The sequence below is a fragment of the Pelecanus crispus genome, chromosome 2, assembly GCF_030463565.1.
Source record: "Pelecanus crispus isolate bPelCri1 chromosome 2, bPelCri1.pri, whole genome shotgun sequence".
NCBI classification, from domain to species: domain Eukaryota; kingdom Metazoa; phylum Chordata; class Aves; order Pelecaniformes; family Pelecanidae; genus Pelecanus; species Pelecanus crispus.
Window position 1 is genome coordinate 47401373 of NC_134644.1, and position 144179 is coordinate 47545551.

Below are 144179 nucleotides of genomic sequence, written 5' to 3' on the forward strand. Positions count from 1 at the left end.
AAAAATGCAGAAGTAATGAACATTTTAAAGCAGAGAATATGCCCGTTTAGTAGATATTTCTTCTTTTGTAAAGAAAAAGCGGTATTATTCTGAATATACCTTTTCAGAGTGATTTTCTAGTATTAACATTTTGGTTTTTAAACAAGTATCAACTATATTGTTGATATATGATCTGTATATTGGTATACTGATATATTGATCTATTGCATCAATATAATAAAAATATTTAGTTGAAAAGCAGAACAAATCAATCCTGTGCTCATCAGCCACAAATTACCAGCTTCTTTGCTGTTTTTAATTCTTGTTTTCCACTGCCTCTTCTTATACAAGAGAACTGGTTTATTTACTTATTTTCGTGATGAACTTATGCAGAACTTCGGTCAGCTTTAGCACAATGGCGGGAGAGGATGTGGGCAGCTGTCTAGGATGTAAAAGTGGAGCTGAGGCCTTGGCAGGGGAAAAGGGGTTTGTGCGGGGAGCTGAGCCCTGGCAGGAGCAAGCAAAAGGGGAAATTTGGCGAGACCCCCATGCATCTGTCCAGGACCCTATATGCTGGCAGGCTGGCTTGTGCAAAGTGTGCACACGGCTACTCACTGCTCCTGGAAAAAGGTTATTTTCTGTACAACAGCCACCACCTCCCCATGTGCAATGGCTATTTTGGGCAAGGTTGGGTGGACTGGTATGGAGACAACTGGCTTTGAAATCCTCCACTGTGCTTTATAAGGAAGGATCCCAGGTATGTAGGATGCAGGAGGAGGGCTGAGGCGCAGGCAAGCAAGGGGGAAGCACTGGGAACACGGCAGCTGGAGCTTTTTTGGATAAAAGCAGGGCTGAAGGACAAAGCGAGGGGACAGCAAAGTGCTGAAGACAAGAGTGCTACAGTGCTGAATATTTCAAGTGGTTAGAATAACCGTTCACACCTCAGAAATGTTGAGGCTTATTTAATATGTAATTTTTTTGCCCTCTTGCCCTGCAGCCCTGGAAAGGAAGGAACAGCAACGCTTTGCATGCCCGGCAGAGAGCAAGGGGCTCTCCTCCCACACCGATGCTGTGTGGCATCCCCAGAAACCCAGACATCCCCCCTGCCCTTCTGCAGAGGACATGCGTTATCGGAGCTTTGCCCGCAGCAATCACACTTCACCAGCTCCTGCATCTGCAGGCACCAGCCAGGATGCGGTGCAGATTTTGTGTGCCCCTGGGATGCACTGAGCTGAAAGCACCCAAGGATTGCTTTTGCTGTGCTATTACATTCCTCTGCTGCAATAAAAATCAAGCCAGCGAGTAAAATGCTCCCAATAGGAAACACGAAGATCTGCAAATGGAAAACACAGGAAAAGTTTTTGTTACCGTGCCAGCCTGGTACACACTGATAAGTGGTAAAATATGGTGTCTTCTGCTGAAGCTTTCATAAATGCAGACTACTGGGGCAGACTCACTGCTGGTGGAGTCTGAGGATGGTCGATGTGGCCCTTTGGTTGGACCCGGAGGGTGGGCTGTGTGCTCCTCGCTGCACCAAAAGGAAAGAGAAGGCAAAGCGTGAGTCCTGACTCATACCTGCACAGAGCACCTACGCACTAAAAACGATTATCCAAAATTTTCAGATGGTATTTGAGCAGGGGAAAGGAAAGGAGGATGGAAGGATTTCTCACTAGCTGGGAAAAATGAGACTATAATTGCAAAGACACTGTATCCTCTGCCTTCCCCGCTCCGGGTCTTGAGTTCCCAGCATGAAATGTGCCACGTTATTCTACTATGATTTGAACAAAATCAGACGGAGCAGTGTGACCATGTGGGCTGCCCGTAGAGTCATAGAATCATGGAATTGTTTAGGTTGGAAAAGACCTTTAAGATCATCCAGTCCAACCATTAACCTAACGCTACCAAGTCCACCACTAAACCAGTTAGGGGTAGAGTAGCAATTTCGTGTTTCCTGGCTTGGTGGCTGGGATATTTTTTAATGAAAGTAAAACTAGAACAGAATCATTAAGGTTGGAAAGGACCTACCTCTAAGATCATCAGTCCAACCATCAACCCAACACCACCATGCCTACTAAACATGGAAGCCCAATGCTTGTGGGTTCGCGAAGGGAAAACGCTGGGTGCCTCCCTGCACCCACCTGGCATGGAGCAGGGCTCAAGCACCCCAAAATCAATGTGGCTCTGGCAGGAGCCCCAGCGGAGCAGGTTGGCCCCATGAGGCGACTGCAGCAAGGAGCCGGGGATGGAGCCCCAGGCGAGGAAGGAGCCGGTCACAGGCAACAGGAAGGTGGACGGGGAGGGATAAGAAGGAAGAACCCCCCGACCAGAGGCCACAGCTGATGGCCATGCCCAGGGCGCACGCCCCGGCTGCTTCTGGTCCGGAAACGCCGGCGGGAGGCCCAGCAAAGGTGAGCCACGCAGGGAGAAAAGCAGCCTCAGAGCATGTCTAAGGTCATGACACTCGACCTTTTCATTTCTTTTCCTCTTTGAAACCTGATTACATCTATTTTTAGGCCCGTGCTTGGGGAAGGAGGGGGGGCAGGGGTGGCCCAACCCTGCCTATAGCGTGGCTCTGCTGCTTTCCCTCCCCTGAGTGTGCCCCTGTTTGCACATCGCAGCAATAGTCCCACGTGCCCGTGCACGCTCCGAGTCCCTGAGCAAGCTGGGTTTGGTACCGGGGGTGTTTTCACCACCCCCAAAACCCCTGGAGACCGATGTCCGCCCCATCTGCTGGGCGTGTGCGGGGAGAAGGAGCACGTGCCGCAGCTCGTTCGGACAGGGAGCGCCACTCGGCTGCGAGCAGCTTCCAAGGGGATTCGCTCTGGGTGGCGGGGGGAAAGACAAGGGCTGGTGCAAAGGAGTGCAGCCACTTCCAGATGTTTGTTCCGTATGGAGAGAACCCTGTGTGCGCTGCTGGAGAGCGAGGGACTGCTGGGAAGGTACCCGAGCAGAGAAGGGACCTGGGGGTGCCAGAGGCAAAACACAGAAATCATCAATTTAGAGACTGATCATTGCAAACCGGCATAGGCTCTGGGGTTTTTCCATTTAAGATGGGCAAAATCACACTTGCAGAAATAAGGAAAAGGGGGTGAAATAATCATGGGTGGTCATAGCAAAGCTGGCTCCCAAGACAACACCCCCTTCACCAAGCATAATGTCTATTTTATTTTACTTCATTTTATTTTAGCTTAGCTGAGCAATAAGAAAATAACAAAAAACCCCTGTAACCTTCTGGCAGACTATTTTGCCAGGCAGACACTGGTTTTCTCCCACTCCAGCTACCTGACTGCCAGGAGGGCAAAAGGGGAAAGCCGGGAGCTGAGCAAGGCCTATCAGCATGGGGGGTGTCCCCAGGTGGGGCTGGGCTCTCCCTGCCCTCCCCGGGGGCAGCAGCGGGGGCTGCCAGGACCTGCTGAGGGGGTGTTGCTTCACCCAGTACGAGTTTTGCATCCTGCCTTTCCCACAGCTCTGGCCAAAAGCAAGCCGGGACCGCTGCCGGTGGGAATGAGGGGTGGGGGCTCTCCGGTGCTTTGTGCTGGTTTATACATAGGTGTTTTGAAAAAAATAATGCTGAAGGCTACTTTGGTGACAGTGGCTGGGAGAGGAGGGACTTGGATCCCTAGGAATCAGTCCCCGTGACCACCAGCATGCAGCTTTTCAGGGGGATGCAAGATCACACCCTAAAAGGACCCTTCAAAACCTAAGAAAGTGCTGCTTGGCCTTGCTGACATGGCAGAGTCTCTCTCTTTCTCCCTCTTTATTTTAAAGCACAGGTTATCCTGTCCACCCAAGGCCTGACTTGTTTCACATCACCCATGCAGCAACCTCTCTCAAACACCTTCAACAACAACAAAAAAATATTGGGGCTCTGTATGCTAATATGATATTTACATGTTATTTCATATACCCCTAACACACACAGACACACACAGAGCTTTCTGCTTCATGGGTTTTTTTTTTTTTTTTAAAGGCCCAGGGTATGGTCAACCAATTCTCTTGGCTGCTTAGCAACAGGCAATTGAGACTGCCTATCAATTCTCAGTTTATAATAACCTGAGGCAGACCTAGATTTTTGTTTTCCCTTGAGCTTTTGTCTTCCCTTCCCTCTATAATAAATACCAGAAATGTAGGGGCAGCGTGTGTCAGAAATCCCCCGGTGGAATATCTTTCTTTGTGCTGGCGGGGCTGCTCCTCTGGCAGGACAGAGCTCCAGGTCTTACACACCCTCCTCCCCTTTGTTCACACATTTGAGAGATTCATTTTGCATTAGGCCACACCTCACAGTAGATGTATCTTTAAAATAGGTAAGGTAAAAATAGACATTTTCTGTTTCGTATTAAAAAAGAAGATCCAAAGAGTTCACCTGGCCAGACAGACTGAATGCAACCCTCAAGATATAAAAATAACCTGGATATTTCTGTCTTTGAATGTGCTATAAAAAAAAGACAACGTAATTCATTTTACCAGCTAATGGAACCCTAAATAGCACGTCCTGCGCTGCAACTTAAGGGGTGGGAGCCGAGGGGCCGGGCCATGCTCCCGGGGGGACGCGGCGGTGGCAGCGCAGGAACAGTGCTGGGAGCACGTTGGGTGCTGTGCCCTGGCGCGCGCCGGGGAGCTGCTGCCTCGCGTTTGGGGAAGGCAGCACGCGGCGGTGATGGAGAGGTGGGCGTTCAGCCCGTTCTGAACGGTGCCTGATGGGCAGCGGAGAAGCGTGGCGGCATCTCTACCGCCAGCTTTGCTGCTACACCACGCGTTCTCTGAAACCCTTTTGTCCTCCTCTAGTAGCACCTTAGGGATGCTGCTTGCTGGCTGTCACTGCCCTTAGGAAGGAAAAGCAACCTGTAAGGCCTGGAGTTAAGGCAAACGTATGGAGATAAAGTGTGAGCAAATGGGGGGAGCCTGCTCACCCCCTCTGCCCCATGAGCAGCCCCGTCCCCAGAGCTTGGGGCAGCCTCAGGCTGGTGGGGACTGTGTGGTCTTTTCAGGTGTGACGCCTCCATACCGGGATGCTACAATTCTCATAGTTATCCCGTACCAAACCTAAGCATTGCCATTATAAGAAGCGTTTCCAGGAGACTGACACACGGTTTTTACAAGCGGGGAGGAGGAGCCCAGCCACCCTGCATGCCCTTGATCACCCTAGCAAGGGACTGGCATCCCTGGTGCTGGTCCACAGCCCTCGGCTTCATCAGGGCCGCAGCTCTCCTGCTCCCACAGTGTGGTGCAAAGTAGCTGCCTGCAGCCCTCCTGCCAGCAGCTGCCTGCAGTCGCGCTGCACTGCCTGCCCGTGCTGGCCCTTGCCCCATCTCCAGGCAGCCTCCACCTCTCCTGGTTGAGCTCCCCACAGAGGACGAGCGTTTTTGCCCATGTGGGGAGTCCTGGCTCTGGGTGAGAGGTGTTCTGGTTTTGGCTGGGATAGAGTTAATTTTCTTCCTAGTAGCTGGCATAGTGCTGTGTTTTGGATTTAGCATGAGAATAATGCTGATAACACATTGATGTTCTAGTTGTTGCTAAGTACTGCTTACTGTAGTCAAGGACTTTTCAGCTTCCCATGCTCTGCCAGGTGCACAAGAAGCTGGGAGGGGGCACAGCCAGGACAGTTGACCCAAACTGGCCAAAGGGCTATTCCATACCATATGATGTCATGCTCAGTATATAAAATGGGGGGAGTTGGCCCGGGGGCAGAGATTGCTGCTCAGGGACTGGCTGGGTATCGGTCAGCAGGTGGTGAACAATTGCATTGTGCATCATTTGCTTTGTATATTATTATTATTACTACTATTATATTGTTATTATTACTACTACTACTATTTTACTTTATTTCAATTATTAAACTGTTCTTCTCTCAACCCAGGAGTTTTTCCTCACTCTTCCTATTCTCTCCCCTATCCCATCGGGGTAGGGGGAGCAAGTGAGCAGCTGTGTGGTGCTTAGTTGCTGGCTGGGGCTAAACCATGACAGAGGTTTCACACCAGCCAGCCCCTTGCCCCAACAAGACATACCTGCTCACTGCAGGTCCCCGGGCTCCCGTGCTCCCCAGGCATCGCTGGCCCATGACCCTCAGCAGCAGACCTAACATCAGATGCAGCATCCGAATTGCAGATGACCAATGTGACCAGCAAGCAGCACTGTCCCTCACAGCCAGGCTGTCTGAAGGGGACCTGCAAACAAACCGCTGCAGGGATGACTGAAACGCTCTCCTTTCGCTGAGGTCTCCACAAGTCCTGCAGACAGACTCTGATCCTTACCTGGTCTCCACCGTATGTACGTCACAGGACCAAGTGCTGTTTCTCCCCAGAGCTCATGACCTGAATGATGGTCAGAAACCGCCAGCAATGCCTTTGCTTTCTTGATCTTTCTGTGCAGATCAACAGGTCCTTCAGATGCTGGTTCATGCTGTTCCTGGAGGTGGCAGAGATGGTGGAGACTGGGAAATCCAATAATATGCATGAATCTCCTCCTGCAAGGATCAGCCTGAAGGATCATCAAAACCTTCCCCTTGCAGCAAGAATGGAGGTGATGCCCGGGAAGGACTGGGGGTCCCCACAGTCCCAACACAGCCTGTGTACTCACAGCCCTTCCCTCCAGCTCTGGGCTGGAGCCTGCTGAAATGTTCTGAGCTGCCGTATCACATAATACCACCACTCATCTTTTGTTTGCTGGAAATTTAGCAGAGGATCCAGCTATTTAAAAATCAGAAGGCCTGGAAACGAATCATAGGCAGGGTATAGATGGGGACTGGCCTAGGTGTTCACTCAGCCCAAGGGCCCTGTTGTCCCCACAGAGACTGCTCAGCAGCTTTCCTCACCTTGAGTGATAGGAGCATGCTGCATGCACCCGTCGCCCCAGTTGCATGGCTTTGTAAGGTACGATTAGCAAATAAGTACACACATATTCATGCATACCTGGAATATAAAGGCACATCTGGAAAATGTACGTGTGGAAAAGCAGTACTTTGGATGCTCCACTTGGTCTAAAAATGATGTTTTTATCTCAAAATGGCTAATGAATTAGTCACAAGTAAAGCAAGTACAGGAACTATCATTAGCAGGACATTTACCATCCCAGGAGGTAATGAGTGCCCCTATACAAAGGGCAAGAATTTCTAAAGCTGAAAGGGACAGAATCTTCCCAGGAAGATTAAAAACTCCTTCCCAATTTAAAAAGATGCACATGTGAGGTGGTGGTGGGGGTTGTCTTGCATCATACCAATGTCAAATATGAATCTGGCTTATCAAAGAAAATATGGGTCCAGAAAACCAGAGCTTCTCCCAGCAAAAATCTACCTAAGCAAGTTAACCAGGAACCACATCAGCATTACCTCTAGTGGGTCAAGGTCCCCCCCCGGCTGCTGGGGCAGGCTGCACCCTGCCACTGAGCCACCTCCTGCCTTTGCATCGATGAAGACAGCGGTTGACCAGCTCCTGCAAACCAATGCCACCAGTCGCTCACCCTCCAGGTCACACATGTGCCTCTGGGAAAGGAACGGGTGCTGGCACTCAACAGCAGGGCTGCAGCTAAGCTGGTTTTGGAGGTATCAGCAAGCAAATACCCAGAGCAGACACAAAGGGAAAGGGCTGGGTTCAGTGTTTGGCTACTGCGAGCTCTTCTGCCCACAGAAGCAGCGCATCACTGGGAACGCAAGCGGCCAGCACCTTTCTCTGAGAGGAATCCTGCAGGAAAGCCACATCTCCGCACGATGAAAATGCAGAGTCAAGTGACGGCCAAGGTTTCCAACACCAGTGCCTGCCTTTGCAGAAGGGGTTCGCCAGTGTGAAGTTTGTGGTACGGTATTCTCTTCTGAACCTTCTTACAGTGGGAGGGAAAAGTCACATTGCTTTTGTTCAAAGTTCAGTTAAAATTGTGTGCAAAATTGTACCAATCTATCTTCTCCCTACGTACCTCTCCCTGTGCTCTGCCATTCTGTTAGGGCAGAAAAATTACAGAAGAAAGCAAGCTCTATCCTTCAAAATAAAATGTTAAGATTCCCCCCCCCCCCCAAAATCTGTGCCTTTGACCTGTTCATAGCAGGAATTAAAAATCCACAAAAAGAAATCCAGGATGCTTGATGCACTATTGTTTGAACAGCGATTTCTGGATGCAAAACATCCAACGGAGATTACAGAAACACCGAACTCCAATGCAATCCTTTAGGAATGGGGAAATATTTTAACACACATCAGCTGTGGTGTAAATCAGAAACAGCTTCACTGAAGCCACACAAGAGCTTGTCATCACAAAAGTGATAGCATCATAAGTGTACATTTAACTTACGGTTACTCTGGTGCAATTCTCCACTGGGAACTCACTTCTGGAACAGTTAATATACTTTTTAAAGTTTACTTATGGCTAAGACTACATGTTTAAGGAAATACAACAACAAAAAAGAAAATGAAATACTGGAACAAGTATCCACACAAGAGGTTACACTATATTAACCACCCTGAATTCAACTCTGGCTCTCAAACTGGTGACATTTTCCCAGATACACCCTTCCCATAAATGGATGTACATTTGTGCAACTGTACATCTGGTGCCTGGGGTGGAATGAGACCCTTTCCCAGAGCGAGGATGCAGTGCTGGCAGCTCCATAATTAAGCAGTTTCTTTGAGGAAAACAGGTTTGCTTTATAAAAAAAAAACAAACCAAACCCAAAAAAACAATCGGCAACAACTACGAAGTCCAAACCAGAATAACATCGAAGATAGAAGAAACGTAATGGGGAGTGCAAACTGCTGAGAAAACGGCTCTAGTGTACAAGAAAATTATCCATACTGATGCTCTGTAATTTGTGTGTTAAACTATTATGCTCGCACATGGTGATATATTAAAATTCTTGTTGGCAAAATGTCCATTCAAAATTAAATGATGCTTTAGCCTCACCCCCAGGATTTCTCTCATACCAAGTCATGTTTGTAATAAACTTTATTAAATGCGATAAAATATTACACAGTTCAAACAGAGAAATCCAACAGGGAAATCATGTCCATTTCTGTTAAACGAAGTAGCAGGGCTTTGTTGCTGGCATTAGGAGAACAGCTTTGAGCTTCGCTAGAGAGATGTTCTAGAAAATCCCCATAGTTCTTAATGAATAATTGAAGACAATATATAAGCGAGACGCTTGTTTGCTACCTCCAGAGTTGGATCCTAGAGGACCATTAAATTAATTTTTAATAACGTATGCTATGGTTAAAGTTATGGGACAAAAAATTTCACTCTAAATATGCTCATCATATAAAGAATAATCCCAAGGTTATAACCTGGGTAGCAGGAGGTTTACAATGACTATTAAAGCAGAAAGAGAAACATTAGGAGAGCTTACAGCTCCTCCAATTTGTTTTTCACATATCATTTGTTTACGCCTCTTACCTAAAGACATATTCCATGACTTTAACAGTGCACCATGATGACAATGCTGAAATTCTCCAGCGCAGTTCTCCTCACTTACACGGTCACTTTTTTCCACCCCCAGAAGCTAGGAATTGTGCAGGCCTTTCAAGTGTGCAGGGTCTGTGCAAGATCCTATCCATTTTAGTTATTTATCACACGTGGTCAGTGAGGAGGCAGTTTCTGCTAGTGCCTCAGGGTGATGCTGAAAATGTGTCACAAATTCATTATCCAAGAAGAATTCAGTGTAAGTTGTCTGCAAAATAAATGTGTACAGAACAAACTAATCATTAGGAAATCCATCCCATTTTAAGTAATTGCCAACTGCACCTAGGCTTCCATTAATCGCTGCATAATAGTGTTTCACCTAATACTAACTCTGTCCTCAAGAAAGGCTGGTTTATCTTTGGAACAAATGAACATAACAGAAGAAGGTAACAGCAAAAGAATGACAAAACCAGCACAAACTTTTAACAAAAAAAGAACAGAGGGGTTACCAAATATCCCGTGCCACGGATGACTTGGTATTAGTATAAAATCTTTACAGACTACCACCGAGATGAGCAGATGCTAGAACATATTTGAATGCAGGTAGCGTAGCGTACCTTTTGTGATGCTATGATGGAGCACGAGGGTTTAAGACACAGAGTGACAGCCTGTACCCAGTGAAGCTTTTATTTCGTAAGAGCAGAAAGCAGTTTTGGAAGTCCCCATTTGTAATTTCTTGACAAACTCTTTGTCACCATTGCAGCCAATGGTCCATGTTCATTCAAGGTGGAGAAGCCTTTGCCCAACAGCACTACTGCTTGAGATGACAAATGGAGGAGAGGAAGAAGGAAGACAGAGATGTGCTCAACACCCAACCCCTTCGCACTGTCTTCTTAATGACTTTTGAACACAGACATTTACAATAAACCGGTCTATCATTTGTACCTACCAAGAATGAGACGAAGGAGAAATTCAGGACACATACCTAGCCAGAACGGCAGTCCTTTTCTCCCAAAGGAACTTCTATGCCAACCAGCTATGCAGACATACTACACTCACTCTGCAGCCTCATACAGCTTTACTTGGATAAGAGAGTACCTTTTCAAAAGTGATCTTTTAAATTAAGACATAATTAAATTTCAAGGCTTCTAAGAGAGACCTGTGAGTTGAGAAGGTCTGTTAGGACTTGTTGAAGCCATCTGAAGATACCTACAAAGGCAGTAAGGTCTCCATGGCTTTCAAAGGGCTGCCACCCAGGTAGTGATACGCTACTAAATTATACCTAGAAATCTCAGCTGGAGCCTGCTCTAAAGATCTGCCATTCAGTGCTGGCCATGACAAACTGCATTAGGAAGGAGGTGGGCAAAAACTGTAAGTGCCAAGCTGCAGCAATCCCAGACTTTGTTGTTCCTTTTCCTCATTTTTAGACCAGAGCATAAATTGTAGATGAAATGTGGTTCCTGCCAGAAGATTACAGTTATGGTTTCCATATGCAGCAGACATGGAAAGAATCATACAGTAGTGAGAAAGATATATATAAAGAGAGAATTTTTTTTTTAAGTCCTGATCTTGGCCAGGAGGCTTCACACCTGCAGGGCCTTTTGTCCCAGCTACTTTTCACCACCTCAGAATCGAAATAGGGGATCTTGGGCTTCAGCACAGATTTCTGGCTAAAAACCAGAATGCATGTACATGCACCAATTTATAGCACAGCTTGTTTTCCCTCCAATGTCTGTCATAGCGGGACACCAAAGACCCGAGCAGTGAAAACACATTTGCAACCATACAGGCTTTTAAATTCTGATTCATTAATTGGATTTTTTTGGTGGTAATACAGAGTGCAAGGGTCACAGCTATTCCAGGCATCATACAAATACTGATCAAGACAAGATTCCCTGTTGCTAAAACCTTTGTGAACAGGTTAGTCACATTTAGATTAATGCTTTGTGACCTTTGGAGAAAGGTCTCACAAGCTCAAAGATTAAACAGAGAGGAATGTGCATCTGTTCATGTAATACACCAACGGCCCGGTGTTTAAATATCACCTGGCTAGAGGGATTGTCCGCTTTGAAGACAGCAGCATCATTCTCCAGGAATCTTCCCTTATCTGAAATGTGCAAAACCGCACCAGAGAATTTGCTTGTAACACCAGGAGGTGTTACTCTCTCAACACCCCTACAAAATACAGTAGCAGTTTCTGAAAGGCCATTCCTCACTTTTGTTTGGTTTGGTTTTGGGTTTTTTTGTTTTTTCTTTTTTTAAAAAGAGCAGGGCTCCTCAGGCCACCCCACCAGAGAGGTTGCTGGGATCAGATATCCTCCCGCGGGGCTGCGTAGGCAGTCCTGATGGAGACAGCATTGACTCACCTTTGGTAGCTCTGCTTCTCTGAGCCATCACCACCTTCACAGATCCCTGCTAGCAGGGTGAGCCCCAAATCACGCGGGTTCTGTACAGTGCTGCCCTGGCTGCAGATTGGTGAGAGAAATCAAATTAAAGTTAGATGTAATGCTCCTTGTTAAGTACTTTTTAGTAATTTTAATTAAGTGTGAAATTGAGGGATTTGCATTTACTCTTAAATTTTTTTTTTTTTGAGCATTGTGTGATTGTGTACAAGTTACAGCTCTATCTTGATGGACTGTCTGAAATCAACGCAAGCTGAAAACGGGAGTTACCCATGCCCTTGGATTATAACACAAGCAGGATTCAAAAACTCAGCCTACAGCTATGACCCACTGACTCAATGAACTTGAAACATCCCATTAAAAAACACCAACCCGAACAAGAGGTTCCCAGGAGTATGACAAACTGATGGGTAAAATAATGTGTGGGTTGGACAAAGCACTATCAAGGAAACACCTTGATCTTGAACTGTGGCCACCAGATCACAGAGCAGTCTTGAGGGAGGACATCAGGTTCTCATCCGATTGCTGCTTTTAGTAAATGGTCCCAGAATATCCCATTACAGAGAGAGGGTGCACACAGCTACCACAGGCATTAGCTGACTGCTCAACTATGCCCCTGCAACATATAAAAATCAAATGACAAAGCAGATGATTAAAGAGAAACAATCAAAAAGAAATTAAAGCTCACTGGTATCTTAAGCTACATCAAATTGCCTTTTGTTCTCCTGAGCAGCTAGGTAGGGATGTTGGAATTAAATTAAGAAGAGTATTATAACCCTGCTCTTTTTATCTAACCTTGATGTTAAACACCATTTCATGTTGTCGTTGCAGCCGTTATATTTGGCACAAACTCTGGTCACTCTCACTTTTCCGAAATCTTATTCCCTATTAAAATCCAAGGGAAGTTTACAAGGAGGTTAAGCAGCTCAATTTAAGGCATGTTTGGGCGGGGGGTGGCGTGTGTGTGTCTGTAGTTAGCACCATCCACAGCATAGATGGGGCCGATTTAAACCTGCGTTCTTCTGGTAAACATGTTAGGAAAAGCAAAAGGGCTAAAGAAAATATTTAAACTTGCTAAAATATGGAGCCACACAATAACCAAAAGCTATGGAAATAGAAGATCACAGGAAATACACTTTCAGAATATAAAAGCTGGCAAGAAAATATTAAATTTCAGCTCTACTAAATAAAATACCTTCAAAAGCTTTTTTGTTTTAAAGACATCACTGAGATCGTAATCAATCAGTCTGGCTACTTAGACACACAGCACCCCATTGGAAGATTTAGCAAAAATGAAGTACTGAATTATTCAGCATTTAAGCAATCCTATAAGGAATATGTAGCTGAAAAGGACAAACTGCAAAACAAGATTATTCTCCTGTTACTTCAGTATATACTGCAGTTTTAACAGGGCCTTCCAGGGAGATATCTAAACATTTTTTCCACACACAGAGTAGAGATCCCAGCTTTTAAACTTGTATTTTTAAGTCAAATTATTCTAGTATTTACATGCAACAGAAAAGCATGATCTCCATCTCTGAACTTTTTAAATTAATATTTTTACTGTATTTACAGCTATGTTTTCTCTTTCTCAGCTAGGCTGCCTTTTTTTTTTTTTTAAACTGCTCTGCTCTGTATACTGTTAAGCTTATAAAGACATACTAGGGAAGTCTCATCTTTGGATACATATACTATACACTTACAGTACATGCACATGTCCACGGGATCACAGAGATAATCCTGTTCAGACAAATACTATATAATCTCAGAAAGACAAATTTAAATCAATAAGCTTTAAAATTTCACAGTTTCCTCAGAAAGTTTTTTTTAGTGGCAATGTACACAAACTAGATGAGATTTATGTTTTCCATGAAAAGTTCTGATGAATTTTGGATATGCTTTGATACATCGGCTCAAATCTGCTGAAAGATTTTCCCTTTTTAAGTCTTTCTCAAGATACCTTATCAACATTTTGAATGTCTTAAAAAACATGAATACAAGCCTATCAGTCCCTGAGACTGTATCACAGCAGCTAATAGCCAAAAGAACAATGACAAAATGGGCATTATTTCACACAATTCCATACAATTTTCATATACAGCTCTAAGAATAAAAATCATGTATCAAGCTGTTAAAACACAGGCAGGAGCCTGTAACACTGGAATTCATACAGTACTGATACTGTAAAACGTTACACTGACACCTGACAAAATGGAAACTGTTTGCCAATGCATGCACCTCAAGGTCACAGTATTAAACAGCACCAAAATAACTCATTAAGGTGATAAATTTTGTCTTAAGTCCCCATCTCTTTCCTTCTAGCATTGAATCCAGCATTGAATTTCCTTCTGGCAGCTGCACTAAAATACTAAACCATCCTCAGAGGCTGAATGACACAATCTGGGCATCACAGCTTATTGACTCCTGACGGATGACCAGCACACGTTTCAAGTGTTTGATCACTGGTAGGGATTCTGACTTATCTTTCAAATGTTTGTTTTAAATTTCTAAACAGGAGGAGAAAAACTAAAATCTAAGCCAAACAATAATGATTAAAACAGGAAGACATCAACTCCACCTAATTTAATATTAGGATTTGTTTTTCAAGAGAACACTTTTTGAAACTTCATACCAAGCATGTTTTTTTCATTGTTGGCCACAGAGCAAGCAGGAATTCTGTACTGAATAAAACCACAGCAGACATTAATATTCATTCAAATCAATTTCCACAAGAGCTGACAGCACAGTCTGTTGAACAGAATTTAAGGTGTTTAAGTTTAAAAACAGACAAAAGTTTCAAATCATTGTCCATTTCCACCCTGCCATTGTGACAAGAGGTTTTCAGAGTTCTAAACCCTTTTTTTCCCACCTCATTAAAATGTTGGAAAACGAAACATAATTCTGACAGATTTAGCCCATATGCACCTACCTAAATGGACAATTCTCTGTTACTTTTGGGAAAGTCTACAAAATAAGTCAAACTTGTTAAAATAAATACCTACAACATGCACCTTAAGTTTATCCTTTTGTTTTTTCCACTGCTTTTCTAAATATGTTAAAAAATGTTGGGAGGCTCATACATTTGTAAAGTCAACTCGACCATTCTCCAGTAAAACTGATTTACAGAAAGTGCACTACAAAATAACTCTGTTAAGACCCAGACCTTACTGTGCTGAATTACTGACCCTATACACAACCTTGATTTTTATATTGCTCAACTTTTGAGCAGCTTTAGAGATCAGATCAGAAGTCAGGAAAACAAAACCCAAAACCTAACAGAAAAGGGAAGGACCACCCCCACGGCACCTGAGCTGACTACCTCTCTGGTGGGATAGCAGCAGGACTGGAACTCTTTGGCTTATTGCACAGACCCAAGACCCCAGCCTGCAGATAACCATCAGAAAAGCAGGCTGCCATGCCACCCTTTGAGGGCTGGCATGTTTTGCCAGAGGATTTTGGCTACTTCAGTGAGAATCTTCATCTCTATCCCAGACTGAGAATGTTTAACAGCAAGTATTTTCACTGCTTCCACATTTAAACTCAGTCCCGTTCCCTCTTGCCTGCCCTTGCCTACTCCAATCCCTATTCCAGATCAGGGTCTCCACTCTCCCATTTTACTTGCGGAAACATCCCATGCTCTATTTCATAAAGGCTCTTTACAGCTTATGTCTCCTCCTCCAGCCAGTTCTAGTCGTCTTCTCCATGCTGCAGAGAAGGTCCCTAGGTCTAGTCACTGCTTTCTGTGACATTAGCATCAGTCCTCACAGAATAGCATCAGGCTCTTGACTGAGTCTATTCACCTTCCCTCAGACTTTTTTTATCTCCTCTACAGTCAAACTGGACAGCTACTTCTTGCCTGAAGACCTGTAACAGGTCATTCAATTCAAGCAAGAAAAGAAAAAAAAGTTACCACACTCAGCTTTTATTCCTGAAGACACCCTGCTTTCAAATAGCTGCTACAGGGAATATTGCTGGGCTACAACTGACAGGACTGGCTCACTTGCTTAGCACAACAGGGACACGGGCAGTATCATCAATGCTAGATGGAGCGAGGGGAAGTAATGTGCAATGGAAGTTAACTACTCAGAAGAAACTATCAACTGATCTCCAGAACCTATACAGGAACTGTTAGTAATTCGGCTGAATTAAAGGCCTGAGAAAGTCACAGCTTCTGTCTCAACATTTTAAACCAGACATGTTTGAGATCACAGTGCAGGTTTTTGTTTTAAGTTGGGCAACATAATAAACAACTTGGCACTGAGCCTTTTAACAGGAGAAAACAGAAAACCACAATTTCCCTGCTTAATACAAAACCAAGGCAAGTAAACATTTGACAACTCCTTTTTTTTTTTTCTTTTTGCCAGTTGTTATAGGTGAATCAAGTCCAGAAACGTTAAGCAGTTGGCTCTTCTCAAAAGATATTTTGCAAAGTAGTAACCCAAATACAAAATGCATCTTGGCATGTATTACAATAAAAAAGTGTTGACATACATTCACACTTTCTTTTTTTTTTTTTCAAGGAATAAAGTACCAGGAAAGATCCACGTTTGCCTTACTGCAAACTCCTTGCTCTCACTGAGAAATACTTACCCTTGCAGACAATCCCACCAAATCAATACTTCCTTTCCTTAGATGTCACATTAAACTACTCGGGTTTTAAGTGTTGTGAATGGGATTTGCAATCTGTTACAGTGTACGTAAAAGAGGATTGTCTGTATTTGTGGAGCAAATGCCAGAAAACAAAAAGAGAATGACATCTCCTTTAAATAACTGCAGACAGTACAACTGGCATATTTTGAAATTCTAAGGCAACAATATTGGACCAGCATATGAAACTCTACTGTAGAGACCAAGTTAATGTACTGCTTTCTTCTACAAAGTAGAAATACTCTGATGTTTTTTCCCTTGTCTTTTTTTTTAAATTCAGTAATAGGTAGCAATATGAAATGCCAATACTGCCACCAGAGAAGTTACGTACTCCACTTCTGCATTCAATGAATCCCTTAAGATAACTTGTAATGTCTGGTTTGAGTAGTACGCTCTTTAAGATGATCTATCTGGCAATATTCATGTATATGAAAAATACACATGCACATTTTTGCAGACTTGCCATTTAATGTATTTTCATAATTCACTACAAAAATGCGGTTTCACAACTGCTACCATACACTGGGACTCCTACAGTAGTATGGAGAATGTACAGGTGTTTTTCCCAGAAGTGGCAATACTGCGCATTGTGCAAATTGTCTAGGACTCCAATCCTTTTTGAGCCACAGTTAGAAGAAAATTTGTGGGCTCAATACTGATATCAAAATACAGATTTAAATAATTTACTCTTAAAAACATTCATATTTATAGCCTCTTACAGAAAATAAACAATTCATCTGATTATCAGATATGTCCTCAGTTTTTCCAGTTCCAAGGTATACACAAGTCTCCATCCTGCAGCACAGAGTAGAAATGCGAAATGCAAAGGTGCATGCCTTGTAGGTATGGCAACGATTCTTCTAGCAGTCGCTTACAACAATCTATCATCTGTGCACTGGAAACACTGGGCTCCTTATACAGCCGATCCAAAGAAAATTTTTCAGTGGAAGTATCGATTAGCTCTTTTTCTGTAATCATCATCCTAGCAAATGAAGACAACATACAGTGACAAAATTAGAACTTAATCTCTTAAAAAAACCCTTGAAATAAGTATATTTGTAGGTTATATGCATGTAAACAAAGGTGTCACTTCACATGTGGTACAGCTGAGATTTTTGTGCACGTTGATATCCATGTCTACCTCAGAGGCTAGACTGAACATGCTTCCATGATTATGGGCAACAGCATGCCTACAGAGTCACATATGAAAGCCTGCACCATGACATTTTTTTGCTCACCAGGTAACGGGAAAAAATACCAAAATAAAAATCCTATGAGTCTCCATTTTTAATGTAAGGGATGAAAGTACTTAAATAACCTTGGAAGTGTAAACTTTAAGAATAATGTCATGTTACTAACTACTCTGTTGTCTTAACTAAGAACAGTACTCTGCAGGTCATCAAAACCAATGGATGACAGGTACAGTCACCTGATGCATATTAAACGTGTTAATAATTTAACTAATTGCAGAAGTATATGGATTCGGTTGGACTCTATGATCTTAAAGGTATTTTCGAACCTAAATGCTTCTATGAATATTGAATTCATAGCTTGCAGATGGTTTTTGCCATTCACCCCAAAGAGTGGTAAGGTATCACCTGGCAAACTCAAGCTACTCAGAAATAAAGTTAATATGCAGAATTAATTAAGAGTCACTGGAATTGTGACTGATCATCTAATGCAGAGACAGTTCAGGTTCAGCAAGCCCTACTAGCTCAGGCAGTGTGCCACGTTAACACAGCTATACTTCCAGAGCCAGCTTGGTTATGGAAACAGCACCATTGCTGCCCTGCAACACAGACCCTGTGCTGAACAGGGGAGGAGCTACTAAGCAGCAGCACATTTGCAGAGCCACTGGGACATGAATCAGCCCAAGCTGAGCACAGACACAGCTACTGAGACCATTTGACCCACATGAAAACATCACCATAGGGGCTCAACACCACTCTCTCCAGAGCTCAGTATGGGATCTCTATGTACTTGCATGGCACTACGCTCTGCTGAGGCGCTTGGATCGCTGTATGAGAGCCCAGCCCAGCTCCAGCAGTCAGGGATGAACTGAGCTGGTGAGTTGACCTGGAGCAAGCCTGCCCTCTCTACTGACCATATCCACGCCACCCCCCGAGCACATTCTCTAATACCCCAGCACCAAGCTTTCCTGTTCTGTGAAACCTCAGGCTCCCTTGAAGGATATAAAGTTAGCTGCCCATAGTGAGAACTGCAGGTTTATTTTTAGTCACTTCCGCAAGGAGGCTTACACCTCTATCACAATACAAAACTGATACTTCACAGAAGCAAGGGAAGGAGAAGTGGATTGATACTAAACCCTGCATTAGAAGACGACTGACATGATCCATACAAATAAGACAATTTTCTAGAGCAGCAGTGTTTGAATGCCCCAGTGCATCAGGTCATACAGAATTCCAGCTACGCTATGCTATTTACTCCATGTAAAACATTCGTCTGCACATGCAAAGTAAATCCAGTACATCTCAAAATATTTTCCTTTATCTCCCTTTAACAACCACAGGAGGCAAAGGAAAATCCAAGTACAGAATGGGTTCTGTTCAAGGAAGCACTAAGTGGAAAAGGAGTTTTCAGCTTCAATAAAAAGACAACTAAGGGGAAATATGATATATCCACAAGAAAAAGTAGAGATGATAAATACAGAATGATTATTTTGTATTTCCTACAGCACAAGAACAAGAGAATGACAAATGAAATCATCAGGCCATGGGTCTATAAAACAAAAAACACCTCTTCCCTCCTTCATATACACATGCTAATATGTAATTCAAGTGTGCAATTTGCTGCGAGGGGATATTCTGGAGCCACAAAGTGTAAACCGGCTCAAAAAATAATTAGACAATTAAGAGGGGGGGAAAAAAAACAAGATCTATTGAACACTCTTAACATAAGATAATGTTTCCAGCTACAAGTATATTCTCAAGAGCAGTCAGTCAGAAACTGGGAAGGAGTACTGAATAAAAAACTCCCACCCCATTTTTTGCCCCATTCATACAGTCTTTCCATAAGCTAATGGATGATGGGGACAGACCTTCGATATGATCTGGTGTAGTTGTTCTTTACTATTTTATACAAACCAGTAATCATTCAACACACAACAGAAGAGCCGAGATATGTAGCTTGACTCCCACATTCTTACAACACAGCTGCTTATACTCTTGAGGGGAGCCCCACATTTTTCCTGGATTAGTGTCTTTATAATGTGGGGTAGTGTGAGGTTTTTTGGAGAGCGAGTTACCCAGATGCAAATGCATACATTTGCTACAACATCCTTCCCAAACTCTACAGACAATACTTTCCCAGCTGTCACGTATCAACAGCTACATAGAGAGCTATTCAGCAGTTATAACTTATATGGCAAAAATAATCTAACTTCAAAGCTGGACTAGGGTTACAGAAAGATTCCAACAAACCTCTGTGTTTTACCAAATTCCATCTCCAAAATATATCCTCCCAAGTAATCAGGTCTTAACAAGAGCTAAAACCACAAAGCCTTCAGTAGGACTCATGCCTAAAATAACCTTCACAAAAAAAAAATCTGGATCTATATACATCATGTATAAAATCATGACAGTGTGATGATACTTCAACAATTCATTAAAAGCTTTACAAAGCAGAAAAATAAACTTGCAGTAACAACCTCTAAAAGGACAGTAACACCCAGTTACCTACCACAGTATTTTATTAAAATCAAATCAGTATCTCTACTTCATGTTCTTAATCCTCAAAGACACATACAAGGTCAAGAACAAAATTTACAGTTCTGATGGATATTACAAGTCATGGACTTAATATTAAGCATGGTACTATGACTCACTGTTGTCATCTCTCTCATCTCACTTGCATCTCTGAAAGAGTACCAAGGAGGTATTTCTCTCATCATTCTATCCCAATTTTTTTTCTTTGCCTTGTTAGGTGCTAACTACTCCTTTCCACAACTAACTGACAAACAACTAGAAATAATAATTCTGTAGTCGGTCTCAGTTATTTTGTATTTAGAGTTTACTGCTTTCTTGTCAAAATGTAAGTAACATAGATAGAAGTTTGTCGCTTGTTCAATAAAAAGGTCTCTTCCTTAAAAAGACCCCACCTCTTCTTTGGGGAAGTAATTGTAAAAAAATTACGTAATTTTGTCTTGTAAGCAAAGATCTTTTATTTCTGAGTAAAGTACAACTGTTTCTACAACATGAAGGATGGGTATTTTCTAACAGTTGTTTGTGTTCACTGAACACTGAAATTTTTGACTTAGTAAAGCTGATGGGTGAAGTTCTGTTTTATAAACAGAAGGTTTTTTTTTCCACCAGATGAGCATGAATACATTCTTCAAAGTTCTCCTCCTACTACAAATAAAACATATGACATGCAAAGATTTTAACGAGCTAAGTGTATCGAGTCACATGAACACTTACTCCTCCTTCCTTTTCAGATTCTCTCTTGCTTCCTGCGCTTTGGCAAAAATAAACCATTGAAGGGTTGCTGGATCACACACCGTTGGGATTGTAAAGTGTCCAGATTCATGTAAGCTTGGTGCATATCTGTCACTAATGAAATATGACGGAAGCAAAAAACAAGGTACATTTTTTTTTATGCAAGTATTTACATGAATTACTTTCAGAATGAATTCTGAAGATAAAAGAATATCAATTAATCACAATCAGAATAATTGGTAAAAAATTAATCAAGTTTGGTTCATGAGAATACAGAAGCATCATAGATAAAGCTTTTTTAAAATTACATTTCAAAAGCAATTGTCAACAATACTCAAAAAATATAAACAGCAGCACCATCATACACAGCTGAGTGTTGACCTGACAGCACAAAACCTTTAATTTAACCCAGCACAACACTGTAAGATAAAGACAGAATCGTGACTCTAACATGAATGAAATTAAGCAGGTTTTCTTCAATCTGATTCCTTCTTAACCCATAAAATGCACTTAAAAACATTAGAAACAAAGACTTTGACATAATGAAAATCTGAGATTAGTTTTCTTAGTGAGAGCAATGATCAGTGTAACACACACAAAAAAACCAGAAAAGAGTAAAAGCTCCAAAAGGGAGAAACCTTTCCTGCAGATACCTACCTTTCCAGAATCATTTGCAAGCCTCGCAGACTGCGAGGATGAAAAGGTAGTCTACTGTCACGTAATTTATTATAGAAAGAGTCCAGAGTCTCATAGTACTCTTCTAGAGTCAACAGGGGTTGCAGTTCTTCAATATATATTACTTGTATGCCTCCCAGAAGTTGGCTTATCCGATCTTCCAAGAACAGCAGCCTTTTTTGAAGTTTATAATAATTTGGCAATCTCTCAAAAATCTGTGCACACACACAAACATTACCCATGTTACAAAGCATAAAACTTAATTTTAAGAAATGAAAAAAATAACAAGAAATTAAAAAAGAAGAGACATTTAACAATGCAAACATGGAACCCAAGGAGCGGGGGGAATCAAAGAACACCAAAAATCAGAAATATCAAGTATATACATTTTGGGGCAAGATATAATGGAGTAAGCTCTTAAGTATTTTCAGTATTTATACTATAAAGGCACCAAAAGGCCATAACAAGACTAATGGATGTCCTTTCTCTCTATATACAGAAATTAATAGTCCCAGATTAAAAAAAAAAAAATTATAATCTGAGGCCTACATAAAATGTTTATCACCATGGTTATAGTGGTAGAGCTGTTCCACAGTCAGAAGTGGTTTTGCCAGCCTAATTGATACCAATTCTCAAAAAAGCAAAGTCTCTGTTGCTGGAACTAGTTCTTTCCAAGGGCTTGGATGATAACCTAGCTTGTCTTGAGTCTGAAGGGAGAGGAGAAAGGAGGAAGGTACGAGATCTCTAATCTACAAAACCTGTACCAGGAAAGGTTAAGAAGCAATCAGACTTGTGAGTCGAGACATAGAAGGTCTGATAGGGAGAAAGAAGGCTGGAACAGGGCAACAAGTGAAAAGGGAAAGTCTGTAGTAGTAGTCACTACTTACCATCTACCCAGTTATTACTATAACATCGTTTTCCATACAAAAAAAAAGTACTGCTACTGGAACAAGTCAAGTGATTTCAGAATAACCTCTTTAGAAACCCAAGAGAGTAGGAGAATCAGAACAAGCTTTTGGGACAATAAAATCCATTGGTTCAGCATTTACATTTGTAAATGTAAGAAAAACTGCAAAAATCCTCTAAATATTGTACCTCTGACCAAACATTCTACACAATGACTTGGACACTATTCTACTGCTTCCTTTTTCTAATAATTAGCAACAGAAGTAACAGCACTTCAGACTGCTTTCTAAAACAGGTTAGAACTGGACAAAAATTCTGCTCTCTAAGAACCAAGCAGCTAATCAACCTCACGAAGATTTTCACTGACTTGTTCTGTGTATCATTTAACATGATCTCCAGTGCACTTATAAAATAAGAGGCCTTTGATTTCAGGTTCAAATACATACCTCTCCTTTGTCTTCCGAAGGAAATACCATCACCACAACTAACTACGCACATTGCCCCATCTGCACAATACTTTGTGCAGATATATGACCCCTTCAGAAAACCCAGTAGCTTAAAATATAAGTTCTCACCAGCTTTTCAGTAAGCCTAGCAGGTTTGGTTTTGCAGTTATCAAATGCATTTGTGAAAAGAACTAGAGCTCCCTTGTCACAGAAGACTTATGCTCATCTTTGAATCAATACTATATGAGCATATATGAAACAAGCAACAGGAAAAGGTTAGAAAGAGGAAGCAATTCTCTTTTCAAGGAAGACTTTATTTCAGTATTAATAAGAACACTTTTATTCCAATGACTATCAACACTCTCAAATATCAGAGTAGAAGGCTTTGCATTAAATTCTAGTTTCTCAGTTTAAGCTCTTTGTAAATCATTCACATTAACAAGCTATGGTTTGTTTTCTCCCTCAGTGAAACATAGATAGGCAAAAATTCAAACAACCACCAGAGAAAGTTTTGGATTGAGTGCTAAATTTTCATATTATTCATTGATAGGAATACAGAAATAGAATATTCTGATATTCTAGCTGGGTGAAATTCCCAACTATGAAATTCCACCAATCACCTCCTTTTCAAAGAAATGTTCTTGATGGAACTTTCAATAACATTTCAGCAACCAAGATTCAAGAAAAATTCCTTAAGGGACATGCTGATATCCCTACAGTTGTGGTCCTTTGCATATAACACTTTATCATTTAGGATGCCAGAAAACTTGTCAACTCTGAACTTTAGACAAGCAGCAGCAGAATTCGCATAGTCACTAAAGATAAATTTCTGCAACATCCACATTATCTGCCTAAAAGAACAAAGTGGAGTGACATGGTTGGTTAGCAGCCATTGACTGAAATGATCACAACTCCCTTAAAGTCCCATTTTTACAAAAAATCTGAATAAAATTCCTAAATTCTTCATGGAAATGAGCTCTTTATGGATTGTGAAATATTCTGCCAGTGCTCATTGCATAGACTGGAACACTGCATAACAAATTTGTTTTCTTTATATCTAATCAGGGATAGGACCGATTTGTTAGTGAAAGCAGCAGTAAAGATCTGACAAAGATTGTTGTTAGTAACAGTGTATCACAGGCTTAAATTTAGAATGCAATGTACACAGTTATGCTAAATGTAGCAGCTATGTGTTTGCTTTAAATTACTCATCAGTTATCTACACCAATTCATATTTTGGTTATAAACAATATAAAAAGGATGTCATAACAAGAGGCATTATAATTTACTTTGAAATCTTCTTACTTTGGTCCAGTGATGGTGAACATCCATGGTCCCGAGCATTACGTGGCCTGCTGCACTCATACCTGAACGGTCTGTAAATACCACTGTGCGTCCTAAAGATTGAACAAAGCTCTTTACTAGTTTGGGTTATTGCAATTATTCCCACAATTATTTAAGGCTTAACTATGCTACTAACATGTCACAAGCAACACATTTCTGCAGCACAAACACACATGAGTAGGTGCTTTCATTATTCTCAAAATTTGAAAGACTGATTCTTGAAAAACTCCAATTCAAGAACATTCACCTTCTCCCTGTTTAAACTTGACAGATTTTTAGTTAACTGGACTTTTTTCTTACAAAGACTATTTTTAAAATAAGAGAAAAACTCAGCAGACAGCATATTCAAAGAATCTGTACAAGTCATGTACGCAGTAGGAAATACGTAGAATCAGAATCGTTTAGGTTGGAAAAGACCTTTAAGATCATCAAGTCCAACCTATATGCTATAATATGCTATATGCTTAAAGTACATATAAACAAGGTAAAGGTAGGTCAATGAACTATTATCACAGCCATTCAACATTACTTCCACTGAACTCTCTGCAATGTGCAAGCTGTAAGAAATACGTTCACATTAGTTTTTTGCTCTTTTTTTAAAGAAAGAATAGAGACAACATAAAAGGATAATGCTAGTTTACTTTTGGGGGGACAAATCAGTTTTGAGTCTGAGCATTGTTCTTTAAGTGAAGTACAAAGATCCTCAATAATTCTTTAGGGTAAAAGTGCAGGCAACTATTTATCAAAATAAGCTTCCACAAAAGTCTTCAGGTGTGATGTGTTAATCTACAAGACAAGGCTTAAATGGAAGCTCTTGCTCTCAGAAATCAGTTTTCCAAAATCCTTAAGAAAGAGCAATACTGACTTTAAGGTATCTAGTCCATCCTTGTACCCCAAGGCAAGATCAACTGTACCTGTATAATTACTGACAGGCATTTGTCCAGTATATTATTAAAGATCTTCAAAGATGGAAATTACAACAGGTTCACAAGACAGACTTCTGCACTTTAAATCCTTAGCATGCTTAGGTAAAGAAACTGATTTGAAACCTGATACAATTTAAAACTACTACTTATTGTCCTACCCACTCTGTCTTTTGACTAAGGACTAGGAGAACCCTCAAATGAAAGCCACTCAAAACCGAGCATCTGCAGACTGGCATAAAATGTGGAGTTACAATTAGAGCAAACAGCTACTGCCATGGGTCAAACAGCTGTATGAGAAGAATGGTAGGTCAGGTTTACAGAATATTTGAGTTTTTCCTGAGAAAATACAGACTTTAATATAGGTATTTCAAGGAACATGCATGATAAGAGAATACAATACTATTTTAAAGGTACCCTAGTAAGTCCTCCTTGTATTGATTCTTTAGAGAACAACTCACATTTTTGTGTTGAATCTACCACGGGTAACAATCTATTGCTACCTCCACCCTTTCAGAGGTTCAGTCTGGATTTTTTACTTTCATTGTTAGTACTAAGTCTAGTGCCTTCAACTCACTCGGTTTGCATTTATTAAGAAGTAAAACAGAAGCTGAGTGTAGCAAATACACTATAAGGAAAGGTGACTTTAAAAAATACCCAGGTAAGTTCTCACCAGCTTTTCAGTAAGCCTAGCAGGTTTGGTTTTGCAGTTATCAAATGCATTTGTGAAAAGAACTAGAGCTCCCTTGTCACAGAAGACTCCTGCTCATCTTTGAATCAATACTATATTAGCATATATGAAACAAGCAACAGAAATACCTTTAACATTCTTTAATACTTCAGGTCTCTGTTGGACTAAGCGACCTAGACTGTGTAGTTGGCTACAGCGGTGAGCAATACCCCAGCTTCTTTGCCACCTAAATAAAAATATAATTGAAAGCATTTAATTCTCAACAATATTAAAAAAAAACAATCAAAAAACCACAGAAGTTGAGATGCAGCTGAAAGCCCTATAACACAAACAACTCCAACAAAATAGCACTCCAACAGTAATAAAAGCAAAGGCCTACTGAACAGCTGTCCATGTCATATGTTACTTGAACAGATAAAAAGCCTAAATAAAATCTCACTGTCTTTCTTAAAGTGAGTGCCAAAAAAAAAAAAAAAAAGGGAATACAACCAGATACAGGAAAAATAAATATAAAACCTGGTAGACAGAACTCAACTTGCAAATCTTTCCCAATAAGAAGGGGGTTAGTAAGTAAACAGCAACAGACAATCCATTATTTGGTTCAGTCAGGTGGCATGCAGCTTGTTTGTACACTGTGTAATGTTTGTCTAGAGGAGCAAATACTGTATATAAGGACATTGTCTCTTCTCCCCCCTCCTTTGAGTTCCTAACCCAAAACATTACTGTGATTCCAGTGGTAAGTTGCTATATATATATATATATATATATTTAAATATTTTATAGTGGAATAATTTTTGTTAAACTATACAGGAGCCAGGTGTTACATTGGTGACTTTAATATACATAGTTTTGACATCTCTTCCACTACAGGCAGATCAGACAAACTCCTAACTAAATTTCAAAAAGCCTTTAAATTGTAAAGTTGTCCCAGTGTATTGAAAAATTACATCCTTTTACAAACTTCTAGCTGATATAAAACTGTCTCAAAATGGGAAATTACCATTCCCTTACCGTACTGGGTCTGCCTGGCATGGAGTTAATTTTCTTCATAGCACCCCTGTGTTTTGTATTTTTTACTAAAACAGTGTTGATAACACACTGGTGTTTTGGCTACTGTGCAGTGCTGGCACAGTGTCCAGGTTTTCGCTTTTTCTTCCCTCTCTGCCCCCTTCCATCAGTGAGTAGGCTGGGGTGGGCAAGAAGCTGGGAGGGGACACAGCCAGGACAGGTGATTCCAACTGACCAAAGGGATATTCCAGACCATGTGATGTCATGCTCAGGGAAAGGAGGAGGAAGTGGGGACCCTCACAGTTGTGGCCTCTGTCCTCCCAAGCAAGCATTACACATGCTGAGGCTCTGCTTTCCAGAAGGGGCTAAACACCTGCCTGCTGAAGAAGAATTCCTCCTTTTGCTTTGCTTGAACGCACAGCTTTGCTTCACTTCACCTATTAAACTTCTACCTTGACCTATGAGTTTTCTTGCTTTTGCTCTTCCTATTCTCTTCCTCCCATCCTGCTGGGGGTATGTGAGCGAGCAGCTGTGTGGGTGCTTAGCTGCTGGCTGGGGTCAACCCACACCATCTGATTTAGGGAAACCTAACTGGCAAAAAACTGCTCTTTGGGATGCAGAGAACAGCACTACGCCACAGCACTTAACAATGCAAGTCATTCTAATAACTATTTACTGTTACCTAGCTATATCACTTTGCTTTCAGTAGCACCAGACAGAAATGCAAAAAGGTGGCTTATAGATCCTGCCTCCTCTTCAGCTGTCCTAAACTGATACATGAAATAAAGCCAATGGCCCTGTTTTTTCAAACCTATGTGAACACTAGCATTAGGCTGCAGGATCACAAGTAGTAGTTTCCTATTACAATACTGGCTTGTCAATTTTCTGACACTCACATTCTTTTCTGAATTATGACAATATAGCTCTTGGAAGGTTAACAACTCTTCATGGAACACAATAGTTTTAGTGTATTTTAAAAGCAGAGACTATAAGAAAGTTACATACAAGCCATGAATAAAACCAAACCTACGCATTTAGTACTGAAGACTGTTTCAGAAACTTAAAAACCCCCACCACATCACAGTTGCAGAGGATTAGAAATTGTATTCAAAAAAACTGGCTTCAGCTTAAAGGAAGCCAGGGTCTTTTACAGTGTGAAGGGAACAAAAGCATGATTTCAGAAGCTCCAACTCCCTCTTTCCTGGTTAAAAGAACTTAACAGACTAGTCCTTGAAATAATCCCCCAAAGTTTATTCTTCCATTGTTGAACACCCTCACTGCCATTTTCTCATCCTAAATATTGCACTTCAGAATATCCTCATTCGAAGGCACAAAGTTTAAAAAAGGATCATAAATTATTTTCTGGAAAATATTATGAAGAATCAAGATCACCAACTGTACTCAGCCCTTTCAAGCAAACAAATAGCCTCCTCCTCTGGAGTGTGCGAAACAAGACAACTAGAAAGAACAACATTTTTACTAAGCCTTCCCAGGATGTCAGCATGTACCACATGCAAAGTTTCATTTCACTGCCAAGCTAGTTACCTTTGTAGATATTCACTTGAATTCAGGAAGACCAATTTTATCCAGCAAAACACCCAAACTAAAGCATACACACAGCTCCTATTTCAAGTGCTTATGTGTTTGCCTCAACTGGAGCCTACGTTACTAAATTACAAATACCAGGTGTTTTTGACCAGATTGTAACAGGAAAACTTCTGTCCCAAAGGAATTCTTCTAGAACATTTTTCTTTCTAGAAAAGTATTATTCAGTGCAATAACACTTTTACATATATGAAACATCGCTGTTTGGCTGGAATAAGCCATTAAAGCTCATGGCATAGTATTATACACCACTTCCTTGCTTTTACTGTCTTAACACAAGTCCAACTGATCTAATTTATTACCTGATATCCGAGAGCTGGAGTTGATGAGAGAGTTCAAATTTTAAACGTTCTAGTTCTTTTCTAAGTGGCAAACTCTTTTTCAGCTTTTTTACCGCACTTGCTTCATTATCATCTAGCCAGGATCTGAAAGAAGAGGAGGAAAAAACCCAACAGTAGAGGCATGCTGCATTATCTTTCATGCAAACAGTACAACTAACTGAATTCTTACTGTTAACATTAACATTTTAAGTTACCAGGCAAAGGGATTTTTTTAAAAGTAGAGGACAGAAACTGAAATTGCTAAATGCTTCACCTTAAGATACCTACAAAGGAAAACCTGGTGCTTAATGTCTTTGGGGGGTGGGACTAGGGAATCAAATTGAACCAAAAGACACTGATGGTGTTACAACTGTAAGACTTAAGAGGTGTGAAAGGTGTAGAGCAGCACATTAGTGTGATTTAGGGGAGCAGCTTCAGAACTTAGTGCTTTAATGAAAGAAGTTACCACATCTGCCTTTTAAAAAAAAAAACCAAAACAAAACACCAAAGTGATCATAGTAGGCTATTACATAAAGGAGGTGGTACTAAAGGGCTAAGTTAGGTAACTCTTACAGAGCTGGGATGAACACACATTAAGCAGGTCAAGTTTTACAGTTCTTTTGCCAATAATCACAACCAGGCAAACCTGACTCATGGAGTACATCTAAAACTTTCAACAAATGTATCATTCTATGTCTAGGAAAAAGCTACTCTTTAAGAGATTTAGCCTTTGTTCATAGCATAAGCTTATTTTAATACTCTTTATTTTTACAAATACTTCCATTACTGCGTTCTAAGTGAAAAAAATTCAAACTCGGAAGCAAAAAGAGAGGCTCAATGCCAAATGGCTAGGTATTAAAACCAGACTGTTAATATGTAACTGTTTGTGGCCTTTCTTGTAAATGTGTAAAAATACTCTCCAGTACGTTAAATCTCCGTTAAGTGTTTTACAGTAGCATATATTATAGTATTTTTATTTGCGAGGTGCTAGGCAGGATTAGGGGCATTCTCTCCTCTGAAGATACTACCACCACAGTTCTGCATTTATTTCAAATGGCACCTAAGTTTCATCGTTACAAAAGGTTTTTCAAGGCAGTATTCTTCAACCTTCCCCAAAATGAGCACATACAGATTTTATAAACAACCAACTTCTAATACACAACATGCTGCATTTAATGCAAATTCAGTATTTGTAATTGCCTCAATTTAAATATTAAGGTATGGTATGCTGAGCAACAAATCAGAAGCACAACACTAAGATATCTGACAAATTAAAACATTCTAACCTTAGTTTTCATGTATTATCTCCCATCCCAGCCCCAACAGAATGTGATCAGGAAATACTAACAGTAAAGTTAAAACTATATGGATATTGTGTTACAGAAGTCCTGGAAGGGGTAAGGAGCTATTTGGAGCAAGTGGAACCCCTGCCACCTCCTGAACCACCCCCAATATTCCACAAAACTGAAAAACTAGATCAACCAAAACTAGATTGACCAAACATGAATGCTGGGCAAAAAGACAAGAATGCCTTAGCTTAGCTGGCACTAGAGTTATCTCCCAGGAGCTCATCTGAACTCTCTTTAACTATTAAAAGTGTGACACAATTACATGTTGGACAATAAAGTTTTGTATTATTCAGAATGTTTATTGATTGTCTTAAAAAAACCTCAGCATTAGAATAAGACCAATTTAGGTTACAAAATATCAGTTAAATAAAAGCCTTACATACATTAAAGTTGTTTCCACTCTCTGTGCTTGTTCTAGTTCCTCCTCAGGATCCTTGAATCCAGTAAATGAATAATAAGTCTTATCCCATTTGATAGGTCTGTTCACTGTGCTTTTTGCTTCCTTGTGGGGCTGAGAGTTCACGTTCAAACTTTGAATATGCTCCGTAGATAAACTGCAGGAGTTGAGAATATCTAATACTGTGCTCAGGAGATCCCTAGTATGTAATGTAAAACTGACTGCTCGAAACCCTATAAAATACAAGGCCCACAAAATCAGTATTATTTAATTAAAATGATTTAAAATGCATTCACATTTCTCTCTCATCTTACAAGAACCCAAACAAGGCATACATAGTTGGAAATTATTATGATATTGTTATTTCAATACTCACGGCAAAATTCACGTACAGTTTAACCTTTAAAACTGTTCTGTGTCCAAAAATATAAATAGGGCTCTTTTAACTATCTGAATCACTGAACAAATTGGAAACCCAGCTACAGATGCAGCATAACCCAAAAAAGGATGCTGTTGCTTTAGCAGTGGCAGTTTTGTCCAACAGCTCTACACAATTCACGTTATTACTGATTATCACTTTGGATATAATTTACTGTAGAAATGCAGTACTACAACAGCTCTTCACAGGCTATGAACAGAAGCTTCAGCACGAAACGTTACACTTGCACACTGGCTAAAACTAAGTCCCATCACTTAGCTATTGGGCCTAATAGCCCCATTAGAAAGCAAGCAAGCATTAAACTCAAGTGCAGAACACAGCTGCCAGTTCCACTGTTATTTTAAGTAGATAGGACATAACACTACTATTTTCTTGAAAAACAGTATGATTTTGTTTTCTAGCACTAGAGCGCCTCACAGTTTGCTCAAGTGTTTTGACTAGCAGGATACAGAACATAAAACTCATCTGTTAGATAAGACGTATTGGTACATCAGAGACAAGTACGTAGAATCAAATTAATCAAAACCAATAGTCCAAACTCAGGAATATTTTCTGTAGTCTCAAGGCTAAAAGACGTGGTAAATTGAAGCTTTAGATATTATACAACTTCTGCTTACAGAGTAAGTTCTTACTGATCCTACAAGCACCCAGACATTGTGTACTATACATTATCTGCAATGAAAACAAGAACTGTTGTTCCAGTTAAACATAACAACAGTATTAAAAGCAGAACTACCATTTACATCATACAGACATTTTACTTCCTCATACTGTAACTTGACCTCAACTTTGTAATTTCTCATTCTTTCCATGCTTTTTAAAGCTTAAGATGTTTAATTACTTGGGATGGTCCTAGCTGTCTGATTTAATACATATTTTCATGGTTTGACAGGATTTTATTCAGTTGAAAAGTCAGTGTGACTGCACAAAGCTAAGTAATGGTCTGAAAGAATTTAAATACAGGAAGATACATTCTGCACAATATAAAAGCACCTGAAGCACTGAAGGATTCTTGAACATTAGAAGAGTTTGGTTCTCTTTCTCTTACATAAAAAGTAAGCTGAGTTGGCTTAAAGGAGCGAAATCCTGGTTTCTGTAGGTTCTCCAAGTAGCCGTTTAACCTCTTCAGAGAGTTTTCATTTACTTCCTGTTTAAAAAAAGAAAAAAAACCCCACATTACAGATGATGAATTTGGCCATTTTTCATCTAAACCTTTTTAATCTTATATGAAGAATTAGTTTTTACAAACTGCCAGCTGCTCCTAACAAGTAGTGATAAAGTTGAAATTCTGAGCATAAATGGAAATTATCTTGCATGAATAAACTGTATGATGTACATACTCGCACATTCTTGTACATTCCAAAACACTGCTCTTAAGGCTTTCAAGCTTAAAGAAATCCATTGACTCAAACATAATGCACAGCATTTCAAAGCGATAAAGTAGTATCTATTATAAATTAGACTGGAAGGGTATTTTCTTTGTAACAATTAAACAGAAAATATGACTAATAAATAATGGATGTTTAAGGGATCTATCCTTGTTAAAAATAAAGAAAGTGCATCTTTTTGTTTTCTGGTAATAACCACATTCAACTCCAATACTACTTTTGTTGCTCTGACAGCAGGAAAACCAGAAAATTTCCATCCTTGATACAGGATACATTTACAAAGAAAGCACACTAAAAGATTTTTACCCTCTCTTTGGGATGCTGGCCAAAGAAATCTGGATGCACAGCAAAATAGAAAGGTCTGAGAGCATTGATGGCATCAGCTCCTGACAAAGTTCTTGACTGAAGAATGCATTGTAGCGATATCTTCTCCAGACATAACCTAATAAAGTAACAAAATGTTTATGTACGATGCAACCAATCAAGTGACAAACTGATATAAATTACATTAGAGTGTGACAGAATGGAGTAAACATTCACAGTTGCAAATATAACCATTTAAAACTAGTATTAAAGTCCGAATGCTGGATTTTTCCCCTTGGGATTCACAAAGGTGTATTTATATGGAGCAAATCCAACAGGTTCAAGAGATGGTGGATGCTAATGGCTGATTAAAGACTTGTAAATAAGTACAGTAACTTTTTCCTCTACTTTCTCAAAGCAGGCTCAAATAAAAATTCCCCAGTCAAGTAGTTTGAATGATAAAGACTGGCTTTAGTGGTATTTTTTGTAGCTATTGCTGAAGCTGCTCTTAAGAGCCAACCCTTACATACTTTTGAACCTCCAAGTTAAAAAGTCAAACCCAATACTTTTCAAGCAGTGCCAAAAGAATATTAAGTTTTACCCAGGAGTAATAATCACAATTTAATCAACAGAAGTTCTGCATTAGTTTCTGAGGTCCACATACTTGTGCCCATTTAAAAAAAAAAATAAAAAAAAAATCTACTTTCCCAAACATACTCTTTTATAGAAGACATCAAGTAAAAAGACAGTACTATTTTGCCCTTTGATCTTCACTGAAAAAGAAGAAAATGAGGACTAAAAGAAACTGGAGCACAAGTGTTATGAGGAGCGGCTGAGGGAACTGGGGTTGTTTAGCCTGGAGAAGAGGAGGCTGAGGGGAGACCTTATCGCTCTCTACAACTACCTGAAAGGAGGTTGTAGTGAGGTGGGTGTTGGTCTCTTCTCCCATGTAGTCAGCGATAGGACGAGAGGAAATGGGCTTAAGCTGCGCCAGGGGAGGTTTAGGTTGGAAATTAGGAAAAATTTCTTTACGGAAAGGGTGGTCAAGAATTGGAACAGGCTGCCCAGAGAGGTGGTGGAGTCACCATCCCTGGAAGTGTTCAAAAAACGGGTAGATGTGGCACTTGGGGACATGGTTTAGTCTAGTCTACCCTTAACTGGTTTAGTGTGAACTTGGTAATGTTAGGTTAATGGTTGGACTGGATGATCTTAAAGGTCTTTTCCAACCTAAACAATTCTATGATTAGTGGTAGGAAAAGAAGATTGTTTCACCTAAGATCAGAAGGAGAAGTTAAGTTGAAGAAGTTCTAGGAAGTCCAGGAAGTGCAAAAGATCGAACACCTCCAATTATGCATAAATTAAACAACAGTTCTGCAAAAAGCACAGTTGTGTAACAGAAGACTGAAGTGGAAGGAAACACAAGTTCTAAATTAAAGACCACGAAAATTTCCTGCCATAGCTCAAAGCTAAGGTTCAGGTTAGCAAACTGATTACCAAGAGACAGTCTATATAAAAACAGGAAGAAAATGTGAATTGGTAAATATTTATATCAGATTTCTCCTTTAGCTGATTTCACAGGCTAACAAATTCAACGGACCAAGCATTTTCTCTGTGATTAACGCTCATTTTAGTTTGCAACTCAGAAGGATAGGGATTCTGCTCTGTTAAGCAATACAATGCTGTTTCACTCCTCACAGTATCATTCATCCAAACTGCAAGCCCCAAATAGGAAAATATATGGCAGACTGGAGGCAAAGCTGCTTCCAATTCACATAAAACTAATAACTTAATTAATAATAGTAAGCAAGACTCTTCTACAAAGAGGTATTTGTCCAGCATCCTAGACCAAATAATTGTCCGGGACACAGAAACATGTGAGGTGAGACTATTTCCTGACTGCTTTCATGAACTGGGGGGTACTGGACACCAACCCCAAATCTGTGCTCAGACAATAAGCAGCATTTTTTCATTTTGGCAAATGGTAAATGGCAACAGTTGAGTTGTCAAGCAGATGCAATGACCCTTACTTCACCTTTCTTCTGTAAACCTTTCCAGCTCTTCAATTAGAAACATGAAAGCAGTTAAAGCTAATGTTTTCTGCCTAAGAGGCAGGCAAATATTTAATTAGTAGGTCTTAAAAGTCAGCTTGCTGAAAACAGGAGACATTTTTGTAGAAAAGTGGAATAGAAAATCTGTAACATAAGACGACTGATGGAATTTCAAACTGTTATGACTGAAGCCATTTTTCAGGGATGTGGATTAAATGGAAGATTAAAAAAGACAAAATGTATTACTGGCAAACACTTCTACCTCCTTGCTGGCTGCATCTGAGAAAGACTCTAAGACTAGTCATCACTCTAGCCCATAATCATACACAAAATAGCAGGGGATGGTGAAGTACCACAGCAATATCGTGTTTTTATGGAGAGCAAAAGCTCCCAATGACAAGTACATGCCAGAGTTGCTCAGTGATGTAGGAAAAAAACCTCTACCTGACCTGGCAAGAAAGGAAGCAAAGCACACTGGATAAAAGTCCACTTGGTCATATGCTTTACCATTTTCTATCTGGAAACATCAAAATAGTTGTCTTGCTGAGGAAAAGAATAGTAGAAATTTTCTTTTTTTTCTTCGTAGCAAGTGGAGACAAAGCAGTAAAAAGGAAAAAAAATCTTTCCAGCAAGGGGGGGGGGAAGTAAATTAACCAGCTACCTATCTGATAGCAGTTTTGATTAACAACCATGCAAGAAACCCACATCCTCCTAGACCCAGCTGCTAAGAGGAAGTAAGGAGCTCAGTTCTGTCTTCACCTTATTCACACACCATTTCCCACATCCACTCTCGAGCTACATCGCATGCTGTTTCCAGTAGTTAGGAAAAAAGTTCCAACATACCTGGAACCTATTAATCATACTTCCAAGTTTATTAATCATAAACTTCCATCTGGTATTCTACAAGAAAAATGGCCAAGTATGGTTAACTTCAGTTCCCTTGTTTTGTATCTAAACAACACTGTCATGCTAGTAGGAAGGCTCAGGATTCCAGCCAAAAGTCTATTTTGAACTTGCTTAAAAGAGAAACGCTCAAAGGCCAAAATTAGTCTGCGTGACAGAAGGAAGAATTCATTCACTGAAGGTGAAAGACAGAACTCTGAGGCATCCTTCAAGTGAAGTGACAAAATAAATGAATTAAAATGAATTTAGAGAGAGAAAATGCAAGAAAGATGCTTATGGCTTCGCTCACAAGGAGCAAGGATTGTCCCAAGAACTTCATTCAGATTTGAAGAGCAGAGAAAGGCTTCATGTTAAAATCAAGGTCACAACCACTTTAAGGACAGCCGCCTCCACTTCATGAAAGATATGAAACACAATCTCTACTAGAACACATTATGCAATCGTACTCCAGGACAGATTTAATTTATTGATTAAATAATTGCCTCCAGCCTTCTTTTTACTTTTTCCCCCACAGCTCTCTGAAGTCTAACTTTTTGGCTTATAGCTTTGGCACTGAAAAGCTTTGTTAAATTAAGCTCATTACTACAGATATACTCGCTCAATTTGAAACACTGAGCTTTAATAACTCAATAATACAGTAATATATTGGATATCATATTCAGATTTGGACTACCACTTTCTCATAATTAAGCTATTTTAAAACCCTTGTTTTGTTGAGAGCCTTTTTAATATCTCACTCAAGGACAAGCATATGGCTTTTGGGGATTTTCAACTGTGGATGCTCTGCTGAAAGCTTCAAGCTGTAAAGATGAGAAAGCCAAAGAAATAAGCACTAAACAAAAATACCAAGCCAGTTTCACGTATATGCAAGTCATAAACAAACGCTTAAACACATGCTAAAGGTCAATTAGGTCATCAACATGCCATACCTTCTCACGGCTCTCAAGCAGCAAAACATTTCAGCAACTCAATGGTCAAGCTAACTTTCAGCCATCCACTAACTCACTGAAAAAAAAAAAATTTAAAAAATCCTGTTTAGTAATGGACATAAGAATTTCCCTGTTACTTATCAGTGCATTCTCCAAATCCTGGGTGATAACTTTTAATACAAATACAAGTAATACAAAATTGAGAAATCACATGTAAACCCCGAAGTTTTACATAAGAATGTTTTTGGTTTCCTCTACAAACATCAAGTCTTACAAATGTTGAGTTGTTACCGTATTTTGATTTGAAGATGAGTATTCAGATGTTCCAGTTAGGGAAAAAAACCCTAAAAAATCATTCACTGAAAATGTTTCCCACTCTTCCCAATGTTCAGTTTTTGTCTTAAGTATAGAAACAAAAAAATAGAAGCTTTCTTTAAGCACTAACCCGTACCAGCTTGTGGAATTCCACATAAATTTTTACTCTGCTAAGTCCAAAACTTTCAAACGAATGACAATACTTGAAAATTTATATGCCAACTATTTTACGGGGGCACAACACAAAACCAAAGGGAAAGACAGTGTCATACAAAAATGCCTGGAAATCTTTATAAAAAGTTTGCTGGCATTCATAAAAACGAATCAGCAATTTTTACCAGTAATTTCTGCTCTATGCAACTGTAATTGAGCATTTTCCAACAGAAGATAAATCACTTAGCATGTCAGAGTGCGAACATATACCTAATTATTAGGGATTATGAGGGAAGCTCCCTATTGGCAATGTTTTCTCAGATGTTTTCATGCACTTTTTTTTTTTAAATATACTTTTCTTTGCACTTTTCTAAAATAACATGATCCCACTAAGCATGCCATTTTAAAGCACCTGGGATGAGCAGTTATCAGAAAAATACCATCCCTGTTCCAATAAAGCATGACAGTTCCTATAACTACTTTGCAAAACACCTGAAGTTTTAGAAGTGCATCTTACAAATATACTTAACTAAGAATATAAATTGTTTACCAAATATTTCACTAGAGGTGAACAGGGTGAGAAAAGAACACACTGAGCTAGAATATCCCCAAAATACTTTAAAATTTTTGTCTTCCGATTTTCAACTAGGTGGGCGAAACAGTAATAATTTCATTTTTAGTGTCCCTAACAACAGTCCTAATCATAAACTAACTTAAACACATTAGCAAGCTCTTTAGTAATAAATTTTTTTCTCTCTGTAATTTTAGCTTCAGGGATTTGGACAGAGGATAGAAAAAAACCTAAGAATCTCACTAATCTGTGGTGACACTTTATATAACCAGACAAAAGCATCATTGATTCTTGTTTTAAATGCTCTGTTAGCCGCTTAGAAATTGTTACATTGCTTACGTTAAAAAATAAAAACTCCCGGGTTTGAGTAAGTTTCACCTGCACCCCACCTCAAAGACATGCTTGCTAACACAAAACAAAATATCAAGTTGCAGTCATTTTGCAAAAGCCTTTGGAAACACGACACTGCGTGCTAACTACCTCACCACTCAAACCGAGATTATCCGTTTCAGCTGTTTACCTGCGCTTGACCCTTAGGGCAGTATGAAGAAAACAGTGTGAAAATAAACAAGACGACAGTGCAAAGCAGCTTTGGTGAAACTGATTGACGCGCTGCTTGGAAGAAAAGAAGCTCTAGCGATCCAACCGCTAGCAGTTTTAACTCCTCCAAGCAGAGCCCTGACAGAATTCCGTCCCGACTAAGAGGCAAATGCCGCCTGCCTGCCGGCAGCAGCTGCCGACGCGACCGCCCCGGGCCGCACGCTGCGCCCAGGCGGCTGCCTCGGGACTCAGCTACCGGCGATCGGCGGCAGCGAGGCGCGGTCCAAGGGCCGGCGCCTGCCGCCCGGCTCCCCCAAGGCGGCCTGCCGAGGCCCCGCCGCCGCAGGAGCCGAGCGAGGCGGCCCCGCCGCCCACCTGCCGGGCCCCCAACCGCCGCCAACGGCCGCCCCGCCCGCACGGACCCGCCGCGGGCCGGCTCCGCCACGGCGGCGGAGGAGCTGCCCCTCGCCCGGACCCCGCCACCCGCCCCGCCGGCGGGGGCCGGCAGCAGAGCGCGGCCCGGTTTCAGTGCAGCCCACCCCCGCCCCCTGACCGGGCTCTGCCTCGCACCGGCCGCCGACGCTAGCGACGGCCGAGCCGGCCCCCCCGCGGGTGGGGGGGGGACCGCGGCCTCCCCCGCCTCCTTCCCTCCCTCCGCGGGGGGAGGGGGGGGGGCGCGGCCTCCCCCGCCTCCTTCCCTCCCCTCTCCCCGGTGCCGCCGCGAGGCCCCCGGCCCGGCCCCCCTTACCGCCAGGGCCGGACAGCGCCCGCCGGGGCTCGGCCCCCATCGCCTGGCACGGCCAGCCCCACCGACGGCCCGGGAGGCGGCGGGAGGGGGCGGGGTTGGGGCAGCGCCGCGCCGGGCGAGGGAAAATCCCGGCGGGGCTGGGGGGACGGCGCGCGCCTGCGCCCCCTGCCCCGGCGGCTGCCTCGCGAGCGGCCGCTCCGCCGCCCCCTCCCCCCCCCCAGCTCCGCCACCGCGTCCCGCCCCCGGCGCTCACGTAGCGGCCGCGCGCCCTCCCCCGCGCAGGCGCGCGGCACCGCCCCCGCGCGCAGGCCGTCCCTCAGGGCCCGCCACCGGCTCCCTCCCCCGCCCCGGGCGCTCTGGGTCGGGGGCGAAAATGGCGTCCGGGGGTGGGGTGGGGTGGGGGCTGCGGTGGCCGGCGGGCCCAAAATGCTCCGCGTGGGGGAGCGGAGGGTTCGGTGAAGCGAAGGCTTAATGGCCGCTGATTTGACGGCGGAGGTGTTGCTGCTGCCCTTGGTTACAAACTGCGCCCCATCCCGTAAATGGGAATGACGATACCGCAGCCGCTCCTCAAGGGCCTGCCACGCAAGATGCGGAGAAGCGGCCCCTTTTCGTGTCAGTGACTGCCGCTTCTGACAGCAGCGTACGTCCGCACTTGTCACCTGGGGACACAGAAGGGAAATCCCCGACGCAAGAAGCCGCTGCTCTTTCGCAAAGAGGAGGGAAGGGGTTACCCAGGCACCCGCCTGCGCTTCACGCTTCCTTTGTTCTGCAGGAAGAAAACGCCGAACGGGCACAGAAGCAACCCTGCGCTCTGCAGTCCCGAGGGGAAAAGCAAAAGCTGTTTCCCTGCACTTACTCACGCTCGATGTATACGTCCATTTATACATCTATTTTTCTTCCGAGGCACTTGGTGTCAAGAAGCAGCTGATGCAGGGACGCGCAACCTCAGAGGGAAGGTGTCTATTGCTGACGAGTTTCAGAACAAAGAGAGATGAACTGTTAAGACATTGGAGTTATTTGCATAGAATCTATTGCATTTCCAGGCAGAAAAGGTTAAAAAGAGGACTGACAAGGTTTAGGAACTATCTGTAGTTCACTGAAGCCTTAAATCAAGTTAACACTCTCACAACCCTTGGGGGATTTGCATAATTTCCATAACGCGCAGCATGTTTTTTGCCTCCTGATAGAAGCCATCAGTTATGTAAGCAAATTGGTTGCATAATTATGCAGATGGAAAAAGAAATTTAATTGATTCAACATAAAAATGTGCTGTTCATTTCACCCGGGATTTCTTTTAACTCAGTGAGGAATAAAATAAATTGGGAGAGGTAATCAGCAGGTGACAGTGGCCGATACCAGCTCCATGGCGTAGGGTACCCATTTTCAAAGAGCCAGAGCAGCCCACCCCCCTGAGCACAGGAATGAATTCCTACTTTTTAGCTAAAGGTCTCAACACTTATTGCTTACAAATATCACCACAATATCACATGGCAGTAGCACTGTGGCTTTATCTGGTCTCGTTATTCTCTTATCAGTTCCCAGGATACATCCCACTGGCTCAGCAAGAATGGCACAGACATTTCCGAATGGAAAGCTTGTTTTATACCAGACAAAATTAACATCCGAAGAAGTCTGTATTTTGACTACCTCTTGTCCCCTAACAGAAGGAAAATTTTAAGCATCGCAATAAAGTTGCTAAAAGCAGCAACTGAGCTGTTTTCTCCTCGCTCCTTTGTTTCCGTTCTGGTCCTCAGTCTGCAGATGGTCAAAAAGTGGCACCAGTTTCTCTGGTCCCATCACACGCAACGGCACCGAAGCTCTGAGGCCAATAATGTCAGCATTAATTTTTTATACTAGTCATCATACTAGTCATTTTAGAAAAGAGTTACGCATAATTTCAGTTAAGACTGAAAATGCCAAATAAACCCCACAAAGATGCAAGATGCATCCTGGAGAATGTGAAAGGACAAAAATGTGAACTAGTAATTGCTCTTAATGTGGCTGTACTTTACTAAGCTGAGGAGTATGGCATTAAGATTTTGGTAATTAAAAGTTTGATTACTACACCAGGGACATTAATTTTACTATTTCTCCTCATGTGAAACTCTCACTAACATCCATTAGAATTCTTCAGCGAATTGAGCACAACCATAGGCCTAGCTGTAGCCTCCGCTCGAGTCTGTAGTTAAAACTGGAAGCTGGCCATGTCCACAGCTGGGAGTTTCAGCCCAATTTATTCATGAGCATTTGCTACATTATGTGCTATGGCGTGGTGAAAAACCTGCATAGTCTGACTGATTTCACACATTCTTAACCTCCTCATGCAGCATATCATACTTCAGATTCTTCTACTAGTTATATTAAACTCTCCACATCTACTTTGCCATTTGCCTATCCTCCTGCATACCTAAGAATATTAATTACAGGGATCTGAACAGAATTAAATAATTTAATGACAATACTGACTCACAGATATTTTGGATACTTCATATAAAGAATAAAAAAAAGTTTATTAACATCTTAACAACTCCAAAATGATCCCTCCAATTGCTCTTTATAAAACATTGTAAAATTATCAAGCTTCTATTTCCAGCTTCTCACCTCCATCCCCGATGTAGGTTAAGAAACTCTCAAAACTACCAATGCTTTGAAATAAAATTGTGGTTAAGTCTTCCAAACAAGATTATTCTGTTTTAGTAACAAGAAACTGTCCATACCTAACAAAAGTAATCTTTCCAAGAGTGTACCTTGTCATCAGTGAAAACCAAACAAAGATTTTCACAAAGGGGATTTCACATGCATCTAACAACATACTGAAGCAGCACAGCATTGTCCAGACCTAGCTACTGAGCACAGCACAGACAGGTTTTTTTTCACATTTTTCTGTCTGCAAACAGAAATTTTCCTATATGAAAAATTAAATATATCAAACGAGTTGCTTAATCTCAAACAGTAGTTCTTTCAGCTACTAAGAAACAGTAACTTATACCTGGGGAAAAGCAAAAATATGGATATTGTCTACTGAGTGGCTGGCTCTGCAAAACTGCATTGTCTCTGTTGTAATTTACTTTATTCTTTGCAACACTTTTTCATCTTTCCAGGCTCGTTTCCATTCCACACTGGAGTTCTGTCCTGTTTAGCACATGGAATTTCTATCAACCTTCAAATCAAAGGTTGCTCAAGAAACTTTTCTGGCAATTTGATGCACATCAAAACGACCAGATGTGTAGGGTATTTCAAGTGGACCCAGAGAGTACAAAAATGTGAATACAGGACTTACTTAAATTGCCTACTGGTTTATCATGGCGATAGGGAGAAACACTGTATTGACAGAAACACCAGATGCACCAGTTGTAACAAAACTTCCGAGCAATGATGTGGGCAGCTTGCTTTGCTTGTTAATGTAAGACATGACTGAGATTGCATCCTATCAGCTGAAGATGATACTCAGGAGATGGAACCAAAACATTGCACAAATTTTACACAGTTCCAAGTTAAGCTAGAAGGTCAATGATTAACCCCTGTCTGAAAAATAAAGCAATATTTGGAATTTTTTTCTGGAGATGATCTAAATGAAAATTCAAGGATGCCGATAATGGAAAAAATAATGCTGTCCCTAGAACATCCCAAGCTTTGAAGTCATACAGATTACTAAAAGAATTTTGTCCTTCTGCATCTCTCAAACACAGTATTAGCCACATCTGGTACCGCTTACAGAAATGTGGGATTTAGCTGAGGTTCAGATAGCCTCTGTCTAATTCCAAGGGAGATTAAGCTACAAAGAATCTTACAAAAAGTAATTAGCAAAAATTACTTAGTTTCTCACAGTTTTAGTTTGCTGAAACCTTCCAAAATTGCTCTTGCCACTAATGCTGGAGTGGCTGGAAGAATGTCAGTTTAGACACCTCACCCGAAACCTGATCACTTCTTATCCAGTCTTTCAGCTACTGAGTTTGACCAGGTGGATAGCCTTACAAATGGCAGAGCCATCTTGCTGAACACCAAGCGGTGGTACCCAAAGTCTGTTTGAACTACAGACAACTGTTCTTCAAGAGAAATTCTGAGGTAAGGGGCTTTTAAAGAAATGCCATTTGATTGTTAGTACTGAATCTACCATTTTTTAGAAGGAAAGCAGATGAGATCCCTACAGAAGAATGACACCCTGAGAAAACACAACAGCCTCTATCCTTGCATTTTTCTGTACAGGTGGCACAGGAGGAAGGCAGTGGTCTTGGTGGTCATCAGATTCAATCCTCTCTTCCAGTAGCAACTCCCAGACAGACTGGATGAGCAGTGGTATAGAAAAGGGTCAGGATCTGACCCTGAAAAGGGTCAGGAATCTAACAACTATCAATCAGATTAATGACATCAGATTAATGGCATGAACCTCAAGACTAGAGTGGCAACCCCCCCAAACAAAAAAACCACTGACATCCTTCCAAAACCCTCCACAACTGTCCAGCACTAAGATCATGATGGCTTTCATGATTCAGAGTAGCAAAGGACACCTGAAGTAATGCTGCCGGAACTGGGAAGAGATGCATGCTGCCCCAAAGGAGGAAAAGATTTTTCAAACATTGAGGGCTTACGCCACCTTCTTGATCTCACTTACAATGGAACAGCCTTAAAAAAAAAAACAAAAAACAAAACTTTTATATCCAAGAGAGCAGAAATGTTCAGCACAAAAAGCTCTAAAGGGGCCGGAGAACAGGACCAAAAGAGCTGTATTATTGGCATGTTTCTGAGGGTTGGTACTGGAGATCTAAACTAACACTAGAGAATTGGGGAGCTCAGCAAGTATCAACTTTGACAGAGGTCCCATTGATTTGCCATGAGAGTTTTCTGATATGAAATGTTTGGTTCTTCTTAGTCAGGCTGCAGATCAGTAGATGAAGTGTGACTTAAGCAATTCATGCTCCAAATCTGATTCAGGATTTGCAGGTGAAAAAAGAATTCCTGACAAATCAGGAATGCTAGAACCAGCTTGCTAGAAGCCTCCATCTCATCATGCAGTTGGCAGAAACTAAAAAATGGGCAAAACCACTTCCCTCTAAGAGCACAATCAAGGGAGAAAGCAAGTTTTCCTTTCCAGTGGAAGTATGCATATATACAAATGTGAAGCCATGTACAAGTTATTATCAAGACACAACTAAACCTTCAGCTGTGAGCAACTTCTGTAGACTCTCTCAGTTCTGTGAAGGAAGGTATCCTAAGCCAGGCATGTCTCAAGTGAGTTTGAAGTTATTTTATTCTCAGTGCTTTTTGCTGGGTTTTTGGAGTAAGGAAATTAATATCTAAGGGGCACAGATGGGACAATATCCTCACAAGATACCATGAGGAAGACAAAAGGAAACATGTATTACTTCTACAGACTATGAAGCAGTGTGGAAAACGTCTCACTCAAGAACAGTAGATACACTCAATCAATGCACTTACATACTGTCACCTGCTGGGAGAAGAGTAACAGTTAGTGCTCGATTCTCCATAAAAAAGGAGAATGTAGGTTCTGAGGCTGCAGCTTCCTCATTATCTAATGATGCTATTACAAAACATCTATGTAAGTCAGTGTGACAATCTATATAGTTAAGGAAAAAATTACTCTCTGTGCTACTATCTGCATTGTCATCAATGTAAGTATTTAAAAACACAACTTGAGTTTGAAGCCTTGCTGTAAATCAGTAAGGCGCAGTCTGAACACAGTGGGAACTGCCTTTATTAATTTGTATTACTTTCAACAATGATTGCTTTAACCATTAAAAAACAAAAGTCTTCACTATTTAATGACTACTGAAACAGCCAGACCTTTGCAGCCCATTTCATATTCTCCTGAAGCCATTTTAGAGCAGATGTAAACTCCAAGCTGTAAACTTCTTCCATGTTAACATTCATTGTCATATGCTTAAGAAAAAGCTTTGGATCAGATACACGAGCAGCCAGGATCAATCTCTCCACTGCCGCTTGATAGTCACTGTTATTCTGAACTGTCTGCTCTTCACATCTGCAAGTGATTTTTCACAAATACAAAATTAGGTACCATACAGGCCCTGTGTCACTTGCCTGACGCTTTATACTGGCAACAACATCACAAAAACATTAAAATAATGCCTTGTGTTCCCTTCACTTATAATAGATTATGTGAGTTTCTAGACAAATTTTAGCTGATTATTCTGAAGAATTAAAAAGTTGGAAAAAGTGTATTTTTAACATATTTTACTGTGATGAAAAGTAATAGGATTTAACACCAGTGCAAAGTAGGTCTCAAATATTCACAGCATGTTTCATGAAGAAATGTTCGACTGTGGGCTGCAAAATTCAATAAAGGAATGTAAACCATTTTATGAACTGGAAATAGCAAGAATTCATGTACATGCTTGCATCCAAAAGCATTGCTCATTTTTGGCACGTAATCACTTCTGGAATAAGGAGGTGCCTAAGTGACATGCCTACATTTTTGCAAGAGTAGAATTTACCTGTTAAGCAAACAAGCAGAGGTACAATAGCATGCACATGAAAACAAGAGATAAAAAACGTCTCATTTATCAAAAGAATAAAATTAAGAGATGCATTCCTTGGGAAGGGTAGAGGTGAAGGAAGACAGAGTACTCAAGTTTGAGATGCCCCTGTTCATCCTTCTTAACAAATGCAGCATTTCTACGCAGTTTCACATTTTGATGCTGAGCCAGTCAGTGTCAGAGAAAATGGGGTATTGAAAAATAAATTACAGGTATAATCTAGTGACAGTGGTTGGTGGTTTACTGACAAAGGAAAAAGCAACAAAACACATTTTTATCTGAAGGTATTAAGTCTCACAGAAAGGGGGAAAAACTCTAACAAATTTAATATTGAGATATCTCCTATAAAGAGACTCAAGTAAAATGGCTTCATGCACTTTGCAAAAAACAGCCAAGAAATGTTAGAGTTGCTTTCTAAAAGCAACTGTGCCCTTCTACTCCACTGCTTAACCACAAGAATCTATACACCAAGATATCAAGCTGTCCTGTTTTTGAAAACACAGTACACTCTCAGCGTGGTAGACACATTCAGTTAGGGAACACAGGCCAGAAGCACTCTGGAACAATTACTTTTCTGCTACACACATGTAAAAATAATACCCCCCCCCCCCAAATATTTACTGTTCTATAACCAGTTTAGAAACAAGGATTAAAAACAACTTTAAAACCAACCATTCTCTTTCCCAGTCAATGGAAAATAAGAGCTCTCATTAATTACATGATCACATGGATAAATACAATCAAAATGGTACATATCTGACAACAAACCTTTTCAGTATTATTTGAAGAGTCTGAGTAGCAGCCATTGGACTTTGAATATCACTGGCATTTGAAACAAGAAATATTTCAATGGCCAAAAGCATCTCAACCTCAGACAGGTAAGATGGAATCGTCAAAAGTTTGTGATATAAATTTCCGTGCTGTGGTGGGTAGCAACCCAATGATAAAGCACCTGAGGGTAAATGCAGAAACATAAGGATTACCAATTAGGATTACCAATACTGAACATAGCTCTGTTTTCTTCAGTATGTGGCTAAGAATGTGGGAAAAAAAACCCCAAACGCTTAATGGATTTTACTATTTCACCTGTGAAATGGCCGGATTTGAGAACACAGCAAATAGTATTCACTCATAATATTCCCTGTTGTAAAATGTTATTTTTATCAATGAATATTATCAGCGATGATTAAAAAGCTCTTTCAGAAATCCGGGGACTCCCAAGTGCGTAGTAACACAAGGACAATTCAGGACAGGTCGGACAGAAGCTTTAACAACTATGATCACAGTGAGAGGACATTTGAACAGCACCTCCCCTTTTGCTCCCCTGTCCTCTGCCAAGTGGTCCCAGAGACCCAACCTACATAGCATTTCAGAAAAAAAAAGAAAAAAGGAAAAAAAAAAAAAAAAAGGAAACAAGGAAACAAGGAAACAGGGGAAAAAAAGGGAAAAGGGAAAAGGGAAAAGGGAAAAGGAAGAAAAAAGGAAAAAAAAGGAAGAAAAAAGGAAAAAAAAAGGAAAAAAGGAAAAAAAAAAAAAAAAAGGAAAAAAAAGAAAAAAAAAAGGAAAAAAAGGAAAAAAAAGGAAAAAAAGGAAAAAAGGGAAAAAAGGGAAAAAAGGGAAAAAAGGGAAAAAAGGGAAAAAAGGGAAAAAAGGGAAAAAAGGGAAAAAAGGGAAAAAAAAGGAAAAAAAGGAAAAAAGGAAAAAAAAGGAAAAAAAAGGAAAAAAAAAGGAAAAAAAAGGAAAAAAAAGGAAAAAAAAGGAAAAAAAGGAAAAAAAAGGAAAAAAAGGAAAAAAAAGAAAAAAAAGGAAAAAAAAGGAAAAAAAAGGAAAAAAAGGAAAAAAGGAAAAAAGGAAAAAAGGAAAAAAAAGGAAAAAAAGGAAAAAAGGAAAAAAAAGGAAAAAAGGAAAAAAGGAAAAAAGGAAAAAAGGAAAAAAGAAAAAAAAGAAAAAAGAAAAAAGGAAAAAAAAGGAAAAAAAAGAAAAAAAGAAAAAAAGGAAAAAAGGAAAAAAGGAAAAAAGGAAAAAAAAGGAAAAAAAGGAAAAAAGGAAAAAAAGGAAAAAAAAGAAAAAAAAGAAAAAAAGGAAAAAAAGGAAAAAAAAGGAAAAAAAAAAGGAAAAAAAGGAAAAAAAAGGAAAAAAAAAGGAAAAAAAGGAAAAAAAGGAAAAAAAAAAAAGAAAAAAGGCGGCGAGGGAAAACAATCACTTCAATGTCAACAAAGCCAAGTATCCATCCCAGGAGGGATGGACTCCTTAAGTAGCTTGCTAACCACCACAATTCTGAGACAGAATCAAACAGGAAATAATGTGACAATACAGAGAGATGGCTCTTGGTGGACCCTGTCAGAGTGGCTCACCCAGTATCATCTTCGCTCAGAAGTGGGGAGTTGAAAACAATCAGAGACTGTTAGCTTTTAGTTGAAAGGAATTTTCTTTTAGTTAGGATAAACTTCTTAGCCAGACCTCTCAAATATTAAATATTAATAATTTTACCACCACAGCTCTAAACAGAAGCATAAAGAACTCTAATTTGCCTAAATGAAAAAGTGAAGATGATGCACTTTTTAACCATTCCAGGGTTCACATTTTTGAAATTCTGAAACTGAATGTAAAAAATTAATTTTATCAGAATTACATTTATTTCATGCGAGGTAGTATGCACTGATTCCTATTTTCAACTGTCACTATTTCCCAATAAACATTTTGGTTACAAATAAATTTCTGATAGTGACACAGAAAGTACTGTTTTTTTCTTAAAAAGTGTACTCTTACCCATTTCTACCCAACATACTGAGCTGTTATGAGCATATGTTATCCAAAGAACGAAAGGGAAGGATACTGCTTAAGAAGCAACTTACTTTTGTAGTAGGTCCTAGCTTTAGACCACAAAGAACTTCTTCCCAAAGCTGTGATTAATCCTCTAAGTAAAGAAAAATCAATAGCTATGTTTTTTGAAAGCATGAAGTCTACTGCAGAAGATGAGATCCCAAGGTTCTTGCTCTCAAAACAGGCATTTATCAGCTTGTTAAAAAGGCAGCTGTACTGAGAAACATCTACAGTATCTGAAATGAAATTAAGAATATGAACCACTGAATTAAGTCAAACGCAAATCTAATTGAAGAAATGCTTCTCAATCAGTACCTAAATCAGGACTTTTGCTTCCATCAGCAATATGGAACAAGGTTGAGATAACTTATGATAATGCTTTATTCATCAAAAGTCTTTTCATACAGCCAGTTCATTCATGTTGTGAAAAAGAAGCATTAATTTGTAAAGTTAGAATTTGCTGCCAAAACCAATAGCATCAGATAAAAATATATGCACTTGCCCAAGCCTATAAATACAATCTTCACCTGATCTCTCAGACGTAGAATTTACACCAATAAAAATCACCTTGGTGCTTCCAAGTTCTGTTCTACTCTTACTCTGAACTGTCCCCTTCTTGTCAGGACTGAGCAGCCTTGTATCCACCTCGCGCCTCAAAGGACTAGATTCTTTCAGGATTCTCTAAGTAGATCGTCTTCCAACTAAGCTCTCTTAACATACCTAAGAGCACACACTGGCAATAGGACTGAGACCTACATGCAGAAATCAGCTGAGGTTTCCTCAGTGGAGCCTAAGTAACTGTGCATCTCATCCTGAAGTACACATCCAAAATTTGTCAGACAAATTGAGCCCAAAAGAGCACTCAGTTCTTAACATGGTACGTAAAAGCAGCCTAGGTTAGCTAGCTCAGTTATAGAAAAAAACAATGCATTCATCTGAAGTTAAGATAAAATGAATTGCCCCAATGATATCCCTATTTTATCTTATTGTATAGACTGTGTAAGATCCTTAAAAATTTAGTGGGTCTTTCCTGTTGCCCTGTGTAATTGAGCCAACTGGAAAAAGAGGACAGGTGTACAAACTCTGTGCATGTACGTGCATGTGTGTGTACAGTAAGAGCTGCAGAGTACAATATATACTTTAACTGACATTACGCTCTTTGAAGAAAAAAACATGGGCTTGTCTAAAACCATCTTATTTCTTCAACAAATTTTAGCCGGAAAACAAACAAAAAGAACAGTACAGAATCATCTGTTAAATTTGTAGCTCTTAACACAGTACCTCTTTCTTTACTTACCAGAATGATTTTGAAAACCTGGTAAGTTCTGCAGAACTTCAAATGCCTGCCTGTATAAACTCTTCCCCAAGTATTTGTGCACTAGTGTACATAACAGATTATGTCGACTGAGTATGTCCATTTTATCACAGGGCCACAACGGTGCATTTGTGGTCCACTCTGACTCTGTGGCAAACAACAGTGCAGTGTTATTTCTACGAACCGAAACTGCTGGATGCTGAGACTCTTGGCCATTAAGAATATACTGTAAACTGTAGCAGAAAACAAATTTCAGAGTTTCACAAAAAATGGAGTTCTAGTTATTAATAACTTGTTCCCTATCACCAATCCTTCTCAGACAGGTTCTCTGAGCCTTTATATTGTAAATAACCCCTGTTATTAAATATCACTGTAGTAAAATGGGCTGTCAGTGGCATATATAAATATGTGTATATCTACGTACATATATAAAATCAAATAGCAAATTTCAGATCCTCAGTATTACTTTATAGAGTACCTTTTATTCTTCTTTATACTTCTGAGTTTCTTCTCTTTTCACCAGATCAGAATTCCAAAAAGCCACTAATTATGTGTTATTTAATTGCAGAAATATGGTACTATTCTAAAGCTATTTTACTAAATGTGGATACTGTGAGGATTAAAGAAATGCTACATTGACCCAAGCCTGAAAATTTTTAGACACTGAATGTCACCTGGCTCAAAGAAACTACATGGGGCAGGGTCACTTTGCAAGCTGTACCCCTCCCTTACTATGACAGGCTCTTGAGTAGAAAGGTGCTCATGGCAGACTACTGTGAAAACTTCTGAAAAAAATTTCGTATTAGTCATGATAATTCTTACACGTATCAAGAAGAATACTAATCAGTAAGATGGATCACATTTAATTTTTGTTGTCCCAGTATTATTAACTTTATTTAATAACACAGACCAGCTTGTAACTTTTATCTCAGATCTGTCATAGAAGGTGACTGTTCAAATTTAAGCCAAAACTCAGTTTTTATAACACAAGCTTACCTCTCAATACCCATGTTGCTCCATCCAAACTTCCAGTTTTAAGAAAAATTTCTGCAGCTTTATTAACAATTTGACATCTTGATGCAAACCTTTCTGCACCTGTAACTCCTTTCAAGACTGTAAAATGTATCTGTAGCTCATGCAATTTATCCAAAACCTTCCTTCCCTAGCATAAGAGGGAGAAGGGAAAAGGGGGAAGGTCAGAGAAAGCAATGATATCAGTGAACACGGAGTATATTTACACAAAATACAGCAGATTTAATTCAGTGATACAGATTTATAGGTATCAGTTTAGTTATCCAAACTGAGTTGGGAAAAAAAAAAAGTATAGTAAAATTTCTAATAGTAAGTTTTTTTGACTGTGTAGGCAAAAAACCCCCACCAACCCATTGCTGAACAGTTCCCAGCACACTATCCCCCATAACATTATTTCTACTATGTAATGTTCCTATATGGTATTTTTAATACACTTTGTAATTAATTTGTCTTTGCTTACTTTGGTATATTAATATTTTTTACTCTTCTGATTCCACTCAGCACTACACAACCTATAAAATTCTAAAAAGATCATACAGAGAGTTTTCATTTTGCAGCAAAGGCATAATTGTTAAACTGAAATAATTACTCCAGCATAAGCCAAAGAAAACACTGATAGTTGTACCCAGCAGGACAGTAAGCTGGAAAAAGTTGGGCCTATCTGGCCAACAGCATAACAAACAACAACTTTATCATCATATTCCAGGTTGATATTTAGACTGGTCTCCTACAGAAGCTTCCTCTTAACAACTTTTTGGTCAGCCTTTTCAGTCAAAGATGGAAGAAAGGTAGCAGTCTCAAAGATAATTAAGATCTGACCAATCTAAAAAGATGATGATTGAGTCAAAGTGGGATATCAAATTAATGTCCCCAGCAAGGCAAGGACAGGCAGGATTGAGCACTTGTCCCGTCTGGCTGCACCCTGCTGGTCAAGCAACACAAACGAAACTCCAAACTAGACATGTTTCAGCTCTGGCTTAGTGGGTGCACCAATGAAGAGGTGGCTTTTTAAAAATCGTGGTCATATGTGTGCACACATTGTGGTGGTGGAACAAGGGTTGTGGAGGTAGAGGGAAAGGGACATTTAGGAGAACAGAGAAGTTGACAGAAAATGAAACATACTTATTAAGCAGCTCATTTTTGGAAAATGCTTTATGCATATGCACATACATACTGTGGACTGGCATATACTTAAAATTGGAGACTTTTGAAGGCCTACAGGTATCTGCAATGGTTTATCTCAGCATAAGCCAAAAAAGAATACTAACTACATCATTGCAGTTAACGTTTAAGGTGTAAAGAACCCATTCAACTGTAATGTACGTGGCTGAAGGGAAAAAATAAATACCAGAAAGACTCGTGAAATTTTGACAGCAAAATAGAAACTTGCAGTCTAAGTGCAAACCAGAAACAAAATTAAGGAGGATCTGCATCTGTTCCATCCTTCTAGCAAAAGGAAGGGCCACTAAGAAGTGGGTCTTTATAGAAAGATGGAAAGCATCCAGCTATAAGCACAAATGATCTATAAAGGAAGGGCACCCAATTAAAATGCAGTTCTGGAATAAGAGCCTTAATTGGACAAGAGCCTCTGACCAATCATCTGACGTAATAAAAAGTTGGGTAAAAATAAACCATAGCAAAGTCCTTCAAGACAGGAAACAGTTGAAATGGGAAGTGGATGAAATAGTTGCCCAAGGAATGTTAATGTTGCAGGATTCTCTACAAGTAAGTATCCAGAGAGTAGTCTAGTGTTGCTTGAAGAGCTGTCTCCATGGAAGACCTATTCACATGTTTCAAATCTGCGTGTTTTGTTGAAGTACTTCTGTTTTATGGACTTTCCTTAGCTCTTACAAAGAATATTCTCTTCAGGACCAAGAGGCATACATAATTTACTCCCAAGAGCCACCAAGAATCAAAGCTATGCGATAAAGAGGTTTGATGTTCATGAAGGGAAAGTGATCTGAAAAGCACATCTAGAGTTTTAGGCAGTCCAACATATTCATAAAATGGCATAGGGCATGTCCTAAAGCTAAAATGACTTTGGGCACAGCAGGAAGAACAAATCCACTGCTATCTTATTTTCTGTACCACTTTTTGGAAGAAACAAGATATGGGATCAAGCAGATACTAGCCTGTAACCACAGCATTAGGGACTTATCTGATAAATATAATGGAGTGAAACTGGTCGGAGAGAGGTAGGAATGCCAGTTCTAATTCATCCCTGAAGCAGAGATCAGTTTGGGATCTGCCAGTTCTGATAAAAATAATTCAGAGCACAGCTTCATTCACACTCCCATATGGTCAACACAGGTTCTCCACAAGGCTGTTTGAGGATCTTGGTGAGCAGTCTGTTGAGAGGTGGGTCTGGTACCTAAACACAACATTCTCAAAGAAGCAATGATCTTTTGCTCTATACATGAAAAAAAATCATAGTATTGTAAGAACTGTCTACTTTTAGTAGCTCCTGTTATACAAGAGAAACACTACACATGCTTTTGACACCTTGCACCTCTGAAATTAGGACATGAAGATGAACCTCCTTGGAATATCACAGGCCCTGCAACCCAAATATCAGGATCTCCCTTAAGATGGATCTGGAAAGCAGCTAAAATGCATGACGGCATTTCCCTACAAACACTGAGTATATGCTGTCTCTGCTGAAGATGACAGCCAAACCCCAAGCCAAACTAAGCTCTTCAATGGGCATGTGAGCACTCACCACTCCTCAATGCCAAAAATTTAGACTACCTCTTCTATGTCCAGGAATATTTTAACTGTTCTAACTGCTGAGTTTTGTGGAACAAAAATGCTTCAAAAAGTTCTAGTCTAGGTTGACCCTGGAAACAGACTGAGCAGTGCATAGGTTTTACATACCAGAATTCCTGAAGGTTATCCCCTAGAGACAATAATACAAAAGACATTTTAATCCTTTGATGCAAACTAGAAGGGGTTCCTTGACGATAGTTCACAAAAAACCCCAAGAGACAAAAGGGGACAAGGGGAGTGTTTGCTTTTGTTCATAACAATACATGCTGGAAATCATCTTGTATGGGATGAGGAACATCCCAGTACAGCTAATTATTAGTTGTAAGGATCTGGCCCATTGACACCAAGGTAAGTTCAGAATGTGATCACTGACCAAAATACTCTCCAAAATCATCAGTTCTTTATATAATTTCTTATGTTGTCACTGGCCATGTTGCACTGTATAGGATATCCAGCTTGGTGTACACTGCTTCCTTCCAGGAAGAAAAAGATGAATTTAACATTGACACTTGCTGCAGTGAACTTATGATCAATACTGCATGAGCCCTAAAGAGTGTAAAACATCCAGTGAGAGGTCTAGTCTCTTAACCCTGGCCCTTTGTAATGTTTGACAGCAAAGAAAGTATTGTAAAGGGTATTTCTTTGTGGGGTCCGAGTCTTTGCAAGATTCACAGAACTCAGAACCCTAGGTTCAATGGAAGGAAAGCACTTCTAGTGACATCCTGGGGAATGAGCAGTTCACCAAGTGCAGCAGCAGCCTTGCTATGCTTCTCTTCTATCTTCCTGGCCTTATCCATTCCATTTGAGGTCAGGTTCAGAAGTGTCAGTGCAGGAAAGGGCCCACTGAAACTTCTGTAAATATTGCACGAGTTGGGAGTTCTTAGAATACAGCAGTATTGCCAGACAGAAGAAAGTGGCACTTCTGGGAAACAATCCCATCAGACCTCACCCCAGAATCTCAGGAAGACCTGTCTCCTAATCCAGATTCATCCTTAGCTCAGAAAAGTCAAAAGCTGAACCTGAATAATCAAGTTTCTAGGTTGCAAGACAAAGTTATGATGGGCTCTATAGAAGACTACTGCTCAGAAAGGCACAATAAAATGCTTTGATCCAGCTGGACAATTAAGAAGTACTAAGATGGTGGGGAGGCAGGTGGCACACCTAACCATTCAACTAGAGAAACACAGTTTAACATCTAGAAAAGAAATGACTCATTCTCTTTCTTCCCACCAGGTTCCTATAGTCCAGTATACCTTTATCCACTGCAATAGTTTGTGATAAGAATACATTACACTTATCCCAATCCTTCCAATGAAAATTCTGTCTGCTTCATTATGTTGTGATTTTTTTATTACTGGAAAGAAAAAAAATAATTTTAATTTTACATGTAAATGCAGTTTTAAAGAAATTACACACTTGAAAAAACACGGTCATTGTGAAAATATAAAATATACTTTCTGAAATATTTGCCATTAAAGTTTATTCAGGCACTACTTCATAGTAGTCTAGTTTATCCATAAAATGCTTAGACACCTAATGGCATAAATCAGTAACATCATTATTTGTAAAGTAAGCTTTGCATTTTCTGGCACCATGAAGAAATGTTGGCAATTACAGAACTGAGCAATTACAAGTTTTTCTAACCATATTATACAACTGCTTTGGAAGCACTGCTGGTCTTCTAGAGCAGTGGTCTCCAAAGTGGGGTGTGAGCACAACAATCCATTCAGGTGTGGGAAGAAAATATTTTTTTGTACCATTAAAAATAATAAATAAAATATTTTAAAAAGTAGTGTTTATTTCTTCTTTATCTCATCTTTTTAATTTCTATTTTTCTGTACATTTTACAATGTACTTAATATATTAGTGCAGTAGTACATGTATGTAATTTATAGAGAAATAAGTAAATTGGGGGTGAGTGTTTAAAAATTTTTTGCTGGTAGAGGTGCCTATCAGTTCGGAGACCACTGCTCTAGGGAAGACAATGCTCCAAGCCCCACCAAAATCTTCTGTCTGTCACAACTGGAAGCTGTGATAGCTGTTTTATAATATGAAAGTCTGTGGTCAGAAAGGTGATGTCACATATCTGGAATAAAAATTCATCATGTTTTAGTAGTTAATACAGGTTGAAAAAGATCTGAGTCATCCATCACAAAACACTTTAATAACCTGCTGACACTTCACTGAGGCTCAGTTTTCTGCAAACTTATTAGGAAGAATGCTACAGATATGTAAATGAAGGGGCATAGGGAGGAAAGGGGTAAGAAAACCTGCCAGAGCTATTAAGAAATTAGGTGTTTTGTGGACCCAGCCCTTGCAGAAATTCTTGGTTCTTTAGAGAATAAAATAGTTCTGAAAATGTAAATTACCAAAAAAAGTACAAGTGATATATATGATGTAACCCTGCTCCATGTGTTTTGAAATATACAAATACATATAGCTGTATTTACAGCTCTAAAGTTTATTTATGCTGTTAAGACTGTGACAACTCACATGACAATATTTAAATATGTTTGCCTTTGTCCTGCGAATAGGACATTCTTATTAAAAGACCACCAATTTTGGTTTCTCTTCTTGATTTCACAAAGCTCAAATGTTCTTCTTTCAGAACTTTCTCTGACTTTAAGTGGAAGCACTGTAGATTTTACTTCTACTAGAAAATGGCTTCTATTGAGCATTTTAGCTGATTGTATTTGCACCTCAAGAAATTCTGAATATTGTAACATATAAAATTAACCAATATTCAGAAAACAGTATATGAATTTGGTTTTTTACCTCTTTTAAAAACTCTACAAAGAATAGGGATGAACAAAAAGCATTTTTTGCATCTTAATTTTACCTGCATCAGCAAAATCACAAAAAGGAACTCCTGGTCTGTCTGCCTTACAATCTCTGGCTAGTATTTCAGCAATACATAAAGACAATTTCTGAAGATCATCAAAATGTTCACATCCAATTCTCGCATTCACATACAAAGCTCCCAGCTTAGTCCAATCACTTTTTTCCTTGCAATGCTGGGAAGAAGGCAAAGGATAAATATAAGTGAACCTGCTTCCAGAATACCAAACAGAAAATACACTGGAATTCAAGAGATACACATGGGATAGACTTAAAGCAGAAAAAAGATGCAGATGAAACACTACTGCCAAGAATCTCCATGTTCAATATGGCACAGTTACATACTGCCTAACTTGCATGGACTGCTAATCAGTTTTGTCCCTCAAGAAACCAAAATCCTTTTTCCATTTATGTCATGACCCCAAATGGGGAAGCTCATTACTTATTCATCCTATTTAAGAACTGGCATTCATCCAATATTTTACTCTTTTTTTTTCCCCCCCCCCCCCCCCACAATGCATGCCAAATTGATTGTTAGTTTCTATATGAATTAGTCTTTTGCTTGCCAGATCATTTGATGACTTTGGTGTTAAAGCATTAAAAAATAAATCAGTCCTGGTTCTTCCCTTCTTAAATTTTGGTCTCAGGATCTGTGCAGTCAGCATGATAATATGTAAACTGTATTATAATTGTGCACAGTAAGTAAATTGCCTTTGAATATGAAAGATGCAAGTGTCCAATTAAAGAATTTTTTATAGTATTTCCTTATTCTTTAAAATACCTTCTTAGTGCTGCCAATTACAGCCTTTTACAACTGTACCTTTTTATACCAGATATGAATTCTACCTGCTATGTAAAACAATTTCTTTGGTGAGGAATGATGTACCACCACCAATTACAAGCACGACAAATGTAAGGCATAGGAAATAACTGCTTAAAATTATAAAATCTTTGAATTAGATGCAAAACCAAGATAAAAACTGTAACTATGTAAATGTAAATTAAATTACTGACATCACAGAAAAGCCAAAGACAGTTTTCCCCTGCACGTTCATCTTTCCCAAACATGGCTCTGTTATCATCATCTCAATATACTTAATAATAAAGCCCACTAAATTTAAATGATATAGAAATGACTATTGTATGTTTAAAAGAAGTAATGGTTTAAGTATTCCAACAGGCTTAAAGAATGCACATACTGTACCTGAATTTCAGCCACTGCCAAGTTGAAGTCAAAAACCCAGTTCTTTTCAAGATGTCTTTCCTGAAATCTTCCATAAGAAAAAAATATTAATACTTGATTTTAACACATCCTATGGAACTATGCACTAGCAAAAGGTGATCAACAAATTATCATGTATGAACTAAAAACTGATGTGATTTTTGATCCTATTTACTAGTCACTATGCAAACTGGACACCAAAAACCACACACGTTTACAATCATGCCAAGGGAAGTCAGTACATGTATTAAGCAAATAATTGAGCAGAGCTATTTTCACAGAAAATACTCCCTTGTTTCAGTAGAAATGTAACTGGAAAGGTATTAATAAGACTTGCAATCCATTAAGTAAATGCAGAACTGTATTGTACGTATTTCTGACATAGAGGTGAAAAAAAAAGTTAATTACATGAAAGCAAGTGCTATTCAGCTTCAAATACCTAGGAGCATACGATTTTATTCTGATGCCACCACTGAAACAGTGGATACATCTACCCAGTGCGATGCTGTCATGTAGAAATACATAACCTACACATCAATGAGCTAACACATGTAGTTGAAGTAGCACAGCTGCTCAGTCTTCATAGATACAGGCTGTTTTCTCAGTTTGTGCTGAAAACACACACATACTGAGGCAACCTGGAAGGGGTCATTCCTTTTGTGGCTAAGATTCCTGATCTGAAAAGTGATATAATTTACCTCCAACATGTGTGGTAAGTTGCACTGGTAAAAGACCAAGATCCGTGGCTGAAAGGTACTCTACAGGAAAAGTATGAAAAGCAGCAAATAATTTCTACAGTGCTTTCACTTGAAACAGTGATGGCTTGTTTTCACACAGTAGATGCTGCATATTTGGTCTCCTCTAAGAATCAAAGGTTGCTTTATGAATCGCAAATTTAGCTTCTCAACTTGTGTGTACGTGTACGATGCAGAGGATACAAAAACCAAAAAAGGATCACGATCTTGTGCAAGTGATGGGGAGACATCAACTGTTTTGGAACAGATTTGGGCTGTGATTTCACATTTTCCTCAGCATAATCCAGCAGTACTTAAAAAATGACCCTCCTCCCTAGTTGTATCGGCACAAGTGTTTATGCAGTCACACAGTACATGAAACTAGAAAATTACTTCAGGTTATAACTAATCCTCGTATTGCCTAGAAGGGTTGTTTATTGCAGAAGTACTGTTTGCTTATGCAGGCCTAAATGATATATTAAACCATGTTGTTTCTAATTTGACTACAGTTATATAAACTTGTAGCGCAGCTGGGAACAGATTGTACAATGATGATCAATATGGAAAAAACCTAATCGTAACTGTGGTCAGAATCTAAGTTTTGACCTATCAATCCTTGATTTTGGAAGCACAGTAGCTTGACAGCACTTTAAAACACAATTAGGCATGATATCATAGTATTTTCATCCAAAACGCTAAATTTGCATTTTCTAATTGCCTTTTAATGTTTTTACATAAATTTATAAAAATAGAACCTGAAGAAGGGACTAGACAGATATAACTATAAAATAGCTCCTTAAAGACATACCTGGATTTTATGTTCAAAACAGTATTTATTTCCTGACTGGAAACTTGCAATTGGTGAAGGAACTTAATGATATAGTCAAAATGTTCAAACTCAAGCAACATACCAGCATCAATGAGCTGTAATATCAAACAGGGTGAAGAAAAGTAAGCATACAAAAAATTGTGATCCAGAGGCAAGTGGCAAGCAACAGTGGGAAAAACACGTCACAGTTAGTCTCAGTCAACAAAAAGGGATAAATGGAAACCTGTACCATAAATTCAGCTAGTCACAATATAACTTTAAAAAAATAGTACTGAAATAATATTAAAGTGATCTGTTTGAGTTTTAAAACAGGCAAGGTATTTCAGAAATTCCAACAAGGAGCAGTAGTACAATCAAACTCATACCTTACAAAAGGTACTGATTAATGTAGGCACAGCGTCTCTTATATGCAAAGAAGCCACATGCTCAAAAACTTTCAGAAGCACATCTACAGCTGGCTAATTTAGACAAAAAAGCACAATCAGTTTTGCAACTCTGTTCAATTAGACAGCTTAGAGTTTTTATAATAGGAACTTTTGAATTGCTTTTTTTTCCCCCCAAGATTTGACTACCAAAGTAAAAACAAACTTATTACTACAAATGGCATAGTACTCAAAAAACTAAGAAACTATGGATCAAAAGATTTTAAAAATATTACAAGGTCACCTACCAGTGTATTGATTTGTACAGTGACATTCAGTATCTGAAATACTTCCTGCAACAAACACCTCTTGAGCAAAGAAATGAGAAGATCATTCAGGACTTGAGAAGCAAAAGCCACACCAGGAGTAACTTCTCTGTAATATTTCACAAATATTTGGACTGGAAAAGCAAGTACATTAATTTCACTTTGGGGTAACTGATGCTATTTAAACAAGTTACTTCCTTAAATTTTAAATGCAGTGTAACAACCCTTAATTATCCAGGATATTATGGGACAGGGATATGGAGAAAAATGGGTGAAAGGATCCAGTTTGAATACAGTGTTAACCTTACTAGACCCAGACCGACTATTCTGAAATATCTCATGTCATTAAGCTGAACACCATAAGCCCTGTAGGTTCCAAGAAAGCTTAGCTGATTTGGTGCAACACAAGAAAACACACAAAACCAGGTTAGATTTGGTAGGCGCATCAAGGTAGTAAGGCTTTTCCAGACATGAAGCTCTAGGAAGTGAAGTGCAGTGTTATCATGGTGGATCGTCTTACAACCTGTTCCAATGCTAGCCTCAACAGACACATACTGTAGCCTGCTGGTACCCAGTGTTACCTGCATTACAATGCTCTGTATTTTGGCATGGGAACATTACTACACAGGGTGCAACTGGATCCCACGTTCACATTGTGCTACATTCCAATAAGCTTTCAAAAACTTAAGACTGTTTAGGACAGGTACAAAAGGAATGACACTGCAGAGTAAAATTCAGCCCTTTCTGACTGAACTCAAAAGCTCAGATGCATCTGAATCAACATCATAATTGTTTGCATATATGGTAACGTGAAAAGACTAAACTAAAGCTGTTTGGGTGTTTGCAACAGCACTTCACTTCAAGAGCTTAATTCTAAAGTTTTTGGATTTGTGATGTTTGGTTAGCGTGCTCAGAAGTGCCTTAACAAAATTTTGGTTCTGTTAAACCTCTCCCCTGCCCCAGTTACTCATTTCTACTCTCAAGTCTAGTTCCATTCAGGCTAAGTTCATTTTCCGTGGAAGTCAGATTTACAACAACCTCCTGAGATAACTGTGTATCTAAATACCTAGCCTCAGTAGGAAATTGGAACATGAAAACACATGGATTGGATGTATTCCTTTGAAATCAGAACTTCTTATTCACTGTTGAAGTGGCACCCATTTCCCTCCTGACAGCTTATTCAATTTGCTGTAAACAAGCTAAGTATCAAAGATACATCAAAAGCTACTACTGTATCATACCTGCACGTTTTAGAAGGCCTGATTCTTTGATACTAATGTATGTCCTAAGTATTGCCATGCAAATCTAGAAAAAGAAGAAAAAAAATCCATAGTAAAATGTTACCTCAGTTTATGCCAAACAAAAGAACTACCCACAAATACGAGTTCTAGAGGGAAATGAGCTTTACATTGCTTCTATTTAACCCACACATACTGACAAATGGTATAAGAAGGTAATTGTGTCTGTAGGCAAAGGCACTGTCAAAAGGACAGCAAATCAAATAGAAAAAAATGTAGATTAAATGTTTGGGAAAGGAGCTGCTGGGACCACAACTGCACGCATGTCTGTGTATATAACAGCAAACAATAAAAAAAGGATTTGAAAATGTAGTTACTTTGGAATTAGTATAAATGTGGCAGACTGTAAACAAACAGAGAAAGGGAAGCAAAAAGGTGAAAGTGAAAACATGATAAACAAAAATTACATCAATGTACCAACTAAGAAGTCAAAAAATCATCTAGAAATGAAATTGGTAACACTAATCATCACAAAGAATTGCTTATAAAGACACAGAAGAAAAAACTCAGAACTAACTCGACTTAATGAACCATTTTACCCCAGACCAACTTGAAAAAAAATCCACACCTAGATATTTTAATATGTTATCTGGTATTGGAACATCCTTGTCTTAACATCTTAAGCTGTCAGCTTTGTGATACTTACACATCTCTTGTGATACTTACTCCATCTCTGCAGATGAAGGAATGAAGACTACTGAGATTAAATCTTAGAATTCCAAGTTAGGAAAAAAACCACCCACCCTTTCAGACACCTTTGTCACTTATGGAACATTTACAGTCTTTCTGCACAACAACGTAAATGGGTCACTATTTAATACTATTTTGTGAAATAATGAAAAATCAAGAGATAGAAAACACCCTAAAGCAGTAGTCATGCTATTACAGAATTGAATCAGGTTTATTTTCACATGCAACTTCAAAATTAGACAGGATCCACTCATGGATTTTGCTACACAGCAAATGAATTATCACCAAAGCAGAAGATACTGGCTTGTGGCCAAGATAGCTTTCTTTTTTTAAAACAATCATTAACCTGCTCAGATCATCAAGTCAAAGAACAGAAAAATTGTACATGTAAGTGTGTTGAACAGAAATAAAGCTTATTGGTTTTATTTTGAAAATGTCATAATGTTGTTGAACTATAGTCTAAGATATACCTTTCAGAAAATCATGTAGAATCTTTGATCATTAATATATATGCAGTGTCACTTGGCAATGGGTTAACTCATTTAATCCAAGTCTACAATCCCAGGTGGCTGAGGGCATTTCCAAAACAAACTTTCGCACATGCTTACAGTATGTAAATTAGTTTGCTTTCTTTTGGAATCTGTTTTCCTCCTCCTTTGGACTGACTGCCAAAAAAAGCCAAGATTGCATCTGGAGCTCTGACTGTTCCAAGTATTAGTGAAATTGCTCGGAAAATCCAGTTGTAGTAGTATTTAATCATGGGACATGTTACATTACATTCATAAAAGAAACTAAATGTGTTATTCATTTACAGCTTCTAGGAGGCTTCAGTTGATTTAGTCATTTCAATTTTAAAAGGTGTAACTGAACCTACAGACCATGTAAAAATGTGAGAATCTCTAAATTTCGAGATAACCATAATAGTTTTCAAATGAAGGTACGAGAGACACAATTCCCATTTTCAAAAGGTAGTAGAGATCACACTATTCTATCACCTATCAGTTGATTCCACAACTCATTTAACATGACAATTTAATGAAAACCATAACAAAGGGCTGTGTATCTCATACAAGCAACCTGCTGTCCAGTAAAACACTGTTCTACTACAGTAACACACAGGTGCTTAAATCAGAACAAGCACCATAATTTATTAAATCCTTCAGCATCTCCCAGTCAGTGTGCACTCTGACTTTTAGTAAGGGGGAAAACCCCATGCTGCAGCCCTTTGCTCAGTGAGATCAAAGACAGGATCCTTTTTACGAGAGAGTCTGTTTATGAACCCTGTGGGATCTTTGAGACATACACTCCATATTAAATGTGGCTGAAACTGAACAACAGGTTCAAAAAGTATTTAAAGGTGGTTAGAGACAGTAATAAAAGGAGAGTGCAACTTTAAGTCTCATTTCTTTAGGAAGCCAAATTAAAAAATCCCCCAAAAACAAACACAACAGAAGCATATATCCAAGGCCCTGAAGTTGCAAGACTACATTAATGAAAACAGAAATCTCCCTGTTTTATATCCTGTTTGTTTCCAGTTAGAGGTTCATAGGATCAAGGAAAAACAGAGTAAGAAGTCACAAAAAGTAAACATTCTTCAGTGGATACAAGTCTAGAAATGTTAATGAGTAAGGTGCACAAAGCTAAAATAAAATCAGAGAAATACAGTTTGCATAAGGACATGTTTTCAAACCACTTATTTAACTGCGCAATTATTATCTATGCTACAGTCTGAAGTGTCATTCAAGCCAAACCAAATTTCCTGTAATTTAAATGTATGCTCACTGTCTCTTGTCCTTTCACTGGGCACCACTGAGAAGAGTCCAGCTTCATCTTCTTTGCCCGCCCCCCCCCCCCCCCCCCCCCCCCCAGCCCTTAACATACTGATACATTGTTAAGATCCCACCCTTTAAATACTTTGGGGACTATTTAAAACAGTCTTAAATAGTTTTGTTTACTTTGCTTAATACAAGAGATTTCACTGTTTGAAATTAAAGGCATCTTTTAAAAAAACATAAAACCTGGTAACTTGTAGAACTTGCTGAGCTCAAGAGTATGCTAATTTTCAAAACATATGTTTTTATTAATTAAATCACTGCTGCGTTGTGTGATCAACCATAACCGTGAAGAGTGTTAAATCCTAGTACATTGTGCCTTAAAGCATCAACCAGTTACTTAATGAAAAGGAAGGAATATCTATTATGGGGAAAGGTATTTATCTTCAAAAATTCTGGTAACAATCATCACTGAAAACACAGTGCTAAGCAAGTGGACTACCAGTCTGCATAAAGGATCCTAAAGAGATTTACTTTCCTTGCATTTGACTAGATGACTTTGTTACCTGTCTTCCATCTATGTACTTTGGTGCCACCATGAGGTGCTTGGCCTATTATCATTTCTAAATGCACAGTTCTAAAAAAAATAAATACACAAACACACAAACCCCAAAGTATACTTCCAGACTACCAAGAAAGTTAGGCTAGGTTTGGTGTGCAGAACAGTAAGTGTACTGGAGTGCTGCACCACAAGTAAAATCAAATGGAATGGATTTTTAATAGTTTTAGGAAAATAATTTAATGTTTAATGTGTCTGTATATAATGAAGCACTACAAACCATGATAATTCGTACAAACTAGCTGAAAATTACTGACATTCACTAGAGCCTGCCAAAGATACTTCACAATTGAGGAAAAGGGAAAACATCCGATACAGAATTACTCTCAATGATCTCAGTATTTTTAAGCTGTCATATAAATTTTCAAAGGGGTTAAAAAGCATTAGGGAAAAAAAGAAAAAAGCTCTTTTTTGAGACATAAAAATGAAAAGAGAAAACATTAAGAAAAATAAAACCAAATTACACTGATGTATTTTAAAAACTCTGACACAGTATATTTAAGATATCAAGGAAATGAATAAGCTCCTTTAGATGCTACCTTTTTTTTTTTAGCATTTATGTCTAATAGGTTCATTACAAGGTATTCTCTACATTTTGATTCTGTAATTTCTTACTTACTGACACTGATGATAAAATTGTACTCATACCAAGAAGGTGGTAGATGAGAAATAAATCTTGTAAGACCTGATGAGGACAAGTTTAGGCATTTGTCTTTGTTTAGTTGTTTTAATGGTTTTGTTTGCTTCCACGTGACTTGTAGAACCACCTAAGTCTTGGTTTCATACAGCCAATTCCAAAATTATTACATGACAGCAGAATTAGCTTGCCTTGCACAGTGCTTGGAAGTATTACAGACTCATAATTTCTTTGTTAAATGGTCTGAAAACACATCTACTTTGCCCACCACTGGAAAAGCATTTTTGCTTGCAAATATTATGAGAATTGTTGCTCCATTTAAGGAGATTACAGCATCTTTAAACAAACATGCCCCTGTTGCACAGAACTGGCAGAAAGTAATACACTATAGATGGCTTTTGACTTTAAGAATACATACAAAATCTGGGTTTGCTTACAGGTCTCCAATGCTTGGGATAGGAATATCTCAGAATCTCCCCATTCTACTACTATATATTCATACAGCCTAATTCTTGCTCTTTTGCTGATGTCTGTTCTCTTAAAAAGTCTACTAGTTCAAAATTCTACCATTTTTTTAAAACCCTTGAGAGGAAGAATTTCTGAACATTTCTTTGATCCATCAATCTCTGAAATTTACTCCCTTTCCATATATAAATGAACAAAGGAGATGTTTTGCATTTGAAAAGTGTTCACACTTACAATCCGTTCCTTGCTTCAATAAATCTCTTTACCTTTTCATCCCCTTGCTCAGGAACATGCCAAAACCAACATTTTGCTCTTTCACACCCACGCAAAGTCATGAAATAAAATCTGCAATATTTACGGGGCAATTCAATCATCTCGAGGATCCGCTGGACTGAATGAGAAGCCTAAAATAAATCAAAATTAAAACAAACAGAAAAAACCCGACAGATAATATTTTTTGAAAGCAAACGTGCTCATTTTTTGAGAATTTCAAAATACCTACAAATTATGAACAAAAGCAAAAAATATGTGATCTACAATTAAACCTTTGAAACAACCTTCATCTCTATTCTGTATTTGCAGCATTTCAAACCAGACCAAGATCAATCCCTCGTCATGTCATGCTAGTGTCTAACACAACAAAAATCTGTCTTGAAGACCACAGACAGAAAGAATGCAAGAACTGCTAAATGAGATGGACAATGAGTAGAGAGGAGGAAGAAAGGTGACAAACTCCTGCATGGCTCTGGATAACAGTCTGAGAATTCTGGGGCATCAATTTCCTTTACCCTTTTTCAGCGCCCAGCATAATGGATAATGCAGTCTGTCTTAAACATGTGAAACCTTGTCTGATTTGCAGGTCCACAAAAACAATAAAGCAAAAAGCATTATTTGATTTTGCTTAAGTTGGAAATAGAAATCAACAAAGCTCCACTGTGAATAGCTGTCCCCTCATCATTGACTTTGTTCTCAGAAATTGTATTTACTCAGTGATAACATCTTTAGAGGAGCAGAAACATAAACATACACAGATTCATAATTTCTGACTAGATATATGGAGAATTGTCTGAATATCCAAACAAAATTAGTGCCAAAGGATCGGAAATCATTAAGGCTTTAACAACTTACAGTTGCATTTTTTTCCATCTTCCATGGCTCAAAATCTCCATAATTTTGCAATGGCAGTAAAGGACTTTTTCCTGAAAATCTGTAATCTAAAAATTAGAATGTGGGCAATAAATGGATCATGTAATAAAACCAATCATACTGAAACCACTCTCATTTATCTTATTTTCCTTCATATTTATAGTTCAAGTTATAGCAATGATTAATGAAAATCTGATTAATACAACCTAAAGCCAGTAATTTAAGCTACAGTTTTCTTAACTATCCTAAAACTGAGACTTACACAAACTTCAAGAGTAACCACATTTAAATTAAAAACTTCACTACTTTATCCAAGGTTTCTAATCTAACTTACAGAGATGAGAAAAGACATGGAATAAAAATATCCAGAGGTTTTAATTTCAAAAGGAAAAAAACCCCCACTTTATCTGTAATCTTTGCATTTCCACATCGCTAGCCATAAATTTAAACTGTTTTTCCAGAACTGAAATAAAACCTTTCATACTCCATGTTTTAAGCAGTGCAATATCAAGCTTAAGTCCAATGTAAGTTACTGGTTTCTTAACCATGAAACTTGGTTTTAGAACTTTAATTATTATTGGTAACAGACTTCTTTCTCTGAAAAATGAATAAAGTTAACGGAAGATAAAAGTTGAAATTTTCAATTCCATATCTGAAGAGACATAAGACCGTTTGAATGCCTTGCTTTCTAGGGTTCCCATCAGGCACCTTGAAAGAACTGGGTATTCAAGAGGCAGAGTGCTTAGCTCTTTCTGACAAACTATAGTTACTAAAGAGCATCCAATAATGATGCATGTTCTACTAGGGACTTGCACTAGGTACATGGTTCTTAGTCTTTCTAAACAGAGAGGACTATCACAGGATAGGAAGGAGAAACAGAATGTAGAACAATTAAATATCTAAATGTTACATACTGTCACAGTTGCGTAATTTTGTCCAGTGATGGTGGGCAATTTGGTAAGTTCAGTACTGGGTAAATTTAGTGACAGGAAAAAGGCTGAGAAAATGGTCAACCACTAGCTGCAGAAAAATGCCACCGGGAACCTGAGCTCAGAAGTCCTTCCTCCAGATTCTTGCCATCCCCACAACAAAGAGTTTCTGACCAGGTCCTTTGAACAGTTTGTACTCTCCTTGCTGACTGTATGTCAAATTCATAGGGGAGCAGGCACTAAAGCAAAATAGCCAATCCTGCCTACACAGTTCTGGGGAAAAAAAGGCTATTTTGTCCTCTCCTAGCACAGAAACTCTAGCTTTGCCAACCATTTCAAATGATTTTAAGAAAGAAGATTTAGAAGAACTCTTCAGAAGGTGTACACACTTTTAAGGACAAAGACATGTGCAATTTCAAAGTACCGTAGCCTATAGATGTATTTCACAGTTGCTTTTTATACAATCTATGTTTCTTGCACTTCCTGCAAATATTGTTAAATGACATGATGATAAAATCGTTCTACAAGCTCAGACCAGCAGTATAATTTGAAACTAAGCAAGAACCTCTGCCACTGATCTCAATTCAGGAAATCCATGTTTATAAACATCCACATTAACCAATAATTCTAAAAACATTAATTCCCAAAACAGCTGTTGCAAAGAAACAGAACGCAGTATCTATCCATAAGTAATCAATTCCTGTTTTTCTCTATTTTGTATGCCAAATAAAACTATGCATTCATTTAAGGCTGAAAGTCAGAGCTGTTATGTGCAGAGAAAAAGAGAAGGAAACTTTGACTATGGTTCCATTACATTATTGGGGTTGTTCAGCCTGGAGAAGAGAAGGCTGCAAGGAAACCTTATTGCGGCCTTCCAGTACTTAAAGGGGGCCTACAGGAAGGATGGGGAGAATCTTTTTAGCAAGGCCTGTTGTGACAGAACAAGGAATAACGGATTTAAACTAAAGAAGAATAGATTTAGACTGGATATAAGAAAGAAATTGTTTACAATGAGGGTGGTCAAGCACTGGAACAGGTTGCCCAGAGAGGGAGTGGAGACCCCATCCCTGGCAACATTAAAGGTCAGGTTGGATGGGGCTCTGAGCAGCCTGATCTAGTTAAAGCTGTCCCTGCTCACTGCAGAGGCGTTGGGCTAGATGACCTCTAAAGGTGCCTTCCAACTCAAAGCATTCTATGATTCTATGATTATAATTTCTCTGGTAGCAGAGACACTTAAGAGGTACCTGTCCCAGGTGCAAAATATACCAAGTCAAAATGACATGCTCCTTATCAAATCTAGATCATCTCCTTGATCCAGTCTAGTGAATGCCTCAGAAACATTTGAATTGGCATAAACAACAAAGTTTGGACCTTTGACAAGGTGGGCAAATCCCTTAGCCAAGTTTTGCTGACAGATAAAAACCAACCAAGAAAATCTGCAGTCCTGTTCTCTGACCACAAATAAAGAAAAACAAGTTATTTGCCAATAACATGGCTCAAACACACTGTGTCAAAATACTAAGAATGCAGGCATTGCTGTACTACTGAAGTATCTGAGAACCATAAATACCAAGATAGAATGATTGCTATTTGACCCTACCAAATAGGATTCTGCTAAAAAACCTAACCCAACCCAAAAAACCCTACTAACCTATCATATGAGAGCTTGCATTTTTGCTTCTATATATGCAAGCTAAAACAAATTCCAGCCAATGCCTTTAGGAATTGAACAAATTCCTTAAGATTTTATATGTAAATAAAACACAAACACATGTAAAAATAAATTCTGGAGGGTTCACCAATACAGCATACGATACCATTTTTCTGGGGTTTCATCACTGTAGCTTCACTGAGGACATTTACTTTCGGGGGATGCAATGGCAATCCTGATAGCAATTCACAGCTCACAAGATCTTTGCATTTACAGTCACTGTTGAGTCTTAAAGAAACAAAAGTTTGTTTAACCAAATTAAACAGGTGCTTCTCCCATATACAAAATGCCTACAAAGGGGGATTAAGTGCATAGAAGATGAGAATTTCTTCAACAATTCACACAACAATTAAAAACTTGCTGTAAATTTAAATAGCTAGCAGTCCCAACAACTTTATTTTCATTACTCTCATTGCCTGGTCCAATCTGATTATGATCTTAGCTGAGATTATTCTGTCCTAAAGTGTAATTATATGAAATTCAACAAATAAGTAAAAAAGGCACCCGTGAACCACTTCTATTTTTTTTTTCCCCACTATGCTGACAGGAAGACTGAGATGATTTCTGTCACCCTTTAAGAAGCATCTACTTTTCAGTAGTCTGTTATGTAATATCTGCCAAAGAAGTAATCCACAAAGCTTTTGAAATTACACTTGAAGAGCCAACTGTTCTTTCCTAATAACTGACTCTACTCGGCAGAAGATTTAGGTGATTTCAAAGGGAACTCCAATTAAAGACTGTTCTGCCTTTAACTATTGCCAAATGTGTACATGCCAGATAATTAAACTACTAAAATGTGATGTTTTCCAAAACAAGCTACAAATATTGCTAGCAAAACACTTAGTGATCTCTTTCTTATTTGTAAATAAAGCCACAGAAGAAAACAATCCCCTTTCATGAGATCTTCCTCCCCTCCCCCCTTCAATTAAGAATCTAGGTTCAGTACAAAGGACATTTCAGCCTGCTTGCTGTTTGGAGACAGAAATAGGCCTGCTATCCCCTATGAGGGGCACATTCTAGCTATTTAATACTTCTCATACCCAGGACAATTCAAATCTTTCCTAAAGTGCAGGCTGTTTTTAACACAGTTTGAAATAAAAATGCTATGGCAGAGAAGAATAAATTCTATCTATAAACCCAAATTCTTCAATATTAATATCTTCTCTAGGCAATGTATTGTACTGGTCTCAGAGGAAAAAAATCTGCAGATCTAGTTACTCAGAATTTTCAAGTTGCCATGTAAAATATTTTTTATGCTTCTTGGCGGTGTCAGCCTCGGATCTGACACAACAGGATTTTCACAGCAGCTTCCCTTCAGGGTAACAATCTCAGCTCTCTTTTTAACCTAGATGGGAAACTACACACAATTTTGCCAGGAACTGTAAACTATATAGCTCTACAATCAATTTCTTTTTTTAAGTAACAGCATCCCTAGAAGCAGAGTTTGCCAAGTAAGAGCATGTTTTCTTCTAGATGAAACTTTGCAATGGTAACATTTTTGAGTAAAACTAGAGAAAATAGTTTTGACTCCAAATGAAGGAGTAAATGCCTCTTCTCTAACCGCAGAGAGTGCTGCATTTCAACTAAGGAAGTGAAGTAATGCAGTATCACTTGTGCAAAGGTATTTTATCCAGCATAATCTACTTATTCTATAGCGTAAAAACCTACTTATGCTACTAAGGTAAATTTAAATGGTTATTTTACCAGGAGGAGGAGCTTGGAGCTCTCTAGTGGATTAATGAAAAGATGCAATATTCTCCATTTAACAGACTTCTGGTACACTTCAAGTCTGTCACAGAAATGCGACTGGTACTGGAAAAAAGCAATACCCTCCGCTATGCCAGCTCAGGTTTCTTGATTATTGTGAAAATGACTCTGAAATATCTGTTATTTTTCTTCTAATTACTTAAGTATTCCATCAGTTAAGTATACTTTTTCTAAAAAGTCTTATTCTGCTTCATTTTTGGGCTGATGTCGAATGAAAGTTTCTAAGTCTGACACTTTAAGTCATATGTACAATAAACACTGTAAGCACAGCCTGAAGCTAGCAGAACAGTAGAGCATGTGCCTAACTCCACATGCCATGTTTTTAAGCGCCGCCTTCTACTGCTGTTCAAATATCTGTCAGCCTGAATTTGAATGAGATCTTTCAATTCTTTCATCAGTTTAGAAAGTCCAAAGAGGCAGAAAAGAAAGCTGTAAGTTTCACTGTTTTTTTGTTTTTTTTAAAGTTCTGGTAAATGCTATTGTGGCTGGAAATTTATCTTATGCTATACTCACATTGAGATGCCAAGGTGAGACACTGGCATAAAGTGGATATATTTCGTCAGCACCCAGAGGACAAAATAACCTCTATTGTCCCGTCAGGATATGATGACACTTGTCTTGTACTTTGCACAGTGAAATTATATTATTTCACATATTTATTTTCTTCATCACATAGTCACAGTAACATAGAAAAACTGAATTAAAATGGTGATGGTGTTTCAGTAAAAACATCACATTTCATTTGTACAGTAACTGGGGAACATCACAGGTTACATGAAGGACACAGTATACATACCTTTTTGCAGCGTCACCCTTTTTTTCTTGTTTAACATCAGGCACTCCATCTGCAAACCTGAACTGTGAAGATATTTAAAATGTACTTTCAGATACAGCAAAGCACTACTAAGCCTGTTACACTTTACACTACAGACTTAAAACTGTTAGTGATTGTTGGAAGGTGTGATAATACAGTCTTGACTGTAAAAACTGTAATTTGGACTGTAGGGTTACTCTTACACCATCTTTTTAAATGGACACACTGCCATTATACTCTGTGATCTTTAAAATACGGATTTTTAACTGGAAAAAAGGTGACATGATTGTCTTCGCCTCTCTTTGCTCCCACTGATAATCCCAGCAATTTTTAGGCCCACTGCCCAATTTTAACTGTGCCTGACAGATGTGTAGAAACCCACAAAAGACATTCTATCAAGTTTAATGAAAATTTAAAGCTGTACTGAAGAGAAATCTAAGGCTTTTGCTCAGCTGTACACCATGGTGTATAGGTAAAAAATCCCCAAAGATATGGAGAAAAAAGACAGCACCTAACATATTTGGGGGTGAGAATTTGAAAGGACTGATACTGAATAAAGTCACAGAATCCCGGCTTGGTTTTGCCCACTATTCATGAAGTAACTTGAATTTCCCATTATATCACAAATTTACGATAGCCAAAGAATTAGAGATGGATATGCTCTCCTCAGATTTCCAAACTTCATTTTACCAGTTCCCCAAATATTTTTAGGGTTTTCTCCATGGTTAGTTTTTGTCCTTCTCACGGCACTAGTAGTTGGAAAAGCCATCCAAAAACCAAAACCCCCCAATCACCCTAAACGATAAAATACTTGCAACAAGTGTTCTGCCATTCCACTCCCTCCCCAGGTCTGCACAGCTAGTTTTCCATCCGCATACAGGAATAGGTTTAGGGCTGTAGCATGTATTTTGTGGCTTAAGTTTGGTCAAGCTTGAGGTTTGGGTGAAATTAGTTGTACACCTTTACTGTTGTCCAACACAGCACAGAAAAGCAAACATTAGGACACTGATTTTATAAAGCCACAACACAATGAAGTAGTCCAACTGGGACTGACCTGGCAATATTGCAACAAGTACACCACCTCCAGTAACCTATACTATGTGACAGACCCTTTTATCCTCTCTAAGAGGTCAGGGAACAAAATGGTGCTCTTCACTTTGTGAATCACATGTTAGCAGCCCCAATTCCATCTGCTGAAGGAAATGTTTCTATTCTGTTTTTAAATAATGATTCTGCCAGGGAAACTGATTCCCTACTGTCTGATTACCTTACCAGTTACTTACCAGTTTTTAGCCATGTGAATTTTACAGTTTAACTTATCCAGTTAAAACCATTATCCACTCTTGCAGTAGTGGAAAACAGTAAATGCTATCAGCAGCTATGTCTGAGTGGCAGAGAGATGTAAATTCCAATCCATTATCAAAGAAGTAAATAGTATAAAACTTCAGCAAGTCTTAAAAGACCTAGACTTACTATCTAGAGGAAGGAGGACAGAAAGGGTAGAAAGGTCAGATAAAGTCAGTGAGCATGAAAATGGCTTAACGTTCCCTCTGAACTGCCAGGAAGTCAGTATGTTAATGTAATGGCCTGTCTGCCCAAGTAATGAGCCACAGAAGGATCCTCCTCGGATGTACGATGGCTGTGCAACTCCCTAGCTTTCCAACACCACCCCATCCTTCTGAGACTGTGTGATGAGAAGCATTTAACACCAGCTTTTAAAACTAGGTATGTTATGTAAAAATGTCACATATGCACAGCAGTAGTCTTAGGTGTTCACTGGAACAGTAATTTTCATACAACTGGTAATACAGAACTACTGTAACAACTGATATAACAGTACCTTGTTTCATTTCAAATTTGAAGATGAATTATTAGTGACAAGGTAAAAAGAACAAGTTCTGTCAAGCAAAACTTACATTGTCAATAGCACAATAATCTGTGAAATGCAAATATTCCTTTTATTACAGGAAATTAAAAATGTTGTTGATAAAACAGTACTAGTAATTAAAATTATCCAATTACATGGACTGTAATTTCTTAAACTATTTAGTGACAGAAAGCATGATTTCTCAGTACCTTTTCATCCACGTCAAAACTCTTTAAAAGCTTATCTAGTTCTCTCAGTTGCCCATCTTCAAGAAAGGCCTTGGTAACACCTCCCAAAGGACTGCTTCCTCTGGAGGAGTTGTAGGTTTTAATATCTTTAGCTGAAAATGTATAAACACATTACTTTATGTGTTTCCCATGCTACGAGACAACAAAACTTTTATTTCCTAAATATTAAAAGCCTTAATATTAATGACATTTAAGAACTCCTAGGACTTTCTAAATGTGAAATTTATATGTAAAATTTTTTCACCTTTAAAGCATGAACCATTTCAAATAAAGATTAAACTGAATCTGCAATTAAAATTCTATCCAAGATGTATGTTCTGTAATAGTCCCTGTAGAACAGGACAACAGGTTTATTTATATAATATTGAATTCAGTATTTTAGAAATAAATTCAGTTAAGCTTCATCATTAAAACACAGCCAAAGTTATGTATGGTAATTTGCTAAGCAAATGGAGACTTAGTCTTCGCTGGAGAAGGGGCTAAGTTAATCGTAATGACATGATGCAATCCTGAACTAAATATAGATAGCTCTGAGAAACTCTGAATTCCCGTAATACAGTAAACTCAATGAGAATTCAGTGTCAGGAAATTTCAGCACCTTTTGCAGATGCCACAGGAAATGAACAGAACACCTGACTGCAGCTTTCTGAAGCAGCTGCTCAGGCACAATAGCAAAGCTCTGCATAGAAGAGAAATTCACTATTTCATTGGATCACATGAATGAATTTCAACTGCACTGCATTGTCCAGATATCATATCATTATTGGAAAGGCTTTTATCTTACAGTCACTGATCTCTATATGATCATCAGTACAAGACACATCTGCTTGAATACAACATAGATTTCCACTTGAAAGATGAAGCGGATTGATGTCATCCAGAATACCTTAACAGTAGTATTTGTTGCCTTTCTTAGACTGTGAAGCCACTGAGACAAGCCACTGTGACCTCACTACACAAGACAAGACACCAAAGCAGTAATATGTATTTCTAAAGAAATACGGAAATTGTCAGTAATTACCAAAACCAGACGACACCTTTCTTTTGTTCTGTCTTTTTAAAAAGTCATACATCAAACATAAGTTACCATTGTGCATATTAATCTAAGAGCGTGATGCAATCCTCAGTTTCTCAGATCTAGGAAGAAGGACCTACTTAAACCTTTTTCTTTATTTTAAGCACCACAAAAAGACCCAAAGACTTTTAGCCTCAAACTTTGTTAGAACATGAAGTAAAACAACAAACAGTCTACAAAAATGCAGAAATTACTAAATAGTACAGGACTTGCCCCCAGGTTTGGTTTCAATCACCTCAGTACTGCAGATGCCATCGCACAGGCCCCTCTGGCTCTTTGTATCACCAGAGGCCTAACTGTGTACCTCCTCCCTACTCCTCCTCAGGGAACTTGTGCCTATTTCTTGGTGTCTGAACTCTTAAACCCTCATTACCTTTTGCCTTCTAATCACTGAAGCCTGAAACTTTCTCTCCCCAAACAGTCACTATTCACACCTTTTTCTCCACGAGGCTACATCTGCCCAAACCACTCACTCTTTCTACATGAACATAACACATTAATATGAAAAAACAGCATAAGAGGTACTGTCACAGACACTTTTCAAGCCTGCAGCAAATTCAACACATAATGGCAGAGTGACAGATTACTGACACCAGAAAGGGAAACACCGAGAACCTTCAAAACCAGTCTCAGCACTCTGTGCCTTCTCCAGTGTGTCAGTAACGTGCTTCTGTTCAAAGTCAAAATCCTGTTCCTCCAACCTATCTAAGAGAAACTTCCACAACAGATATACCTTGCATAGTAGGTCTGTACGCAAGCTGTAGAAAACAAAACAAATCACTTTCAGATGCTGCCTAGTTGGACTGTTCTGCTTAAAATAGGAAGAAAAAACCATTAAGTCAGAAGTATCCTTCTCTAAAAAAAAGTTAAGCATCCTTAAAAAAAAAAAAAAAAAGGTTTGTCAGAGGAATGGGCATAGCATCTGCAAAAACCAAAAGGACAACCTGGGAAAACACGTATTATAAAACTGTCTGCTGATGAACAACTTGGTTGTTCTCTTGAACAACCAAATGAGATTATGAGTCAGACTCCAAAGCAGTAGCACGGTACTCAGTGTCCTACTATCATCTCATCAACTAACAGAACCCCTTCCCTAAAATATCAGAGAGATGTCAAAAAAACCCACAACCAAAGCAAAACAAAAAACCCCAGTACTGCCAACAGACAAGTACTACACAGAAGTAGATATTCCTTGTAAGGGTCAGGTTCGTACCATTTCAAAAGACATCCATTTTATATGCATTAGGAAACAAATCACTGTTACAATAGAAAGATATTAGTGAACTGACACATTCTCATTTTATGTGGAAAGTGGAAAGCCTAGGTTTTGCCACTGAACATCTCGGTGGTTACTTTCTTCTCTTGATTACGCATTCAAAAATCTCCAAAGACTCTTACCTTTTAGCACCCAATCACAGGAATTTTCAGTATCATTTGACGTTCCTGATTCTTGTATGGTAATGTGTCTGTTTTGAACAAAAAGTGTATTTAAGATTTCCATCTTGCACAAAAGCAGAATTAATCTAACCAGTTACATAAATTAAAGTTCTCAGTAATACTGTTATCTAAGGACAGAATCCTTATGTACAACACACTGTTGTAAGACTGTTCTTAACTCACTCTTTTGGCTTTCTTATGTCCATCCCTACAGATATACACCTAAACATGTGAAGTAAAACCAAGACATTTCAAATCCCAGAATTTGTCAGTAAAAGCTCATTATCTCATTTCACCTTTGCCTAAAATACTGAGAAGGGAAATCTCCTCTGTATAGCAAATTATGGAAATACTGTGCTAATGAGCCAATTCATCAGTTTCTACAAACTGTGATTTATAGTAATTTTATATTCAAGACAATTTGCACAACAATGAATCTCAAAGACAGTAACAAAAACATTTGTTCATAGAAAGATACTTACTTCACCTATTTTAAAGATAAGTTGGAAAAAAACCTATTTCTCCTTAAAAAAAGCCTAGAAGGTAAAAATACATATTAAAATATTGTATACAGATTATCTAAAACAACGACATCATCATCACAGATTTTGGAAGCTCATACTTGATGAATGACACCAAGTATAATGACAGCAGGCTGCCTAGTAAAACGGAACAATGAAAATTTGCAACAACTTAGTGGAAATGAAAAAGTTCCCCAGTATGCGTAACTTGGAACTATACAAACCTTCAGGCACAGATACCTATGTATATACACGAGATACATTACGAAGTGGAGTTTAATAAGTTACAGCAAGTTTGCAGAGATGAGAGGGATTGTTATTAGAGGCAGGCTCTCTGTAGGCTTAGTTCCTCTCTCCCCCACATTTTATGTGAAATGCAAAGTCTGATTTTGCCTACAATAGTTGACTGACTTTCTTGTAAAATTGCAGTGCAGACAGTTCCACAAAGCTGTCATCTCCATACACATTGCTTAAAACTGAAAATATTTAATAGCATCAAGAGACTGAAATCTTCATATTCCAGTCAAAAGCCAATTCCAAATCTTTACCAGATTCTGCTAATTGTGTAGTGTGAAATAGTTACAGAAGCACTTTATAAATTCTTGTAAAGAAGGTGCCTAAAACACATACAGAAAACTACATTTATTACAGTACTTGGCATTTGCTGACCAGCCTGACAAATCTAGGAGCACTGACAGAACCAGAAGAAGTCAACACATTTTACAGATCTAGAAATGGAGACAGACTAGACCATGTCAGAATGTGGGATGCTCTTGCATGATGCTGCTGATTAAGTTTAAACAAATGTCTCTTTACAGCACAAGTTACACAAACCACAGTGTTCAGTTTGTTATTTTGCATATGAAAAATGGATTCAAGTTTAGGCTTTTTATTCAAAAGGAAAACAGTAAAATGCAGAAGTCTCCTAAGAGCAAGAATGGCTGCTGATGTTCTTTCAAAGGTATCCACTGAACCTACTAGTTCTGTTGGGAAGAAAAGACATACTGGATGCTAATTAGAGTTAAGTGCCTAGATTCCCTACATGAGAGGAAAGAAATACCTCAGATGATTGATTAAAAAACCTGCACTGTTGGGACTCACTTAGGGGAAGGCAATAGAAAATGGCAAACAAGCATATGTGAAAACTGAGTTTCACTGCCCCATTCAGGCTGCAGGTCCAGAATCCTTTCCTGATGACTGGCAACTAATGCCTGGAAATGACCAGCACTCACTCTTCTCTCCTTAAAACGCAACCACCAGAGGAATAACCAGTCCTACTCATCCTAAAGGTCAGAGCACGCTAACTGAATCAAACCATTTAGGACATAACAGAGCCTTTTCTGAATCTTCCTGGATTAAGAGACAGGACCTGCTTGCCCTACTTAAACCTACTTGTTCAGAGACATCAGTTCTGGGCACATGCACAAGCACAATTACAGTAGTTAGACAACTTTAAGTCAGAGATATGAAGCAATGTTAGGTGCCTCTTTGGTTGTTGGGTGCTTTGTTAGTTTGTGTAAAAAAACCCCAAAACAAAACCAAAAAAACAAAACCAAAACCCAAGCCTTATTTGAATTTTGGACCCCAATCACTGTTGTGACCAGTATGTTCTGCTTTTGAAGGACACGTGCTCTCATAATCTGAATTTTGGAAGCCAAAAATTATTATCCTTGGATTTTCATAACTAAAAACACCCCTCCAGCTTTTAAGGTCACAGTCAGTCAAAGGTGAAAAGTGTCACTGGCTAAACACATCTTGGTGTTTTAAATTCAAAGCTCAAACAAAATGGAGCCACACTAATAGTTACACATCCACAGTAGCTAAGAGTTACCATTGAACACTTGTCAGTTACCGACTCAACCTGGTACATCCTCCACTGTTTCAGTGCTTTGGTTTCACAATGAAACTTGAATGAAAAGTATTATTTCATTACAGCAACTGTCATTTTGACAAGCTGCTAGATCTCAGATTTTTGTAGTTGGAAGAACACCACAAATTACGGTACCAATCATTTCCTTTACAATTACAATTTAAATGCTATTAAACTCATAAGTAACACTCAACACATTTTAAAAAGCTTTTTAACAACCCAGCTATTCTTTCAGAATAACTTGCTGCTAGAGAAATACAGTTCTTACTGCTCTGTACCAATGCCAGACTAAAATACCAGTACACAAGATGTAATGTACTGAAACCCATCTCCATGCATACACTAAAACAGTTTCAGCAAAGATCCAGATTCTTTCTACCATCATCTGCCTGCTCTTATAAATCTGACGGGAAATCATAACAAAAGCTATGTATTGATACACCTAAAGAAAACATTCAGCAACAACCACCACGTGCAGCCATTAAATGCCTGCATTGCTCTTCTACCTAAAATCACCTAGATTACACTCATCTAGACTGTAATGGCTAACATTAACCAAATGTTAAACAAAACATGCATATAAACTAATATTTATACAAGTTAGAGACAGCTTACAATAGTGCAGTTCTGACTTGCTGTTCTACATGGACTGAAGTGGCATTACAAACTAACATTGCAACGAAGCAAAACCAAGTATGCATAAAATAAGAAGCCAAACAAGAAAACATAGACGATACTCTAGAATATCTCTAAACGGGAAAAAAAAAAAAGGACATTAAGAGAAACAATACGTTATTTTAAAATATGTAGCACAATGTGAGCATAACTCTACCAGCATAACAACTTTTTTTTGGTTGGCCAAAACCAAAGTTGAAGTCCGAGCTGTATCTGGTAAATATTAACAAAATAAAAACCAACAGTATGAACTGGCCATTATCTGGTATTATGTGGTGATATCACAAGCTACCTGATAAAACTGTGGTAAGCTCTATTGCCTTATTTTAATATTCTTATATTCAGTTCATTAATAAGTTCCTGGCTCTTACCAACTACGATTAGCCACCATCTAATGATCTTTGCATCAAATTATGGAAGGTAAAAAGCAAAACCGGACAATTTTGCCTGCTTCTTTAACAAATTAAGGGGAAATTCTAAGAAGTTAGAACCATGCATTTTTATTTTCCTTGGCTGATGGCAAGCAAATTCAGCAGATACCAGGAAGAAAGCTGAAATACGGCTTTCAACAAGTTCAGTTTTCATCTATCTAATGGTTGTGATAATGTTACCCTAACTCAATGTCATTACTAATTAAAGGGAATATCTGTCCTCCCTACAAAGTACTTACAAGATCCAGTAAAATTTTCAGTTAGTATTTATATAAATAGCAAACTTCACTGCCATAACCAATACATGAGTGTAAAGGGCTCAGAAGTTCTGGTCTTCCATTCTGTGCAACAGCTGTCTGAACAGTCAGTTGGAAACCGTCTCTGAACAGCCATTATTACCCTGGGATAATAAACAGCGAATACTCATTCTTTTATACAGTGTATATAAGATATAAACTGTCCACAAAATGAATACTCATTCTAATAAATTTACTATGATACAGCCTAGCTGCTTCTTTAGAAGTTGGATGCTCCTACTAAAGACCTGCCCTGTTCTTCAGAGGCCTGTTTTGGCAGAAGTTTTATTGTATTAACATCTAAAAGTTTCATATTCTCATGTCTAAAAACCTGTTCAGTACCTCAAAGATGATTTGTTTCCTCTTTTGCACATGGGTTTAATGAAGGGGAAAAGGATAAGGAGAGCAAAGAGTAAAAAAAAAAAGGAATGCAACTATAAGATGGTACAATGTTGAAAATAATTAAAACATTATTTAAAATAAGGATAACATAAAGCCACCCAGAAAGAGCAGAGGAATAAAATTAAAACACCCTTTCAATAAAAAACCTGATCTTTAGAGGAAAATCTTGTACTATTTCTAGCTAAGCTTTATGTTTTTCTTCGTGAGATGAAAAATTTAAACTTAAAACTCATTTATCAAACACAAGTATCAAAGCTTAGTGAGAAAACAGACTGGACATTTGACGAGTTCCCATGAAGGACTACTACTTCTTTTACAGAAGTTTGTTTCTACTTTAAACTTCTCTTTCCCCTTCAGTGACTTTTATTATCATCTCAAAACACAGAAAAACATTAAAGCCTAGTAATTTACACCAGGGAACTGCTGAATGAAGATGCAGGATCATAAACATCTATAACATCTTAGCCAAATTACAGATTTGAAAACTATTCACAGGTCCGGGGATAGGAGAAAAGCAAGGAAGGAGAATGGCAGAATGGAGTATTACTGTGAAGACAACCATGTACTCATACAGACCCAGCAAAAGAATAAGCTACACCTAGAAAGTAAAAAATATTTCTAAGTATTATACCACTTTACCACTAAAAAACTACCCTCAAAGGGGTACGTACTATCTCAAATCAAGTCAGATATTTTAAAATATTAAGTTCTTTATTAAGAGTATTACTCTTAATTAGCTTTGTTTATACTTTCATATTTCATTTCACTTGGTCTAAACCAATTCTTTAAGACTATATTTTCCTTTGATTCAGAATTTATCCTAGTTCTTACGAAGAACAAATTAATGTATTTGCATTCAGAATACTGTCATACCTCAATCAAATTTTGACACTTAAAATCAACCCAGAAATTACTGAAATTCTGTAAGGAAGCCTGACCACTACAACCAAAGTATACTGATATGAGAACAAACTACTTAGGATTACTGTAATAAAAATAATAATATGCATACCTAAAATTATCACCTACTGAATCTCTCTTTTCTGAGATAACAGGATACTCAGGCTTAAGATCCTGCTTTCTGTCTTTAATGCAGATGTTAGTATAGGATGCCTTCACAGGACAACTTTCACAGTCTGCAAGTGCAAGCTCCTCTTCATTATTGGTTCCAAAAAGGTCAGGGTCATCCTGAATCACATCAATGACAAGAGCATCTTCTTTGTAAGCTTCAAGAACATCTGGAACATTTTGACTTTTGTGTTGTGAAAGATTCCCTCTTGATTTGCTATCATCATTTATTTCTAATGCAATAGGGTGGTCAACTGCATTCCAAGAATGATCAGGAAAATCAGATTTTAGTACATGTTCAGTACCATGGAAATCAGGCACAGATGACTCTAGCTGTCCATCAAGAAAAGGATGTGGATATAAAGAAAAATGTTCAGGGAGTGCAGACACCTCATTTGAAAGGTTTTCAGAGCCATTACGCTGAAAGTCCTTACAGTTGATCTCATCTGCTTTTTTCTTTACGGAAGCTGTAGACATAGCATCACTCATGACAGGAAGAGGCTGCTGCTTGGAATTTACCAAAAAATTCTCTCCACCTGTTTTCTGCCTTCTTGAAACACTAGTGCTGCCAAGAAGCTCTAGTGGACTACAGGTCTTTCTTTCAAATGAATGGACAGATTCCAGTTTCCTGGATTCAGGTTTGTTTCTGCATAAAGGAATTTTGAATTTTGTCAGGTTTCCAGCGTTTGATACTTTCATTGGCTTTAAATCACAAAATGTCTGGTTCACTACTGATGCTTTATGGCTGAACTTTCTTCTGTTTTTGTTACCTGTAGATGTACTACTCTGGACTGTCACAGTCAGGTTTCTTTTTGTTATAGCTCCTTTATTTTTATCTTTTTGTTTTGTTGTAAAATTCAAGGTTGCTTTGACTTCTTGCACATCATCATGGCTAAAAGCCACAGCACTTCTATCCATATTAACTGGTGATTCCATATTTTCATTGCTCATTCTCGAAGTCTCATAAATATCCATGGGAGAGGATTCTGGTGTTTCAAGTGAAGTCAGACATTCAGTATTTGGATCCATTATTTTATGTGTAGATTCTTTGTTAATTTCTGCCAATGATGTATGCAAACCCAACCGTCTCAAATTCCCAGTCACAGCACTGTTTCCTACAGCTTCAACACTGCTTTTATCAGAGGATTCCTCGAAGGCAGCCCTCAAAAGTCTTTTTCCTTCTGAGATGGACCCATGATTTTTATGAACCCACTCAGAAGTCCTGGCACAAGATTCAAAAGGCCAAACATTTTTACCAGTCATAGGTACTGTTCTTTGACAGGTAAACTGCTGCAATTTCTTACTAACTTTCTTCAATTTTTCATGTGTCTTGCTTTTGTGACAATTGGAATCATCATGGACCTGAGCTAGCACTCTCAGGCTACCCAAGGCAGCAGAATGATGTGCCACACTGTTTGAATTTTCTCCTTTTCCAGTTACAGAGAGCCTCAATGTCTTCTCAAAGCCATCTTCAAATGAAAGTAATTTGGTACTGTTCTTTCTCCAGACTGATGTGTTTTGTGCTTCATGAGTATTTTTTCCTACATGAAGATTTGAGGTATGATCACATGAAGCTGACAGAGTAATTTCGTTATGCTTTCGTCCTAAAACTGCAAAGGAGCTTGACATGGCAACTGCTGCTTCTTTTTGTAACTCAGACTCACTGCATTCATTAGCCATGTCTGTGGAAATATTCTGCACTGCTGATTTCTCAGTGATTTTCATCTTTTTTCTAGGCTTTCTACCAATATTGCACCTTTTTCCCTTTAAACACTTATTGTTTTCACTCTGACAGCATGAAAAAAATCCTTCTTTGTTTTGAGTTTTTTCGTTATTAAACAATAAACCACCTTTTATGGGTGATCTCTCATTTTGCATTCTACTAGTGCTGCAATTCATATCACTCTGTTCAACAGTACCACCAGGAAAAACATGCTTCCTTTTATCCCGGGCTACATGGAAGAATCCACTTAATTTATAACTGCTGGTAGTTCCACTAGCTGAAGACTTCACGAATGTATTGATGTAACTACAGGCCTCTAATCTCACAAATGGATTCTTTTCTGTTGCACAGAGCAAGCCATTACAACGGCTCAGGGCATTTCTGCAATGTTCAGCATCACATTTTGCAGATACATTTCTCACGTTTTCAGCTACAGTCACACTAAAACTTTGCAAGCACTTGATTTGATCAATTCTGGGTTTCCTTTTTTTATACTGCACACCAGACTTTTTTGTTACAGGATGGCATAGAAAGCTCTTGCTCTGAGTCCCACCTAAAGTAGGAGATTCAGAGTAGTGAGGTTCCTTTTCCTTGGAATCTTCTGATCTCTTTTGATTTGTCTTAAGCTTCTTCACAGCCTGTGTACTGGAGTCATGCTCAAGTGCTTTCCATTTTTCCTTTGCTGATTAAAAAACAAAGCAGTGTCATTAAAGAATACGCTAAGGGAAAAGACTATCCTATTGCAATATTTTATAAAGAGAACAAAAAACATTCTAGGCTACTAAAGAACATGATACTGTGTAAGGCTAAAACATTTCTGTGAAGTTTTACCTTTTTTTTTTTAAATGAGCACTGTTAGCACACTTACAGTAACAAATGATGTTTTGTTTTCAGAAATAAATGCAAAGATGAACAGAATCTTAGGGTTTCATATGGACAGTAGAAGTTGTGTATTTAAAACACAGGTGAAAATCAAATCGGAGCAAGTCTGGCAAGAAAATGCAGATGCTGTTTGCACACTCAGCCTTAAAATCTTTTGTTTACACAGTAGATTCTCTGTAATAGGAAAGCTTGTTCATAAGAATATAGTAATTTATTTCAGATACATAGTCCAACCAAATGTATCAGACTGTTCAAGAAGATTCAGGAAAACTGCAGTACTTGCATTTTTATGAAGTACTACTTTTTATTTAAAAGCAAATACAGATTATGTAAAAAACTGTACATCTGAAAGTTTCGTCTGGAGAACGGACTCAAGAATGTACTATAAAATGCTGGGGTTTTTTTAGATTTCAAAGTTTTTAGTTTTCAAAGTAAGATACAATTTTAATACCTCAGTTTTTCAGAATATGGTTTCTAGATAAAATATTTAGTAATAATAACCTACAGCAAATATTTGTCATTTAAATGTACCCACTTTGGAAGTAAAAGAAATGTCTTTTAGACAATTGTCCTGAAAAAAATGAGACTTTTAAAAATCCTCTTTCAAAATTGTTCCAGTTTGATACAACAATCTCTTAAAACACCAAAATACAATCTTTGTTTCTACATCTTTTACTATTTTGCAGAGAACAGCAACTAAAAAGCAAAAAGTTCTGAAAACAAAAACCAGCACCCTATAAAGGCAAGCACTAAAACAAGACAGCATGATACATATTCAAAAATAATCAAATAATATACAGATGAATGAAGAATTGACTACCTTTTTTTTTGGCTTTGTTGAAACTATTGCCTCCTTTTCTGCTTGACCTATGCATAAATGAACTGACCACTTTTGAGGGACAAAACAAAAAATAAAAATCTCTTACTCGAGGCCTCTTGCTGCAGATACCCCTTCCTCCCCCCACCCCACCCAAAAGGGTATCTGGTCTCCTCTCTGTGCTAAAAAATTGCTTTTCTCCTTCAAGAAAAGCCTTTGCTCTTCCTAAAAAGCTGTCTTCTTCCAAGACTGGTGTTCACAGTACCGTAAAGCAGACCCTAGCTCTTATCTCTACACTTCTTGAGCTAAGTCAGCAGCCACACACTAAGAGTCACTTTGAGATAGGGTACAGGCCACTCTTTCCTGCCCCCACGACTTTATCCCACACAGACACATCTGCAAAATAAAAATTACTTCCCATTTTTTCACTTTTTAATGGGGTCTTACTGCAGCACCAACCCCTCATCGTGGGAGCCCAAATTCTGCACCTGTACGTCTGCAATGGGGCACAAGCGCTTACCACTTTCCCCCAGGCTGTCTGCTCCTTTCTGAAGGTTTGAGCTCTGCTGCTCTTCTTTCACGCAATGCTTGTGCATCTTTCCTCTGGCTGTTGGTTGTCCTTGGCCGCTTAGACCCTGTAGCCGCTGTGACACCAGTGCGTTTCTGTCCCTCTTCCTCAGACTAACAGCTCCTTTCCTGGACTTTGGGCACTGCGTATGCAGTTCTAGCATGGCAGATGTACCCCTCTCTCTGGGACCTTGTAGTTTTGGTTTCATGAAAGATGTCCCGCCTTTCTTGCTCAAGCATCTCTTTCTTTTCTCCTGTGTCCCTGGCTTTCTTGATCCAACTAAAGAACACCCATCCAACTTCTCTGGCATATCTACCTCTTCCTGAGGTTTTGGTTCAGACGACGATTCCCGAGTCCCCAAATTCTTCTTAAGATCCGGGATTTGCACCTTTAGTATCGTTATGGAGTCAGTGCTTTTCATTTCAGTGCTACATGTGCCCTTTCTGGGTTGCAGCACCTCTGGTTCTGGCAAAGAAGAAATGCCACGTCTCTCTGTGCTCTCAATTTCCTCCTCTGAGGATGGGATTTGTAATTTTATTTCCATGAAGGAATATTTATCTTTTTTCCCTGAGCTCCCTGAACTCTCCTGGAAACCTGAGAGGTTCAGTCCTTCTGAGCTATGTTCTTTCCTTCCAATCCCTGCTGAGAATTTATTTTGCAAAGTAGTTCCTGAGAGAAATAGCTGTTGACCTTGTCCTGTCCCTCTCCTTACAGTCTCATCCCAGCACAGTGCTGCAGCCGTAGTCGCCGCCTGCCAATCTTCACATACAGCAGTATCTGAAATCGGCAGAGCTACACCCTTGCTGCGTCTGGCAGCCCTCCTGCACTGTATCCCCTTGTATTTTCTACCTGGGAATCTCTGGCTACTCTTACCTTGCTCCTTCTGCATGGGCACAAGAGGAGCAAATTGCTCACAGGAAAGGCTGGAGAGCATGGCAGGTTGCAGACAGGAAGATAAGGTCTGCTCAGGCTTTCTCTTTGGTGCCAGGGGAGGACTCTGCTTGACTACCAACTTTTTCCCTGGCTCACGTCCTACCCTCGCACCCAGAGAGCTTGGGCCGGTGACCATGCTGTCAGCCCACTTCACGTCGCTAGCAGTTACCACTTTCCCTGACCTTAACTGCGGCATCATAGGAGCCTAGAGACAGCAACAAAACCCACCAAATCCACTCATCAGTGCACCTTTAATGACATCCCAGCTAGCCCGGCACCCAAGGCGGGCACAGGCCCTACCAGGAGGGGAGCACACCTGAGCTACCGCCTCAGGGGTCACCCCGGGGGAGCCCAGCCTGGCAAAAAGCAAGCCCAGGGCGCCTGGAGAAAGCCCACGGCCACCAGCGAGCCCCCACCGCCGCCCCCCCAGCCCGGGGCAGCCCCTCACCGCGGCGGGGGGAAGAGGAAGCAGCCCCGCACCTCGCCCGCCTCAAGGACGGCGCCGCGGCCGCCCATGCCACGCAGCCCGCCGCCTCCCGCGCCACCCCGGCCACCACCGGGCCACCCGCCCTCTCCCCGTCCGTCGTCCACCGATCCGGCCCTCGACGCTTCGGCCGAGCCCCGCCTGCCCGCAAGGCGCCGCTCGCAGAGAGAAGCAAGTGCCCGCCGCCGCAGGTAATGGCGGCGCGGCCGGCGCAGGCGCAGGCGCAGGGCGGGAGGCGGCCCAGGGCGGCGGCGTGAGGGCGGCGGCGTGAGGGAGGCTCCGAGGCGGGGCGGGGCGGAGCGGAGCGGCGGGGCCCTGGGCGACCGGACCCTGCGCGGCCGGGCGAGCCGACACTCACGGGCGGGGGGAGAGGAGGGGCGGCCGCGGTGCTGCGCTCGTCCTCTTGCTGGGTCAACGGTGCCCCCTTCATGGCGGAAGCCCCTCTCCTGAGGCGGGGCCGAGCACCGGGGTGGCAAAGGCCGCTCCTCTGGGCGGGTGCCGGTTTCTTGGTTTCGGCTGAGGAGCCTTCGTGCTGCTCCCTTGTTGCCCGAAGCCCCGTGCCAGGGTGAGAGGCCACCAGGCCTTGCTGCAGCCATGGCCATGGGCTCAGGGGTGGCCCAAGGTACCAGGGTCCTGCGTGGAAATACCAAATCCTGCGTGGAAATGCCAAACCCTGCGCAGCGCCAAATGGCGGCGAATGTTCAACTCGCCCAGAGCTGAGAGTTGGGTAGAAAAAAAACCCCAGACTGCCCGACTCACCAGTTTCTTCAGGTGTTTCATCCACCTCAGTGAAGCAGCCTTACCTGCTTTGTCTGCAGCACTTCAGAAGCTCTCCAAAACTGAGGGGTGATGCGCTTGTTTGCGTAACTGTAGCTTGCATAAACTTTGTATTTCAAATAACACAGCGTCTCAGGACTGGAGTTAGGGAAAAAATAGCTCAAATAGTTAGACTATATAGTCGGAAAACAGCCAGAGTTGGTGTTCGGGCTTCGAAAGTGGTAGTTCCAACACAAATGGAGGACATGAAAGCTTGCGGACCGTTCACTGCGTGGTAACGCAAACACGTAGAAGTTAGCTTACAAAAACAATGCGGTACAAAGATTGAGTCTAAATGAGGAGTGCTATGAAAATCACAAATGCTAAAACTTAAGAATGTGACACTTTAATGCCAGCAATGCGATCCGCAAAATTGCACGTGGTTGATAAATGATTGTGTCCTACAGGCGGTCCCTTTCTGTTCACAGGTGGTCTTTGAGGGATGAAGTGCCTTATTCAAATTCATTTCACCCAGACTTAGTGCTTGGTGGTGTTCACATTTCATGCGTCCTAGTTTGAGACCCATGCACAGAAATAAAGCTTTTTGTGTCACTACTTTCTACAAGTGCAGTACTGTGGATATAAAAGAGTAGTTGAAGAGTAAAGGCATATTTTACCAACTGACGTTGGCTCACTATGTGACCTCAGCTCATGTTACTCGCTTTGTCTCTCCATCTACAGGTAGAGATAATACATTGCTGTCCAAATAAAGACAGAGAACACTGGATTTTCAGCAAAAGCTTTCCATAGATGAGGAAAGAACAGGCAGGCTGGGAAGCCATTCACTTCCTTTTGCTTATCATCTTCTTAGGTTGCGCGTATGTGCTTAAGTACAACAAAAAAGCCAGCAAGTGGCTAACTAAAGCTAATAGAAGCAAAAAGTACAGGTTTCTTAGGCAGTTCCTCCCCTGGCTCAGTATTGTGCTTCAGGTCCTTGGGACAGAAAGGACCCAGTAAAAGGGAGTTAACGGCACAGCATTTATCATCGTCAGTGTTCTGCAAGGCTAGTATTACATAAAACATTCAGCTCTGGCAAAATTTAACCTTCTCCAGTTCAAATATAACCTTCTCCAGTGGGTAACACAGTCTTTTAAGTTTGATAACAAGGGAAGAAAGAAAAAGACACGCTGAAAAGCAGTAGTAAAGGAAATCTGGAAGAGCAGCGTATGAATTATCTTACCTCTCTCCAGTATAATTTTTAAGATTTGAGTATTTAGTCAGTTATTTACAATGATGAGAACTCTACTCAGACCAGATTTTTATGAAAAGAATAAAAAATGTACTTGAAATGAATACTAATTAAAGATATTCTTCATGAAAGTCCTTTGAAAAAAGGGCTAGAGCCTCAGAAAGGACACTTGGAAGCAGCTGTGGATTATGTTAAAAAACATTGCATTCAGTTCACAATACTGCTAGAAAGAGGTAGTATAAACATTGTCTTGCAAAGTGGATCAATTTGACCATCTTTTAAAAATACTTGAAAAAAGAGAGAATTTTAATACACAGACATGTTATTTAAAGAAATTCTGTGTCAAGTGTGTATTAAAACTGTAGGTTATTAAAGTGGAAATAACTTTAAAAAATCATATAAACAGCTTAAGGGGAAAAAATGAGTTCTTTTCACATTCCAACAACATTTGAATTAGTAATACTACAAGGAAATGCTTAAACTTTATTTTAAAATTATATCTTGTTTGGAAATAAAGATAAATGCTTGTTTCTCTTGAGTTTTGTAAGTCCTGTATCTCAATGCCATATCTAAATTTTAGAACTAATTCAACCTTTGCTGATCTGTTGCTTTGTTTCACTGGCTTCTTGTTCATCCTAGACACTTAAACACAGTAATAGAAATATGAGGTACCGAGTGTCTGAAAGTAAAAAGGGAATCCTGGTGCCTAAACCCTTTTTTTTTCAGAATAACCAGTACACTCAGAGATGCCTGGCAATTTCCAAGAGGGAAAAAGGAACTTGTGTGACTACGTTTATGTAAAGTCCATGAAATTATTATTTCTTTCTTCTCTCAGAGGAGTAAGTGTGTGCACTTAGCCCCCCAGCTAATGTTGTTTACATTGCTACTGTGGAGAAATTGTGGCTGCAGATCTAACAATGAGACATTTGAGTAACCTTCCAAAAGATTTTGAAGGGCTGAAATTTATAAACACATAAACGAGCTACATAAATGAGCAAATCATATAAATGTTTTACTGGGCTGTATTTTAGACTTTGCTAATACACTCACCTAGCAACGGGAATTAAGTCTTCTTTTTTAGCTAGGGAACCGAAAAGAATTAACTTGAAAATGAATTGGGTTTTTTGTGAGGCAATGTGAAAAATGTCCCCCTGGACCACTTCTTTTTGCACTGCTTACATCTTCATGCTTGGCTGAGGGATAGACTTGTTATCTCTAGCAAACCTTAGTGGAAAGAGTTTGGCTGTGCTGTAATAACTGAGACTGAGCTCTGAAGAATACGCGTAGTCTGTTACATTCTTAAAACACACCGAATTAATTCCTTAAATAATACAGCTGAAAAGAAAGAGGGAAGAGTTTTAGTCCCGTATGTCTAAGAAAGTATCCTTTTATAACCTCAAGGATTTATTTATTAACAGTTCTGAGCTATTGGTTTTGCAAAGGTAGCACCCAAAGATAGTAATCAGATACGATTTTTAAGTAATTTCTTTACCCCCTGCCTTCCGTTAAAATGCATGGGTGTTTTGGAAATAGGTGCATTGCTAATCTGTTGAACTAAGGAGTTTTGTCTCAAGCCATTCATGTATATCCCTCTAAAACTGCCTTTGCTTTCCATTCCCAGGCACTTAATGCAGGAGCCGCCTTTGACATGACGTCTAATGAGAATCATGCTAACTGCCCTTGTTAGGCTTGAGGTACAAGGTACACGTTTGACTCATGTCCTTGGTAGCTCAAGTGTATAGGTGTTGATCCAGTTTATACTAACAGCTGTTTGTCTGCTTGTCTACCCTGACAATGTGAACTCAGTTAGACAAGGGCCACTATGGTGTTGAGAGCAGAGGTACCGCAGTGGAAATACGTGATCTGTTTTATGAAGTAGCTGAGTGATTACACTACAAGGCATCATGATGATAGACTAGGTGAATCTTGTGAGTAGCTAGGTATTTCAACCTTTATTTTGGTGTCTGTTTTTATTATAGAGCTGTACAGGGTAGATTAAAGTAACTTCATTTTCCACCAGTTTAAAATGAGACGTTGGAGGAAAAAGGACAGCTGGTGTATTTCATAATGAACCATCTGGCATTTCTTGGTAGATCCTCTGATTCCTAATTTACTACTGAATTGTGACAGCATGAAAATCAAAATTATTGATTGTGTGGAATCAGTGTTTCCCTCTGGCAGATTTTATGCTCCTTCAGTTTCTGTCAAAGGATAGTCATAGGAGGGATAAGGACCTCTCACACTGAGCTTTGCAAAGCTTTGAAAGTCATCTATACCGTTTGCCTTTTTTTTGGTAATCATGCTACTTGACATTTATTCTGGAAGACTGACTTTCCAGATGATCACATCTGATCTGAACGTTACAGAAAGTGGCACTAACCGGTTTTAAGGTTCCACGAGGGAACTCCTGTGTGAGATTCATATTCTGTTTTATTCCCTTTCATTTACGGCTCTTTTAAACTTCCACTGCTAGGAGTTTAAGAAGTAAATGAACTAGCTAGCTGGAATTTGAGATTCAAAAAATACAGATGCAGTAGAGGATTAACTAGTCAAATAGGAGGCTACACAGTCAGTCTCAATTTATTTTAAAATTCTCTAAATAAAGCATATCTTTCCTTTAACTAGATAGTACATAACCATGTACCTACCACTAAATCTGCCTTTAGAATCAACATCTTTTAGTGGCTGGATGAAAAAGATGTTGGACTTATGAGGAAAGCATCTGCACACCAGCAAGTACATGACACCTCCATCTTGCTGCCAAAAAGGATTATGAAATGTGATCTCTAAATCAGAAATTTAAAAAAAAGAAAGGAAAAGAGGAAATGGAAGTTGAGTAAGTCAGAGCTAGAAAAGGCATAGGAGTAGAGATGCTAGTCGTGGGGTAGGGCATAGACAGAGTGTAATAAAACAGTAGATAAACAGGGAAAACAGTGCTAGACAGAAATCAGACAAAAAAATCGGCAAATTGCTTCAGAAAATCACCCTTAAAAAAGACAGGAGAGGTGAAGACAAAACACAGTAATGGGAAACTTCTCTGTGGTTCAGACTGACTGAAGAAACAGTGAAGGATTGTCTTCAGCAGTGCTCCTAGGAAAAGTAGAGAGTGCCTTGAACTTTGCATGGTGACAGTGATCAATCACAAACTAGAATCCAAATGTGAATCCTAATTAATGTTGCTGTTGGGCATTGAACAGTGACTGGCTCCTAGGTTCAATTTCTTGTGCTATGGTCATCCATTAAGGCCTTACATCTCTCTCTGCTTAATAATGTCAAGGTGGCTGGCATACAAAGTGTGGAGCCTCAGAATAACTTGCTGTGTCTTTTCTTCCTTGGGTGATTCATCCATATGCATCAGATCACTCCACATTCCCCAGTATATTATATAGTTTGCATATATAGTTTTGAACCTGAGGAGTGTATTTGCAGTTACTGTATGTTTTCAGAACTTGAATGTGAGTTTTTTGAGCTGCAGATCTAGGAAACAACTGCTGCTTACCTTTTTTTTTTTTCTTTTGAGACAGTATTACCCTTTAGCAATGAAAGTACCTTTTACAGTTGATTAAATATAATTGTTTCAGCCATGCTGACTGTATTGAGCAATGGCCTGACTATAAAGCTTCCCCTAACCAAAGCAGCATACAACCATTTAAAAACATATGCTGACTTTACCACTGAACATTTTCTCACTGGCATATCCAGGGTAATCTATGGGAAGAGTTTTGACATTATTGGTTCATGTGTGCAACAAATTGCTGTGTAGGGAAGGGGAGAGGAGACCAGAGATTTACCTACTTTTGCATTCATCTGCTTACTTCCTCATATGTAATTAATGATGCTATTTGAAAACAACAGAAAATGATCTTCAGATAAACCAGGCACATACTAGGTGCTGTAATGAGGGTTTGAGGTAAAATTCATTGATGCTAAGTCAAAGCAAGGCACCCATTCAGCAAGGAGTTGCATCCAGCATAAATTCTTCAGTTAATATCGACATCACTTGCATATCTTCATACTTTGATGAGCTGAGTGGCTGGGTCATAACCTCTTAAGTGGTATCTCAGCTACTTGTATTCTGCGTATGAGAAGACAGGTTCATTTAAAACTAAATACTCCTTGCCTGTATGCTCTGCTGCTTAACCAGCATTTGGGGACAGATAATTTCTTTTTCATCTCTTCACCTAGATAAATATTTTTCTAATCAGCAAGAGGATTGTTGATGTGTTTGTGATGGCCCAGGTTCCATCTGCAAGAGTCTCCAGTATTCTGCTTGGCTGTCATCCGGTGGGTCAGACTGAGCATGTAAGTAATTATGGAAAGTGTTGTTTCCGGAGTCAATGTCCCACAAACAGCAACTCTGTGACTGCAGAGAGCTGATCAGAATGTCTCTGTACCTGTCAGGTGCAGACAAATATGTAATTACTGAAGAAACGAGATGTTTCACTGTTAAAGGAGGAATTATTTCCTGGACTGCCCTTCAGCCTTGCTGCTTTCTAGAGCGATTCCTTTGATTCTAAATAAAGAAAAACTCCTTTAAGGATATAATACTCACAACAGCTCTGAAACCCCATTATGAGTCATGACTCCACTGTAGGCTTTCTGCATAATATTACTATTACTATTACATTGGTAGAAACCTAAAGTGAGTAATTACATTCCTGGTGCACAGGCCACTCAGCAGAGGACGGCTGAATGAGCCATCTCAAGTGCTAGTTTCATGAAGACTTTCTGAGCAGAGACTGTACATGGATGGTTTAAAGACTTTTATTCATTATGATAATTAAAACTGTGGTTTCACTGCTTATTTGGCATGTTGCTCAACATGAGAATTGGAGTGCTTTGCATTAATCATATTGTGATGATCAGGTGAGAAGTGAGGTTACACATTCGCATGGCGTAGGGTACAGAAATCAAGAAGTGTAGGTCTTCTCTGATGTTACTGTATCTGTGCAGCAGTACCTTCCTTGCACCTCGGGAGCCTCTCTTTCAAAAGCTTACTCACCTGTAATAAGGCTGGCAATAAGTGATAATTCTCAGTTAATAGCAATGTTGTTGTCACTGTTCAGCAGACAAGTCAGAACAGCAAGGTAGTCTATTTCCTTCTTGGCTGCAATGATGGTGTTGCACTCACTGTTTGTGTGCCTGCTTATGTCAGTCATTCCTTCCTGGCCTCTGAGTAAGTATCAAACATTGGGCAATTCTGTCTAAATTTGACTGTGATGGGATAGAGACCACAGAGCTATTAAGTTCCTGCATATTTCACGAAGGTGGACATCCATGTAGATGAGAAATCATCCGTGGAAAGAAAGGCTAACCCTTTATTAAACATCACAGAATCCACAGAAAAGAGAGATGTCAGATACCAGGTCTTGTCCTACTGCTTACAGAGCTACTGATTATAAGCTCTTGAACAGGGTTTCAGGCAGGACTTCCTGTCAGGGGACATCTTGCTTATAAGAAGACCTGCTGGAGGGGAGCGAGCTTCCATGGGAATTACACTTGCTAGCAGAGCTTCATGACCAAAAGGCCCTAAATGTTGTTCTTGAGGGGTTCCTAAAGCTGGGGCACACAGGCTAGTAGCTGCAAAGCAGTATTAATCTGTATGTGGATTAGTATGTTTCCATATGTGACACATCTGAATGGTTTTTAAGAACTGTTCTAATAAATGAACCTCTTCCTTGGTCAATGTGAATTTACAGCAAAATCATTTTTATGTATAGTTTATGCTGTGTAATAGAGCTATAAATAAATGTAAATAAACGATATCTTTATTTACATTAAAAGCATATAGGTTGCTCTTGTAAATATGCAAATAGTATTTATCTTTGCAGCCTATGTTTGAGTTTCCTATTCTGTTTTGAACCTTGAAAAGAGCCAGGGAGTAATTGGTATTCGTTTTGCATGCTCAACAGTCTGAAAAGAGACAAGTGAAATCAGTCAATTGTCTTATGTGGGCTAAGAATGATGCCTTCAGGGATTCAGGTGATCAGGGCTAGGTGAATGCTGAAGCCTCTACCTGTGGTGCAGGATACACTTGGTGCCTTGTCTTTTCCCCACCATCCCGTAACATTTACATTTCATCTTCAGGTAGTGGTCGGTCACATAAATCTACATTGTGGTCTTCCACGGGGGTATTACCTTGTTGTTCCTGGCCATTGAGGAAATTAAATAACCAAAGACAAATAATTTTTCAAATCAGGAATCTGTTTGGATATTTTTAACTAACATCTTTCCTTTGGTGCAGTTACAGACTTCTGTGGATACAATATGTTCCCTTACTTTATAGGCTGTATTTGTTAAAACAGAAAGATGAATTAACAAATTGCTGCCTCATTAAAAAAGTCAGGCACCATGTACAGCATTTATTTTTGATGCTGCTTTTTCAGAGACCTGTTTTCTGATACCCTCATCCTCCTCTTCTCTTTGCCTAAATAAAAGTTGTCCGTGGAGTGAGATGGGAAGGAGGTTATTGTAAGTAGTTCAGGGTCTGCACTGAGTCCTTACATTCGCTTTGGAATTTGTCAGTGCAGCTGGATGTACCACACTGCCAAGAGGCTATGCATGGGGTCGTATAGAGCTCTGTGGTGGGGTTTTTTGGTATTGCTTAGCTCCAGAGAAATAGCAATGAAATGGTGTCTTGCAGGGCCCTGCTTGATCTCTTAGTAAAACACCCTTGCACTCCGGTATGCCCTTTTGTCCCCAGCAGTCCTGAGCAGCGAATGCTAGGCAGAGACTGTAATTTCAGTTGGATTCAACTAGATATTATTAGCAGGACAAAACCCAACACAAGTGTTGCTAAAATGTAAAAATGAGGCAGGACCCTCCGGCACCTGTTTCTGGCAGGCACAGCCCTCCGGTGCTAGGCTGGGGGCTGCTAGGAAGCTCTGCTCTCGCTTCTGCAGAGTGCTGGCCTCGGGCTTTGAAGCCTTAGCCAGTGTCTTACCTGACCCTTCATTTTGAATGAGTGCCCACATTCCTGGCATTTGACCATGTTTTGCTCTCAATAAAGTGATGTAAGGATTTAAAGATGACCTGAAAGCTATTTGAAATCAATGGCTAGCCAACAATTTCCCTGACACCTATGTCTTCCTCTTTGATATCCAAGTAGATGCTAAGGGCATACCCCAGTGTGAATGAAAACTAGCATTCATACAACAAATCCTTCCATGCCAGAACCGGTATGCTTGAACCCTCACCTTGGGTTTTGTACCTGTTGTTCTCTTCCAGAGTGACAGCTAACCTCCTCAACCAGTGCGTGCTGGCCCCCTGAGCTGGAGTTTGTGCTCTGCCACCATGGCCAGACTTTGCACATACGAACCTCTGTGTTTTGGGAGAAGAGGAAAAAGGAGAAGCAGGAGACTTTGGAGAGAGAAATACTGGCATACTCTGTGAGGAGACTGCCATTTGTTTTTCTTCCTCTGCTTGCTGCACCACCATGCATAAAGGCTTCAAGCTATATAATATGAATTAGTGCATAGCCTATGTGAAATAAAAGCAAACTAAAACAGCACGCCTCATTAGTCGGGTGGAGATTCAGAGATACTGTTCTGAAAAGGAATTATATGCACTGCAGTAGTATTCACTAGAATGCACAACCTATACATTTTTATTATCCCCTCTCATATAACCCCTCATTTATGTCATCCTTTTGGGGAGACTTGCCATTTACACTGCAGGCTTTTGGGTCAGGGACCATTATTCCGGGTGTCTTTGACTCGCAGAGTGAGGCACCAGCTGGCAGAGCCTGCAAGTTGCCGCTGTGCCCTGTACACGTGAGATAACAGCAATAATGTTTGCAGGGGCAACTGAATGAAGAATTTTATCATATATGGCCTTTAAATATTGACTAATTGATTTAGCACTTGAAAAATATTTGGGGCTTGTGGATTTGTCTACTAAAACTGCAAATAGCTACTGCTAGCAGTCTCCAGCTGGATTTGGAGAACACTGTTGGTCACAGTGACCTTCCCTCCTGTTCATTTTTTGTTACTAAAAGTAGTTGGAAAAAAGAATTTATCAGAAATGTCATTCAGATTATTCAAACTATAGTAATCTTCATGTTAAAATGTACCCTTTGTGAAATGAAACAATTTTTTATGAGGAGAAAACTAAACTATATTGAATTAAGGTGCCAGAGGTTGTTACAGCTAGGTATTTATATAGATTTATATGCTTAATTTTCACTGCTATTTTATGAAATTCTCATGATAGAAATTGTTTTCCAGAATCAAAGAATGTTTTCAGAAAAATGTAGGTTGTGGGTAGTAGATTGGATTTTTCAGGAGTGAATGACTGCTCTGCTTGCAAATAGCATCATGGGGCAAATGACACAGCGGCATAGTGAATTTGCAAAACTGTAGGTAGATAGTGATGAAAACCTAGTAATATTTTATACGTTAATAACTGTAAACAGGAAGCGTTTACTTGAAAAACATAATGGATGGCCCTTTCTTGATTGCTAATCTATGATTATATTCTCAGTGGATAAAAAGTTAGTTCTCGCTGAAAGTCTGAACACACAAGCAGATTTGCCTGTGCTAACTCAGTCCACTGGGATTACCAATAGGAGTAGAAAAGAGTTGCTTTAACAAACTGGATGAATTGGCTGTCCTAAGTGCATCTGGTCTCTAAATCTCTGATATATTTTGTCATCTTGAACCACTTTATGGCATGCACAACTGGTTAGCTGATACGGAATAATGCCTACAACTCCATCAGGCGTTCCTGGGCGTCTTTCCTATATCTTTTACTCAATGTAAAGTTTATACCTTAAGATAATATAATTTAGTTCAACTCACTCTTACTTACGTCTTACTAAGGGATCCTTAGCTCTGGCAAGTTTTGCGTTGCTTTTAAAGGAGATGCAAGAATTAAGGTTTTGCCAAAAAAGCCCCACCCCAAAACTGCAAAACTCTCAGGAGTATCACTGAATAGAGTATTTCCTTCTGCAAGCAAAACGTTTGGACATTTTTCAGTAAAGTCTTTCTGGCCCTGCCTGTGCCACACAGTGGGATGGGGCAAGGAGATCCCTGAGGAAGGACAAATCAAGGTATTTCCCGCAACCACAGCAGTACGTCTGTCTCAGTGTGTTGCCCATACCCCTAACCAGCCCTTCTGAGGTTGCAGAAATTCTGTCCTGGAGTACCCTTTCAGGGTGAAAGCTTTCTGATTTCCATCAAAGTTTCAGACTCCTCCAATGGATGTTTTTCTGAGCAGAAAAAAAATTCTGAGGGAAAAAAAAGAGCCTGCCAAAATTTTCCAGCTGGCTCTTGCTGTTAATGTGGGGAGGATGCATGGTGTTTTTCATAGCTAATAAAGATGTTGATGTCCTACTTTATGATGAAGCTTAGTTTTGACTGTGGAAATGTTACTAATTCTTCCACAGATTTAACGCTGGCAAAATAACATCATCAGTGCTATGCTCACTGGCTTAGATCTCTCACCTAACAGTGCCTTCTGCTAAATTAACCCTCTCCTTTTCTGTCTCACTTTTGAATGTCTGAAACCAGTCTCCTTGGAAGGGTTGAACACCCAAAAACATTGCTCAGTCCAGGGGGCCCTGCCTCAGGTTCCTGGCTTCATTTTGGCATCACTACGCTGTCCCAGTCTCTTGAAAGTGCCTGCCTGTGAAGTTAGCCCGCAGAGATTAGAGGCCATCGTATCAAAATGACTTCTTGGATGGGACCTTAAAATGCAAACTTTCTGCAGGCCGTACCGTGCTTTTTGCCAAGTCCTCCGAGCTGCCAATTGCTCAAGTAACAATCTGATTAACTTGCAGTGATTAATCACTTCATCTTTGCTGAAAAGAAGGGCAAAGAACCAGAGAGGTGGAAATTTTCAGGGCGTCTTGTGTTTAGGAAGACGGATGGTGACAAACGCTGGTGCTGGAAAGATTTGTCCAAAGCGTGTGTGTTCCCAGCAGATGGTGCTGCACTGGTGGCCATGAGCGAGGGATGTGTCTAGGACTGCTCCTCGTCCTGGTACCAGCTCTTGGCCAGCACTTTGGGATGGATCCAACTTGAGATGCAACATTTATTGAGGGAAAGGGATGCCGAGGACACTGGAAATTGCCACCATGCAATGTGGAAGTGGTCTGTTTACACATATGCGTAGGTGCTGCACAATCTATATTTCCCCTTGCAGCGTTTTGTTATGTTTGCATTAATCTTTAGTTCATTTGCACTATTGGCTTTGTATTGTATTGCCTCGAGGTTTGCATAATTAGTGTAAATATACAGCCTACTTCTGGGGCTAGAAATAATGTGCACCCTCATTTCGTTAATACTCTTAGATGGGCCAAGGCTGTGCTCTTCTTCCATTCTTAAAGAATTATTGAGCCTTTTGGTAAAAAAAGAAAAAAAAAATCTTTGGATCACCTCATACTCTGCTATTTTGGAGTGACTTGTAAATGTGAAAAGCACTTAGCAGTTAGGTAAGCAAAACTGCAATTTTTGTATTTGTTTTATAAAATCACATTTTTGCTATTGTAATCCGTAAGCACTGTACTCAGGAACTGTCACTAAAAAATGTGAGTGCTCACTAGGTTCTGGCTTGCGTTTCTCCGACAGGAAGACACTGGCAGCAGTCAGGAACAATTTTGCTGATGTCCTCCTGCCTTATGGAGGACCAGTTGCCCGTGGCCCACAGAGTGACTAATAGGGGATCAAGGTTCCTGAGAAATGGGGAAGGGACCCTATAAAGTGACCTCACTGCTGGTAAGGCCAGCCTTAGCAATAGTAGTTTTTTAATACTAAATTCTTCCCGCAGAATTCTTCTAATTATCTCTGAGCAGACAAACTTTTTAGGGCAGCCTTCATATCACTGGCATATTTTGTGCCTCATCTAAACACATTTCATAGTGCTTAAATGCTGTATTGTAAGTATGTGGGAGGAACACAAAGTATATGCTATGGATTACCCTGTGCTTTGAAATACCACCTGATTTTTAAAGACCTTATTACAAAGGTCTTAGTAACAATATATTAGAACTCTTAACATTATTTAGTAGGAAATTTTTAACCCTGGTGTCAAAAGACTTATCAATGTTGAATGTAATCAAGTAGAATGAGCATATAAGAAATCTTCACAAGCAACACAACAAAGGAGCTCAATGTTGTTTGCCTTGCAAGGCCATGGCCTTTTCATCACGTTGACTGCGCAGATATAGCAGGGCTTGCAGTATTTTCTTCCCTGCCTTTGCGATTATCACTAAGCAACTGGCCCCTCACTGTTTCTCTGCTCAGAACTGGTTTAGAGAGATTTGCATCATTTCAAACTTTTTCTTTTTTAGAAACTGTATCACAAATTAATGGACTAAAAGGAAAGTGCCTTGGATGAGTGACATTTCTTTGTTGAAGAATTATGGATTACATTATCTTCTCCAGCCCTCTATGGAGACAATATGAAAAGTGTCTCCGCAGCCCCCACAGCATCCTACTGCTGCTGAAATCTTGTGGTTTTGGAGAAGGTGAATTTTGGAGGTGCCTACAAACAGTATACTAAATGTATGTGCTTGCACATAGATGTCCTAGTTCAGTAGTTGAGTAAATCACATGCTGTCAATGCAATTCAGATGGTTTGCTACACTGCAGCACAAGACACAAGATATTTCTATGCAGAGATCCAATTTATATAAGCTGTTTCCCCTATGAAGATGAAATCTACTGCAAAAAATCTTTCCCTACTGCTTCTTGTAGGTCATTTCCTGGGAGAGGGGAGCTCTCTATAATCACAGAGGTTGAACTGGGCTGGTACGTAACCAACCAATATACCTTCCTGGCCCACTCCCAACATGTGTTGCAGACACTGGCACATCACACATTAGCTATGGGAGAAATAATTTTTAGAGAATAGCTTTTTCCAAGATGACAAGCACTGAAAAACTGCATCACAGATTGTTTAAGATATCATCTGAGTAAAGCTTTTTGTTAGCCTCAATTTAGTATCAACAGAGAGACACGAGAAAAGGATGTCCTGGAGATTTTCCAGTGCAGACTTCGTCCCTTTTTATTCCACCATGAAATGAAGACATCCCACACATTTCTGATACAGGAAACATTGAGATGCTTTATAGCAAAGCAGCAAGATGCAAAAATTTATGTGCAACACTATCATTAGGAAATGACATACATGTCGTGTTTATAAAATGGCTGTTGCTGACATGAGTTACCTGGTTAGTTCCTGGGTGAAGCTGACCACCTTCAGTGTCAAATATCCTCAGGGAACAAAGGAAAATCAAGTGACTCTCAGCTCCTCCTTTTTTTGTGCTTTAAACCACTTCTGAATGTCATGGAAATATGGGTTGATGTGTAGCAAAAGTCTGTATTTTTAATTCAGGTTTTAATTCCATAAATTATCAGGATTTTCTGTTCATCCTTATAGCGGACTTTCATTAGTAAATAGTAGGAAATGATCTGAGAAACTCCATTGCTTGATGCAGATGATTATGGTGAATTAATCGCTGGTTCAGAATTCCCCCACTATGATTAAAGTTGCAGAGAGCCTGATGGAACAGTTATGGGACACTGCTTTTCTTCAAGATTAGTTGTCTTTCACTAAAGACTAGTTTTACAACTTCTGGTATTGGATGTTTCATTTGAAGAAACCTCATTTTTCCATGTGGATGAGAGCCATTCTGCTCTCTCCATTGAGACTGTATGGAAGGGGAGGCATACTGTCTTGTGAAAGACAGTATGAAAAATCCTATTTCTGGACTACAGGCGTAATAGGAAATGCTATTCCCACACTCCGCAGAAACACCAGGGAAAGCATGGTCCTGCCCCAGACAATCAAACCTTTAATCATAAGGCTAATGATGATTTATTGCAGCCTACAATGTGATTTTTTTTTTCCCGTGGCGCTTACTCAGAACAGCCAGGTCTCTCCCCTTTCCCTCTTGCCATTCCCTGTGCATGGCATACGCAGTGGACTAAGGTAGCTGCGCTCATGCCTGGAGTCGCAAAACTTCCCCTTACAGCAGCGCAGCATGCTACCATTTATTTTTAATTGCTCCCCACCGTGTAGGCCAATTAAGGATGAAGCCAGCAGGGCAAGGATCACTGGCAAAGCCTTTGAAGGGAGCAGACCCAGCATTTGCTTCGCCGGAAGGCTGCCATTCACACATTTGTGCAAGAATGCAAACAATTGGGCTCACTCGGTGGGATCAAGTGCTATCTAGTTCAGTCTGAACCACTTTCTAGTGCAGATGGCAGTGAGAGTGGCAGCACCACTGAATATTATCCCCGGGGTTAGAAACTTTCCAAATGAGATTTACATTTGTGACCCTCCCCGTTTCAGCAGGAAACACCTGCTAAAGCAGCTTTAGGAAATGCCTCTCATTAGCAGCTTCTGTTTGAGCTCAGGTTTTCGTAGCCATTGGAGTTCAGCAGGCTTAAGAACTTGATCTTTTGAAAATATGAAAGGGAAAATATTAGAGGACAGTAGGTATAGGCTCCATTTTTGGCTCATGTTTCCTGCTACCTTAATTATTCCTTTAAAATCCTCTTTTGACACATTTATTTTCCTAGCTTTTGAACCTCCCAGAAAAGAGGGTTGCTGGGTATGCTAAATAGCTTGGTCATTTCCAGGAAATCCTGGATGGAGCGTTTGCTGGGTAGATTGGAATTAACAACCAAATATTTTAGATGCTTTCGGAAAGGAATGAGTCTGCAAATTTAGTCAGCAGTGTTGTGAGCGGTCTGTGCTTTACTGCTTCTGTGGAAGACAGCTGGCATTTCTTTCCCGTTTCAATCAGAACTGGGAAATGTCAGTAGATAAAACCAAAAGGTAGTGAGGAAAAGTAGGAAAGCAAAATGGAATAAACCCAGTTTTATCCTGGGAAAGGTTTTGCACTGACTCATTCCAGGATGACTCACTCTTTCTGCAGCGGGCTTGGATGAACTGCGGGCTGTGGCTCACACGTCGGCGTCGTGTCTGCTCAGCGTTAGGGACACACAGGCTTGGGCTCAGGAGAGGTTTGGGGTCTCCTGTTGGAACGCCCATCATGCGGATGAATTTTAGTCAAAGCAAGCCCTAATTCTGGCTTTGTTCTTCTTCCGTCCATTGCACGAGGAACATGCTGGTGTTTCTGTGAGTCAGAGCCCCAGGGAAGCCTCCCAGTTACACACTGGTCATGATGGTGAAGGCAGCTGGTGCAGCCAGTCTTTCTGGTTAGTGATGCTGTCCTTCCCTGCTGTTTGTCTGCCAATCTCAGTGATGCCAATTCTACAGTTTTCAACCTTTTTTTAAAAAAAAATGTATTTAATTCGTAAATCCCTTAGTTTTTCCAGTGGAGATGAAGAGCCTATATGAGAAACCTTAGTTTATTAACAACTAGCCTTTTGTGAATCGCTTAAAAATTCTGGCCACAGCTCATATCTGCACACAGGGATCTTTTCTAGACAAAGATAGTCTCGAAAATACTGATTACACCTCTTGCCTGGGCATTCGTTTAGTCAGTCATCTGTCTGGGGCAGCCCTGTATGTCTAAAAGGAATGATGTCAGGTTTTAGATGCTATTCTTTATACAGCAGTAATGGAAAATGATGCAGCTGAATCGAGACTGCAATTCCATCGCGTGTAGGCAGGTTTAATGTCACATGTATGCCATGTAGCCTGATTTCGCATGTTATAGGAAACAGACGCTCTCTGGCTTGTCTGTAAATTGGATTTTCCCTGCAGAAACTCCTGCAAATGCCTGTGAGGCAGAAGGCCAGTGTGGCTTGGGTTATTCCCAGGTGCTCCCCACCTCCCTGGGCCCCCGCAGTGCATCTCCCTCCCCTGCTCCCTGAGCTGCACCGCCAGCACAGTAACTGCAGCCCAGCCAGCGGAAAAGAAGAGGAATTTCCTGACACACGCCGAGCCCCGAGCTGCCGAGCTCTCGCTGGCGCAGCTCTGCGAGGAAATGTTGATGCTGCAGATGACAGAGGGACCGGCACGCCTCTACTGCTAAAAAAAATGGAGCTTCTGGGGTTACTTTTGTTCTGGTCCTGGTTTATCTCTCGCTGTGTGACTGCTTTTTAAAATTTCCCTGCATGTAGACTTCTGGCGACGCTGCAGCTTTCTGTGCCACATGAAGTCATTGTGAGGATCAGTTATTGATGGCTGTTAAAACAAGCTAGCTATTAACGTTACTAAGGGTATTTTTTTTGTTACATTAAATGTATTTCAGCAGTACTGTAAAATTTTAATTAAATTTTATCCTTTGTGACACCAAGAAAAGCACTGTTATTTTACAAAATGTTCACATCTCTGACGGGTGTAATTTTGTCCTCATTTTTAAGCAGCTAATCATTCTATACAAAATATGTATAAAACGAATTGCTGCATTTGTTTTTTCCTTTAGATAACTGTAACATTGCTATATTATAAAGATGGAAATTCTCAAACAGTCTTTTCCAGAAAGAAATGCAGCTTCTTAAAACTGTATAAATAATATCCGAAAGGAGATGTATTTGTGCTCTCCTGATAATGGAATAATATGGTGCCCATGTGTATTTTAATCTGGCATTCGGTGATTGTGCAGCACGGTGATACAACAGTCTTCAGATTTCAGAGCCTGGATTCAGCAGTAGATGCAAAATTGTTTTCAACGTGGTAGAGAATTGTAGTGAGGGAAGAGACAAAGCTGTTCAGTGTTAGACAAGGGTTTATCTCTCTGATTGCCAGCAGTGTATGTTTTGTAAGTTAGGGTATGACTGAGTATCTGTTTATATGGCTATTATAGAAATATATGTGTGTGTGTTTGGAATGTGATTTTTCACAAGCAAGCTGGATGTGCACTCCTGCATGTAGTTAATCATTTTACTATGATGCTTATATCATGAAAGCTCAACAATTGTGTTACAAAGAAACCCAATATTATGATCGTTTGTCTTGTTTTCACCATGATTGATAAATTCTTGGTGCATCAATACATCAAAAGCAAGCTTATATACTAAAATAGGAGCCTGTCATATCAGAGGAAAACAAAAACATTAAAGGAAACTGCTAACTTATATTCACGAGCACCTATCAGCATTTAATTAGACAGCATCCAATTCAGACCAAAAGCCATATCCTGCCTTGTATCGACTATGTTATCTCAGACTGGGGATTTTACTTGTTATATTTGCTTCCCATGTTCTTGCAGTCAGAAAGTCTTTGAAAGAAAACTTTGTTCTGATTTCTTACTGAGATGAGAATCACGTTTCAGTCGACAGTGAGTAGCTGGGTCTGCAGTTGCTGCAGTAGTTTGGGTATTTTTAGTAAGAGAAAAAAGCTTGTGTCTGTGGTCTGGAAAGTGTTCTATTCCTTCTCCATAGCCTGAATATTTGTTAGAGCAGCTGAAATGAGAAGGCAGAAGAGTCAGCCTACCATGACTGTCCATGCTGATAAAATGGCATGCAGAAGCCACACTAGGTGCTGGAGGCATTAGGCATTGCACCCATAATGACTGAGACACCACTTGCTGGGGAGGGAGGAGTACAGGCAGGGATCGGCAGGCAGAGAGGATCGCCAAGCTGCAGCAAAGCAGGCACAGATGGAAAGGACAATCAGACTTTGGAAACGACTGATGGGAAGAAAAGATGGCTTTAGCTGAAATTGTGAGTTGAGACCCTGAGGACCTGAGTTCAGTATTTACTTTGGCTTGGGCTCCCTGTGTCAGTGGGTAAAACACATTCAGTATTTCTGTCTTTCAGTCACCCATGGACACCTGAGAGGTAGCAGTGTATCTGCATGCAATACAAAATGGATGAGGAGTTACCTGTAGTTGCAAATACAAGTCAAGGAGCCCCTCAAGACCATCTCTCCTTAAGAGAGATGTAGAAAGCCTTTTGGGCAACAAGCTCCAAACGCCACAGTGTAGTTCTTTGTTTAGAGGTATTTCCCTGGGCATTTCCCCAGCAGGATTCTGGCCAGTTTATGCCTCTACCACCTTTCCCAGAAGCTGTCTGTTGCTTTCAAAAGAGAGGTTTGTCCTGCCCAGGCACAAATATTTGCCTTTCAGTTTTCATCTGATTTCAGTATATGGGCAACACCCACTATTCAAGAAATGTATGTTTTCTGTTGCTAGAGGGATTGCTTTTCTTTCCCCTATTGACATCAATCACAGAAGCAAACATCTTCCTGACCCTGTGCTTGGGTTATGAAGCTGCAAAACCAGCACTGCAAAGGAGCTAAGCCTGTGTTGACTCAAACAACCAGAAGGGCAGTCTTCCCACCTCTGTTTTGAATCTATACTGAGGGGAGAGAGCACAAACCTGGAATTACTGCATCTCAGCAAGTACCTGGAATAGCACAAATGAGGACGTGTGTTTTGGAGGGGGTCTGGACACCTAAAGCTCCAGTTTGTTTGAGATGTTTGGATCTTTTGCAGTCACGCTGAGAAGCAGTTGTACAAGGGATGGGCTCATGTCAATGGTATGCTACAAGAACAGTCCTATAAGACTTTTTTGTCTGTGTATTTCAAATCCCCACTTTTATGATTTAAAGACTAAAATTACAAATTACTCTCAAAAATCATTATACTCAAAATGTTAGCAATAATTACTTTTTTACCAAAATTATGGTGCATTTTATTCTCCTAGTGTAGCCTAGTGTCTGTCTTATTAGCCCAAATTTGCATTTGATGAAACTGCATGCCATGGATTTTGTCACCAATTATCATTCTTTTCAAGGGAGGATGTTTGTGATTTGGGCTGAAATATGCTAATTACTGAAAACCATCGACACGTGAAGAACTCAGTATTTCAGCCTACTCCACATACCACCAAGAGCAGTGAATGTGAAATACCACCTGTCAAGCACTTGCAGCAGATACGGTATACATTCTGCGGCGTCCTATGGAGTAAGAGAGATGTGGGAAATAAAAGTGCTGGAGGATGCGATGCTATTGCTTGCCTCTGCGATTTGTACACGGAGCAGCCCGGCAGCATGGCGTGGCAGGAATTCCTCAGCTGAGTGCGAAAGGCAGCATCGCAGCAAGCTGCTGAGCTCGGTAATGCTTCCCATACCAAAGGGGAAAAAGTTTGCCTGGGGATTTTTTTGTCTCTTTAAAAATCCATACTTGCAAACCAGCAACTTACACACAAGAATAACACTGAGGATTATTTTGAAAGTGCTTTAAAAAGATTGCAAGAGAAGGGGACTGCTGATTGTTCAGAGCAACGCAAAGCTGTTGCTGCCTATTCATTTCATTCATCCTAAATACCCAGTCACAGTTTAATTCCTAGATGTACTGTATGCCCTTTCGTATATAATCAGCCTAATTTGTCTTCAGCTGCAAGCAAGTGAACCAAGATTCATTTAGTTAAGCAAGCTAAGCAAAAACATTCTTTGCTCACAGATGGGTAAGCCAGCCGATATCTTAAGATAAATGAAGGGAATTTTGTTTTCTTTTCTTAGCTACTGTAAGGAATCCTGTGGACAGAAGAATGACAAAACAAATTCTGTCCCTCCGTGTTTTTAATTAGTTAAACAGGGAAAGACTAATAGATCTCATCCTGGAACCTGGAATCCTAATTTGCAATATTGGACATTGTTTTGACTTCAACTGGCACTTTTAACAAATAGACTTTTTCACTAGAGGTTTTCAGAAACACTGCATGTAATATTAGATGAGAGGTACTTAATTAATGTAGGAAAGCGCCAACAAACTATCAGCCAGCACTGACTTGTCTTGGATTTGAAATAAAAGGTATTTGCTCTGTGCTGCCTGCCTAGCAATTACCATTAAACGTGTGGATTTAGGCCAATTCTTAATGAAAAAGGGTCCAGCTCACAACAAATGTCACCCATGTTGTCTTGGGTTACGCTGATAGTGTGGTGAATGAATCAAACAAACTGCAAGCATTAAATCTGGCTGGCCCTACCGCAACTGGGGGAAGGCAGAGATTGGCTATGACCCCCCTTATCCTTGTGCCCTGTCTAAGGGCACAAGGCAATAGTCAAATCTGTCCATCACACCTCTCTCCCAGAATGCTAAAAGATTTGCAAAATAGCTGCAACAGGACATCGCGTTGTCAAAACAGAATGTATGCAGAGAAAAGTGCTGAAAATTTAAACCCTTTTAATCCTGGCGATCATGCTGAATAGTAGCAGGACTTGCTACTAAAAGATCTGTACAACCATTTTTCAGGTATATCCTTCCTCCTGACCACATGCAGGTGAAAGCAGACAGGGAGGGGAGAAAAGTTCACCTTCCTGGGCTCTGTCATTTTCTTGGTAGAGGAGCAAAGTTCAGGACAAGTTGCAAGCGTCTCAGCCCTGCATCTCCGTGTTGCGCCCTCACAGGGTCAGAGAAGAAGTGAGCATGAACAACTCTTGCTGCTCATCTCCATCTGCCCAGGAGAAATCCAAGAAGGTGCAGGAGCAAGGGAGGACATGTCCCGTTCTGCCCTCTGGCACCAAGGGGGCAGTGACCTCCTTTAACTCCGGCTGGAGGGGAAAGAGGCACAGTTTGCTCTACAGCCAGTGAAGGAGACTTGCAGTGAAAGAGGTTAGTTTAGGAAAGAGGAGACTAGATCTCCCCAAGGCTAAATAGGGAACCCGAAATTGTAAAAAACACAGAAATCCTGCCAGCCCTTGGTGAAAGGGTTTTCCTCATTAGAGGGCAGGGTGGTTGCCTTGGGACCGGTAAGAAACGAGGGAGCTGGATCCCCCTTTTCTGTCTCCCACTCCCTATTGTCATGATTTCCACCATGAAGGTCCACTCCCTGATTTCTCACCTGTGTATGCCCAATGGGCAGCAGGGAGCAGGTTGGCAGCTCCTATGAGCTTCAACATACAGCAGAGGTAAAAATCTACCAGTTCCCCAGCCTAAGGTCTCACGTCATCATCATTACCTTCCTTCTCTTCTTTTTGAACAGTTTCTGCATGGCAGCTTAAGGTAAGGATCTTCTCCGCCACTGTCCTACCATCTTTCCCCTGTCCTCTCCCTGTCTCCACTTGCTCTTGGCCAATCTCTACAAGAGACACTTTGTGCACGTGCATAGGTATTTTTCTAATTCCAGTGCTGTGCAAAATAGATTTTAACCCTGCCTTGGGCCAGGTCTTCACATGCCCTACCGGTGGATAGAGCCTCCATTTCAAGCTCCAGGTCTTTGAGCTCCTCTTGGAGCACCCAAAAGCCAAAGGGTGCCCTGTGTATTCCTTCCGTCCAAAACACCAGCACTACTCAAGCCTGCTTGGAAGGGAATTCAAGGAGGTAGCAGTGGGCTGGCAGTGCACACCCCGAGAGCCAGTGCGGGGAAGCTTGGCCCCAGCTCCCTGAGCAGTGACTTGTGCGGCAGTTGCATCATTCTGGTCTGGCTGTTCGGTAGGACCGCTGCCTCTTTTTCTTGTCTCTCTTTTGTCTTTGTTTGTGTGATAACCACTGAAGTTTTCTGTCGAGTCACATCACTGGCCCCAAATGAGAGGAAAGTGAACTACGAGTTTCTGCTTTGGGATGCAAAAGGCAGCTTCTGGCTCCTTGCAAGTCATTCTCACTATGCTTCTGTAGCTACCCTCTGAAATCTAGAGGTCTTGTCAATAGAAAGTTAGTGTCCTAGGAATAACAGTGGGTGATTAGTGTTTCCCTTTCTCCCATCTGTTTCTTGGGATATCAGGTTGCTCTGAGTCAGGTGGGCTCTTGCAGAAGAAGTTGAGAGAGTCCACCTTGCATGCAGTCCATGGGAATTGTCCAGGCTCGCCCTGAAGCATAGAGGTATCTGCTTGGAAGAGAAATTCTGTTTAGATAACTTGTTATTTCTTGAGGTTAGCCGGGCACAGCAGCCAAATGAGGATTTTCCTGCCATAATCTTCAGAGCACAAGTGTGGAATAAGCTGCAGTTGTCTGGGAAGGGGCGATCATAGTTTGCACTGGCTACTTATCAGTGTAATCGCACCTTCAGTCTCGCAGCCCTCAGCTTTTCTGTGGTAGTGGTGCTCAGCAAGCCTTTCTCTTCCCAACCAACTTCAGATGCACTGACGGAGCAACCTTCGTTACCCACCCACAGCACTGGTTGCCTTCCATTAATCCCCTCTGCCCCCCTGCCATTTGGATGGGCAAACTGCTGTTCTTTCCGTTATTACCTTTTTTTTTTTTTTTTTTTTCAAAAAAGCAATCAAACACGTAATATATCGAATGACTTTTTCAGCTACCTGGTTGTGTGTGTAATTGAAGGAAGTGGCTAATTTTTGAGCACAGTGGGTTATTCACAGCACTAAAATTAGTTTTGCTTTTGTTAGACCAGAGATCCATTTGCCGCTAATACCGTTAAGGCACAAACCAGTATTTATATGAGGGATGAAAAATGCATTGATTGACCAAAACCTTCTGTGCCACTGAACACTGTGCAGCGATCTAACTAGCGGTGAAACAAATAACTTATCACAGCATTGGAATTACATGCACGTAGCGGGAAATTCTCTTTTTTTTTGTTCACAAAAGGACTTGATCACATGCCATTATTCAGAGAGTAGCTGAAATCTCTGCAGGCCTTTGCTCTGTAATCTAAAAAGCCCTTTGCTTTTTACTATCGTAGGCTTTGGCAGCTACAAGAAAATGCAAAATGATGGCTGTGCTTGTATCGATTATCATCCTAATTCTGCTTCCAGTGAAGTCCATCACAAACCTGCCACAGCCTCCTGTGGCAATTACTTTAATACAAATTTACTTACTTGACACTTGAAATTCTGCATTCTTGCTGCAGTTATGCTGTGAGCAGCATTAAATTAACTGACTCCCAGAAAAAGGCTCTTGCTCACCTATACTCCTATTTTCTGCTGGAGGAGTGACAGCCTCCTGCCTGGAGCGGGTCCTGTAGCAGCGCAGGACTTTTTTCCACTTCCCCATGTCACCTGTGAGATTCCTCCGATGTACTATGTCTTTGTGATGGATGTGCTGCCCGCTGGCAATTGCTCATTTTGATGCTCTGTGTGACGTCTCTGCTTCACGTCTGACTCCTTATCTCGTTATTTATTTTATGACCTCTCTACCTATTCTGATCTTCAGTCACTCCAAATTCTCTTTTCTGCCTACTTCTCCTGCTCAGTTTGCTCAGTTAGCGGCCCTGAGTCTGGTTTTTGGGTCACAAGGAATGAACAGGCTCTGGCTGAATGCCTCCTTCTTCAGGTGGAGAAGAAGGTGACATCTTTTAATAGTTCTAAAGTAGTTCAGTGCCTTTGATCAGTTCTTTGCATTGTCTGAATGCAGTATGTATAACCATTTAGCTCTGCAAATAAGGCACCTTCAGCAATAGCTTTAATTCAGTCTGCACAAGAGGAGGTAACAAGGCCATGGGTTTATCCAGAGTCTATTTTAGGTTTGTGGGTTGGGTGGAGAAACAAAAATTGAGCAGTTTCTACCATCTCTTTAGGAGGTGCAATGTAAACCTGGACAACCCTGATGCTGCGTTATGCAGAGGAGCCAGCACAGAGGAAGGTTCACCCCCTTCCAGCTGCTCTATCAGTGTCTGCCTGGAGCAAAGCCTCTTGACAATAATGCTTGAATTACCTGCTTCTGCTGTGAGCCTGGGCAAGGTTAGGACCCTGATTTAACCTCATATTAGATCCTAGGTGCCTCTATGCACCCACTTTTTGCACACTGGAATTGGCAACCTATGCTACTTAAAAACTGGCTGCTACTTCTGCATGCAGTTCACCAGCTGCCTGTCAGTGCGACATTCAGATTCTGCAGAGAGCTGCGAAGGGAAGAGGCAGAGCAATGTATCATAGCTGACTTGGTTTTCCTTTCAGAGAAATCTCTCTGCCCTAAAAGAACTGGAACGCTTCAAAGCATCATTTACAAATGTTAATATGGAGAATGCTGGGTACCGAGCGGGTGCAGGCATCCAGCTAAGTCTTTAAAAAATATCTGTCCCAAAAGTGGAGAAGTCTCGGATTTGCATTTTAATATCCACTCTATTTCACTTCTGACCTGTTGCAAATAAATAAATACGTTAAACATCTCCAGCCAAATATTAGCAAGTTATGCGTAGCCCTGCAAAATCTTAGAGACTCCATGACTGGTTCAGGGGAGGACTGTGCAAGCCCAGCTGGTAAGACTGTTCAAACTGTGACCTTGCAATGGGCCTCTGGTTCCCTGGGTCAAGTCTGTACCACACAGGCTTGGTAGACATAACCAAAGATGAGGACTGTTCATATAGCTGATCTTTTCATGGCCCACACATGAATGGACATGATCCCATACATCAAAGCTCCAATGGTCCTCTCCACAGAAATCCTCTGTACTCTCTCACACCAATAGGATGTGGCTATACTCCATATAATTCTTTTTCCTTTTGCTGAAGAAGTTGTGAACCAGAGCTGAGGTGATTGCATTGACTTCTGGGAGCTTCCTGAGTGACTGGAGCGAAGAGCAAGGCTTGGGAGGAGTTTAGAAATTATACTCGCACTGAGACTTTACTCCACCACATCTCCTCCAGCCTGGGAACAAAGACCACTGGCTAGTTAGGCTGCAGGCAGCTCTGTAGTAGGAGTTGTGCTAAAACCCAATTTAAACAGGGACAACACAGGGCATAATTTGCACCAAACTGTTTTTATCTCCTGTGATGGTAGACTCAATCATCCTGCAAAACACAGCTTCCAACTTTGCAGGTTCAGAAGCAGAGCCCCATGAAGACCCAGAATACAGCTGGTTTGCACCCTGGACTGGTCCTGCCGTCTGTTACACCAGTGCACGCTGACATGCACTTCGTTGTAGTCTATGCAAACTAACCTAGGGGTGTCTTTTCCTTCCTATTCCCTTATTCTGCCCTTGCAGGTGATCAAACACACGTATTCATTTGATGAGACACTGCTTAAATCTGACAGGAGAAAGAGCTTGAGAGTAGGTACCAGCCTTACTGGGGCAAGTTACAGGCAGCTTCTGGTTGGTGGCTGAGCCCTGGAGACTGCAGGAGGGTTATGATGACACGCCGTAGGACTCCGTCCCTGCAGACAACCAGGGAAAGAGGAGGGGTGTGCACGTGGATGTATGAAACTCGGTGCCTCCATGATCAGGCTGGGGAGTTTTTCATGGGGATGTGTGGCTAAGAAGTTGTACTGAATCCATCCGTGCTTACATCTGTTGCAAATGAGTGACTGTACGAAGCACTCGGTGAAATATAAGCCCTGACTTTTTTTCCCCACCCATCATGAAATAAAATTAAGGAAGTGGCAAAAGACACCAGCTGAAATACCATGGAAAAGACATGGCAACTGGCTGCCTGCACTGAGGAACAAGGCAAGGGGCCAAGGCCGCATGGGCTTATAGGAGCACAGGAACAGTTCCCGTTCAGCTGAGATGTCTACAGGCTTGCAGTTGAGCACTGTAGAAACTATGGATGCTACTGTGGTGGTTTGCTAGGCAGCACATTTTATTCCTCTCTGAAAATGGCTACAGAATTCACTCTTACCTGGCAACTGAGCGTAGGCAGGGAATTTAGTTTGAGAGAACAAACTCCTGGTTGTGAGTTTTCCCCCCCTCCCAAAGCAGCGTGCTTGAGGACCAGTGTCGCAGCCCTCTCTTCCCCAAAGCTCAGGCACTGACTTGTCCACAGAGGCTGAGGCTGGAAGCGCAGCTGATCATCTGTTGAGTCTGCAGAAACTTTTTGTGGTTGGGACTTTTGGGTTTTGTTCAGCTGACAAACAGGAGTTATTTGAAACTCATTTGCATTGCAAGCGTGCATTAAAATGCATGAGGCATGTAACGCTGGGGCTGGTGGAAGAAAAATGCGTGCAATTTGTGGAAACTGTGGATTGTTATGACTCCTGAATTGGCATATTTATATGCTTCATTGTTCTTAGATTTGGGATTTTCTGTTTGTCAAATCTAGCGTGTGTGACATACATACCATGACAGACTTTCCTTCATTTTTCTTTCACTGAAGACCTTTCAATGCAACCAATGTCATAGCATTGTTTTTTAAAGAAATGATTACTGGGTGGTAGGCTAGATGACCCAAGAGAGAACCCATCCAGCCTGAATCATTCTTTTCCAGGAATACACTTGCCAAGCTAAGATATTTCTTGAGAATTCATCGCACTACAAATCACAGTTGGGGAATGAATACAAATCCTGTGTGATGTCTCCGAGACAGAATTTTTAATCCTCCTTTCTCAGTTGTCTAAACGCAGTAAAATTGAAGGCAAGATTAAGACCTGTTATGCAAAGGATCAAAAAATGTTTCTTGAGACATAACATTAAGAGGTGCTTTTTGATTTGGGGATCCCAAATGTTTTCCAGCAGAGGTGCAGAGCCCTTTGGAAATGTAATATATGCAGACATGTACTGAATAACAGGCAAGCTCATTTATCTTAGTCCTCTTTTGCATGACACTTGGAGAAACTTCATAGATCATGCAAAAGCTTCAGACTCTTGCAGGTGGAAAAATCACTGATGTTAAGAGAACAGATTTTAAACTCTTAACCACTTCTCATATGGTGCTGTATGGGACCAAGAAGTCATAATATGTCATAGCATGTAAGACATTATGTCACCGAATATATAAACTGCATTTCTTCTAGTCTAACAAATACAGAAGTGAAGGTTATGAGAATATATCACAAGTTGGATATTCCCACATAAACATGATAGATATTACTTCTCTGTTTGTTAGATGCATTCAGCATTCCTCTCAGGGTACAGATTTACTAGACAAGGTCTTTTTGATCCCCAGAATGATGCAGAGCAGCCTCACCATTACCTCCATGAGCTCTGCAGACCTCCACTGAGCCTGTTGCAAGTCACCTGGGTCATTGTCAAGACTCAAACCACAGGCCATGAGGTGGCTTACAATGCACGTCTCTAGTGCCGTACAGAGAACAAGCTTATTGGCAGCATGAGCGAAGCGTCAGTGGAAAAGAAGAAAGGAATTTAACATCTTGGAGTTTTTATTTTACAGGCAACGGGATAAGCTGCCAAAGAAAGGATTGGTTGACCACTGCTGGTGCTGTCTAATGCTGGACTTGGACTTCAGTAGCCAGGAATACGGTAGGTGCAGTGGAGCTGCGGATGGATGGGGAAAAGGGGGAGCCAGGGAAGTCCCTTTTGTTCAGAGCTGCACTGAGTGAATGGCCAGGAAAGCTGGCATCCTCTGGCATGACAGAGGTGGTGACAGAAAAGCCCTATTTCTCATGAGGGATAATACAAAGAGAAATTGTACCGCTTCAGGCAAGAACAAGCTATCCCTGAAAAAAACAGGGAAAAATACAGTATATTTTTAATGTTTGTGTGGCACTTTGAAGCAGGAAATTGTTATGAGTGCTAAATATTATGTTCCCTAATGTGTAAAACGGTGACTAATACTATTACATTCTGTCATACAGAAGCCCTTGGGATGCAAATTCAAAAAGCCACAATAAATAACCATAGAAAAAAAAGGAGGAGGAGGAGAACAAAACCCCTCTTCCCATTTCAGTGCGAACGTGCTGATTGACAGCAGACTTGCAGAGACATTTCTCCTCCCTGCTCAGGCTGCAGAGCCCAGACCCAGTGCAGGGAGAAGAGGGATGCTTGCTGAAGGGGTGGTGAGAACATGGGTCCGGCCGGCTGCCGTCTCGCAGAGCAGCCGTGGATGGGCACTGCCCGACAGCAGGTACCCTCAGTCTGTGCAGAACCAATGGTTACAGATCTGACTCCTTTCCCCTCATCCCTTTCAAACCAGTGAACATAAGCAGCCGCGCTGCCTGAGCCGTACGCCTCTGAGCCATTAACGCAAAGCTCTCGGTGGCTTTTTGAGAGCCCATCAGCAGCTTTTCCTACAATAGCTCTGCTTCAAAACTGCTGCTTGGGGAAAGTGGCATCTCGCTGCCACCCACTCTCCCGACTCCCGCTGGACACCGCCAGCGCTCTGCAGTCAAGGATACGGCCCTCCTTCCTCCTACACTTTGCCTGCATTAATTTTTTTTTCCCTGAGTTTTTGCATCATTTGTGTGTGCCGTTGTCAAATGAAATTACTGATCGGTAATCAGTAAGAATGGGGGGAAGCAGGATTATGCCTGACCAGATTGCTTGCTGCAGTGAGAGGGCCGCCTCGGTGGCTGGGGGGACGGTGGCAGGTGCCATTTGTCCCCACTGTAGCAGGGTTTTTGCCACAATATCCCATAGTATCCTTGTAGCCAAACTGGTAAGATGTGGTTTTGTTCTTAGGGCGTCAATTCTGGGGCTGGCACAGTTTAATGTTTTTGCCAGTGAGCTGGGCAAGGGGACAGAGAACACCTGCCACAAGTTCCCAATGGCATTCTGGCAGCTGTCAATCTTTACAGGTTCTGCCACAGAGACAGTCCCAGCTCAGCCACCTCTGATGCCTGGCACTGCTGGTGATGCCTTGCCGAAGCCCCAAACCGGTCGCAGCCACGGACGTCCCTGCAGGTCCCACTGGTCACTGCTGCCAGCTCCGCAGAGGGGCAGGGTGCTGGAGGCAACACGCGGTGGGAAAACCCCACCCAGTTAAGAGAGAAAAAAACCCATGGGATTGTTTCCCTAAACGCAGATATAATAAGTGGAGCTTGATGAAATGTGCTGGGTGAGTGCGTCTTGCGTGCGGCTGTTTCTAAGGGAGTGATTTTTTTCTTTTTGCTTTTAATTAGCCAGGCTTAAATTAGCAGCATCTACTGTTGATATTCCTCTGTGAACAGCTAGAACACTTTCAATCAGGAGCCTTATTAACATGCAAAAAAGTGATTTGTTTTGATTTCAATCTGGAAGGGTCCCCCCCCCGCCTCAAGTTTCCATTTCGGTATCTTCTGCTCTAAATGAAGGTGAAATTACTGTGTTGTGGCCATATAAGAGAGCTTGGGTTAGCTGGGGAAAGAGGAAAGACTTGATGGAGAGTTTCAGAAACTCCCATCTGGGTTGGTATTTGTTCTGCTGTATTTTACTATGCTGAAACAACACCCTGCCGGGGGATAGCGGGAGACTCACCCAGGCTGCTGTGCTCCCTCACAGGGTAATTAAAATGAACACGGTACAACTTTTTTTGCTTCCCAAAGGCACTGGGACTCTTCTTGGCTATCTTCTCCCCTCCCAACCTACAGTTTTGGACAGGAGGAAAGTACAAGTTTTTTTATTCCTTAATTCCTGAATCAATTCACCAGTATATTTGTATTCTTATATTCATACTGCAGATGACTGATGCTGGTTTGTGCATGGAAACATGGCCCCAACGAGCCTCACACATGGCAGAGGGTTTCGTTTGGTCTTGCTAAGAACATCAGGTCCAAGGTCTGTTTCCTTGCTATGAGGTTTTTGGGCTGATGTGGCAGCAATCTTAATTTCTTCACTTCTCTCATATGAAAGTCTTTGGAGAGGTGAGGACATCGATATTGAAACTGGGCCAAAATGGCAATGCGGGTGGTTGAGACCCAGTTAGGGACTGTAGAGCATCAGAGGTCTCCTCCCCACCTTGCAACAGGGCAGTGGAATTTCATCAGCATCCTTGTAAGCTCTGTCCCTGTCTGTAGACCATGAGTTCTTTAAATCCGTTTCTGTGAGACAGAATGGGGATGGTCGGGGCCTTTTATTATTACTTTTTATTATTACAAGTGTTTAGAAAACCCTGCTGTGTGTCATAACCCCACTACATTATGTGCAATGCATATATGGAGAAAGCTGGGGAAATGCTGAAAGAAAATCTGAAAGCGGACAAATTTCTCGGCCTTTTAAGCCCCCTTGGCACAGCAGGAGTGGCAGGAGGAGAGAGCTGTGCCTGCCCACCCTACACCCTTGCAGAAGACACTCAGGGCACCCAGACCTTTGCTGCTGCGCTGTGGGGGGAGGCTGGTGTGGGCAGAAATTTTGCTCTCCCCCACTTAATGCTAATTTTTATAGGAAAAAATTCATTTTGAAGTGGTTTAGATTCTGCCCCCCCACCCCCCCCACCCCGAGAAAATCCTGGAGTTTGTCACTGTTAATCTGGGTTATGTTCAATAACAGAGTGTCTGACTTTTTCAATTAAACTGTTTCCAAATATGGATTTTTCATTCCGTGAACGTATGGGGAAAATTGAATTTTTTTCCTGACCAGATCTAACTATGAGACTCGGTGGATTCCATTCATGTGCTTAAATTAGAAGAAGAGACCTGATTCTTCAGATGTAGGTTAAACTGATTGATGTCGCGGTTTGAACCAAGCAGATTGTGAAAAGCAGTGATTTACACAGCATAAATCATCTGGTTGGGCACTATTTGCCTTGGGCTTCTTGTGTAATTACAAGTGTTGAGTAACAGGAGCATCTCATGCCCTATCTGGTGTTCATACCACCTCCCCAACCAGGTACACCTCCCACATGGGGACGTGGGGATATAAACTCAGGAAGAGAAAGGAATTTATCCCATAGTAGAGTGAGAAGAGGACCTTAGCCAGGGATAAGCTCCCCATACTCCTCAAGCAAGGGGTGATGCCTTCAGCTGGGGAGGTGCCTGCGAGGCCACAAGCCAGGCAGAAAGTCAGTCACCAAAGTGAGGTTTTGAGCAACCTGGAGACTGGACTGATGGGGCAGACTGATGGACTGCCAGACAGATGGACAGAGGCTGTGGGACCAGCATGCAGAGAGCGTGCTGGGGTGCTACAGCCCTGGCTGCGGTCTGTGGTCAGGCATCACGTCATCTTCAAAAAGCCTGTGAAGAAAGGGACTTGGGTTCCCAAATATTGCCCTCAAAAGGAAGAGTCTTGTGACTGAGGGGGATAACAGCAGTGCCTCTGAATGACATTTGCTTCTGCGGGTTGGAAGGACAGACTTTTAATGTGTGTTTTCAGCGTGCCTTTCTTTGACTGCAATTCCTCCTGTCTCCAGGGAATTGGAGTCCTGTGTGTCCCCGGAAATTAAAACAAAAACTGGCTTCAGTGGTATTTCCTGAAATGCGTTTTCATCTCATTGAATCTGTCCTAACAGCAGCCCCGAAGCATCCAAGATTTCATTTTCATCTAGTAGTGATCAAAAGCAACATCAGCAAGGAATAAATACACAAAGCCGTGCTGCAGGGATATTAATTCACATGACAAGGCAGTGCAGTTTGCTTTATTAAAAAAGAAAGCTCATGTGAGGATTTTCTCAGTCACTGAGTGTTTCAGTCACTATGAAACATCTGTATTTTGCAATCTGGTATTTTTCTGGGTCTTGGCTTTGAGGGAGTAAGTCTTCAGCTCCTGTGAATGAAGCTGCAGCCCCAGTGAAGGTGCATGAATTCGTGACATGCCTGGGACACGGGCAGCCAAGGGCAGGGAGCTCGGCTGCACTGTGCCAGAGGCATCGGTGTTAACAGTTGGAAAGCTGCTTGTTCATCCTGGCAGGGACAGGGAGGCTTTTTGGTGAACATCTCCCTTTTCCCCAGCACAAATATAACTACTTTGTTTACAAAGGCACCCCCCCCACCCCTCAACTCCAGTTTTGGACCCCCCACTGCAAGAAGGACATTGAGGTGCTGGTGTGTCCAAAGAAGGGCAATGAAGCTGGTGAAGGGTCTGGAGCACAGGTCTTATGAGGAGCAGCTGAGGGATCTGGGGTTGTTTAGTCTGGAGAAGAGGAGGCTGAGGGGAGACCTTATCGCTCTCTACAACTACCTGAAAGGAGCTTGTAGTGAGGTGGGTGTTGGTCTCTTCTCCCAAGTAGCTAGCGATAGGACGAGAGGAAATGGGCTCAAGCTGCGCCAGGGGAGGTTTAGATTGGAAATTAGGAAAAATTTCTTCACGGAAAGGGTAGTCAAGCATTGGAACAGGCTGCCCAGAGAGGTGGTGGAGTCACCATCCCTGGAAGCATTCAAAAAACGGGTAGATGTGGCACTTGGGGACATGGTTTAGTCTAGTCTACCCTTAACTGGTTTAGTGTGAACTTGGCAATGTTATGTTAATGGTTGGACTGGATGATCTTAAAGGTCTTTTCCAACCTAAACAATTCTATGATTCTATGACTGAAATAGACCCTGACTCGGGTTTGTGGGTAGCAAAATTCAGTCCTACCTACTCTTTGCTTTGCAATGCTGCCTGAAACAGCATTTTAATTTCATATTAGTTGTTTGCAAAAGAGGAAGCCCAATTAAAGAGACGAAAAGGAAATCCGTTAATGGCACTTTTCATGAGGAACCCCACAATAACAAAGCAGCATGCATGCGAGCATGGAAGGTGAGAGATGCTGAGCCTTACTGTGCCTGTCAGCTTGGCTTTTGCATGCAGGGGAAAGAGAACAAAATTTACAAGGCTGCTACTCTCTGAAGTGCTACATGCACTGCTGGCAAGCCCGGGAAAGAAACAAAGACAACCATTCAAAATAATTGAAGAACATCTGTAGTACTAAGTGGATGCTCTGAGAAAATAAACCCATCAGATTTAGATTTTTAAAGGGTTCAAGGGTGAAATGAAATACTATTTCCTTAAACATAAAAAGCACTTTTGGAATAACAACCCCTTAAAAATAAAAAAATCTCACAAGACATTACAGCCCAGCATTTCAGCTTTGATAGACTTTGCTCTTTTTTTTTCCCCAGTGCTGAGCACAGTGTTTTATTAAGATTATAAAATTAGGCCTTTCAGCAATTCTAATGGGGTATTTTTGGGGGTAAACTAGGGTAAATTCCCATTTTCAATAGTAGTATGCAAGTAGGAGAAAGGATCTGGAACGCACCAGAAAGCTCCCCAGGCGTACCCACAGACTGCAAGGGTCTCCCATTTTGGGGGCTACCCCAAAACCCAGCAGGCTGCTGTTTTTCCAGCTCAGCAGCCAGAACTGGGATTGACATGTACACGAACCATAGGCGCTTACTTAAGAATAACACTCCCACAAATTTAAACCCCATATTGAACTATTTATTTTGTGCATTCACCATTCACTGCGGCACATGCTAACATCAAGTACTTCTAACTGCTGAAGGGAGCAAACAGAAATTGCTTCCATCACCTGAAGCTGACGGTCGGCTATTCAGCCTGCGATCCACCCCACGAGCTGACACCATCGGGCTCCCTAATGGCAAGCAGGAGTGCTTCATTTTCAGCAGCAGTGCTACATTATGGCATGCATTAAGTTGCTTGGAAATCACTTTAGAAAAGCATAAGGTGTGATGGATTCAAGTTAGAAACAGGGAGTACAACAAATGCCCCAAAGATACTCTGAAGTGTGATGTTCCCAAGAAATTCTTTAACAAAGGGAACTGAAAATGGCCTGTCTCCACATACCATACTCAGAGAAGCATGGCGATAGTCTCTCAGGTCACCTGCCAGCAGATATTAAGCATTAACCTATTTCAAATGTTATGTGTATTTACTGATGGAAGCTGAATAGGTCAAATGGGTTTCTGGTTGACAATAAAACATGAAAGGCGTTTTGTTCTATATATGAATAGCTGCTCATGTAAATCGGTGTGTGTGTGCAAGGGTTATTGGGACTATTTCATTGTTGCCTCCTGTTTCTAAAGAATTGTGTATTTTACCCCATGAAACAGACCCTGGTGTGAAAGGTATCAAGCTTCAAAACAAGGTTATAATGAATGATGAGACTACAACACAGAGCACATGGTTTGTGTTAGCAGAGAACACATTTAATAAAACAGACTTCTTGCATGTTGGGTTGACAAATTCATACTCCCCCTTGCCGTAGCACCTGAACTAGAAACATGGCCTTGCTTTTCCTCTAATCAATGAAAAAACCCCAATGCTAGCCTGCATCAACAGGTTGCCCTCTCCTAATGTACGAGTGAGCCTCCCATACATCTCTTAACATCGTTCATGGTGTTGGTTGTAGACTTTTTGCTATGAAAGGAATTCAGGGTTTCTTCTGTAGGAAGCCCACCTGAACAAAAAGATTAGGATGGGTCTAATGTAACCACCTTTGTCTCTTTTCATGTGCAATTCCAGCTGTCCCATGATATTTCTGATCTTGTGTATAACCTGACTCTACCCTACGTCTGTCTCTCTGCCAGCAATCATACATCCAGGATGGGATTTAAGTAATTTTTACTGCCGGCTTCAATCAGATGAGTTAGGATAACAAAGAAAACTTTCAAAAAATCCCTCATCAGTTCTATGTTACCTTGGTTGTTTGCTCTCTGCATTTTTCCACTCTTTTCTTTAGACATATCCAGTGTTTTATGTCATACGAGCAAATAGCCAGCCAACACCTAAGAGCATACAGGCAATCTATCTTGCAGGGTGGGAGCAAGGGAAAACCCACCAGAGTTGAGAAAACCCACCAGAGAAAACACCATCCTGAATCCAAGAGCAGATGGCTGCTTTCAGAGATCAAAACTGAACAGCATTTCAGTTTGAATTATGGGATTGTATACAGCCATCAGCTTTGTGCTGACCTCCATGAACACAACCTGGTTTCGGGTGGAAAGCACTCTGCTGTAACCCGCTCCCCTCAAACTAACATCACACTGGTATTCGGGAGGAGGCAGGGAAGAGCTTGGATTTCAGACCTGAAACACATGGCACATGTTACAGGGTCGCTCCGGATAGGGTGGGTTTGAGTGTGCTTTGCTGCCCCTCTACACCTAGTAATTTATGAGGGGTTGCTTAAGCAATGCAAAAATCAAACATTTTCTGTATTTTAAGGACAGCAGCTGTTGGTACGACTTCTGGACAACCCCAATGTTTATTTTTGGTGTTTTTCCATTCATTACAACACACCTAGGGCTGTTTCAGTGTTATTTCTAAGGAGTCTGCCTTCTTTCCTGGTATATACAGCATCTTTTACAGATAACATGTCTATATGTCTAGATAGGAAAGGGATCAGGACAAGTCATAGGCAAGGACAACAGACACGACTATCAGGGTGAACTACACATGGAGCATACAGAGACTGGGTTTTTTTCATTATTTTCCATGGCTTAATAAAAGTTACCTGTTCCTTAACATTCACATGGCATGCAAAACAGGCAGTGACCGCGTGGCTGACAGCACTGCCCTGTGCCTGCTGGAGCACCGCTCTGCACTGCACAGCAAGGCAGGGGCTCGGGGCCAGACCCACAGAGATATTTAGGGGCCTAACTTCTATTTCAGACTTCAGTGGGAGGCTGGTGCCTAAATAGGAGTTGAGCACCTGATTACCTTTGCAGGTCTGGGCTTGGGCGGAGGCAACCAGGAGGTGCTCCACGTCCCCTGTCCCCTGCCTGCCCGCGGGAACCTCCGGTCCTCTCCAGCCGGCGGTCGAACCATGGTGCGGTGCGACCCTGGTGTTGTGAAGTAGCCGTTCTCCGACTGGTGACGGCCTGATTCACAACACCAGCTGCTGCACGGCACCCAAGGGTGCTCCCTGCCGCCGGGCTCCTCCATGCTCTGCCCTCCTCCGGGGTCCATCTTCCATCCCGCTGTGTGCTGGAAAGCAAAGTGACAGGGTTAGGTCCATCGATCCCATGGGTTATATACCCCTGCCTGTTTAAAATATGAAAGTGTGAAGGGTGTATGCCTCCAAGGAAAAAAAAAATAAAGAAATAAAACCGGCAAACTGGCTCTGCACTGCTTTGCAGAGGTGGGCACTGCAGCACAATGCCGGTAACGTGTAGAGCTGCGCTCCTGCTATTCATTTCCTGCGCTCATCTCTGGAGGGATGGAGGCTTGCAGGCAGGGGAAGCAACCTAGAAACTCAGCCAAGCCCTCAGAGACACAGGAGAAACAGGATGCTTTTTCACAGATCCCAGGGCATTGTCAGGAGGAGAGCGGTGTCCCAGGGACTGCGTGGCTTCCTGAGCGCGATGCCACCATTAACCCTCACGCCCGCACCCTGTCTGCTCCTCCGAGGTGGGCGAGACACCAGCGCGTCCGCGGTCTGTTCCTAGAAGTTGCCCGGTGTGTTAGCCTTCAGGAAGGTGCCCCCACCCTACAGAAGTCCTGCTGGGACCCATGAATTTCCCAGTACGCAGCCCCCCATTCCCCTCCAACGCCCATCCCTCAGGAGCTCGCAGAAGCTGAGGGACACAACACATTGCTGACCAGGAAAGCTGATCTTCTTTTAAAACCACACAGGGAGTTACAGATTCTGGGGCTTTTGTATTGCTCAAGGGAAAACAATCTGCCTCGCCTAAGTAGGGCTGACGCTGGTGAGCACGCTGACCATCGTAGCCGGCACGCAGCGTGTATCTCAGGCAGTACGAGAGCTCAGTGTTGCAATGCTGCAGCACTACAGGAATGGCCTTGGGGAGAGCATGGGTCTAGGTGGTCCTGCAGCTTTTCAAGCAGACAAAAAAAATGTAGAAACAGACATGCGCTTCTCCCTGATTTCCCTCAAAATGCTGCATGGGTGGTACAATGACTTGCTTGACATGGTCGGGTTGTGCTTAAGGGGTTACCAACAATTCCTTATTGGGCTAATTCGTCTAGGCACATGCGAAAAGTAAGTAAATAATAAGTTTCATCCTGTGTATTACAGACTTCCCTCAGCAACCAAAATCCAAAAGAAAGCAGAGTTTCTGTGAATCAGCTCGGGACTACCCCTGGGATGAGGACCCATTGCAGGAGTCCTTAAACAAACCGGACAGAAAGAAAGCAATGTGAAGCCTAGCAAACCTCCAGGGAGAAACTGCTGGTTTTAAATAGTTCTCCTGAAATGGGTTAGATGTGGAGGCAAAACTTCCGACCCTACTGACGAAGGAAACGTCCCCCCTCATCCATGCCCACGGCCCAATTTAATCCAAAGGAAACTTCATGCATTGTCCTTCCCCTGCAGAGAAGGCAGACGTGGTCGTGTGTAGTCCCTGGGCAGAAGAGCGATTAACATATGCACTAACAGAAGATATCCCAGAGAGACACGTTATGCAATTTAGTCGCTGTAGGAAATGGAGCTAAATTTCTTGACACCTGCTCATGTGTGCATGCTTGTAAAGTCTCAGTCATGTTGTACTAACAGAGCTTTTATTTCAAGAGCAGTTTCTGGAATTTTAACACCTTGAAAAAAACCAATGTATTTATATTTTATGTGTATCTATTATTCAGCCTTCAACCCTGAAAGGAAGAGCCTGAAAGCTGAACTTGTGTTGTGGCTGGTGCTGATCAATGGTGACATGATAATGCCGGATGAAGGTGAATCGTCTCCCCTGAGCAGATCTTTCACCGCGTGCGGTGGCACTGAGCACACTTGACGAAGCACATTGTGTCACACACAGTGTAATGCCAAATACTTTTTGTACTTTCTCTGTTCCCTGGGAACACTAAAGTCTGCCACTAGTACTGTGGGTGGGAAAAGAAAAACAAATGATACGAGCCTTTTTCAAGGTTGTTTAAATCCTTTTGAAACCTTTCATGCAATCTGCACTGAAGTATATCAGACTACTTAAAAAAAGCAGGCTACTGTATATGCATTGCTCGCTTCCCAAAGAAGCCGATTTAAAAGCCTTTTCAAGTAAAAACCAGTATTATATGTTGTACAAATGAGAAATGAACACTTAATCTGAGACTTTCTCTCCCCTTAATGTACCTGAGATGGAGGTTGGTTTTCTGCTTCTTTACCCCCTCGGTCAAATAGTCCGACATAGTCTTAGAGTACGTCTGAGCTGAAATTTTAATATTCTCCCATTCTTATTTAGTATGATTTTATTCACTTATCTCTCAGCAGTAGGTTTCACGTTCTTTAACGCCACATGGTTTGAAAGCTTTCTTATGATTTCAGCTAGGTTACGCACATGTAAGTGTACAATCTCCTAAACAGCAGAGTAACCGGCAGCTAGGGAACTGCGTTCCCCCATGCTGTCCAGCTGGCTGGGTCTAGAAGCCCTGAGGAAAACCACCAAAACCAAGTATTTACGTTAGGACGACACTAGTGCATTAGGAGAAGAATGTAATCTCCTATAAATAGGAAAATAAACTTCTCAGGTTGGGGAAAAAAAAAACCAACACAAAAAAACCCAGAAACACAGATGATCCTACCTAGGAATTAGCTTTTTTTTTTTTTTTTTTTTGTATATTTAGAAACAGGAAAGTGTAACGAGAAACTGTGCCAACAAGCTGGTTTTTGTACACTGGGTTTCCGGGGCAGCAAGCAGGACTTGGGCATGGGGTCAGCACAGGACTCGGGACATCAACTGCAACCCCACCCCACAAGGTTATTACCACCCTTAATATCCCATGCAAATAGATTTCCTTGCTTTGGTCACAGCAGTCTATTAATTCAGCCCTCTTGTCTGGTACATCTTTATCCTCTGCAGGTTAATCCTGCCAAATTCCTTTGCTGTAGTACATGTCACACAGCATATAATATCCAACAATGCAATTTTGCTAATCCTGTTTTATCAGCTTTGTTACCCTGTCTGGTCAATCCAATAGCAAAAAACTGCACATAAGGTTTTTGCCAAGACCTCCCCCTCTTTTGCCCACCCCCCACCCCCCCTTTGTATGGTTTCAATTAAATGGTTTGAGAGCAGAACATAGCGTTTGGATATCCGCCAATGTCCTTCAGAAGCAGAATGTCAAGGCACTCAATTATATAGGTCTCCCAACTCTTTCAGGCGCCCCACCTACCCAGTCAGCTGAATTTACTAAATGGAAGTGTAAAAAATCAGCTCAAATCTCTTTTTAAAACACTCTCCACGCATTAAGGACTTGAAGATGGCTGAATAGCGATATATTTATCGCCCATTATCTTACTAAAAGATTAAACAAATGAGTAAAGACTGTCTCATTAACAGTTCTTTGTTGTCTTGTTTACTGTTTAGTGGACTCATTAACATTAATTATTAGAAGAGGAACATCAATTATTGCAATAACCTTTGTCAAGCCTAGCAAACTGACTGCTGAACAGCAAAGGGATCCATGTTTATCGGGCAGGATTTGCATGGACAGAAAGCAGGAAAAGAAAAGACCCCCCGAAATCCTCGACGTTGCTCTGCGGCAGCAGAGATCCGGCGTCGCTTGTTAGTTCTGGCATCAGCGGAGCATCCTCTAGGCAGAGAATGAAAGGGTAAGTAAATTCTGAGCTTAACTCCGCAAGACTTGCTTACGCAGCTCTAAGTGGCGAGATGTGAACAAAAGGATCCCTACTTCCTCTGGCGCTCGCCAGGCTGTATTTATTACACTAATTATTTTAACGCAGGGAACAGCCCTTTCTCTCCCCCATCATCAGCGCAGTGCATATGCTTGTATAAACACAATGCAGACTGCAGCATCGGTTTTGGGAGTCTCCATCAACACGCTGCTAGAGCTGACTGCTTTCCTGCCTGGGGTGAAGGGCATTTTTACACTGTTACGAGATATTATGGCTTGGGCTCCCCCCCACTCCTCCTCGTCCTCCAGCTCCCTCTGATTTCTCTTTTCCTTTTGAGAAAACCAATCCCAGGTGGAGTTCTCCTCCTCTGCCTGAGCAGATATTCAATGTTGTATCGGTATTTTAAACACACCATATATTTCAGCAGCTCTGGCAGGAGTTAAAGATCAGCAGTAGCACATCCATTATTTCAAATACTGTGAGGAAGAAGGCTGAGTCACTAAGCTGGCTCCGTCACCTCTGACACCGCTTCTCAGCCTAAACACAAGTGCCAGCCTGTGCCCAAGAACGAAACAAACCTTTTCAGAAGGACCCTGAGCCAAATCCAGAGTCTGTAAGATTATATTTATATACAAATAGAAACAAGGGCAGCTAAAGCGCCGCACGTTCTGCAGATGCTCCCACAACTACACGCTGCGAGCCACTGAGAACGAATACGCAGATCGCTCCTTACGCCAGCCGGGTTTTAAACAAAAAACCCCTTGCAATTTCTGAAAAGCTGCCCTGCAACAGCCGCCCCACGCTCGGCATCACCAGGAGCCATCCCCCTCGCCCCACGGCCCCACCAGCACGGTCCACCAACACCTTCCCCTTGCTGCCCCTTGCAGTGCATCGGCTCTGCCTGGGTCTCCCCCCTAATTAAAATGTGAAACAATTAAGCTGTTTGCTAAATTAGCGATTCTGGCCCTACAGCCTCCTGGCCGGAGAGAGGTCCGCAGAGATGGCGTAGCCTGTTACCTCGGCATGAATTTGTGCTGACAGGACAGTCCATCCGTCTTCCCGTCTTTAGACAGCTGTGCTTACCTAGCAGAATGTAAACATCTCTGAACTTTGCTTACTGGATAAAAGGAAGCATTAGTTTCCTATTGCATTTCCTCCTACAAGATCAATCATACACACGGGCTAGCCACAGCATCCCTATGTTTGTAATTAATCTCGTAAAGGAAGTACATCTCCTCTCAATCGATTGCTATATTTGTATGCAGCCTTCCTGCATGAGAGGGGGGTAGAAGAAAAGAAAAGCTGGTAGCAGAATAATAATCAGCTGATCCCTTAATAAAAGCTGGTACGTGCTATATATGCACAGCAAGATGCTTTTTTAGTGAACTGATTCTCTGTTGGAAAAATCACCTTGTAATCAATGTTGATCATTAACACTGGGGACTTCAGGATTGCTTTTAGATGTCCTGATAGCGGGACTTTGTTTCATCACGGTGAAATTCAAAAGGATTTTCTGGCTTTTTTCTGATGTTCACACCAAAACAATACATGTGTACTTCAACATAATCTTCCAGATGCTTTACTGTCTCTTGCCAAGTGTTACCACCACGCGGTTTGTACGCTGCCCTGTTTGCGCATAGGAGACTCCTTCCCACCAACATGTGTGTTCACGAAGGATGTCTCGTTCACATTTTCCTTACTGTGTATGGGAATGTTTAAAATCCAGACTAAGGAAATATTTGTTAAAAAACAAACCAAAACCCCCAGACCGCAACCTGCTAGATCATGTACTTCATGAAGAACCATTTCTTGCCCACTCAGGGAAAGAGGTATGTGCAAAGTTACTGCCCTTCTCAGGCCGCCCGAGACTCAAAGCGGTGGGCAGAGGGACTCAAACACAGAGTGCTTAAAAAACAAATGGGAAAGCGAGCGCCCTTCAGCAGTTCCTAGGACCCAGGCCTGACTCTTGCTACTGTTTTCGATCTGTCCGTTTCATTGCACAAAATGCATTGAGCTCACTGACATTTGCATTAGGCCAGCGTATTCTTTATAATGAGAAAATAAATAGTCTCCGAGACATGTTTAAATGAAACGTACACTTCTGATAGGCACCGTACGAGTCTAGGATGTCACTGCCCATTTTGATTTAAAGGAATAATATGAAGATTTGCTTGCTGAATGCAATATTGAGACAAATCAGAGCCTTTCCCCCGTTATCCGAGTAACGGCAGGACAGGGCTGCTACCATTCATGACAGAGTTCCCTTTGTGGTACTTCACACAACCTGCTTTACAGGCTTGGAGATTAGGGCCTAAAGCTTATATGATCAAATATTCAGAAGTATTGAACTGTACATGTCTGAGAGGAGGGAAAAAAAAAAAACCCGTACGTTTTAGGAAACTGATATACAACAATAGAGAACTGTGCAACTAAAACAGCACTTTAAAATAAAATGCGAGCGTGGTATTATCTACCCGATTGCCAACACTACAGCCACATCAGCAGGGCCTGTGAAGATCTGGAAGCATCCTGCCCACCAGCATCCTACCGCTGGAGCAGGTAATGATGTGGTCCTTGCTAAATGCTCTCCTGTGGTACGGCCTCTTCAGGGACAGAGGCTGATCATTTTTATTTTGTACTGTTCCTTTTTAATTTAAACATCTTTTAGCTCTAGAGAAATTAAAGTTTTGCCTCAAAGGAAAAAAGATCTCAAATATACACAAAAGAATTAAGTGTACCATTTTCTTTCAGTATACTTAAATAAGGCAACCTTCACTAGATACATATACGATTTTCATAAAGAACCGGATGCCAACGCCTTCATTGTAGAAACCCTTTATCGGAAAATACTCACATCTATGTGATAACGAGCTGGCTCTCATCTGAGAAATCCATGGCCCGTTACCAGATTGCCCGTTCATTGTTTAGAAGAATTACCAGCAAAACCAAGTGACAAATCACTGGTCTGAATCTTTCCACCTCAATTCACCCACTCCCTGTGCGACAGAGGTACAGCCCCTGGACCGATGGTGCTGGCACCTAACCCGAAATGATAGAGGCTTCAGGAAGAGCATTGGGGTGCCCAGCTCCTCACCTTTTCCTCCCTCCTCCCCACAGCCCTGGAGTGCAGCAGAGGGACAGGAATTTGCCCGAACACGTGCAAGGCCATCAAGCGCTTGTGCATCCCTCACCACTGGCACGGAGATTTTTGCAGCTGTGAGGTGGGCAGAGGTTCACACGCCTGCATCACCCTTGGGATTCCTCCCCTGTGCCCCTCCTTTACCACGGAAGCCCTGGATGAAAAGCGTAAAGGTGCAGCAACTCAGTAAGCACCACCTCACCTCTCCTGCCTTTTGTAACCCACCGCTACTGAGCATCATTCTCACTGATGGAGGAGGGAGCAGCTCCCCACTTTTCCTGCTTTGCTCAGTCCCTGGGTTTTGACACTCCAGGGTGAAAAAAACCCTGAGCTGCTCTCTTTCTGCCACCCTCTCTTAAAAGATGCTGTTTGCATACACTGATCGCAAAAACTAAGGCGCTCTTCAAACATCCAGTTTTTGATAAGGTGCAGAGAAGATACGGCCCGGCCACAAGCCACTGGCAATATAAAATACAAATGTAGTAAGTATTCAACTAAAGGGCAAACGGTAAGCCCAGGGCTGGGTATTGAGTGTTAACCTACACTTCCTCTCTGCGCCTGTTTAACAGGGGACTTCAAGACACTTGGCTGACTTGGAAGTTTTGATGCCTCGCCAATTGCCTTCAGGCTGCAAATCTTAGAAGATGAGATTTTCCTGTGGCATTTTGACTTTTCTGGCTGAAACCCTGAGAGCTCAGAGGAGCAGAATGGAGGTGAAAGTAACCCATTAAAAACGATAGTACACTCGCTGCATGTTCTGAGTAAAACTTGCATGGAGTGAAGAAGAAAGGGAATTTTCTTATTCGTATTTCCTCCATATCTGTGTGACCATCGCTGTCCTTTGCTCCTACGTGTACCGCTCTCAAGTCTGGAAGACCAATATATGCAAACCTTTCTTCAGGCTGCAATTACTTTCTCAATCTTGATGACTGAGGAGAGAGTCCTTCTCCTCATCTCTCTGCTTTAATAAAATTAAAGACTAATATTAATGCTATCTCCTCCCTCCTGCCCTCAGCCAAACGCCACAGGTACCTTCAGCTCTTGTCCACTATACCTTTAACAGTCAAGCCATAGTCCGGGGATAGGGCGAGCTCACATAACACGATGGCCAGGTTAACAGAAGGTCTAATAAAGCTGCAGGAATTTGAGATTTTCTTCAGTGTTGTGGCACGGTGCCTCTCCTAAGGGAACACTGCTGCAGTCTTCAGTGGATGGGAAGGATATTCAGCATTTGGGACAGGACCTCAGAGATCAGCAAGGATATCGTAGGTCAGGATGGAGACGCACCAGCAGAGTTGAGTGGGCAAGGTTTGCACAGTGTACCATTTCTCCCTCCAGTCAGAGATACCAGCTGTCCATTACCATATGTGCAAGAGGACAACATATATGCATCAAAAGACTTAAATCAGAAAATCGGGTCTGTGACCTTATACAAATATAGAGGCTTTGATTTTTTAGCAAAGGGGGTTAGACACGGTGGACACAGTAGAGCCTTACATGGATAAAAGGATGGGAAGCACGTTCTTTACACACTTTCAAATCAAATTATGCTGACATCAGAAATATCAGAAAAGTTGATCAGGGGCCTGACAGTGCTCCTTCTCAGGAAAAAAAGACCTCCAACTCCTCCAAATTCTATCTGCTGTTTGTTATGCTTCTTTTACAAGAGGCTACCCTTCTGTTCCCAGACCTACAGAGGTTGGAGACACACATTTCCCAAAGCAGGCAGGAAGACAATAACAATTAACAGAATTATTCAGTTCTGTTGAAGCCAGATAAAAACCACGATCAGCATAAGAATTCAAAATTATATCCCTAATGAAATGTAGTTTCTGGTCCAAGCTATTTTTTCCTAAATGCGCCCCCCCCCCCCCCCCCAAACCCACAAAACCAACCAACCAACCACCCACCCAAAAAAAACCCCAACCCCAACCCCAAAACATCCCTGAACAAACAAAACAAAAAAGCAGCCCAAAGCAGCTATTACAGATAAGTATGCAAGAGCTTCCCTTTCCTTTGCAGAGACCACACTGCAACCTATGTTAGTGCAAGCCAGCTGCACAAAGCCAGCCCCTCTTTTGTTACCAAACCAGTGAAGAAACATGAATCAAAGAGCAAATACTTCAGAGATTTCCCATTAAAGCTGCAAACTTGACAGAGAATCACATATGGTCAGTCATACCACAAACGCAAAGCCACAGTCCTAAATCCAGCTGGTCTCCTTTATCACAACAGGATGCGTCTGTCTAGCAGTAGTCACCGAAAGAATCTAGGGTCTGGAAGATAACAAGTTGGAAGGAGGCATGTTCGAGGATTTCAGCTTAATTAATAGCAATGGATTTTATTATCCTCTGCCTCCAGTTTTGCTCTTAGTTCTTTTTCAGAGTTGCTCTCCATTAATGAAGAGAATATAAGCAGGGAAGCTAAGCATAAGAGAGTTCAATCATTTAAAAAAACCCAAAACACCAAAACCACCAGGTATTTGGGATTCTTACTACACAGTGTTCATGTCTCTACACGCGTGTGTGTTATTATGGCACTAATCTGTTTAACATAGACAAGCACAAGTATCTGAAGATGAGAATCTGTACCTAAAGACATAGCTGACAAAACATACTCACATGTGCAAATGGGATGCTCGGGAATGAAGCTAAACTCAGATTATTTGCACAAATTAAGGTGTTTTTTTTTTTTTCTTCCCCAGCAGAGCTGACAATAAAAGTACTCCTGTCATCATCACAGCCTCCTGCAATGTTAACACTGAATTTTTCTCTGTGTGTGCATGTGTGCAGGCAGCTTTTGTTAGCGTTTGTCTACAAAATTATAATAGGTGTCTTTCCTTGTGCACCGGCTTGTGTGATAGCAGTTTAAAAGACAAAACCAAGCCCTGTTTTTAATATAGTGTTATCAGAGGCATCTCCCTTGGGGAGGTGTTACGGCCATCTAGCAGACACCTAGATGAGATATGCGCTTCTTTGGAGAGATATTGCCACAAAGCATTTGAGAGAAAGAATGGATGCTTGGTTAATAGATGCGCATAATTACTAATTCTGCGATGCTCCTTAATGGGAGATTTTGACAGGCAGTTTTGAGAGGTATCACAAAGACATGCAATAGTGCTGCTGAGTTTGCGACTCCTTCCCCTGAAATCCTCCAAGCTTAACTTTTATTAGCTATAATTTTTCCTTTTCCACCTTCAACAAACATTTTGTGATCCCAGCCCACCACTGCCCTCCCCTCCCGAAGCAGCATGTCAGAACAGAAACGCGCATCCCGATTTCCCTCGCCTGCACGCGCCGGGCACAAGCGCTGCATCACAACCGAGCAGAGATGCTTCTAGCGGAGGGGAGCGCTGTTCCTGTTGGGAGAGAGGTTAATGTAAAGAGGGCACCACAGAAATGAAATGGAGTTGCCCGTATGGAAAACCAATTCCTACCTAAGGTGGAAAATTTAAGGGGAGATGGGGTGTTGCCACAGAAATATACCTTGGGAGGCCAATCACCCTAACTCAGAAAAGTATGAAAGTACGGAGGACCATGTTTTGCTCTCAGTGTCGGAGCTGCAAAACCATACATACCAGTCGGGTGTAATGGAGAAGACCTCAAACTCAGAGGCGAGTAACTGGCCGTATTTCCCTCTGCCTTTCCTCTGCATCCCTGCACACCAGCACAGCTGAGGGGGAGATTTCTGATTCTTGCTATTCCTGTCCCGGGGAGGCAGGGTGGCCTGATTCACCGCTCAGCTGGTTTTGCTCCTGTGATTTCAGGGGATGGCCTAGATGTGCTGCAAGGAATTAACCCCTCACCCTCCTTCCCACACTCGCTGTTTTGTTGTGAAGTGTAATATCAAAAGAAACCACTACGATGACACATATTGCTGTGAGCGAGAACCGTCGGCACAAAGCGCAAAATGTCCAAGCCCTGCTTGCAGACCGTTTTGACTGATTTAAAGCAGTGTACATTTTGGCTTTTGTCCCTGTCTTTCCTTCGCATTTCCATCACACCTGGCCACCCTTGCAGGAGGTGATCCTTCTTGCTAAAATCCCTCATTTACCGCACTGTCCATCCCAACACCAAAGCATCCCCGTGCTTTGAGCAAGCAACCCAGGAGCTCCCGTCTTAACCGAGCAAAAGGTGACTTTGACAAAGCTCGGGAGGCCGTGCGGGTGACAGGTTAATGTGAACCATTTTTGAAGGTGAAACGGAGGCGTTGAGATCTGAGGGCAGCAAGCGGCACTCTCCCAACCGCGGTTCATGACGGAAAAGGCCACTGAGTGTCTGCAGCGTATTGGGAGCCCTGTCATGCATTACAAAAATATTTTGAAAGGTTTCATAAACAAATCCAAAGGAGGTTATTAAGTTTGCCATTCTGTGTACAGAAGGCATGAAAAAATTGTTGTGAATCGGGTAAGTAAATAGAAGTCTAACTGCAAATACTAAAACTACATAAATAATACAAGAATGATGACTAGATTGCTGTATTTTGAGTGGATTTGAGGCAGATGTGAAACAGGTGGTAATTATTTGCTACAGAGTAACTGCAATTTACTTGAATTAACTGCATAATACATTTTGGCCACAAATCCTTTTATTAACGCAATGTTTTCTGAACTTCTTTAGGGGAAAAAAAATTAGTACCGTATCAAGTTGCATTTTACCGTGGCACTTGCATTTTTTTATCCTCAATAAAATACAAATGCTCCGGCAGACCTCTGAGGTCGGGCAAGCTGCCAGGGTGGCCAAGACCAGGAGCTCCAGGCAGAAAATGAGCACCGGCTCCACGCAAGAGCTCCCTTCCCGCTGGTATCACCCCAAACGCCAACACAGAGGACCACGCCACGTCTCGGGCTGCTGCGCCCAGAAATTTCAGCCCGGGCATCTCCATGGGCCGTGCAATGGGCTTGCAGGGTAACTCCTGCGGCTCTATTTCTCAGCCACGGACATACCTACTACATCTCTCCTCGTTTCAGGCACGTAAACTAATTACAACGATGTTCCAGTGGAAACTTCCTCTTTGATTTGGCATGCTATTCTTTCAGCACACAATGATGAAAAATCTTAATTTGCTTCAGACGAGCCTGTTAGCTGTATTAATAAATTACAATGCCGAAAATAAGAATAGCAGCGCCTGAAACTCCACCAGCAAAAAAAGCATTAAGCAAAAGGTATTAAAACTACAGTGCAAGGCATGTATTTGCTATTTTTAGCTTTTTACCCTACAGGATGATAATCCTAAAGTGGAATGAAAAACGTGCTGAATCACTACATCTAAAAAAATGTATTCTTCTTCAAGCAAAATGTACCAGCCATGTAAAACTGAATCCGAGTGCTTTTCGCCCTACATTAAAATACTTATTGAACTGAAAGAGATTAAGGAATACCTGAGACTTTCCCAAATGCATGGTTCAGAGGAGCAGGGAATTAAATTGGAATTCATGTACTCGGAAGGTGGTATTCAAATTGTTTTGCGAAAGGAGCGCTCTATCTGTTTTGATAACCCAACGCACCGTGACCGCTTCAGAATACATGTATTACATGAATATCGGATCCCGTACCGCCTACCTTATTCAGGAGTAAGGGCAAGAGAGCGGACTTCGGCGACGCTAGTCACACACATAGGATTTAGTCCTGCAAATCCTTCATCCGCTGGCGACGCTGATAAAATTGTGGGGGGAAAAAAGCAGATCCTCGCCGTAATTTGCAAAAGTCTTGTGTATGAAACTTGTCAAATGCACAGGCAACGTGCATAAACAGAGCAAGCCTCTAAAAAATGCAGACAAATGCTAAATTTTTGAAGACGTATTTTTAAAACAGGAGGCATATTTTATCAGCTAAAGAATTATTTTTAGAGAAACTAAACATGTCAGGTTCCTACCTTGCTTGACGAAACAGTGCTATGGTACCATATGGCAATTTCTACCAATGTTGGCAATAATATCTTTTTTTAAAGAATATCCTTTTTCCTCTCAACAAGCTTTACAGATGAGTATAGGGAAAAAAACACATTTGAATTAAGCAGATGCTTATGACATTCCCCCTGGCAATATAATGTGATTTATTGAGTTATACTGCAGTCTTCAGCTTTTTAACCAGATTAAGGCTGAAAAGAAGCCGGCAACTAAAACATTTTTCCATTTTTATTTATATTATATTTAGTTATGTTATATTTTTAGTTAAATAAACTTGTGGAAGAGTACAGAATCTACAAGACCTAATGGCCCGGATACGTAATTAATCAGATTTGAAAAGCAAGGACCATTTATCTACATAAAACAGATAGAATCTATTCTATTAAGCTAACCCATTCAAATCACAAACCTGACTGCTGCTATTGAGAATATTTTGCTTGGCAAAGGTCCTAAAGGTTCTAAAATTATGTATGCTATTTTTATTTCCTCCTTGGATTGGATTAGTTACTAAGCAACTGAAGAGTTCAGTTCTGTTGGTTAACAGACATACTGTATTTCATAAAATCGGTTACTATATAGAACCTAAGTGCCCGTGAAGAAAAGATAGTACAGTGGCCTTTTGGAGGCTATTCGCTTGCGAACGCTTTTGTACAACCAACTGTCCTGGCTTACATTTTAAATGCACATAATTACTTTCTAGATTGCAAGGTTTTTCAAAGTTTTATCTCTAGGTTATATTTTTAAGAAAAGAGGGATCTCTAAATCAGCATCCTCCCTGACAAGGGAATTTGATCACTTTTATTTTCTAAAGATGCCGCTAATCAAATCGGAGCTATGTCATCAGTGTAATGCTTGCTCTTCGGTGCATTAAACAGAAATAGGACACAGTTTAATATAAAAAAGGTAAGCGGCAGGGAAGATAAAGAAGATGCCCTGAAATAGCTCTCACTCCCAAAAATGGACAAGAATTCTGCCATAAAGGCAGAATACCAGTAACATCCTTTAAGTCATATCCAAAAGTCCTACCTCTATCTGATCTATTGCTATCACTTGTAATTATATATGTTCTTTGTATGGCCATACTGGTGAGGAAAAAATACTTCAAGCCTCTCAAGGACTGTGAAATGTACTGCTTAGTGATGCTGAAGCCCTATAAAGGCTCCACTGTGCGCCAAGGTGTACCACTTCACAAACTATCTGCCAAGCCCACCTTAAATAGAGTAAAATGTGGAGCTGATGGGCAGTTTGATGATTGATTCCTTTGCCTTGGGTGCTTCTTGGTAACTTCAGACTCTATCAGCTCAACCCAACCTCCTCCTCTTGCAGACTCACTCTTGTGTAAAGGTGATGTTATTTCCAACCCTCCCCTCCCCTTTTGGTTTGTTTTGTGGGGTTTCTGTTTTGTTTTTGTTTTAACCACAGATGAAACCTCTGACACCTAGGAGGAATGAAATACTCACTTTTACATAAGGTTACTCTAAAACAGGCCCTGGGAGAATGTGTACCACCAGACATACCTCACACCTTTTTAGAAATAAAAGGTCGTGCCTAGATAAGTTAGCCCCCCCACCCCCTCTGAGCCAGCTGATTGCCACTTTTCCGCACCGATGGGTTGGTGTGGCTGTGGTTCACAAAGGTGCTCAGACACTCCTCAGCCAGGCAGAGCCCAGGGATGCTTCTGGGCTGGACGTGAAGAGCACACACTTGTGTAGCCAGCTGCCACATCAAGCATCTTCCCTGCTCATGTGCGGTTCGGTCAGGTGAACCGCCTTCCTTTCCAGCCTACAAGAAAAAAAAGCCTGTTACGGCTGGCAAGGCATTTCTGAGCTCAGGATGTGTCAAGCACGCAACTTTGCTTGCTTAGCTGTGATGCAGCAAGGAAAAGCCAAGCTGAAGCAAAGGGGCTGCCTGGCAGGGCTTCTCTTCCCTGCGAAAATCATTAGGAAATACCCGGTTAGCAGAGGGACAAAGAGAGATGCTGGAGTGCGTATCAGTCCCGCAGCTGCCTGTGCCACCCGTTTCTTCTAGGCAATGTATGTAAGCTCATACCCATAAATAGGCACTACTGGATGATGACAGAAGTAATTGGAAATGCTTAAAGCAGCTACTCCATAAATCATTTGCATTCACTGGGTTCCACCTGGGCCCTCGCTGTACTCTCCTTCCCCTGCTTGCTTTGACAGGCGGTGCACAAAATGGGTCACTTTCTGCTCCCTTCAATATTTTATCACTAAAAAAGGAAAAGCGAAAGGTCAGTGTTCAAAGGGATTCCTTGTCCACATCTCTGCGCAACTTCAGCAATCTGGGTAATCTCAGGAGCAGACCTTTCAAGATGCACACAAGACCTCTGACAAAATCGCTGCCCCGCTATCACAGTGCTTCCTCCTGTGTGGCTCCTTGCTGTCTCAAGGCTAACGTGCACACAAAAAAAAAAATCTACTTGTAGATGCTAAAGCTGACCCACAGCATGTAGTGCACTATTCTGGAAACTAGTTCAGGCAATTCAGCCCCTTCTTTCAACTACAGTCTATTCTTTAAGCATCACTCTTCTACAAGTTTTAAATAAAGCAACACTTAAAGAACCATTAGCAATGCTTAAAGAATGCCTACATAGGTACCAGGCCACCTGAGCGCAAAACAAAAACGACTCTACCTTCCTGCAAACTAAGCAGCAGCACACTTGTGCTCAAACCTACTCCCTTCAGAACCACAATCACTGCAAAAGCCAAGACTGCTACCTGAAACCTGACAAATGAGCTATTTCAAAATCAAAGGGAAGCAGAAAAAAATCCATGGTTGTGATGCCTCTCACCTCTGCACTCGGGCCAGTTGCAGGGAGAGTGAAATTTCGATCACTTCTGTGGTCCCATGTAAGCCCAAAGCAGTCAGGGCTTTATCAGTGTAAGCCAACGCTACAAATGCCATCAGGAGCACTGATGTCTTTTTTCAGTGAGGTACTGCACCACAAGATAGACTGCTGTGTGACCCAAACCAGACACATGGCAAGTCAACGCAAATTTAATTCAAATACTAGGAATGTCCTGGCTTTTCCACCAGGAATTCCTGTGGGGTCACCCTGAGTCAGCTGGGAGGGGGACAGCAGAGAGAGAAGATCCTACAAGGTTGGTGCTGGGGAAGATGGGGAAGGAGGGTGAGCAGTGTCTCAGCACCTGCAAAACCAGTGTAGTCATTTTGAATGATGTTTAAATACCAATGTTGAATAGTGACATGAACAAAATGTACTGGAAAACATGAAGCATGTAAAAATCAATGGGGAAAGTATGAGATGCTGATCTGCAGTTCCAGTAAAGAAAAGTCAGCATTGCTAGTAGACACGCTATGCTGTGAAACCTCAGAAGTAAGCCAGTACCCTAACACAAAGCAAAGCACAACGCCAGTCCTTAGCTAGCTTTTCGACGGTCAGCTTCTCTTGCTTCCCCAAACCCTTGCCTTAACATGCACCAACACAGCAGTTCCACTGAGCCCGTGATGGTCAAGCAAAGTTAACGCGATTGCAGGTATAGGCCCTGTTAGACCCAAGAAATAATAGCAGAACCAATGTTTCAACACCAGGATTGCCACTCTGCAAACTAACTGTTGTGCCATCTCTCATAAACCCACAAGAACACCAGAAGAAGGCTCTTCAGAGATGCCTCTTATTGGATGCAATCCTGAAAAATCTCTGAGCAAGGCCGACTAGGAGGTCTTCATTTTTTGGCATGTGCATGGACCTCCTGACTTTAGCAGGACTGGTCACACCCAGGTCTACAGCTGAGCTTTCAAAAACTACTTATGTTGAAGAAAAGAAATGAAACAAGGAGGGTACACCTTACCAAGGAAGGAATTCTAATACAAATGCCTCACCAAGCGTGAACTCTTCTAGAACTTCAATTTATTTTCCAGTACAAGTCTGTACCTCTGCAGCCTGCTGCTGTGGGGTGCTATGCATCAGTGACTCCTAAGACTTCCCTGCACCAGGGTATCATCAGCTGTTTCCACGCAGTAGCTTCGCCCTTGCAGCTCTAGCTCTAACTGCCCAAAACTGTAATAGTCATACTGCACTACACAGGAACACAAATTGGATTTTTTCTTTTTGAAGCTAATCCATTTCCAAAACCATACCCATGCAAGCCAGGCTGCTGATTTAAATGGAAGTACTTGCAGGTTTGCAGAATCAGGTCACCGGGAAGAAAAAAAAAAAAAAAAAAAAAAATCCTGTTTTGTAATGCCTGAAGACGGTACGTGTGGGAGAGATGGGGTTTCTTTTCTAAGAAAAGGAATACACAGTGAAACTCAAGGAAAATGAAGGCTCGCTTCTGAACTGAGACAAACTGCTGTCTTACTGGCACAAGTAAATTAAAGGTGAAGGCTTTGTCAGGAGCTGTGTGCTGCAGAAGACAGCTAGAGAAGAAGAATTTAAGATTTCTGGGACAGGAAGAGTCACAAGAGATGAACATTGCATGATTTAATTATCCAACTGGAGGGATAAATTAAGCTTTTGACTTGGAGCTGCATATAAAGAGAGCAATTAGACTTCTCTAAGAAAATTAGCATATGGTTTAAGAAGGGAGTAATAGTTTAAAATGCAAGTATGAAATTGTTACTTATATGCATGGTAATAGATCTGTACGCTAGACGTACTGAACTAGATGCTCCACTGTTTTATATCAGTGCCACTTTTCCAAAGCCAAAAGACCTTGAGCTGGTTTGCACCATCAGAAGATCTGCCCCAATGAGTCCATTTTCAGTGTGGACACAGCCTCCACCTTTCGCTGAGGTTTTCTCCATTTCTAAATCCACACCGCTGCTACGTATCTTGGATATGTATTATTCATAGATTATTAATCCACTTAAAATCGGTATGGGCTGTGAAACTGCTCTTGAAATGGTCTGCATATACGTATACATGCTTAGCTTGGGTTCAAGTTTTCATGATCAATTTTTGTATAATAGTACACAGTATGATTAATCCACTCTTCCTCCTATTAGGGAATTTAAAAAATAAAATAAAATAAAATAAAATAATAAAATAAAAAGTGTTTATACTCTAGCCTCCATTGGCACTGCATTAAACAACTCCAATGAGATGAAGTGCTAAACTTCCAAAAAAACTCAAAACCATCTCGATCAAGCTTCAGTTTTTCCAAGAGGGTAAATCAGTATGAGTCCTTTGACCGATCTATTCTAGCTAGGGAACAAGCCCTAAATAATTACAAAAATACTTAGTAATAGATTTAAGGCTTAAATTAAGTGATTTTCCAGATCAGGAGTATATATAAGCTTATTCTCTATACTGTGCACCAACTTTCAATAAACTATGCCCTTTGTTTGGAAACGTACCAAAAATTATTGAGAGATCTCATGAGTACAGAGGCAAGCACTTTTGACCCTGTGTAAGATTTTGTTATGGTATCCTTATTTGAACAAGTAACAATTCTGAGGAAGTCAATGTTTGCTCTGCTATCGTATTTCTATCTAGCAGCGCTTTCCAGAGTGAAGAAATTGCTCTATCATGCGTGCAGAAGCACTTGGCTTGCACATAAAAAGTCCCCAGAGGGTTAAAAAAAACCCAACACTTTTTGAAACCCTATCAACATGCACACAAATTGCACACCAAAGAACTGGCTAGTATAAATTTGAATGCATTTAATGCCCAAGTGAGGAGCAAGACAGTAACTCTGAAGCAACAGTCTCTGCTTTTTTGTGTAACTTGCTGTCCAACAAAATGCTTAAAAGAGTAATCACTTTCCATTCATGATCTTTTACCATACACTTTTATGGTCAGATAATTAACTTCTCTAATTAAAAAAAAAAAAAATCAGTGCAGGTTTTAGTGTGTTAATATAAGCACACATTCGTTTAATTTGCCACTGAACAGATTCACACGGCTCTGAAAGCCATGGGATCTCAATGGTAAAAACCTAATGTGATTTGACCTCTTTTATACAGAAAATGGGCTGATGGAAAGAAGATATAACATTTGCAGCTTTACACATTTCTTATATTTGCTAAGTTTTTATTACTAGCAGTACTGGAGGGGAAAACATTAAGAGTAAACACGCAGGTGAAAGTATCACTGTATTGGCCACCAGTTTGGAACTTGATCTTGTACATAAATTCTCACTATAACACAGCACCAAAAATGACTAGGATGTAGGTTCACAGTGGAAAATAGCAGCTCTCCCTTTTGTTAGTCAGATAGCTTGACTTACTCCAAGCTGAATTTCAGCTATGAACAGTTTTGAAAGTTTAACGGCAGTAAGCATCACAATGACTGAGGTCACTGTGGAAAAGCTTCCTCGGTGGACGTCAACTGCTGGGGCACCACTGACATCAATGGAATCACTGACACGGTCCTCACCTGCTCCCAGGGGACAGCGCAGGCAGGAGCAAACGCGTGCTCAGGCTGCAGCTCTCATGCACGCACCCCAAAAAGCCTGGCGCCATCGGGAGCCGACCTCTTCACCCACACGCTGCGCCGGTGCTCCCCCCACAGAACAGACCACCCACTAATGGGCAGGAGCCGGTCTTTAGGACTCGGTATATTTGTGCTTTTCCATTTCTGTGCTGACACTTACTGTGTGGATGTCTTGAATGAAACACTCAGGTGGTTTGGTGGTTTTTTTTTTCTTCTTTTTTTCCTTTTTCTTTATCTGTGCAAATCCTTGAAAGTGCTGCTTTGTCCCTATTCAGAGCTGCCCTTTGGGAGCGGCTCTTTGTAACAGCTGCTCAAAATGACAGGTGAATATTTATCTCTGTGTGGTTTAGGTGTGCAACTGCCTTTGTCTCCCACTCTGCAGGTCGAGTTCATATGGTCCAGGCAGCTCTTCCGAGGAAGCTGTTAGAGAAAGGCAGGGAGCGGGCCGTGGCTGCCAGATGGCTACGTATCTATCTCCCACTCCCTGGTGCCACCCCATCATGCAGCATCAACTGTGAGCTCCAGTGGGAAATTACTTCTCTCCCTTGCTTCTACTCAGGGAAGTTTCCACTCCACATTGTAAGTTTATGGCTATGCATCACCAGATAAGCCCCGAGAAGGTGGAAGACAGCCACGCTGATGTTAAGTGACTTGGTCAGCGTCAAACGGCAGCCAGCAGCAGCGTGCATGGGTATTGGAAGTTGGGGAGCGGGTTTGCAAAGCCCACACCATGGTCAGTAATGCCATCTAACAAGGCATTCCTGGCAGAGGTGGAGCTGTATCAGATTTCCTCTTTTGCAGCTACATTTGCTAGTTTAAAGTTTTGCATATACTTCTGAAAGTGAGAGCATGGTGAGGAGTCACTTGAGTATTCAATGCCTTGGTTTTTTGCTGTCTACCACCACCAATAGCAGCCCATACAGAAGCCTACTCAGGCTTAACTATTTGGCAAATCACAAATCACATTATTTCCGCGAGGAAACAAAATGACCTCCCCTGCTGCCATGTTCAGGACAGCAGGCTGAGTACTAAGTATCATGGATATAATTTAGCAAATACAGGTTGTAAATACTTATTTAATACAGTATTTTTATAATACACTTGCCCAAGCCTTTTTTTTGTGTAACACAGTTGGGTACCAAGGTCTTACAGGGGGAAACATCTCCCGGGCAATCCTCTACCTTCCCGTATGTGCTGGTCATAAGGGAGGAACTAGCACAGGCATGAAATATATTAATGCAGATCTTATAAAGGCTAGTTTTGGAGGTTTATGAAAAACTACATATTCTTTTGAACAATTAGTTCTGGCAGCAAGCCCTTTAATCCAATAAACCCTCATTATGTCAATAACAGACCTCACGCAACATGCAAATCGTACAGCTCCTGTAAAGCAGCCTGCGTGAGGGTGAATTAGCTGTCAAGAATGCAGGTCTGGGCTGATATTATCCCCCGTGCAAAGGCAAGGGATTCACACCGAGTCAGAATTCTCTCTTACAACATCCACGGGCTCAGAGCTCACTGCAGAAAACAGGACACCCTCTCCCGACTTCAACAGGCCTCATGAAAAGCACCCTAAACGGGGCTTCTTTCCAGTCTTGGGCTACCCAGCCAAAGTCATTCACCATATCCTACTAATGGGCAAGGAAGAGCCTCTGCTGTTGCAATAACAGAAATGACTACTTGACCCAAGAACGATGACCTCCAAGTGAGTTTCCAACCAAAATGTCCTTAGACAAGTAGCCTCCTATGTTATAGGGGCTACACCCAGTGAGCAATGAGAGTTGCGGAACTCCGGCTTCTTCGTCAGACCTCTGGTGCCAGAGGTAAGAGAAAAATGAAGGCTAAGGGAACACAAAATTTGTGAGCTCCAAATCCCCATGCTTCAGAGGGATATAAGGGGAGACGCTGTCCCTGTTAAAAACAGAGCACTGTGTGCAGAAATGAACCTAAGCCAATGCCCTGCTATCTCCCAAAACAAATCAGCTGCCACAAAAATGCAGAGAAACACTGTGCAGATTTTTTTTTAAAATTGAAAAATAAAAAGGAAGGATACTGCTATTGTGCTTTGGAATTTTATGA

General features: G+C 41.0%; 2 protein-coding genes across 3 annotated transcripts; both read right to left on the reverse strand.

The window, feature by feature from the left end:
- Positions 1 to 17138: 17138 nt before the first annotated feature.
- Positions 17139 to 36563, reverse strand: TCAIM (T cell activation inhibitor, mitochondrial). Of its 2 annotated transcripts, none has more exons than XM_075705787.1 (10): positions 36535 to 36563; positions 32658 to 32793; positions 31957 to 32110; positions 30511 to 30757; positions 28761 to 28883; positions 25974 to 26071; positions 24193 to 24284; positions 21518 to 21750; positions 20843 to 20974; positions 17139 to 17388 (listed from the first exon to the last, which is right to left on the reverse strand). In XM_075705787.1, the coding sequence occupies exons 1-10, from the start codon at positions 36561 to 36563 to the stop codon at positions 17163 to 17165; spliced, it is 1470 nt and encodes a 489-aa protein (XP_075561902.1). In that variant the 3' UTR covers positions 17139 to 17162. The 2 variants fall into 2 exon arrangements, with proteins under 2 accessions (XP_075561902.1, XP_075561901.1); XM_075705786.1 differs by lacking the exon at positions 36535 to 36563 and adding an exon at positions 34687 to 34727.
- Positions 36564 to 44645: 8082 nt separating this feature from the next.
- Positions 44646 to 87195, reverse strand: TOPAZ1 (testis and ovary specific TOPAZ 1). The gene is made up of 21 exons (XM_075705849.1): positions 87124 to 87195; positions 85301 to 86486; positions 81303 to 83763; positions 76057 to 76124; positions 73545 to 73675; positions 71451 to 71512; positions 68994 to 69106; positions 66230 to 66315; positions 65368 to 65505; positions 60862 to 60925; positions 59603 to 59754; positions 59298 to 59390; positions 58912 to 59027; positions 57352 to 57418; positions 56149 to 56323; positions 54563 to 54663; positions 50508 to 50673; positions 49494 to 49658; positions 48229 to 48432; positions 46142 to 46325; positions 44646 to 44859 (listed from the first exon to the last, which is right to left on the reverse strand). Exons 1-21 carry the CDS (start codon positions 87193 to 87195, stop codon positions 44646 to 44648), a joined length of 6018 nt encoding a protein of 2005 aa, XP_075561964.1.
- Positions 87196 to 144179: the final 56984 nt, after the last annotated feature.

Excerpts from the sequence above, each read along its gene's own strand:
- TCAIM (XM_075705786.1), bottom strand. The coding sequence starts at position 34,727 with ATGTTTCTAATTGAAGAGCTGGAAAGGTTTACAGAAGAAAG. Across the intron at positions 21,751-24,192 it reads TTCACCATCACTGGACCAAA|ATTTTTGAGAGATTGCCAAA; the intron begins GTAAGAAGATTT and ends GTGTGTGCACAG. Across the intron at positions 20,975-21,517 it reads TTGCAAATGATTCTGGAAAG|TGACAGATATGCACCAAGCT; the intron begins GTAGGTATCTGC and ends ATATTTCATTAG.
- TOPAZ1 (XM_075705849.1), bottom strand. The coding sequence starts at position 87,195 with ATGAAGGGGGCACCGTTGACCCAGCAAGAGGACGAGCGCAGCACCGCG. Across the intron at positions 50,674-54,562 it reads AACTATTGCAGTGGATAAAG|GGAAGGAAGGTTTTGGATAA; the intron begins GTATACTGGACT and ends CTCTTATGCTAG. Across the intron at positions 44,860-46,141 it reads CTTCAAATAATACTGAAAAG|ATGTGAAGAGCAGACAGTTC; the intron begins GTTTGTTGTCAG and ends AATCACTTGCAG.